The sequence below is a fragment of the Notolepis coatsorum genome (genome assembly GCF_963971535.1).
Source record: "Notolepis coatsorum genome assembly, chromosome: 7".
Classification (NCBI taxonomy): domain Eukaryota; kingdom Metazoa; phylum Chordata; class Actinopteri; order Aulopiformes; family Paralepididae; genus Notolepis; species Notolepis coatsorum.
Window position 1 is genome coordinate 16,071,585 of NC_140171.1, and position 144,179 is coordinate 16,215,763.

The 144,179-nt window shown below is 43.2% G+C and overlaps 2 protein-coding genes and 1 long non-coding RNA gene across 3 annotated transcripts; 1 reads left to right on the plus strand and 2 right to left on the minus strand.

The window, feature by feature from the left end:
• Positions 1-20,982: 20,982 nt before the first annotated feature.
• On the minus strand, positions 20,983-72,306 carry LOC311232640 (uncharacterized protein). The gene is made up of 21 exons (XM_084319499.1): positions 72,194-72,306; positions 70,938-71,179; positions 67,950-68,098; positions 65,023-65,151; positions 64,688-64,849; positions 64,190-64,319; positions 63,489-63,622; positions 61,996-62,155; positions 59,108-59,211; positions 57,965-58,060; positions 53,017-53,182; positions 33,263-33,371; positions 32,150-32,391; positions 31,178-31,326; positions 29,438-29,566; positions 29,125-29,286; positions 28,373-28,499; positions 25,514-25,647; positions 23,791-23,950; positions 22,944-23,047; positions 20,983-22,089 (listed from the first exon to the last, which is right to left on the minus strand). Exons 1-21 carry the CDS (start codon positions 72,293-72,295, stop codon positions 21,980-21,982), a joined length of 3,000 nt encoding a protein of 999 aa, XP_084175625.1. The 5' UTR covers positions 72,296-72,306; the 3' UTR covers positions 20,983-21,979.
• An 8,937-nt stretch (positions 72,307-81,243) lies between these two features.
• Positions 81,244-86,398, plus strand: LOC311232484. The gene is made up of 3 exons (XR_014619957.1): positions 81,244-81,285; positions 83,944-84,225; positions 86,037-86,398. It is a non-coding gene; the product is annotated as an uncharacterized lncRNA (long non-coding RNA).
• Positions 86,399-91,391: 4,993 nt separating this feature from the next.
• Positions 91,392-112,207, minus strand: srd5a2a (steroid-5-alpha-reductase, alpha polypeptide 2a). Its single transcript, XM_084319262.1, has 5 exons — positions 111,870-112,207; positions 105,272-105,435; positions 100,544-100,645; positions 99,231-99,381; positions 91,392-93,092 (listed from the first exon to the last, which is right to left on the minus strand). Exons 1-5 carry the CDS (start codon positions 112,154-112,156, stop codon positions 93,026-93,028), a joined length of 771 nt encoding a protein of 256 aa, XP_084175388.1. The 5' UTR covers positions 112,157-112,207; the 3' UTR covers positions 91,392-93,025.
• Between the last annotated feature and the right edge of the window lie 31,972 nt (positions 112,208-144,179).

Sequence of the window (144,179 nt, forward strand, 5' to 3'; positions counted from 1 at the left end):
ACAAAAAAGGCAGCAAATTAGACCCAGGCAACTACCGCCCTGTTTCTATTCTTACCTCCATCTCGAAAGTCATGGAAAAAAATGTCCATGGTCCAGGTCGAAAAGTACCTTGCGAAAAAAAAAGTCTACGAATTCCAATCTGGCTTCAGAACATCCCACTCCACTGACACATGCCTTCTCTATTTGAACGACCACATCAAACAAGAGTTGGACGCGGGAAAATACTGCGGCATGGTCATGCTGGACCTCCAAAAGGCTTTCGACACTGTCGATCACTCCATTCTGATTGACAAGCTAAAAGCAATTGGTTTTGATAGTTCATCAGTGAGCTGGATGCAATCCTACCTGGAGGGGAGAGAACAGATGGTGGATGTAAACGGTACACTATCCACGCCCCCCTCCCAGTGAGCTATGGTGTTCCACAAGGAAGCATACTAGGACCGTTACTGTTCCTAATTTATGCAAATGACATGTCATCAGCTTGTGACTGCAACTTGTTCCTGTTCGCGGACGACTCAGACCTGCTGGTTTCTGACAGGAACAAGTTGCAGGTTGAAAAATCCCTCAGCTATGAACTCGGCAGAATCTGCACCTGGCTCGCTGATAACAAACTATCATTACAACTGGGTAAAACAGAGTCCTTTCTCTTTGGATCAAATAACAAACTCAGCAAGGCCAACGGCTTCTCTGTTACAGTGGGTGACAATATTGTCACAAGGAAAGATGAAATTACATACCTGGGTTCCATCCTAGAGGCAAATATTTCCTCTAACAAAATGGCAACCAATGTAATAAAAAAAGTCAACCAACGAACAAGATTCTTGTACCGGATCTCCTATCTGGTAAACAAGAATACCCTGAAGACTCTAACAAGAGCACTCATTCAAGGGTACTACAGCCTATGCTTGCACCTCATGGTACCAAAGCACCCCAAAGGCACTAAAAACAAGATTATAAACATCACAAAACAAACTGGTCAGACTACTGCTTGACCTTACTCCTAAAACCCACCTCACCCCTGCCCATTTTGACAACCTAGGATGGCTTTGTGGAGGAAATATGCATAATTAACACTATTATAAACACTATTATATTAATATTAATTGATTGTAATACCATATCCCTCCACTAGGACATAAAAGGTCATATTAAAGGTCACTTGCAGACATGCCTGTCTTTGAGTGTCAACAAGTAATGAAATGCAATGTCATGTTGTTGATGCAAAATTGAATTCTGAAGTATCATGTAATTTGTGAATAATGTGTCATCATGTTTTTTGACGACATGTTGAATTCTGTGTCAAACTGATAAGAGATTTGCTTTTGGGATAAGGAGCAGAGCCTTCAAGCTGATTGGTTTAATGATCATTTACATCATGAATCAGATGTCCAATAGGCCACAGGATAAATGACCCAGAGGGTCATTGATTGGTTAAGATCAGATTTGTGTTTTTGTTGTCTTTTTTTGCTTCACAAATGTTTTCTAAGTAATCTAACGAGTGATTCCCCCCTTCCCCCAGAATATCAAATAGTCTGTAACCTGATTACATAGCCTTTTACAGTGACTGTAATCTGATTACAATTACCTTTTTGTTGTAATCACATCACGTATAATCACCTGCACCCGGCCATGTCACTAGACAACACTTGGAATCTACAATACGGAACTTTGTATCCAAAACTGACACAACTCAAAAAAAAATTGCATTATAATAATTATGCATGTTTGTTTATGTTCATGATATTTTATTCTCCCCCATCATTACAACTACAGTCACCACCCCTCCTCCTCCTCCTCCTCCTCCTCCTCCTCCTCCTCCTCCTCCTCCTCCTCCTCCTCCTCCTCCTCCTCTGCCTCTGCCTCCTGTCCAAGATGGCAGCTCAGAGACAACAGGTAAGGTGTGGTTTGTCCTGTCCGGGTCGGGAAGAGAAGGGCACTGCTTATTCTGTGATTAAGGAAGCTATAAAAGAAGGTAGGGTCATCACGCAGTGGCGTCCTTTCACTAAAAGGCAAGGTATGGCGAGGAGGGAGGGGGGGGGGTGGGTGAAGGGGGGGTTGTGTCAAGAGACTAAAGCAGGGAACCACAATATTTTGCATACAAATTATGCAGAATGTAATATCATAACTGTCTATTACTTTTCATGCAATTGAGCCAATTTTCCTTAGGTACGGTTTTGAGGTGTGTGTTCAACAGAATGTAGTATCAAAAACACATTCACAAAAAGTATGGGTTACTGAATGCTGAACTGCACTATTATAATCACTAAGCCAGACCATACCTGTGTCCCTGTATCACTTGTCTCTGCTGCCCTTTGATAAAAAAAATTCCCTATGTCCATTTTCCTTTCCATATTTCAGTTAGTCACAGCAAAAGTCACCTAGTAAAAGTGAGATAATTGACAATATCAAAACATGCTAGGGCTGTACCGAATAGTTCGAAGCTTCGTTCATAATGTTGACATTCGAATTCTAAATCAACATACAAAATTGTAATTTTTTTTTTTTTTTTTTTTTTACATTTTTATTTGCCAAGGTATGGCGAGTGCCATACCTTGCCATACCAAATGGACGCCCCTGTCATCACGTCACCATGTAGCAAGTGTGGGAACTTCCCGTCAGGCCGACATCGAGTTGAATGTGATCAGCCATCGTCATTCAAACAGGCTATTACCTTGGATGTCAGAATCATCCGCAATTTGTTGCATTGTTAACTAGCTAACGTATATTTCCGCAGATAGTTTGTATATTCTTTATCCTAATACAGGCTTCAAAATAACTGGCCCCAAAGTCTGGCACCAAGCAGAGCATAGAACACTGGTATTCTGACTTAGTGACCCTTCCTTCTTTTATAGTTTCCTTGACTGTGATCAGCAACATAATTACTATCTCACTGACATAATCTGATTAGCGGTAGAGGCTACTTCCAATAGGGAGGTGTAGTCTGATGCCACTGGTTGTTCCACCCGTATAGGGATTTATCATTGGGAAAATGGATTATCGGCTATTGTAACAATTATGCCGCATGGAAATTGAAACGCTTTCCATTTTTTCACAAAATGAGTTCCCTTCTATCACTAACATTATTGTTTAAAGGGGAACTATTTTACTATTTCTTTCACTATTTGGGCACTTTTACACAATTCCTGTGAGTTTATGGAACACCTCTGTAATTCATTTTTTTTTTAATTCATTGTTTTGTATTTCTAATCAAGTCCTCAAAAACAGCATTTTTCTACCTCAAGATCTCGAGCCGTTTTGAGGCTGGGCTCCTAAACCACTGTGTGGCCTGGTGGCATCTGCCACATTATCATGCAGCTGAGTCTCTCTGACATCACAAATCAGCACATTTTCAGATGACTCAGTTCAGTGAGGGTGAATATTGTGAGGGGAGAATTGGAAGAATGCGCCAATATGAGAATTAGAGACATAGATCATGTTAATATAAGTCCACATAGCTAGGAAACAATGCTAAACACTGAAAAAGGCCATTTATAAGATAGTTCCCCTGTTGTGTTGTTCCACCCGTATAGGGATTTATCATTGGGAAAATGGATTATCTATCTTCTATCACTAACATTATTGTTTAAGCATTTCTGGTTGAAATAAAATTTGGCGATTTCTTTTTATGATTAATTGCGAATATTTTCATGTTGAGCTATAGATTGTGGATGAATGAAGCACAGAAAGGTACACCATGCAAATGTTAATGCTTTATTTGTTTTAAACGAGACGATTTGGAAATGGGCAATGGGGAAATACATTGCGTTGGACAGAGGGTGGAACACGAAAAACGGCAATGACGTAACCACTACACCTCCCTATTACTTGTGGATTACATTGAATGAAATTAGTTTCCTAATTTGACTGCAATTTCAATCATAATTCAATAATAATTAACAACAATTCATAAAGAAACAGCAACACCACCATCACAAACACATGTCTCAAAACACCCTCTGACCTTTGACCCGTGGTGAAGATAAGGATAAAACTGGCAGAAAACCTTAATTAAGAGGGAAAGAAAAGAGGAAGAAGCCTCAGAAGGGCAGTTATATTATCGCACTTGGCCATCGCGTCCCGCTCTTAAGCCTATCGAGATATACCTCATCTCATGTACCTATTGTACTCCATCAATGAAAAAAACAAGTACACCCACACCTGCCGGGTCCCGCCCCTATGGAGGCGTAGCCTATAAGACAGTAGGCATGGTCACCAAACACTCTTCCTCTTTTTTCGTTTCCATCATAACGGTCGCAGTGCACCTTATGTAACTAGTTGTTATGAAAAGATTATGAGAAATTGCGTAATGTTGAAAGTTTACCGGAGGTTTGCTTACCCCTGGAATCTTCGGGGCATGTTTCAGCGACACGTCGGGCCTATTCTGATGTTTCCAGTGACAGCAGATCCAGGAGCAGCATGCAAGGTTGGCTATCGAGCCAGCTTGTACACAGGTAGGCCCTGTGTCATCAGGCATTGATGTTAGTGTTAGTAATGCTGGTTTGTTTTGTTACACAACCATGTTTTGTAACAAAACAAAACAGGGGCGGGATGGTTTGGTGAACGGTTCACTGCAGTGGACGGGTTCCAAACGATCCTGGAAGCGTGCTGTTAAACAACTAATGCTAACGCTACATGCTAATGCTAATGCTATATGCTAACACTACTGCTATGCTGTTCTAATGTCTCCGCCGTGGGATTTTGTTGCTTTTCCCTCCTCTTGCCCGGTTCATGAATGAAGGTCAGTCGGTAGCTAATGTGGGGGTTTTGCTGAGTCCTATTTTACCCCTTTTACGGGTAAATTGATTCCCCAAGGGGATCAATAAAGGAATATCTTAAATGGGTTGACAACAGGGTGTGCCGTGACTAGGTAGCCTAGCCACGTAGCGTTATTCCTGTGCCCCGGCGGGGTTTTAAACAGTGTTTCCACCCGGAAGCCGATGCTTGAGGCTCGGCGGGTGGCAGTAGAGCTATACTACTGCAGGATGGGACTTAGCGGCGGCCCGTGTTGTGGCTCAGCTGACTGTTTCTGTCCATAGTAGCATTGAACGCTATGCTATAGTAGTGTAGTGGGCTACTGTTTTGTTCTGTCTCTCCGCTACGAGAATGTCTGTCTATGCTACAGCTTTCTCTCCTCTCAACCATTCATGCTGACGGTCAATCGGTGTCTATTGGGGGAGTAGTGCGGGGGGGCTTTGTTTACCTTTTGGGTAAATGGGCTAAGCTAGGGCTGGTGTGCTGTTGTGAATATTATGAATGAATGCGGGACTGGTTTTCTCTGGTCCACCTCCCCTTAACGTTGTGTACATGGGCTTGCTCATTCTACAGTATTTTGTGGTGTTAGTTATTTTATTCATTTAACCCCTTCATGGTGCACACCACAGTGGAGGTTGCTGTTTGCAACCACCAATGGTGCTCCGTGTTAACATCAGTCCTTTGCTTTTGACATATTGAAACAGTGCCCCGCCCGGCCGACGCCATGAGGTGGGTCGGCCTGGCGAGTGGCTGGTGGGCTGCTAAAGCCTGTACCGCCACGGTATGGAATTGGCAGCGATTAGTAACTGTGTTCGAATTGCTGTTTTTTCTATCAAAAAAATGGTGTCTGGTGGCGGGGCCTTGAGGGCCAGCCGACCTCGACACATCAGAGGTTGTTGACGTTATTAGCTTTAACCTAGCCGCAAGCTATAACCGCTCAGGGTTCCCCTCTCCGCAGGGGATTTTGGTCTTCTGCTGGAGCGCGGGCGGTATTGTCCTGGGCCCCACACCGCCACACACCGCGCAGCCAGAAGAAGAGAGAGCACGGCTTCGTCAGCGGCGATGACGAGGCCCTCGACAGGCGGCCATGTTTCCCCGCCAGAGGTATCCTGGGCGTTGAATCGACAGGTGTCCACAAGGCCGACAGCCTTGGCGGCCGAGGGATCGGCCATGTTGGATGGGCTCGGCTTGAACAACAAGCCGTCGACGTCCTGCCGCGAGCAGCCCGCTCTCCGATCACTCCCTCCCCCAACACCAGCGGAAAAAGGGGGCTCTGATTGTTTCCTTTGGCTGCGGGCCGCGTGCCTTCGTTGAAGCGCGGGCGGCCCCACTTTTCGCTTCTCATGGGGACAGGGGCTGACACCCAGTTGATGGCTGAGCCTGGGTCTGTCCGTGAGAATGTTGTGCTGTCAAGCGGCTCCCACACCATAACCTGTGTTGGTTGAGCCTGGTGTTACGTCTGTCAACTATAAGTGTTGTCAGCAGGGGGGCTCGAAACCTTTTGAGGCACACAGTGCGGGCTTCCCCGGCCTCGCCTTTGCCAGGCCAGGTATCATGTTGGTGCCTCCCACTCCTGAATGATTGGCAGTGGTTTCGCAGGCGCGCGTGATTTGGGTGGTAGTAATATCACTGCAGGGCTACGGTGTGTGGAATCCATGGGGTCCTCACGCCTTGCATGTCCGGCTGCAGAACAACTCCTCAGCATGTTCTGGAGGGGTGTTCAGTGGGGGGGCTTTTGTCACCTAGATTGATGTCAGCTTCCCCCGTATCAAACCGGCCCTTTCTGTCGGGGTCCCCCCTTGGGTGCGATTGCCTCGTGGGTAGTGTCAGGTTCCGACCCGACTCCACGGAACGCTCTGCTCGCAAGGGTCCAGGGTTGGCTACGCACAGCGGGTGGGACCGGGCCGACTATCTACAGTTCCTGGCGGACCTGCGCCACATGGCGGCAGGTGCGTTGGGAGTGTCATCACATATGACTACGGCAGTACCATATGTCGAGGTGGATGGAGAGAACGCTGAGGCGGGGACTTGTGTTTACACAACCCCACCCGTTTTCGGGTTTGGTACAGACCCTATTGTCAGGGTCACCAGCAGTGACAGCTCTGGTCAACGAGATCCAATCTCTGTGGACGAAGCAAGCCATCGTTGTGGCGTTCTCCTCCCGGTGTTCTCTGGTGCCTGAGAAATCGGGAGGGGGGGTGTCAGACCCATGCTGGACCTGTCCCATGGGAAGGTTCAGCATTTTTTGGATCGTCTCCTACCTGTTGAACACTGTCAGGTGGGGGTCTGGTTCTCCTCCATAGACCTGTAGGATGTGTATTCGCATCTCCGATCTTCCATCCTAGGGCTTACCTACGCTTCCTTGCAGGGTTAGCGTATGAGTACCAGAGGCTGCCGTTCGGTTTTCTCTGGCTCCCCGCATCTTCACCAAGTGCGTGGAGGCCGCACTGGGGCCTCTGCGTCGTCAGGGGTTACGAAGTGTATTCTGCCCTGACGACGTTCTGGTCCTTCGCGGTCAAGGTGGATCGTCGGGTCTCGTACCAGGCAAGTCCCTACCAGCCTGGGGTTTGCTGTAGACTGGAAATAGAGTACTCCTCTTCCCAGTCAACGGTTGGAGTGCTATGGGCATCCCTCTCAGAGCGTGTTGTCGACACGCTCGGGAGGTTCCGTCCTAGGACGGTTACGGCGCTGTCTCACGTCACGTTTTTCACCGACGCCTCCCTCGCTGGTGACGCGCCGGGCCAACGCAGTAGGGGGCAGCTGGCAAACCATGCTGCCCGGTCTGCCTTACGTTCAATGTGTTGGTATTGAAAGCGGTCCTTCTGGTCCTCAAACAGTGTTGATCAGGACGGACAATACGACGTCAGTGTCGTATATCGACAGACAGGGAGGAGTACGCTCCCCCCGTCTGCACCAGGCGGCGGGCGGCTGGCTATGGGCGTCCTCCATCTGCGCGGCCTGAGGGCTCCCCACATCCCCGGCAGGGTGAATGTGGGTACAGGTGTACTGTCGCGGGGCGGTCCTCATCCTGATGGGTGGGGATTACGTCCGGACATAGCCAGGCAGGTCTGGGGCCGATGCCGTGCCGCCTGGGATTCTTCCCCATACATCTGTTAGGTCAGTTGTTGGGACGGGTACGTTGAGGGGCGCAGGTTCTTGATCCTGATGGCGCCGGACCGGGGCGCAGCTGTGTGGTTCCCGGTCCTGATCCAGCTACTGGTAGTCTGGAGAGGATGGACCCTTCTGTGGTTGATACCATCCGGAATGCGCATGCTCCCTCCACTGTCGCGCTTACGCGGGCAGATGGCGTATGTTCCAAGTGTGGTGTAAGGCGGGGGGCCGGGACCCAGTCTCCTGCCCCCTGGATGCTGTCCTTAGTTACCTCCAGTCTCTCCTTGATAGACTGTCGGCTTCGACGGTGAGGGTATATGCAGCAGCTATATCCTCCTATCATGAGGGATTTGAGGGGGATGTCTTGTTCAGCCACCCTCTTGTGAAGCGTTTCCTGCTTGGCGCTCGATGCGTTAAGCCGGTGCAACGCTCTTTGGCTCCGAGTTGGGATCTTCAATTGGTCCTCGGTCGGTTGTCCTTGGCCCCGTTTGAGCCTCTTGAGCAAGCGCCGTTGGAACAGCTGTCGTTCAAGACCGCGTTCTTGCTGGCCGTCACCTCCGCTGAACGCGTGGGTGTGCTTTGTGCTCTCTCGGTACGACCAGAGTGCCTGTCTTTCGTTCCGATTGCGGTGCCACTCTGCGGCCTAATCCTGCCTTTGTGCCTAAATATATCCGGAGTTCCTTCCGCTCCAGGGATATTGTGGTTCAGGCGTTTCGTCCGCCTCCTCACGCTAGTGAGTTAGATGCGGGCCTTCACCTGTCATGTTCGGTCCGTGCTTTGGGAATTTACCTCAGCCGTACTCAGGACCTCAGGGTTACGATCAGCTTTTTGTCTGTCACGGTGGTTCTCGTGCCGGTAAGGCACTATCGAAACAGCGCCTGTCCCATTGGTTGTGCGAGGGCATTGCCCTCTGCTACACGTTGGCCGGGCTGGATCCCCCTGGGGGCGTCAGGGCGCACTCCACTCGTGGGGTGGCTGCCTCTGCCGCTCTCCTGGGTGGGGCCTCGGTGGAGGACATCTGTGCTGCAGCTTCATGGTCCTCCCCGGGCCCCTTTGTAAGGTTTTACCTCATGGACATGACCGGGGGTTCTGTCTCCCAGGTGGTTCTGGGGTCTGTGGCCTTTCCTGCTTCCCGTCCTTTGGTAGGGTAGCAGGAGTGTGTGGGTATGGGCCACAGTGTGTTAGGTCACACGTGGTTCCGCCTGTGCTGTGTGTTCAAGGGGTTCTAGTTCCCTCTTTCTCGCACTCAGGTGGAGTTGACTGCGCCCCCCCTTCATTAGGAAGAATGGGGTGACGGGGCTCCCCAACCCCTTGATGTGGGCTTACGGGTCCTCAGGGGGTACATTTGTCGGGCCTCGCGTCCGCTCTACCCCATATCTCGATAGGCTTAAGAGCGGGACGCGATGGCCAAGTACGATAATATAACGTAAGGTTATGTATATAACCTAGTTATATGAGTACTGGCTAAGCGTCCCGCTCTTAAGCGGCCTCTTTTACTGGAAACGGGATTTTTGGCGAGGAAGAGTGTTTGGTGACCATGCCTACTGTCTTATAGGCTACGCCTCCATACGGGCGGGACCCGGCAGGTGTGTGTGTGTACTTGTTTTTTTCGTTGATGGAATACAATAGGTACATGAGATGAGGTATATCTCGATAGGCTTAAGAGCGGGACGCTTAGCCAGTACTCATATAACTAGGTTATATACATAACCTTACGTTTGCAGTAACTAACAGATTACGACCACAAGATCGTAATCAGATGATCGTAAAATCTATCACTTAGCCAATCACTGGAGCCAGGCAGAAAAGAATGGGACAACAACAACTACTTATGCCGCTGCTTTTTTTTTTTTTTTTTTTTTTTTTTTTTTTTTTCCATTTTCCTCCGATTTTCTCCCATCCCAATGTTAGTCGTATGCCAATTCCCAGCCCCTTCCTGGTCGCTGCGCACTTACCCCCCACAGTCAGATCATCTGGGAGAGTGGAGGCTACCATGTGCTTCCTCCGACACACGTCCAGCCAATCACCGCTTCTTTTCACCTGGCAGCGCGGATTCTCATTGAGAGGGCGTAGCGTGTGGGAGGACCACACTATCCCCCTCACGTCCGCGCTTAGCAGGCGCCCCGACCGAACTGTAGGAGTCGCTGTTTACAACGACCCGGACCCACCCCGCCAGCTTCTCCCACCCTCTGATACAGCCAATTGTATCAGTGCAGACGGCCAGCCAAGCTGGTGACAACCCCGGAGCTGTGAGCTGGATTCGAACAGGCAAATCCAGCTCAGCTCCGGGGCTGGTGACGAACGCAATCTCCGCTCGGCCACCTAACCGCCCTATGCCGCTGCTTTCAAGCCTTATGTTTACTGCTTGATGCACTACAAGGCCAGGCTGTACCAGCTCTCTCAGGGGGGACTATAGACATTAGGTGGAGCTAGGTCTAACTTGCACTACTGTCTGTTCAAAAGAAAAGAAACATAGCCTTATGCATTTGGGATTTGTGTAGCTTTTTTCCTGTTGTACCAAACTCGTACCAAACTGTGACCCCAACACCGAGGCACATACCGAACCATGGCTTCTGTGTACCGTTACATTACACCCCTATATGTTTGTGTGTGTGTGTGTGTGTGTGTGTGTGTGTGTGCTATGCTATACAAATACAGTAAATTACAATTTATCAAAATATTAACCATTAAATAAAGGTTGTAATTTGTAAATGTATTTGATTTTACTGTAATTTGACAGTAAGTATTTGGCAACCATTGATGCCAGACATTTATCATTTCTTGCAGCTTTTTTTCTTACAGTGTACATGTGTATTTGCATGTGTGTGCGTTACATAATTGAATCATCTCTATGGTTCCTGATTCATCTACTGAGGGGACACATTTCAGTGTAACGTCCCATATTTTGGTCTAAGTAATTGTGTGTGTGTGTGTAGTGCACATATATGCATGGGTTTGTGTGTGTGTGTGTGTGTGTGTGTGTGTGTGTGTGTGTGTGTGTGTGTGCGCGCGCGCATGGCATGTCTCTTGTGCGTGTGTGAGTATCTATCTCGTCTGCATGTGAACCTTAACTGAAGTGAAGTCTTTCTCTTCCAGAGTCGCAGCTGCCACTGCTGCTCACCACGGGCATCTGTGTGGCTGCGCTGCTGTTCGTGAGCGTATTCACAGTCTGTCTGTGGCTGTCTCTCAAACACAGTTCAGCCACACACCGCAACAGAGAGGTGCGTGTGTTCAGGATCATCTGGAAAATGAAACATCGTCGCTAAACTAATCACTTTAATTCAATCTGTTTGTTTACAGAGTATTTATTCACTGCTGTCATGTCAAAATCTTGTAACTTCCAATATTCCAATGATATAAGTGTTGCAGATAATATTATTATGTATTATAAGACACAGTAATTCATAAATAAACTTGCATGTGAGACTATTTCAATCAAATCCCAGGGCGTATGAATGTGCTATATCACATCTGTCTTCAACGTGCACAACACGGCGACTTTTATAGCCTTGAAAGCGTTGCTTATCTGAAAACGTTTCATTAAAGGTCTCTCACACACCTGAATTCTGCTTCTGTAAAAGTCTTCTTAACAAACATCCAGCACCACAGAAACATGGTCCTTATTGTCTTCAGCGTGGACACCTTGCGTCTGGCTGGTCTGTATCTGTGCATCCTATTGGGATGTTGGATCCTGATATGATAAACGGTGTGATTTGGTCTTCTGTGCCTTGACTTTGTCTGCTTTGCAGCTATCTATTTTATACTTGTTTTATGTCTGCACTTATTTGTACATTTTGTGCTCATTTTATGCCAATTGTGTATGCCTGTTTTTATTTGCTGCTGTGAAGCACTTTGAGCTGCAATTCTTGTACGAAAGGTGCTCTACAAATACAGGTTATTATTATTATTATCATGTGGCTCTTTGTCTCAAGAATTCTAATGTGTTTGTCCTCCCCTCGATAGGTCCTTCCCCAGACCTCATCTGACCTCTCCCCTGGTGGAGGTCCAGGACCAGAACCCCACCGTAGCAGTGTGCCTCCAGGCGGCCCGGACTCAACCCCCCCTGAGCGCATCACCAGGGGATCCGCCCTCAGCTCGGGCCTCAGCGACTACGACGACGTGGGCGTGCCCGGTCCGATCTGCCACTACCAAAGTCTGGACCGGGAGTGGCAGGAGGAGCACATCTACCACCAGCTCCATCCGACCCACAGTCACATCGAGGGCTCTGTAGGAGTCAAAGGCTTCACCACCTGCACCCGCTCCCCTCTTACATAGTGAGTGATGGGCTATAGAGACCTGAAGAAGATCCATTAGGATATGGTTTGTAGAACTAGTGAGAAAGTAACCTGAGAGTTATGTTTTTCTGTCTCTACCAAGCCAGACTAAGATTAAGGAGAGGCACCGACACAGTTTGTGCAACACATTATGTCCACAATCATAATATACACATGGTTTCACATAGACACATTATGTCCACAATCATAATATACACATGGTTTCACATACACATTATGTCCACAATCATAATATACACATGGTTTCACATAGACACATTATGTCCACAATCATAATATACATAGTTTCACATAGACACATTATGTCCACAATCATAATATACACACAAACACATTATGTCCACAATCATAATATACACATGGTTTCACATAGACACATTATGTCCACAATCATAATATACACATGGTTTCACATACACATTATGTCCACAATCATAATATACACACACAGACACATTATGTCCATAATCATAATATATGAATAAAGCCCAGTAGCTTTACATTTTAAAAAGGCACTAGGAATAGAGAAAGTGCATCTTCCAAGACAAGGGGGAGATATATAATCTCCTATTGAGGAGATAAGTATGGTGGTTCCATTATCTCAAACCTATGGCACCAACAGGACTCAATGAGGACTTTGATATTTGGCGTTATTTACAGTATATATAAGCCAATAGGGGGAGACAGTTAATAGGTAGAGTCTTAAAAACTTTTCATACTGGGTTACTTTGTTTGTTTTTTCCTTTTGTTTTCAGTTAAACCGTTATAAACGCATATAGACTGCCCTTCAACTGAAAAATGTCAGGATAGAATCAAAATATTAGGTAAAGAGAGAGAGATGCCCCATATTCCATTGCAGTTTGCACGGCCTTCTCAGCGTGCCTCTCCGCGGACCTATATATTTTATGCATAGTGTGGGTGGTGATGATAGAAACCGCTGTGGCGCATACAGTTGAACGTATGTAACGTTCAGGGTTCTGGTCTTAGGAACCCCACTGTCATTCTGGAGTTATTTCCCCTGGTGGTTGGTATCTGCACTCACTGTTGGTCACGCCCTATTCCTGATGTGTCACTCCTTGTTCTGTCACCACTGGTTGCTGTCACTGTGCTGTCATTTACCTGTCACTAATTGACGCATTGGAATGTTTGGGGTGTGACTATATATTCATTGTTGTTTCTCTCTGCCCCTGTCGAGGCTTCAGACCGTGTATCGCGTGGAAGGAGCTGGAGATATTGCTGACCTTCTCGCTCTTGATTATTCTCATGCATCTACCTTGCTCTCAAGTTGACGCCCGGCGTCTTTCCCTGGATTCTCTGTGCTCTTACATTAAAAGGCACCACTAAGAAAGAGCAATCATTCTCCGACTCGTATTATTTCCTCCTCTACTGGACTCACAATTGCTAACCTGCACCGCAACCGTAACAGTATTACACTTGTCACAAACAGGTAATTTATGACAAATAGGGAGTCCACACGTGATAACAATTTAACAAATAATGATTTATTTAAACCTATCTAACCACACAAAAAGATAAGCACATGAACACTGGAATGTTTTGTATTAGAATCAGTGGTGAGTGCAGTGTGTGGATGAGTGAGTAGATATGCTGTGGTGTGTGTTTGGTGTAAGTATCAGTGTTACAATATGTTAAAGGATGCAGCTTGGGTGTTGGTACAACCTGTGCCTGGGAGTGGAGAAAGCAGACAGAGAGGGAATTAGCCAGAGACACATATATTGAGGTGCAGGCAGCTCTGCTCTGCACAGGTGAGTCTCATACAGTTAACGAGCCACCCACTCCACCATGCTTCCTGGTGAGTCAGACTCTCCATTTAACAGGTAAAGTGGGGGTCGTCACACACTCATTGAGGGACACAAAGAAGTCAAGTCCAATGGGATTTGGGAATCTCAAATACAAATCGGGATTGGAATAAAAAATGCATTTATATTAAACAATACAGAATATACAGCACTTCTTGGGGTCTGTAGGGCAAGCACTTATTCCCTCCCCTCTGAACATTTATGGAGATCCTTTTAAGTCAGTGATAAAAGTGTCTTTCAAGGATAAGTGAGCTCCTGCACTGATTATTATAGTTCAATATTCAATATTTGATCACCAAAACCCCCCAAAAATCGGGCTTGCGTGCTATGCGCGCTCGGTTAAAACACACACAGGTATAGTGCCCTTTTCAGCCTTTGAGCACCTGCCCCTCTAAAGTCCTGTGCACGTCCCTGATGGTAGCTGAAGCATAATTGTCAAAAACATCTTACTCGTGTGACAAGTATTTGGAGTAAACTAAGTGCGTCTGACTCTCAACCACCAAAACCTGCACGGACTACAATGTATGACGTATATCGTTAATAGGGTACCTTGTGTATACTGCACCCTTGTGTATACGGTTTACTCTTAGTCTTACTCATAGTATATACATTCAGATTCAAATATTTTATTGCCTACATTTATTATTGTATAATATAACCGATAGGGCATACAGACCCTCATCTATTCTGCACCCTTTATTTATTTGTATTTCCCCCATATTTTCATATTCAGAGTTAATTATATTGTTTACACTGTTTGTTTTTTCTCATATGTTTATATTCAGATACAATTTTATTGCCTATATTTATGTCTTTCTACTATTACCCTGCCCATACCTGTATCCCCCCCATGTTGCTTTGAATTGTTGATACATTTTTGTATCAATAAATGTTTTGATCAATAAATTAATATCCTATCTTATCTTTAAAAATGTCAAGATATCTCTTAAGTTCCCTTGAAAACAACTGCTACCATCAACCCTAACATAAAACCACATGGATTTCACATGCATAAAATAAAGGACACGTCTCTCATTTCATCGCACGCTCGTCCAAGTTTTTACACACAAGTCAAGGACCACCGCCCACTGTCAACACCCCCCCCCCCCCCCCGGCATTTGGTGGGATCCTGTGAAAACACACTGGAGGCTGCCAATAACTCTGGAGGGCACTGCGATTATGTCATTCCGCCGAACGACCACATACCACATTACATCGTGAGACAACACATTTATATAACTCTAAACATTGCTTGAGGCGTTGGCCGGGGGGTGGGGGGCCGCACGATGACATGAGACGTGCGGGGGGGGGGGCTTAGGGGGGGGCTTAGGGGGGGGGGGGGGGGGGGTAGAGGATAATACTAAATGCTAAAGGTATAATTGTCACCATGTTGGAGAAATCGATTTGGTCTTATATGGATTTATATACGGTATATACAGCACTGTTGTACATGCTATCATACAGAGTTATAATGGGTAGACAATAGTATGAGGAAGTGGGTAGTTGTGATTATTATGATTACTATATGATTTTACAGTGTAGGGCAGTTGTAGACAGTGAGAGCAGTAGGTAGGTATACATTGAGTACATATATAGGCAACAGAGTTCAGAGTTTGTTGAGAGATTGAAAGATTGATCAAGATGAGGTAAGAGTACAGTCGGCTGTCAATAACGAGTTGTTTGTTTACTTCTCCTGAGGTCTGAGGTCACAACAGTCTTCCTTGAGTCCACGTGTGAGTCCGTACCGTAGATTACAATTTCAAGAAAAAGGGAGGAAATATTGACCAGGCAAACAACACAAACCATGTAATCCAAATACAAATACAAAAAAACTCCAGTAATGGAGGTTGGAAAGGCATCCCAACCTGAGCATGACATAAGAGCAAAATGGGGGTGGGAAGGAATCCCAACCTGAGCATGATATAAGCGCAAAATGAGATTGAAAGAAATCCCAACCGGATCATGATATAAGAGCAAAATTGGGACATAAAGGAATCCCAACCTGATCATGACATAAGCACAGACATGAGGTGGAAAGGAATCCCGACCTGAGGATGACATAAGAGCAAAATGGGGGTGAAAAGGAATCCCAACCTGATCATAACATAAGAGCAAAATGTGTGTGGAAAAGAGAATCCCAACCTGAGCATGACATAAGAGCAAAATGGGGATGGAAAGTAATCCCAACATTCCACTCCAACGACACAATACTTCTGTCACTGATTATATATTAAAGGGATAGTTCGTGTTTTTAAGACACCTGTCCTGTTTTGTCATGCAAGCCTGGTCTGGAACATGTGGGGACATATGGAAAATGGAATTGATCGTTTTCCAGGTCCTCATTTTCCTTGTTTTTTGATCAAACTGTTACATTCAATTAATACATTTGCATTGTTTTTTGGGGTGAAATGTAGGTACTGGACCTCTTCTCTGTATGCCGACTCGTCGTTGTTGCTGATGACACAACGGTGGTGTCGTCTGCAAACTTGACAATGGTGTTTGAGCCATGCGCCGGTTTGCAGTCATGGGTGAAGAGGGAGTAGAGAAGAGGGCTCAGCACGCAGCCCTGCGGTACACCAGTGTTCAGGATGAGAGTGGAGGACTTGAGGCTGTCCAGTCTGACATGCTGAGGTTTGTCGGTCAGGAAGTCCAGTATCCAGTTGTAGAGCGAGGGGCCGATGCCAAGGTCGTGGAGCTTGTTGATCAGCTTGGAGGGGATGATGGTGTTAAATGTCCTTCTGGTCCAGACGGAGGAGGGCAGGGTGTAGTGCTGCGGAGATGGCATCGTCCGTATTCCTGTTCTGGCGGTAGGCAAACTGGTAGGGGTTAAGTGAGGGTGGTAGGCAGGATTTGAGTTGAGCCAAGACTAGCCTCTCGAAGCACTTCATGATGGTGGAGGTGAGTGCCAAGGGTCGGTAGTCATTGAGGCTCTCTGGGGAGGTGTGTTTAGGGACAGGAATGATTGAGGTGACTTTGAAGCATGTGGGAACTTTTGCCTGAGCCAGGGACAGATTGAAAATCTTAGTCAGGACCCCCGCCAGCTGCTCAGCACGGACACTGAGTACCCACCCGGGGATCCCATTGGGCCCGGCAGCTTTTCGTGCGTTGGTTTTGCACAGTTCCGCAAACACGTCAGTGGGGGAGAGTGTGAGGGTCAGGTGGTTAGAGTAGTTTAGGTCGTCTGGGAAGGAGGGGTCAGTGATCGGGGGGGTGGCGTGTTTGGGTTTGTAGTCTGTAATGGCCTGCAAGCCCTGCCACATGCGCCGGGGGTCAGAGCCATTTAGATGCTCCTCGACCTTGAGCTTGTGGTCGTGCTTGGCCCGTTTGATGCCCATCTTCAGATCGGCCCGGGCTAGACTGTAGGCTTGTGGGTCACCTGAATGAATGACTTTTATTTATATAGCACCCTTCACAGCACGAATGCACAGGGTGCTTTACACTACAGCTTAGTATATAAAAAACACAACAAAACTAAATCAGAAATAAATGACAACAACAACAGACAGCAGTTAAAAAACAGTGAAACCAGATAAAAAAAGTAGAATAAAATAATTTGGATAAAATCATGAGTCACTAATTAAAAAAACAAAACTATAGGAACAGTTAGATGATTTGGTGAGACAGGTGAAAAAGTGAGTTGCAGTAGTCAAGCCTAGGGGAAATAAAAGCATGCACAGACAGTTGTAGTTCACAGTGAGATATGATGGTGCTTGGTTTTGCAATGTTTCTGAGGTGAAAAAAGCAGGTGCGTGTGAGTGTTTTGACATGTTTGTCTAGGTTCATGGCCTGGTCGAAGACAACACCCAGGTTTCTCAGGTGGGGATGTATGTTATCTTTAAGGGACCCCAAGTGAGTGGCCACTCTAGCTGCAGTCTTTTTTCAGCTGCTACGATCAGCACCTTTGTTTTTTGCATTTAACTGGAGGAAGTTACTCCCCATCCAACTCTCAATGCCGAGCAGAGAAGGCTGAGTTTCTCCAAATTGTCGGGTTTAAAAGAGCAGAGTAGTTGTATGTCATCTGAAGGCGATGTCACGTGCCTTCAGCAGCTGGCGCACCTGCCCGTCCATCCATGGCTTCTGATTAGGGAAGATTGTGATCAGCTTGGTGGTGGTGACCTCGCTGATGTTGGTGCTGATGCAGTCCAGGGCGGAGGAGGTGAAGGTATCAATGTCCGTGTGAAAGTCCACTGTGGCCTCCGCAGCAAAGTTACTCCAGTTGGTGCCGTTTGAAGCCGATGCTGAAGTGCCAGGTCTGCCCCCTCGGGCCAGACTTTCACAGATTTAACTGTGGGCTTGATTCGCTTGATGAGTGGTTGGTTTTGGTAGGAGGAACAGTGAGATGTGGTCCGACTGGCCCAGGTGGGTGAGAGGGAGGGCCTTGTAAGCGTCTTTGGTGTTAGTAAAAAAAATGGAAGGTAGTACAGACTTTAAATTGGAGTGGTGGAAATCTCCTGCAATAATGAAGGCAGCCTCCAGGTGGTGTGTCTGTTGTTTGCTAATGGCTACATGCAGTTCTTTCATGGCTAGCTTTGCATTAGCATCTGGTGGTGTGTACACTGCGACTGTAATCATACATGGTAGTTTCTCTGGGCAGATGGAATGGCCTAATTTTAATCATGACAAACTCAAGCTGAGCAGAATGGTACCAAAGCACCTCAAAGGCGCTAAAAACAAGATTACAAACATCACAAAACAAACTGGTCAGACTACTACTTGACCTTACTCGTAGAACCCACCTAATCCCTGCCCACTTTGACTACCTAGGATGGCTTAGAGTAGATGACAGAGTACAGCAACTTGCAATGGGCCTGGTCTACTAGATACACTACACCACACAGGTACCCATGTCCATGTCGAAATATTTCCCAAAGGTCAGTGAATACCACGCCCACAACACCAGAGGGAGTTCCACAAATCATGTGCAACCCAGATTCGGCACAAACAAGGGACTAAACACATTTCGCAATTATGCCACAACAATGTGGAAAGATGTGAATCCCTACCCACATTCAAAACCGCTCTTAAAGAGCACCTACGGGAGGCTGCAATTCGAAACTTGCCACCGTAAATTTCCAACCCCCACCCCCTCCAAATAGACAGTCTCCTCCCCATCATATGTACAGTATATATTCTCTGTTAGGATCTATGGGTAACAGTACTGTATATTTGCATATCGTATACGTTACAAATGTAACAGTACTATATACCTGTATATCATGTATATGTCCCTATGCCATAAATGCCATGATGTCATGTATGTTGTGTATGTCATAAACGTCACTATGAATTGAAAATGGGGGACCCTGATGTAACAAGACAAACGTCTTTCTCTGGTCTGCATCCTCTTAACAATTGTGTGTATTGAGCTGTACTGTATTGTACCCATTCTGCAATCTGTTAAATAAAGTTTTCATTCATTCATACTTTATGTATTCAATACTAAAGATATATCATACTTTATGTATTCAATACTAAATATATATCATACTTTATGTATTCAATACTAAAGATATATCATACTTTATGTATTCAATACTAAAGATATATCATACTTTATATATTCAATACTAAAGATATATCATACTTTATGTATTCAATACTAAAGATATATCATACTTTATATATTCAATACTAAAGATATATCATACTTTATGTATTCAATACTAAAGATATATCATACTTTATGTATTCAATACTAAAGATATATCATACTTTATGTATTCAATACTGAAGATGTATCCTACTTGTATTGAATACTTTATTTTGACTTTTCAGATAAGGTCAAAAGTACCCGGTGGCACCTTCATGTATACCTTGTTTTTTTCTGTATTTAAAGGTGCTATTTAGTTTAGTTTAATTTATTAGGATCCCCAATTAGCTGCAGCAGTGCAGTAGCTATTCTGGGGTCCACAAAAAAACGTACATTGTGACCATGCAACATAATACTTACATCATAACATGACATTACAAGTAAACAGGACGAAGGACACACACACACACACACACACACACACACACACACACACACACACACACACACACACACACACACACACACACACACACACACACACACACACACACACGCGACAAGCTCCAATATACAATAATCCAATATACAATAATCAACTATTTGAGATAACTAAGAATACTTATATGCTCACACATTTGTTCATACACACCTAATTTAACATCTAACTAAATTGATGTTGATACATAATGATGTTGTTGCAATGCATAGTCCTAATACAGAGCATTTTACCTCATAATTAAAACTCACTTTTACAATCGCATTTGAAAAGCACTTTCATACATTTGTACTGTTCTGTATTTTAATAACTTACATTTTAAATTGTATTTGACTGTTTTCTTGTGTGATATGTCTAGGGAGTGCATTCCATTCATGTATAGCTCGGTACATAACCGTTGGTTTGATTGAGTTAGTTCTTGCTTTTGGTGTCTAGTTGAGTATTCATGTCTATCTAAACTGAAATATACTATAGATAACATTCAGCCACTAGGTGTCGCACTGGAGCACCAGCATGTCTTTTATCCAATCAGTTGCATTCCACCTGGGGAAATGGAAAGTAGGGAGGGGATGCATGCAACATGTAAACAACCACATTCATTTTTGACAACATTTGTTTTATTATAAATTCATTGATTTTACTTTTTACTTATTATTAAAAAGAAAATGTAATACAAAAATTTAATAAAAGATTACTTTAAATGTTATCAATAGCACCTTTAACAATATAAATACTACAGCACAGGGCATAATTTTTCAGAGCAGACATTCCTTCCATTAGCACGACTTTGCAACTAAATGACCCTGCACATTCATCTTGGGTTGAATTGGATTCTAGATTGTAAATAGCCAGTACCTTTGGTTGGCTAGTAGCAGCATTCTAGAGTCTGATATCAAATCATCTACATAACATCTACCATGTTGGTTCATATGAAACACCCTAACCTGTTTTCAGATACAAGAAAAAAGAACAACATCAAATCCAAATTAGAACATTTATTTGTATATTCATAGCAAATGTTCATTCAGTCCGTTACATATTTGTCAATACATTGACATTTCTAAATAATTAAATTAACACAAGAATGACACAACAACGATTAGTAGATAAATATGTGTAACAATAAATAACAATATATTTAGATAAATACAAAAATAAAAGATGAACACATTTATGGTCAATGCATATAGGCTACGAGGTGCAACTTGGGGTGAAATGGTTCTCAGGGTGTACAGCGGTTATCAAAGGCGGTCTCCAGAACAATGGTGAATAATAATTTGACTATTTAATAATTTAGAAGCCCAATGAGAGCATTATAGTGATTAATCACTCTCCAATCTTACTGTATCTCTCCACCTACAATATAGACACAGCTATGGAATTCAGGAATAAGTCGTATATAATAATAACAACATCTTCTCAGATTGAGGTCCCTGAGACCTAACCAACGCGGGGGTCCTCGCTAGTATCTGTTACAGCGCAGGAAGTAGTTGTTTCTAACGTGTATCAACATGGGGGTCCTCGCAAGTATCTGTTACAGCGCAGGAAGTAGCTGCTTCTATAACGTGTATCAACATGGGGGTCCTCGCAAGTATCTGTTACAGGGCAGGAAGTAGCTGCTTCTATAACGTGTATCAACGTGGGGGGTCCTCGCTAGTATCTGTTACAGCGCAGGAAGTAGCTGCTTCTATAACGTGTATCAACGTGGGGGTCCTCGCTAGTATCTGTTACAGCGCAGGAAGTAGCTGTTTCTAACGTGTATCAACGTGGGGGTCCTCGCTAGTATCTGTTACAGCGCAGGAAGTAGCTGTTTCTAACATGTATATACGTGGGGGGTCCTTGCTAGTATCTGTTACAGCGCAGGAAGTACAGTAGCTGTTTCTAACGTGTATCAACGTGGGGGTCCTTGCTAGTATCTGGTACCGGGCAGGATGTAGCTGTTTCTAATGTGTATCAACGTGGGGGGTCCTTGCTAGTATCTGGTACAGCGCAGGAAGTAGCTGTTTCTCAACACGCGGTAGAGCCTCCCACTCCTCAGGCTGTATTCAAACATGTAGGGTCCACTGTAGATGTAGGTGAATCCTGCAGAACACAAGTCACAGAAAACACACACGGAACGCATTATTAGACACATGTAGTCACGTGGATCCGCCTGGTTGTGTGTATCAGTGGTTCTCAAAGTGGGGCTCCGGGGGGGAGGGTTTCAGGAAAATGGGGAATGGTTTTAACCCGTTCACTACCACACTACCGAAGGTTAACCTTTCAGAAACATGTACAGTTTCTATGTCAAATGTATGTCAGTATTCCAATGTACAGTGTCCCCCCCCCCCCCCACCTCCAATGTACAGCCCCACCCCACCTACCCAACCTCCCCCAATGCACAGTTTCTATGTCAAATGTATATACACTCTTTTTCTGGATTTTTTTAGTATCACAAACAGTACTGTATTTGAAAATCTGGTATGTCATAAATGTATAGATGTAGCAGTACTGTCTATCTGTATGTCGTGTGTGTCATATGATGAATTGAAAATGGGGGACCCTGATGGAAACAAGACGAAAGTCTTTCTCAGGTCTGCATCCTCTTAACAATTGTATGTATTGAGCTGTACTGTACTGTACCCATTCTGCAATCTGTTAATAAACTTTTCAATCAATCAATCAATCAATCACTACCACACTACAGACGGCTGACCCTTTCACTGCCATGTGACAAAGGGTAAACCCTTTCACAACCACAGTACAGGAGGTTAACCTTTCACAACCACACTACAGAAGGTTAACCTTTCACTGCCACACGTCAAAGGGTAAACCCTTTCACAACCACAGTACAGAAGATTAAGGCTGATTGCATGGCCCCAAGGGGATCAATAAAGGAATATCTTATCTTATCTTCCTGTACACTCGGCTTGGAGTTCATCTTGAGTATCACTCACCTCTGTATTGGAAAGCTGCGGTCACCTGGCCGGTCAGGCCTGAGAAGGTCTCCTCAACCCGCTTGGGGAACCCGCTGTCCATGGCCTCTCTGGCCTCGTCATAACTAAAGACATAACAGACGATAATCACACTGCGGTCCGCTAATCGTAGAGACGGGGAAGAGTGCCTTGGTTTTTTAAGAGAACACGCCAACATTTTGAATGGAAGCGGACATGACCGGTGAGCATTGTCCAACTAACACCTCTCCCGAAGGCTAACCGGCCATGTCCGCTTCGATTCATTGTGCTAGGCTAACATGATAGCTTTCTACTGAACGCACAGAGAGGAGACTGGTATCTATCTTCTTGTCTCTCTCTGGAGAAGACGGTAAGCTAATTTCCCAAAATGTTGGCGTGTTCCTTTAAGTAGCAGACCTCTTCTTTTTTGATAACCCAGCCTTGTAATCCAAAGAGCCTCTCTTATGTTGGAGCGCCACTGAGCCTACTGTACTTCTTCAGAATCATAATCATAATCATAAAGGTTTTTATTGCCAAGTAGTTTACACATACAAGGAATTTGATTTGGTCGCTTTCGGTGCGACATTAACGGACAGACAATCACGGTCGAATAAAATAAGAAGGTAGAATAAAATAAAATGGAATATAAAGTGAATTCAAATAGACGCACAATAGAATAGAATATTATAAAATAAAATAGACCAGGGCTGTACAATTGTGCACGATGTGGTCAAGTATATACACTAGTTAGAATAAATAATAATAATAACATTAACAAAAATAACAATAACAAAAGTAACAGTTGGTAATTGTAGGTGATAGATCAATTTGACACTGTATCTGAACATACCTGTAATAGTTGTCACCAACGAAGATAAATGTCTTGCGGGAGTCCTGATCATAAAAGGCGGCGTTCACCTTCGTCACGCTCCTGGGCAGACCGAAGTGGTCCAGTGTTTTGGGATAGCCGGGGACGACATCGTAGCCGGAGACGGCCCACACCCTACGGCCTGGAGAATTATGGAAAAGTACAAGTTATTACGGTGAACTGCTGTGGTCAGGCAAGCGCTACCTGAGTCTCATGGCCAGTACAGAGAGACTCAGAAGGAGATTCTATCCCCAGGCCATCAGGATGCTTAACGATAATGACACTATTTAACAACCCATCATCTCTACAGTCACAGCACACACATCCACACGCACACACTCACTTGAAATAAACACTCACCGTAACACCCACTCTACTCACTTTAAACACTTTAACACACTTTATATTTATTAACAAAGAGATTTGCACTATAACTCATACCTTGTTGCACCTTACCGTAAGTTGTACCTGATCCCATTGCTGCATTGTACCTCATTGTTACTCTTTATTTTTTACTCTGTACAGTTTTCTATGAGCAAATGTTTTATTTTACCATTTTGTAACGTTACTTTTATCTGTAATGTCTATGTGTGTATGTTGAAACTTTGTGTTGCTGCTATTTCTTGGCCAGGTCTCCCTTGTAAAAGAGATTCTGGATCTCAATTGGGACAAACCTGGTTAAATAAAGGCTAAATAAATAAATAAAATATTGTATATATGTATATTGACTGAACACTTTTTGTTTAAGTACTCTTGACTTTGTCTATTTTATATTTTGTATCTATTTTATCTAGCACACTCTCAGGAGCCCATACAGAAAAAAGCATTTCATGGAAAAATATTCCGTATTTTAGTATGACAACTATTAAAGAAACTTGAAACTTGAGATCATGAGAAGTCTTTGAAATGACACTGATTGGGTGCTCTTGACCAAGGTACTGGCATTACAACTGGAGTTGGTCCCTTGACCAAGGTACTGGCATTACAACGGGAGTTGGTCCCTTGACCAAGGTACGGGCATTACAACTGGAGTTGGTCCCTTGACCAAGGTACTGGCATTACAACTGGAGTTGGTCCCTTGACCAATGTACTGGCATTACAACTGGAGTTGGTTCCTTGACCGAGGTACATTACAACTGGAGTTGGTCCCTTGACCAAGGTACTGGCATTACAACGGGAGTTGGTCCCTTGACCAAGGTACGGGCATTACAACTGGAGTTGGTCCCTTGACCACGGTACTGACATTACAACTGGAGTTGGTCCCTCGACCAAGGTACTGACATTACAACTGGAGTTGGTCCCTTGACCAAGGTACTGACATTACAACTGGAGTTGGTCCCTTGACCACGGTACTGACATTACAACTGGAGAGTTGGTCCCTTGACCAAGGTACTGACATTACAACTGGAGTTGGTCCCTTGACCACGGTACTGACATTACAACTGGAGAGTTGGTCCCTTGACCAAGGTACTGGCATTACAAATGGAGTTGGTCCCTTGACCAAGGTACTGACATTACAACTGGAGTTGGTCCCTTGACCAAGGTACTGACATTACAAATGGAGTTGGTCCCTGGGCGCCACACTACACTATGTGTGGCTGCCCCACTGCACCTAAATTGTTAGGAAGGATCAAAATGCAGAGGACGAATTTCCCCAAGGGGATTAATAAAGGTTCAATTAGGACGATTAAGTATAATACAGTACCGTTAAAAAGGTAGATTCTGTCCGCTCGCCGGCTTTCGTAAGCTGCGTCGACTCTGTTGGGTCCGGTGGGCCAGAAGCTGGTAATTTGGCTCTGCTGGGGGGTCCTGCGCTGAGGGAGGCTGCGCCACAGGAAGCTAGGGAACAGACCAGTTCAAGTTTCAAGTTCAAGTTTCTTTATTAGTTGTCATACAAAAATACAGAATACTTTTATATGACATGGTTTTTTCTGTTTTTCTCCTGAGAGTGTGCTAGATAAAAATAGATAAAGTATAAAATAGACAGTCAAAAGTACGTAAACTAAAGTGTTCATCAATATACATATTTATACAATATACAATACAGAGTAGAAAAAAATGAGTAACTGAGTTACAATACAATACAGTATACAGTGCAATGCAGAAATGGGATGAGGTACAACTTAGGGTAAGGTGCAATGAGGTATGGATTGTAGTGCAAATCTCTTTACCAATAAATATAAAGTGTGTTAAAGTGTCTAAAGTGAGTAAAGTGGGTGCTACAGTGAGTTGTTTATTTAAAGTGAGTGTGTACGTGTGTGCTGTGAGTGCATTTGATGGTTTGTTACATAGTGTTATTGTGTCGTTGAGCAAATCCACAATGTAAGAATTTGGCACGCAAGTCCATTCGCACGTGAAAAAAACTAGTCAAAAACTCACCCAGAAGCTTCTGAAAGGGACAAACAAATGTCCAACATTTAATGATACTATATAATGCGTGAGTAAGGAATGTAACTATATGAAATAACGTCGCCTGTAGGGGCTTGAGTTCATCTCAGTCAACGTACATTTTACTAGCTGTGATATGAAGCATAGCTACATGAACAGCCAAGGACCAGCAACGGTCTAATATATTGATTGATTGATTGATTGATTGATTGATTGATCTTTATTTATCTCGAACACTACAAGCATACAAATCACAGTAAAGACTAAATGTAAACATAAACTAATTAGTCCGTCTTCATCCATTGAAAAACAAACAAGGATGAGTTGGAGAAGAGTCGGAAGGAAGCACAGCTTATCTAGTTCTGCCCCTTTCTTACAATATCATAACATTTAAAATACAAATTAAATAGAAAATTACAATAAATAAAATTAGGTTAAAAAACAACAAGACAACCATTTTATGTTTTGAAGAAATCTAAATGTTCCCTGAGAGCAACTTTCTATACTGTAGTTCCTCTGTTCTGTATTTGTCTATCAGTGCTTTTTTTTATATTTTGAACTGTGCAATGTTATATATGTACCATATGTTATATAATATGTATATGTATGTATATATATGTTATATATGTTATATATTATGTACCATATGTTATATATATGTTATATATGTACCATGTGTTATATATATGTTATTATGTACCATAGTTATATATATGTTATATATATAATAATAACTTTATTTGTATAGCACTTTTCATACAGAGGTTGCAGTTCAAAGTGCTTCACAACAGTAAAAAATACAGGCATAAGCGGGCATAAAAAAGATAGACAGGTAGCAAGGTATGGCAAATCACAGTGTTTCACATTAGGATCTAGCATCCCAATAGGCTCTCCGCTTACAGTTTTCAGTAACACAAATAATAAAAATAGTTTAAAATGATTCAGTTTAAAAATAGTCTAAAAATTATAAAATAGAACAGACATAAAAAATACAGGCATGAGCGAGCATAGCAAGGTATGGTAAATCACAGTGTTTCACATTAGGATCTAGCATCCTAATAGGCTCTCTATTCAGTAATACAAATAATCACAGTGTTTCACATTTGGATCTAGCAATAATAAAAATAGTTTAAAATGATTCAGTTTAAAAATAGTCATCAGTAAGAAGTAAAAAGTGCAATAACCGACACATGAATTTGATAGGCAGGGTATGGTAAATCACAGTGTTTCACATTAGGATCTAGCATCCCAATAGGCTCTCTATTCAGTAATACAAATAATAAAGTAGTTTAAAATGATTAAGTTTAAAAATAGTCTAAAAATTATAAAATAGAACGGACATACAACAACAGTAAAAAATTTAAATAGCAAGGTTACAGTAAAAAGTGTGAAAAATAGTTTAAAATGATTCAGTTTAAAAATAGTCATCAGTAAGAAGTAAAAAGTGTGATAACCGACACATGAATTTGATAGGTAGTGTAAAATAAGATAAAATTAGCATAGAAAAGTAGGCAGGGTAAGAATAGTGCAGGTAAGTCATTGAAATGATAGCAAAGAGATAGGTTTTAAGCTATATGTATATATATGTTATATATGTATATATGTTATATATGTACCATATGTTATATACAGTATATGTTATATATGTATATTAGGGCTGACCCCTATTAGTCGACTAATCGATCGAAAGGAGCCGTAGTCGACTGCCAACCTCTTAGTCAAAAAAATAATTATATTATAATATATATATTTTTTTTTTCCTATTTTTTTTATCATTCTTTCCAAAAGAAAAGAGGCCTAGAAGCGTGGCCAACACTAATGGCACACATACCAGAGGCTAACTGCCTAAGAAAACAGGCACAGAGGCACTGAAAGAGGATTTCACCCATAGACAAATATCAAGATGTATCCATCAGTGGACCAATTACATGCTTTTGCAGAGGACAAGAAGCCTTCCGTCGACTCCTTCAGACATTAAGCCCAAATGGAATGATTAAAAAAAATATATATATAATTTTTATTTTTCATAGTCGACTAATAGTCGACTATCAGCTAATTTCGGCCAATCATAGTCGACTATCCAAATCCTTAGTCGGGGACAGTCCTAATGTATATACAGTATATGTTATATATGTACCATATGTTATATATATGTATATATATGTTATATATGTACCTGTCTTTGAAGAAGAGCGTCTCTCCTCGCAGGGTGGCGACTGCGTCCAGGACCATGGTTGAGTCACAGGCATCAGGGGTGGCAGGGGGCAGAGTGGACCCACCTGGGTTCACATCAGGGTTAGGACCTGGAGGACACACACTAATCAATGATCACTTCTTTGACAGCTTCTACACATTATCTATCAATCAATCAATCAACCAACCAACCAATCAATCAATCAATCAATCAATCAATCAACCAACCAATCAATCAATCAAACAATCTAAAAGATTTATGGAGCACATTGTTCTGTTTTAAACCATTGGTCAGTGCTGTACAAGAGCCAGCAAGACAACTAGATAACTAGCTAGATAACAACAACAACAACAACAACAACAACAACAACAACAACAACAATGTAAACATGAACAAAGTGGAAGGACCAGTAAACATTACATCTGCTAACAGATCCTCCATTAGTAGACTACTTAGTACCACAAGCAACACCCCAAAATCTACTACCTACTATGCTAATATGTCTATACTATATGCACTCAGAGTGTAACACTCAAGTTCAACACTATTTGATGAACAATACCACTTAGCTCCCAGAGATGTACCCCTTACTGACTTGTTCACAATCTGTAAGTCGCTATGGATAAAAGTGTCAGCTAAATGACTAAATGTAAATGTAATCCACCAAGCCTCATACTGATCTGATTTGGGCCGTGGGGGTTCCAGTTCATAATCTAAACTATGCAGTGACTCACCGTAGAGAGACTGGATGCCGTTGATGTCGTCACGGGGCAAAACAAAGGTATCAGGGTCTCTGGGGATGTACAAAGGGTACATGAGAGCCCCAGGGTCGTCGGAGTGGGAGAGTCCCAGGGAGTGGCCAAACTCATGGGCCGCTACCAGGAACAGGACGTAGCCTAGAGGAGAGAACACTCAATTATACGCCCACTACAGATCTGCTGAGTGACAAGCAATTATGACCCTTCACAAACTGCACACTGACGAAAGAATTTCACACACAGACGACTCCCAGGTTAGATGATACTAGAGAAACATTGTTTTGCTCACCTCTGTTTGAACGGAAGGTAAAATTCTCATCATCGTCAAAATGAGCGTCTCCTCCGATGCCAGGGGACGGTTCAAAGGCGTGAGCCAGGACGCCGTCAGGACCATCAAAGGGGTAGAAATCGCCATGTGCTATAAATGAGAACACTTTACGTCAGCCACTAGAAATATGATTGATGTCTACATTGATGTCTAGTATATATAGTCTTTTTTATTTATACTTTTCTTTTTATCCCAAATCCTTCTTTGAATCCTTCTTTCTTATATATATATATATATATATTCATTCATTCTTATATATATATAAGAAAGAAGGATTCAAAGAAGGATTTGGGATAAAAAGAAAAGTATATATATATATATATATATATATATATATATATATATATATATATATATATATATATATATATATATATATATATATATATAAGATAAGATAAGATAAGATATTCCTTTATTAATCCCCTTGGGGAAATTCCAGCGACACACACATACAGCTCATCGTCTCATTAATAATAATAACAACATCACAATCATTACATTTTTTACAGTAACAATGGCACAGCATAAATTCAAACAGACATGTACATTTGTTGACACATGTCATCTACAGAATGCCTGAGACGCCATATGCGATAGTCAGGCTGCATCAACAACAGAGTAGTTAAACAAAGTGTCGTTGCGCCAGGTGGGCGGGAGGGAGGGAGGGATGGACAGGTTCATATCTGTCTGAATATACCAGGATATAATTACGCCTACTATACACCTGCATATAACCCATATAACTCTGTATGATAGCATGTACTAGGCTAGGGCCTAGGGCCCAACAAACACACAGGCCGGCCCTGGTCTCTGCCACCTGGAATTGTTGTCTTTTCTGAGGGGGGAAAGTATTCTCTTTCCAAACAAACAAGCGGATAACAATCTCTGACGCATACCTGCACTTTGCACTGACAAGAGGACGCTGTCTGCTTTAGCGCCGTCTGGGGGACCCTGATGTAAACAAGATGAAAGTCTCTCTCTGGTCTGCATCCCCTTAACAATTGTATGTATTGAGCCGTACTGTATTGTACCCATTCTACAATCTGTTAATAAAGTTTTCAATCAATCAATCAGTCTATCAGACCAGCTGTCCTTCTCCTGAGCAAACATCTGTCCATCAAAAGCTATATTTCTATAGAACAGTCAGACATATTTAAGATAAGGCCAAGTGCAACCCAATTGTGGACTGTGGCAGTGGTTTTCAAACTATGGGTCGGGGGCCTATAAGCGGGGGTCCCTGCAGGATTTGGCCAAGGTGGGTCGTGACTCATGAGGCGAAAAAAGGGCTGATTATTCAATTATATCATGAGGTTAATATCTGAGGCTAAAATAGGAAATCTGTATCAACCAATCCAACAACCAATAACCTATAGAAATCACATGGTTTGCTATTTGCTAGAAGTCACATGATTTGCTATATTTTTAACACATCATAGAAGTATGTTACATGATCTCTCCAATGGAGACAAATAAATTAGATTATATTTTATTGATTGATTGACTTTTTTGTATATATATATGGTTCAGCATGAAACGGAAGTTGCCATCAATCTCTTCCTGCTCACTGTTGGGATTAGTCAAATGTGCAGCTCCTAAAACACTTTCAATCTGGGTTTGATGCTACTTTCTTCAGGGTTGGTATAGGAGGAACTCATTTTTCGAAGGTTTTGTTTATTTCTTTTAGTTTTCTATACTTACATCGGCGGCCGAAGGAGATCCTGATGTCGGCGGTTCCGCTGTAGATCCTGGTGAACCTCAGCGGAGTGACTTTAGCCCAAACCTGCAGGGCTCTCTGTATGGAGTCATCCACCTCAGACACAGGCATGTCTGGAGTGTAGTTCTCTATTCTGCGACGGCAGGGGGACAGACGGATATTCAGATTATACTGGCTTCCCCTGCATTTTACATCCATACCAGAGTCTCCAGAGAACATTGCATTTGGAACATTTGGGGGGTAAAACAGGGTAAATCTGCATTTCATTATGATGCCCTCCCTAACTCATGGAATGAACTCAACCGGCCCTTAAACTAAGTTTGATATTATCTCCTCTGTTGCAGAGTTTAAAACCTATACATGTCCAACCGTTGTCAATCGAGTTGTATTTCATTTGTATTTAATTTATAAATTGTTCTTATTTCTGTATGTACACAGTACACTCGACGTGACTGTGTAAACCTCAATTGCCTTTAGAGTTTAAATAAAAGTTAAAAAAAATATATATATATATATAAAATCAACTGCATTCTTCGGATGACTATACAGTATAAAAAAAGGTTTTTTCACGGGAAATTCACTGTATTATTTTACAGATTACTTTTGTTTTTCTACTTTAAGTGTAAATGCCATAACAATACAGTAAATGACCTTTTATCAAATTATTAACCATTAAATAAAGGTTGTAATCTGTCAATGTATTTGATTTGACTGTAATTTGACAGTAAGTATTTGGTAACAGTTGCTGCCACGCCCACGCAGCATATCTTTTTTCTCACTGATGGGGTCCCATGTTGTGCAGTATAGGTGCCCTTTTTTTCTTTTCGCCCCTGCCCTTCAAACAGCCTGAGTCCGCCACTGCTGCCAGACATTTACCGTTTTTTTTTTTTTACGGTGGCGACCATACAAGTACACAAGTATTATAGCTCTCTCCTCCTCGTGTAGATCTCTCTCACCTGTACGTGAGCTTGTTGGTCTGCCACTTGCTTCGTAGCGTGGCGAAGCGGCCGACCTTGACGTCGGGAACCCCGCAGCGAGGCTTCCTCATCATCGTCACGGTGTCCTTGTCCAGCGTCCCGGTGATCTCGAGGCCGTAGAACCGCTGCATGTCGCTGAGCCTCCTGGTCAGCTGGCTGATCCCGCGCCGCGCCGACGGACCCGTCTCTTGCGTCAGGTTGAAGAAGTTCTTCAGGTAGCCCTGTGTGTGTGAGACACGGTGACAGTTTGGTGGTCACTTCACGTCTGCCTTTGTTTGTTTTTTTACTCAAGTGTTATTTTGTATGTTATAATTTTATTCTATTCTATTGATGCTTCTAGAAAAAAATTGTTTATATTCCATTTTATCTTATTCCACCTTTTTTATTTTTTATTCGCCTATGTCGCACCAAAAGCGACCAAATCAAATTCCTTGTATGTGAAAACTACTTGGCAATAAAGACCTGTATATATGATTCTGATTCTGAGAAGGTTTACTGTCAAATACAAATATAATGTTAATATTATTTTGCAGTCACCTCTAATTTCAAGCGAAATTAATATAGGTGTGTCTTGGATTTTTATACATATTTTAAATCTTCCGTGGTATTAAATGGGTTGAGACTACTGAGCTATAGATATAGTAGCCAACGGGTTTGTGGACGCCAAGATTAATCAATTCTACTAACAAATATTGATATGCAATTGAATACAGTAGACTCAGCAGAGTCTGGGAGAAAATATCCAATAGTCTCTTACATTATGCAATGGTCTTTAATAAGTGCACATCATTCTGAATTCATACTAACTTGTATATTTTGTACCCAGTTGAATCACCTGTATAGTAGACATTGTATATCACTATTGCACTTTACTGTACATTTGCACTCTGGTTGGATGCCAAACGTATTTTCGTTGTACTGTACTTGTGCTGTATATGATGACAATACATTTGAATCTAACCTAATCTAATCTAAAAATGCATATATGACTGGCTCACAAGTGCACAGGTCTCTAATTCCATCTCGTCTATCTATTCTAAACAAACAAACAAACAAACACAAGTTAGCGAGAGGAGCGTAGAGGACACTTACGTCTGCAAAATGTTCATCTTGTACAGAAGGTTGCAATATTATTGGCACAGCGTGAGCTGCGACTGCGAGGCTCAGTAGAACGCACAGATTGAAAGAGTTCATGGTGTGTCTTCCTCAAATGCGACTTGTGTCTAGTGCTGGTGGGAGCAGCTCTTATATACACGTAGAAGGCACGGTGTTGAGCAACAGCTATTGACAGTGAGCTATTGACATTGACACCTGAGTCACAAAAGAATAAATTTCCCAGACGATCCATGTGAAGTGCAGGGGTGTAAGAGGATTAGAGGAAGTGAAGTTTCAATATGATATTTTTCCACAAGAAAATCATACCATAGGTTTAGATGACATCAACCTCCTCCAATGTACAGTTTCTTCGTCAAATGTATACTCTCTTGGGCGGCTAAGTGGCGCAGTGGGCAAGGCGCTCGCCACTAACGCAGGAGATGCTGGGTTCGAGCCCAGCTCTCGGCGTTGCTTCCGGCTTGGCTGGTCGTTCATACTAATACAATTGGCAGTATTAGGGGGTGGGAAAGCCGGTGGGTGGGGATCGGACGTTGTGGACAGCGACTCCTACAGGTCGGTTGGTGCGCCTGTACAGCAGAATCAGGAAGTATCGGGGGCAGCGTGAGCCTCCCACGCGTTACTCCTCGCCACTGAGAGAAAAATAGAAAATGGGGAGAAAAAGTAAAAAGAAAATGTATACTCTCTTTTCTAGACTCTTTTTGTATCACAAACAGTTCTGTATTTGTAAATCTGGTATGTCATAAATGTCTAGATGTAGCAGTACTGTCTATCTGTATGTCAGATAGACGGCTTCTCAGTTACAGTGGGTGACCATATTGTCACAAGGAAAGATGAAATTACCTACCTGGGTTCCATCCTAGAGGCTAATCTCTCCTGTGACAAAATGGCATCCAATGTAATAAAAAAAGTCAACCAACAAACTCGATTCTTGTACCGGATCTCCTCTCTGGTAAACAAGAATACCCTGAAGACTCTGGCAGGAGCACTCATTCAGGGGTACTACGACTATGCTTGCACCTCATGGTACCAAAGCACCTCAAAGGCGCTAAAAACAAAATTACAAACATCTCAAAACAAACTGGTCAGACTACTGCTTGACCTTACTCCTAGAACCCACCTCACCCCTGCCCACTTTGACAACCTAGGATGGCTTAGAGTAGACGACAGAGTACAGCAACTTGCAATGGGCCTGGTCTACAAGATACACTACACGACCAAGGTACCCATGTACATGTCAAAATACTTCCCAAAGGTCAGTGAATACCACGATCACAACACCAGAGGGAGCTCCACAAATCATGTTAAACCCAGATTCGGCTCAAATAAGGGACTAAACACGTTTCGCAATTATGCCACATCAATGTGGAACGCCCTACCCAAAGCTGTAAAGGAATGTGGATCACTACCCACTTTCAAAACCTCTCTCAAGGGACACCTACGGGAGACTGCAATTCAACACTGGCCCCTGTAAATATCCTAACCCAACCCCCTCCAATGTACAGTCATTTACCTAGTATGGTTTTGTCAATAGTCCAATGTACAATTTTGTTTGTTTGTACAGTGTCTCCCCCCCCCCCCCTCAATGTACAGTTTTGCTTGTATATACAGTGTGCCCCCCCCCCCCAACCACCTCCAATGTAGATTACCCAGTATGGTTGTCAATATCCCAGTGTACCCAACCCCCCCCCCACCCAACCTCCTCCAATGTACAGTTTCTACGTCAAATGTATATACTCCCTTTTCCTGACTCCTTCTGTATCACAAACAGTACTGTATTTGCAAATCTGGTATGTCATAAATGTATAGATGTAGCAGTACTGACTATCTGTATGTCATGTATGTCATATATGTCCAGATGAATTGAAAATGGGGGACCCTGATGTAAACAAGACGAAAGTCTTTCTCTGGTCTGCATCCCCTTAACAATTGTGTGTATTGAGCTGTACTGTATTGTACCCATTCTGCAATCTGTTAATAAAGTTTTCAATCAATCAATCAATCAATGTATGTCATAAGATGAATTGAAAATGGGGGACCCTGATGTAAACAAGAAGAAAGTCTTTCTCTGGTCTGCATCCCCTTAACAATTGTGTGTATTGAGCTGTACTGTATACCCATTCTGCAATCTGTTAATAACATTTTCAATCAATTCAATCAATCAATGTTCACATAGCTTAGTCTCGCTATTTTTAGCAACACATTTTCTATACGACAATACAACAATAATAAGATACAACATTCAGATGTTCAATGCACACGTATAATGTGAGACAGTATATTTATCTGTGTTCAATCAATTTGCTCTTTCTTCATGTGGCAGGACTTTGATACAACTCATCAACAATAATAATATAACATACAGTATCAATAATAACATAGCAAATAAGCACAATGATGTATAAAGAAAAATGTATACAGCAATTTAGATTATGAGCAATATAAGACAACTGAATTGAATAATGCAATATCAAATTGTGGCTGTAGCGAGAGATGATGATGATGATGATGATGATGATGATGATGATGATGATGATGATGATGATGATGATTAGGGTAATGGTTATGAAGATGATGATGGTGATGAAGATCAGGGCCGTTTCTAGCTTTTTGGGGGCCCCTATTTTGTGAAACTATGGTGTGGGGATTCCAAACCCTCTATGGTGGGCATACATTTAACATTTAAATGCATCAATCTGGTGCACTTTAAGAGGAAAAAAGGCTAGATCCGTGAAAAACTCATATTCTTTTCCTTACATTTCTGACTTACAATATTGAAATTTAAATGGAACTATTTCAGATAAAGTTAAATAAAGTTAGAAAATGCAACAAAATTTTTGTCAGCTTATGTTTTTTTTTTTATATATAAGTATTTTATATTTAAAGGGGAACTATTTTACTATTTCTTTCACTATTTGGGCACTTTTACACAATTCCTGTGAGTCTATGGAACACCTCTGTAATATATATTTTTTTTTTATTCATTGTTTTGTATTTCTAATCAAGTCCTCAAAAACAGCATTTTTCTACCTCAAGATCTCGAGCCGTTTTGAGCCTGGGCTCCTAAACCACTGTGCATCGTCGTGTTCGCCTGAACATTAACATGCAGCAGTGACTATATGACATCACATATAGGCACATTTTCAAACGACTCAGTTCAGTGAGGGTGAATATTGTGAGAGGAGAATTGGAAGAATGCGCCAATATGAGAATTTTGAGACATAGATCATATTAATATAAGTCCACATAGCTAGGAAACAATGCTAAACACTCAAAAAGGCCATTTATAAGATAGTTCCCCTTTAAGAAACGCCCACTTGCGGTCACAGTAGCCTATCGGTAAACATTTTTAAGCTGATGATTTGTTACATCCTATTTTTTTTCTTGAGCATAGGCGCTTTCACTCAATGACAGTGCTTGAAAAAAAAAAAAAAAAAGGCTAAAATGGCAGCTTAGGGGGCCCCCTGGTGGCTTTGGGGGCCCTATGCAACCACATAGTCTGCATATGGCAAGAAACGGCCCTGATGAAGATGAATGCAAGGCCTACATTCCTACAAGGACAACAGTAGTGTTCTGCCTTTACCAGTTTGCTCTATAGGAAATAGAATACGGAAAAAAAATCTATTCTCAATCTATGGGATATTGAGTAAATCATAATCAGGCTGTTTTTCACTTGACTTAATAATGTTTACAATACCATGTTCCTGTTATATGTATTGCTTTATATGTAGGCTATAGTAAGTCATACAGCCTAGACATCAGAGGAAAACTACTTTAGGTTTTGGTCTGTATTTCCTAACGTATTTCCTAATTTTGGACACTTAATGGAACTGTTTCAACCACATAACTCAGTGTCTTGCTTCAGGTACAGTGTCTGGCAGCAGTATCTTTTACCACTGAACCAGATGTAACTGTCGCTGCTGCTGTTGAAAACAGATAGAAACACTATACATGAAAGCCACTGACTTATTTCCTAAGATGAATATGTTAAACTAACATAAATTATATGAAATATTCTATTTGTGGTTTTGACTCACTAAAAAGTGAGTCAGTGGACTTGCATCATTACAGGACGACAGACCGTACATGGTAGTTGTGAATGACGAGGTTGTAAAATATTCATAGCCAAGGGCAACCACAACTTCCCTTTGATGCAAAGAAGACCGAACCATAACATGCATTTCACAATTTATGCAAGTCCAGTCAAGTCCCCAGGGAGGTCAAAAGTTGTTTTTGCTGTCACCGAAAATATTATATATATATATATATATATCGTTGGTAGAGTCAATAATATGTATTTAAATAGCATATTCCCTCTTTTTGAGATGGTCTACAAGGTTAGTTTTTAGTGGCAAAATAAATAAATAATATTATTTACATCAACTTCCTGTAATCACTTGAATAAAAAACTCTGACACCATTTTGACAAGCATTTCTCCAACAAATCATCAACCGACAAAAGCCATGGTGTGCGCACAGGGGTTGGCTACAATCTGAGTGGTTGTTTGTACTTTGTCTTTTTGTGAGGGAAGTAACCTGGACATTTAACAAGCCGAAACTGTGTTCTGAATAGCATTGTGGGAGGAGGTCCCATTTGATGACATCACGGCAGAACCTTTGACCTTCTGTAAATACAGAAAAGTATGTTCTTTTTCAGTGTTCATTGATATTTGGCCATTCTTGCCACTTTGTTGTATAATATAGACGATATGACCATTTGCCTTTGCAATACATTGCTACTGAAAATGAACAAGATGGTCACGTTGCCCTGCCTGTTTTGAGTCTGTAAATTGCTTCGATATTTAGCCTGCTTCAATTAAGTGCCTAAGTGGCTAATCTTATATAACTTCAACATAATTCCTGGTTCATTCCCACATAGTAGAATACAGTTCACCACATCCTATGTTAGTGAATGCAATGGTCCCACAGGGTTCAATCCTGGCACCCATCCTCTTCAATCTTTACATGCTCCCCCTCAGTCAAATCATCACTCGGCACAACATCTCCTTCCACTGCTACGCCGATGATACTCAGATATACCTCCCACTCACAACAGCTGACTCCACCGGCCTAGACCGCCGTTCTCTTTGTCCTGTCCATTTATTCGTATTCTTTTTCCCCCGGGCTGCGCCCCGGACCGATGTAAAAATTGGCGGGGGGGGGGGGGGGGGGGGGGGGGGGCATTATAAATGCAATTATCATATATCATATCATATGATTGTTAGATTTCCTTGTGACAAATGATAACTAGCCCGGCCGTAATGCTGAGTTAGCGCCTACTTCTATGCTAGTAATTGGCACTGTAAGTCCTGAAACTTCATGCAGTTACTCTGCTAGTTATTATAAGGTTTATTAAAGTTTGTTGTGCTATACTGAGGGCATTTAACACTATCAGTGCCGACCTTGTTTACCTTTTTACCCTGTTGAATACCATCATCCACTTCAATGTTAGCGTTAAAACGCCTAATCTATGTTTTAAATTATGGCTATGTGTCTAATCTGCCCGTCGCTTATCAATGACTTGTTTGCAGTCAACATTGTCGAAACGGATTGTTTTTTAATCGGTTCATATCCTTTTTATAGCATTTCGAAAAGCTATCGTTCTCTCGGAAATTTTCGGAATATTGAAAGATTCCCCCATAAACTGCATTTATTGGAATATTCTCGAATACACTAGACACGTTGTCATTTGTCGGCCTATTTATGAATAGTTTTCAAATAAATGCTAGATTATCGATAGTATATGTGTACTTATGCACGCTATAGAGGCGGGCTGAAAAATCTATTATCCATTTCCTCAAGATCACACACACACACACACACACACACACACACACACACACACACACACACACACACACACACACACACACACACACACACACACACACACACACACACACACACATACACACATAGGGCACACGCTGTTATCTCAGTGAATACAGGTCTGATTATCCTAAAACTGGTAACAAAGACTCCTTACCTTAGATCAGATGTTCTCCAAAAAGATTATTCCAATTCCTGATCGCCATTCCAAATATCGATCGCGTTTATTGATTAATAATATTCCAGGCTGCATTCCAACTCGCGATCAGATCCCTCATCATCAGACGGCTCGCCATCACAGTGGAGCCAGTTGGCTCCACCTCTACAGATCCCCACAGGGATCTCCCAGTCTAATCGACTGACCTGCAGTTACACAGGGATAGACGATAGGGGGCGGTTTTTTCCCATCTGAGCTCCTAGAAAGTCTGCTGTACCAACGGGAGACTCGGTTGATGAAATATGAATTCAGATCGCTAATAAAAAAATCAAACGACAATACACGTCGTCGGCACGTCTGATACGACGAGAATAGTCGTCGTCGGCATTCAAAGTGTTAAGGATGTTTACGTTCAAATAGGTTATTGTGTAACCCTGGTTAAATGAATTTGAGTAATAGAATAGAATAGAATAGAATAGAATAGAATAGAATAGAATAGAATAGAATAGAAGTACTTTATTGATCCAGAGGGAAATTCAGCACTACAGATCGCTCACAATAAACATTTAGGTAGTCAAAATCAAAATCACAAATAAGAATACAAATACAGTCTGGGATATACATTCTAAAATATAGAGCCACACATATACAGTACATTTACAGTAATAAATGTAGAACAAATAAATGGAAAGTGTCAATGTAAAAGTAACAAGTCATAAGTCAACAGACCAGGAAGATTTCCAGAGTTTGTACTGTCACTTTGTGCTCAGTGAGGCACAGTGATGCGTTGTATACTCTAATGGTTGTTGGAATGAAGGACTTCCTGTGCCGTTCAGTGTTGCATCTTGGGAGTCTTAGTCTAACACTGAAGGAAATACTTCGGAGGTAGTAGAGTCGGCTCTGGCCATTCTTGTAGAGTGCCTCAGCGTGTTTATACCCATTCAGTTTATAATCAATGTGTAGCTACTCCGGCCGGGGTATTTGTAATCCTCAACCATGTCCACGTCGACCCCCCTGATGGAAACGGGCGTCACAGGTGTACTCCTCCTCCCCAGATCCACAGACAGTTCCCATGGTCACATTTGGCTGGAGGTGGTTCTTTTTGCACCATGTGATGAAGTCCGCCACCAGTGCCCGGTATTCCTCCTCATCACCATCCTTAATATACATCCAACTATCGCAGAGTCATCAGAAAATGTCTGAAGATGGCAGGACTCTGACCGATAGTGGAAGTCATTGGTGTATTAGACCCAGGCAACTACCGCCCTGTTTCTATTCTTACCTCTATCTCGAAAGTCATGGAGAAAATAGTCTACGAACAGGTCGAAAAGTACCTGGCGGAAAAAAATCTAATCTACAAATTCCAATCTGGCTTCAGAACGTCCCACTCCACTGACACATGCCTCCTCTATTTGAACGACCACATCAAACAAGAGGTGGACGCGGGCAAATACTGCGGCATGGTCATGCTGGACCTACAAAAGGCCTTCGACACTGTCAATCACTCCATTCTGATTGACAAGCTAAAAGCAATTGGTTTTGATAGCTTATCAGTGAGCTGGATGCAATCCTACCTGGAGGGGAGAGAACAGATGGTAGAGGTAAACGGTACTCTATCCCCCCCCTCACAGTGAGCTGTGGTGTTCCACAAGGAAGCATACTAGGACCGCTACTCTTCCTAATTTATGCAAATGACATGTCGTCAGCCTGTGACTGCAACTTGTTCCTGTTTGCGGACGACTCAGCCCTGCTGGTCTCTGACAAGAACAAGTTGCAGGTTGAAAAAACCCTCAGCTCTGAACTAGGCAAAATCTGCATATGGCTCGCTGATAACAAACTATCATTACACATGGGCAAAACAGAGTCCATTCTCTTCAGTTCAAATAACAAACTCAGCAAGACCGACGGCTTCTCAGTTGCAGTGGGTGACAATATTGTCACAAGGAAAGACGAAATTACCTACCTGGGTTCCATCCTAGAGCCAAATCTTTCCTGTGACAAAATGGCATCCAATGTAATAAAAAAAAGTCAACCAACGAACTAGATTCTTGTACCGGATCTCCTCTCTGGTAAACAAGAATACCCTGAAGACTCTGGCAGGAGCACTCATTCAAGGGTACTACGACTATGCGTGCACCTCATGGTACCAAAGCACCTCAAAGGCGCTTAAAACAAAATTACAAACATCACAAAACAAACTGCTCAGACTACTACTTGACCTTACCCCCCGAACCCACCTCACCCCTGCCCACTTTGACAACCTAGGATGGCTTAGAGTAGACGACAGAGTACAGCAACTTGCAATGGGCCTGGTCTACAAGATACACTATACAACTAAGGTACCCATGTACATGTCAAAATACTTCCCAAAGGTCAGTGAATACCACAACCACTACACCAGGGCCCCGTTCCCCGTACCTGGATAACTGAGTTAGCCGGATAACTTTCGGTTAAGTCTGACTTAAGCCGGACTTTCCGGTTCCCCGTACCTGGATTGTCCAAATCACCATGACAACAGATCCAAAAGTTTGAGCCTGGTCGAAAGCAGGGTTTAAGTTCAAGTTAGCCGGATGAAGCACAGCCACGCCCCCGCAAAGAAAGTGACAGCGCGTTTCCTGAAATTATTCCCACAGTCTAGGATCTGCTTTATACCATTCTGAATTACGTTTTTGTGCTCCATTCTTCCAGAGGGGGCTTTTGAAATGTAAAATAGACCCAAAATGCTGATACTAAATTCACTTTGTCCTAAATAATGCACGTTATATATACCGTGGCGCTCGCTCGGTGCGATGTACACATTATGTGGTTATTTTAACAACGCGCAGCATTGCAAATGTGAATCCCGCGGGGATATTTTTAATGATTGAAACCTATCGCTCGTTTGGCTCTGATTCCTTTCATATTCTCCGCTGTGGATGTTTAATGGAGCGCCTGGATTGTGTTTCATTCAAGCATAAAATTGAAGTGTCTATGCGTGGATTGTGGATCTTGTCTCGTTCATTAATGTATAAACAATGAATTTATCCCATCTGGCACAGTGGCGCAGCGGTAGTGCTCAATCCTGGCAACCCAGCGACAGGTGTTCGAAACCCCGTGTTTCCAATATAATTTTTTGGAATATAATATTAATGATTATACGCCAAAGTAGCCTAGTTTCAAGTTAAAATATTATAAATCTACATGCATTGAGGATGTCATTCTTTATATAGCTCTCAACGTGCACCAAATTGAATTATTCCTACATCGCAAAAAGAAGGGAAAGACTAGGTTTCGAACCCCGGTCGTCTGCGTGAAAGTCAAAAGAAGAACCCGTTACACCACAGTGGAGATAAGTAAAAGATCGACCATACATCAATCAATGGGAAGAGAGCCGTATCGTTATTTTGTATAACAGTTTAACTAATTATTTTCGCTAGCAAGATCTCATTTGATTATTCAATCCAGCAGGCAAGTTTAAAGAAATATAATCTGATTGATTGAGGTAATGAGGGACTTAAAATTAGCCTATAGATAACGCATTTAACTTGTCGGCGAGGCGATTGAGCCGTACTGCAATATGTTAATAAAGTTTTAAATCAATTAATCAATCAATGCCGCTAGAGAATCAGGATCTCTGCTATCGATACGTGCTGGCTTTTCAACTGGAGCGGCCGCGCGCACTTATCCTGGGTCTCAAGTCTGGCTTGAGTTAACGAGACTGAATCCACCTTCGAGGAACAGGAAAATCCCGGCTTCAAACATCGGGTTAACTGAATCTGGATAATGACATCTTGATCAACTTAGTTGAACCAGGTACGGGGAACGGGGCCCAGAGGAAGCTCAACAAATCATGTTAAACCCAGATTCGGCTCAAACAAGGGACTAAACACGTTTCGCAATTATGCCACATCAATGTGGAACGCCCTACCCAAAGCTGTAAAGGAATGTGAATCCCTACCCACATTCAATCCGCTCTTAAAGAGCACCTACGGGAGGCTGCAATTCGAAACTGGCCACCGTAAATGCCCAAAACCCCCACCACCTCCTAATAGACAGTCTCCTCCCCACCGCATGTATATATTCCCTCCCCGCCGTATGTATATTTCTCTCCCGCCCACCCACCCCCTCCTAATGTACAGTCCCCTCCCCATCATATGTATATACTCTGTCAGGATCTAGGGGTAACAGTACTGTATATTTGAATACCGTTTATGTCACAAATGTATCAGTACTAAATACCTATATGTCCCTATGCCATAAATGTCATGTATGTTGTGTATGTCATAAATGTCTATATGAATTGAAAATGGGGGACCCTGATGGAAACAAGACAAACGTCTTTCTCAGGTCTGCATCCCCTTAACAATTGTGTGTATTGAGCCGTACTGTATTGTACCCATTCTGCAATCTGTTAAATAAAGTTTTCATTAATTTCATTCATTCATACTGTAGAGTGTAGACAGTGAAGAGGAAGGGACAGAGGACTGTCCCCTGCGGGGCCCCGGTGTTCAAGTTTCAAGTTTCTTTAATAGTTGTCATACAGAAGTACAGAATACTTTCATACAAAATGCTTCTTACTGTTACGCTCCAGAGACTGTGCTAGACAAGATAAGTATCAAATAACATGGTATAGCATGTAAATTAGAAGTAGAAAATGAGGTCACAGTGTTCAGTATAGACATATGTACAATGTTCGATGTAGAATAGACGTAACTGAGTTACCATATAATATACAATACTATGCAGTGTACTAATATACAATACTATATAGTGCAAGCAGAATGGGATGAGGTACAATTTAGGTACAATTTACAGTAAGGTGTACGAGTTGTAGTGCAATCCTTTATCAATAAATATAAAGTGTGGGGAGTGGGTGCTACAGTGTGTTTGTTTAAAGTGAGTGTGTGCTATAAAGTGTGGGGAGTGGGTGCTACAGTGTGTTTGTTTAAAGTGAGTGTGTGCGTGTGGATGTGTGTGCTATGTGCGTTTGATGGTTGTTGTGTAGTGTTCATTGTTCGTTGAGCAGCCTGATGGCCTGGGGATAGAAGCTTCTTCTGAGTCTTTCTGTTGCTGATCAGTCTGTCTGACACACAGCCTTGTAGGTGCTGCACATACTGTGGTCTGCCCGTCAGATAGTCAACAACCCAGGACACCAGTTGGGCCTCAACCTGCATCGCCTCTGACTTCTCAACCAGAAGCCCAGTAGTATGGTATCAAAAGCACTGGAGAAGTAAAAAATCATGACTCTCACAGTGCTTGCAGGAATGTCTAGGTGAGTGTAGGCTCTGTTCAGCAGGTAGATGACAGCATCCTCTACCCCCAGTCGGGGCCGGTAGACGAACTGGAGTGGGTCAAGGTGGGGTTTTATCACCGGGCGGAGTTGCTCCTGGACTAACCTCTCCATGGTCTAAAAACACACCTCTTCACCAAGGCTTTTCCCCATCAGTTAGTTTAGATTAGATTAGGTCCATTATCCCTTACCTTCCCTCATCCCCCCTTCCCCCCCCCCTATTTTCCTTGCCCTATTTTTTGTCCTGATTGTGAAGCGACCTTGGGTTCTATGAAAGGCGCTATATAAATTTGATCTATTATTATTATTATTATTATTATTATTATGTGGGAGGTTAGAGCCACCGGCCTAGTGTTACCTGTTACGTTCTGGACACCGACCTCGGTCGGTGACCACCCACATTCCTGGCATATGTCACTGGGCTTGTCACCTGTCATTTCCCTGTCAATTAGTGCTGTCACTTAGGGGTGGTTCCTGATTGGCTGTCACGGGGGTGTGTGTGGAATGTTGGTATTTGGTCTCTATTTAACATACCTCTCTTCTGCTTGTCCATTGTCAGGTCTTCACTAATTGCGTTCGGGGATAACGCGGACGGTTCTACTGTGGACCTCCAATAAGCTCCCATTTACCTTATCTTACACTTGTGCTTTTAGCACTTGTTCTCTATTAGAATTTACTCTGTGTTCTTACTATTAAAGTCGAACCTGTTCAAGAGTAAACACTCTCTGTCTCTGTGATTGCCTTCAACCATTGGAATTCACCTACCTGCATTCTGACAGAAGACCTGACCATCAGAATTCCATGGAGGCCATCATGGAGATGCTCCGGACGCAGGGAGCAGCCCAGACACGGATGGAGGAACATCAGCAGCTGGTCAGCGCCGAGTTAATCCGACTCAATGGGGTCGTCGGATCATCCCAAGCGGTGGCGCAGTCGGCGTTGGCCACAGCTCGACAAGCCCAAGAAGGAGTGGCTGGTGTGCAGTCGGCGGCGGGGGAAGCAGCGCTCCACGCAGAGGAAAGTCGGGGGGGGTTCGGGGTCCAGGAGCGGTCCCGCGAACCACATCTGCAGGCGCCCGCTCGCTATGACGGATCACCGGATGGTTGTCGGGAATTCATCACCCAGTGTCTTCCGGCTGCAACCACGATCATTTCCATCGGAGACAGCGCAGGTAGCGTATATTATCACACTGCTCACCGGCGAAGCTCTCTCCTGGGCTACGGCGGAATTAGAGGCAGGGGCGATAATCTGCGACAGTCTGGACGCCTTTACCCGGGAATTGAGAAGAGTATTCGATACTTCCCGGGTACTCTCGATCTTCGAGGCTGGTGGTCGTCTTCTCGACTGCCGGCAGGGCCTCCGCACAGTCGCAGCTTATGCTATAAAATTTCGGATCTTGGCTCGGGAGACAGCTTGGGCGGAGAACGTCTGCGTGGTTCTGTTCGTCAGGGGACTCTCAGCGCGGATGCGAGATGCTCTCTCCGCGCGTGAGATCCCCGAGCAGCTGGAAGTGCTGATCAACACCACCATCAAGATGGATAATCGGCACCGGGAGAGGGAGAAGGAGCATGTCAACAACACCCAGCCCCAGGTATGTTTTCCCTCTTCTCCTGGTGTTGATAATTCCATGCATTACACGAGTGGGCCACTGGGTGATGAATCCATGCAGCTTGGAGCGCTGTCGCTCTCGGACGACGAGCGGCAGCGCTTCATCAAAGAGCGACGCTGCCTCCGGTGCGGCCGCACCGGTCACCGCTTCGGCAGCTGTCGGGTCCAGGCTGTATCGGCTCGGCGCCAATCGGGGATGGAAGGTGCGCCGTCGGGCCTCGAGAGGGCGCCAGCAGGTGGGCTCATTCCTGCCAAAACCACGGATTCTCGCAAATCTTTTGAGGTGGCGATCAACTGTGGGGGTGACATTAGGGGAACTAAGGCTCTCATTGACTCAGGGGCGGCGGGCAATTTTATTCACGTGGGACTGGTGAAGGAGTGGACTGGTGAAGGAGTGGGGAACCCCGGTGGAGGACTTAGGGGTTCCCTTACCAGTCTATGCCCTGGACGGTCGGCCCCTGGGCAGTGGGAGCGTCACCCAGCGCACAGTTCCCTTACACATCCGGGTGGAGGGTGGGGAGTGGGAATGGGTTACTTTTTTTGTCATCTTTTCCCCCTATTCTGTCATGGTGTTGGGTCATCCCTGGTTGTCGTCATGTGTTCGTGTCATTAATTGGAGCACGGGCGAACTCTCAACGGCGGCCGACGTCAAGTCGATCGTCAGCGGGAGTTTGCCCAAACCCTTGTCTCCCCCCCCCTCTTCTCTTTTGTCTCCTCCCTCTTTCTCCAGGATGGTGGGGAGCGTGGCAGATTCTGATCTACCCTCTAATCCCGATTTAATAGGGGTGCCTGAGATCTATTGGGACCTGGCGGACGTTTTTAGCAAAACGCGTGCTAAAGCACTTCCGCCTCATAGATCATACGACTGTCCCATTAATCTTCTACCCGGTACCTCCCTGCCTCGCGGGCGAATGTTCTCTCTCTCACGCCCCGAAACCTTGGCCATGAACACCTACATAGAGGAGGCATTGCTTGCGGGGCACATACGCCCTTCCACTTCCCCTGCCGGCGCTGGCTTCTTTTTTGTTGATAAAAAGGATGGGGATCAGCGCCTATGCATTGATTATAGGGGATTGAATGACGTTTCCATCAAGAACCGATATCCTTTACCCCTCATGGACACGGCCTTTGAGTGCTTACAGGGGGCACAGGTCTTTTCTAAACTTGACTTACGTAATGCATACAACCTGGTCAGGATTAGAGAGGGAGACGAGTGGAAGACTGCATTTAACACACCCAATGGGCACTATGAGTATTTGGTCATGCCCTTTGGTTTGGCTAATGCTCCGGCAGTCTTCCAAGCCCTGGTTAACGACGTGCTGCGAGACTTGATTGGGGTGTCGGTGTTTGTCTACTTAGATGATATCCTGATTTTTTCTCGCGATATGGTGCAACACCAAATGCACGTTCGGGAGGTGCTAGACCGTCTCCTCAAGCATCAACTATTCGTTAAGGCTGAGAAGTGTGTGTTTCACACGGACACCGTGTCCTTCCTGGGCTTTGTGTTGACGAAGGGCGATCTGCGCATGGATCCAGCCAAGGTGAGTGCAGTTTTGGACTGGCCACGGCCTTCGTCGCTCAAGGGGTTACAACGGTTTTTGGGCTTTGCAAATTTTTACAGGCGCTTTATTCGCAATTTTAGCGCCTTAGCCAATCCCTTAACAGCTCTCACTAAGGCCTCTCTCCCTGGCTTTGAATGGTCGCCTAGGGCTGAGTCGGCCTTCTGCGATCTTAAACGTCGTTTTACATCCGCTCCTGTATTGATCCGCCATGACGCGGAGGTTCCGTTCATTGTGGAGGTGGATGCCTCTGACGTCGCGGTGGGGGGGGTGCTCTCTCAGAGATGCTTAAAGGATGGGAAAGTGCACCCGTGTGCTTTTTTTTCTCGCCGTCTGTCACCAGCCGAGCGTAATTACGACGTGGGTAATCGGGAGTTATTGGCGATCAAATTGGCACTGGAGGAGTGGAGACATTGGTTGGAGGGGGCGGCACATCCTTTCATTATTTGGACTGACCATAAGAACTTGGCTTACATCCAAGGGGCTAAACGCCTTAACGCTCGCCAGGCCAGGTGGACGTTGTTCTTCACACGATTTCGATATACCATCTCCTATAGACCCGGCTCCAAGAATATCAAACCTGACGCGTTGTCGTGCCAGTTTGATCTTCCTGGGCGGGAGGAGCAGCCCCATCCCATTATTCCACCGGCCTTGATTTTGGCACCCGTGTCTTGGGGCATAGAGAAGGTGGTAAGGTCGGCGCTAACGCGGGAGCCCGATCCTGGTGGGGGTCCTCCGGGACGGTCGTATGTTCCCAAGGTGGCGCGCTCACGCTTGCTACAGTGGGCACATGCGTCATCCCTCACCAGCCACCCAGGGGCAACCAGGACCCTGGAATTTATCCGTAGGAGGTTCTGGTGGCCGACAGTGGGGGGGGATACGCGTTCCTTTGTGGCGGCCTGTCCGGTGTGCGCACGTAGTAAGACCTCTCGACGGGCACCGGCGGGTCTCCTCCGACCACTTCCTATTCCTAAACGACCCTGGTCACACATATCTCTGGACTTTATTTCTGGTCTTCCCCTTTCGGACGGATTCACCACCATTTTGGTGGTGGTGGATCGGTTCTCTAAGGCGGCTCACTTTGTCCCTCTCCCCAAGCTTCCTTCGGCCCGGGAGACTGCTGATTTAATTATACAGCATGTCTTTCGGGTCCACGGGCTGCCAGTAGATATCGTGTCGGACCGGGGTCCTCAGTTCGCCTCCAGGTTCTGGAAGGCGTTTGCCGCCGGCCTCGGCGCCTCTGTCAGTCTGTCGTCTGGGTTCCATCCACAGTCGAACGGGCAGACGGAGAGGGTCAACCAGGATTTGGAGGGGGTCTTGAGGTGTTACGTTGCCGGTAGTCCGGCAACGTGGAGTAGGAGGTTGGCTTGGGCTGAGTACGCGCATAATACCCTTCTCTCCTCTTCTACCGGTATGTCTCCCTTTCAGTGCCAGTATGGTTTTCAACCTCCTCTGTTTCCCGAGCAGGAGCAGGAGGCGGAGGTGCCCTCGGCCCAGGCACATGTGGCTCGCTGTCGCAGGACGTGGAAACAGGTTCGGAAGGCGCTACAGAAGGTTTCGGTTAGTACCCAACGGCAGGCTAACCGTAAGCGTCGTCCGGCTCCAGTTTACCGTCCAGGGCAGCGGGTTTGGCTTTCCACCCGGGATCTCCCTCTCCGGGTGGAATCCAAGAAGCTGGCTCCTCGCTTTATAGGACCATTTAAAGTGATTCATCGGGTTAATCCAGTGGCTTACAAGCTACGACTTCCGAGCTCTATGAGGGTTCATCCGACGTTTCATGTGTCCCTGTTGAAGCCATTCCTCTCATCGCCCTTGGCCCCGCCACTGCCTGTGGTTCCTCCGCCCCGGTTTATTGGCGGTCAACCCATTTACACGGTGCGGAGGATACTGGGTTGTAGGCGGAGGGGTAGGGGGTTTCAGTTCTTGGTGGATTGGGAGGGGTACGGGATAGAAGACCGTTCTTGGGTGCCTCAAAGGGATGTTTTAGATCCCAGCCTGATCGTTGATTTCCGGCGGCTGAATCCCGAGGCTCCTAGGTGAACGTCTGGTGCCGTTCGTCGGGGGAGGGTACTGTTACGTTCTGGACACCGACCTCGGTCGGTGACCACCCACATTCCTGGCATATGTCACTGGGCTTGTCACCTGTCATTTCCCTGTCAATTAGTGCTGTCACTTAGGGGTGGTTCCTGATTGGCTGTCACGGGGGTGTGTGTGGAATGTTGGTATTTGGTCTCTATTTAACATACCTCTCTTCTGCTTGTCCATTGTCAGGTCTTCACTAATTGCGTTCGGGGATAACGCGGACGGTTCTACTGTGGACCTCCAATAAGCTCCCATTTACCTTATCTTACACTTGTGCTTTTAGCACTTGTTCTCTCTTAGAATTTACTCTGTGTTCTTACTATTAAAGTCGAACCTGTTCAAGAGTAAACACTCTCTGTCTCTGTGATTGCCTTCAACCATTGGAATTCACCTACCTGCATTCTGACAGTTACCACTTCATCCAATTGGACAGCACCTTGCTTCCTTTTTTATTTTATTCGTTTTTTTCCCTGTTGTTACTATACACATATATTCATAATTCTTTTGCTAATTTTTATTTACCCTTTTTTTATATAGCTTCTCTCTCCTTGTACAGTGTCCTTGAGTCTGAGAAAGATGCTTCTCTCTTCAAATCCAATTTATTATTATTATTAAACACCATATTCCCTATTTCCTATTCATCAACGACGTTGTCGAAGGTATATAGAGTCCTTTCTCAGCGCAATCCATGCTGTGCTAATGGCCTAATATTTATACCATGGTTTGTTTAGAAATTTAGACGGTAATAGTATATATATATATCACGGTATATTTGTTTTTCTTATATAATAATGAAATGCTTTAGGAGCAGTACAAGACTCTGGGATGGTGTTGGAGCCAAAATGCCCTTCTGTTTATTTAGTTTTATTTTAACTCACGGTGCAGAGGTTTGGCATTATCAGTCACCATGGCAACCACCACAGGGGGTGGTTACCCATATATACTGATCAGTGGGTGACGAGCCCCAGGTGCGCAAGGGGAATAGCCATACAGTTTTTGACCGTGTCTTGTCGTGTTCGTGTTGACGTGCCGTATAGGTCGGCGTTCAGTGTTATTAGTAAAAAGAGTTTTTGTATATATTTTTTGGTTGATAATGGTCAATAAAAGGATTGGCATATCGAAAATGATACGAGCACTCTGGACATTGAATTCTTCAAGCACGCGTCTAACTCAAGCCAGCCCACTTGCCCCTCGCAGTAGGCTTATAGGTAATGGCTCTACAGATGGTACTGTAACAATTTATTCTGCGTGAGCGGACACACACACACAAACAAGAGAGAGGGAGAATGGCTTATAGCAGACTTAATGGTCGGATTCAAGGTCCGACTTTTTAAACCCAAACCACGTCCAGGCTACTAACTAGTAATTATTATTGTTTGCATCGCTTGCTGCCCTCCATTTCACCATGCATCATTCTCTAGTAGCCAATAATGGGCCAACTTCTTGACTAGTGTATTATCTTTTAATGGCAGCACACAGTTCGCTAGCTTTGAGTGTTACATTTGTACATGTATGTGTGTATTTTTACATTCAAAGAGCCTAAAAGTAGCTTTCTACTATCCGGCAGAGTAAAATCTCTACCTTGGCAGTTAACCTTAAAGTTAACCTAAAGTTAATGGAGTCACTTATTTGCATTGGGAGTAGGGTTGCCGTGGTGATGTGTAATTTCCCATGACTAATAAACTCATGACAAAACCGGTACATTTACATTTAGTAATTTAGCTGACACTTTATCCAAAGCGACTTAAAAGTTCTGTACAACAGGTCAGCAGGAAGGGTACAACTCTTTCAGCGGAGTAACAATGTTCATCAAACAATGTTGAAACTTTGGTTCTACAGTCTTTTAGTGGTAGAGACATTAGCATAGTAGGTAGTAATGTAGGCAAGGAAGATTATTTAGTGGCAAATTGCATGATAGTAAAAGATCAGTTCAGTCGCTAAGCCATGATAGATGTCAACAATTCTGCATATTGAACTGGTTCAGGTAAGGGGTACTGCAATATCATCTTTTGCTATGCACACATTGTAGATAACAGCTACTTATGATAATGGTCATTGCAATTCTGGTAATCCAATCTTAAAATCTTTTGCAGAGCAATGAGGATGGAAACAGCCAGTATGATGAAGACACATCAATCGCAATGAAAGCCAGGGGTTGCATCAAAGAGGTGGTGACTGACACACATCCTGGAGACACAGAAGTGGAAGATATAAAACATATGTGTACATGAAACACCATCCTCTCTACACCATTTACACTAATATGCAACTCCCTCCTCTCTACACCACCTACACCAACACCACCCTTTCTACACCAATATACAACACCATCCTCTCTACACCACCTACACCAACTCCCTCCTCTCTACACCACCTACACCAACATGCAACACCATCCTCTCTACACCAAAATGCAACACCATCCTCTCTACACCAACATGCAACACCCTCCTCTCTACACCAACATGCAACACCATCCTCTCTACACCAACATGCAACACCATCCTCTCTACACAATTCATTCATTCATAGAGTTAGTCCTAGTCTTCATTCATAGAGTTAGGGCTAGATCCACAAAGAATGGATTGCACGGAGCAAGTTGCACCCTTACTTACAATTCATTATGAATTGAAAATGGGGGACCCTGATGTAAACAAGACGAAAGTCTTTCTCTGGTCTGCATCCCCTTAACAATTGTGTGTATTGAGCCGTACTGTATTGTACCCATTCTGCAATCTGTTAATACAATTTTCATTCAATCAATCAATCTGCACGGTGATTGATTGAATGAAAATGTTATAGTCACTGAAATTGTATTTCCTTTTGAGTTCAGTTCAGGCAAAGTTCCATCCCTATGATTTACTATTATATGTAGGCAAACACTTGAACCATTCAGATTTCAGTGCAAAGAATATATATATATATATATATATATATTCAGTATACAAAAACACTACCAGTATTTTGAATGACATGGTCATGACGTGTACTTTTAATGATCAGATCTATGTTTTAAGTTATTACTTTTTAAAATCGACTCTATTACTTGTAATTATGCCCAATGCCCTACTGATACTACTTATATTATAAACAATAAACAAAAATACGAAGAGTATTCTTCAATTGTATATATTTTTATTTATTTGTCGGCGCTGCTCTCCTCCTGTTGTCTTCCACTCTGGGATCTCTCCTGCCGGCCTTCAACGTTCCTCTCTTCAACACAACACACCTCTGGATACTGTGGCCAGCGATGATGACATCACATGTGATGATTCGCGGCCGTCTTCCTGCCCAGGTGAACCGCATACAACTACTGCTCCAGACACTGCCCTGGTGGCTGGTGTAGCTAACAGTCAGGCTCTTCTTCACCCCAAACTCTCGGTTTACATGGGGGGCTGCAGGAATGGCCAACCTGAAATTTTGAGATCTGTTGAACTTCCAGGTGCTGTCACTTTCTGTCTCCCAGGCAGTAAGGTTTCTGATATTACAGAATTGATTCCAGTGTTAACTGACCTCCATCCCTCAGCTCACACACTGATTATCCATGTTGGTACTAATAATGTCATGCGTGGTCAATCTGTTGATCTCCGTGACCAGCTGGATTCTCTTGCAATGACGATACAGAGCCTGGGTAGAACCTGTGTGTTCTCTGGTCCTATCCCAGCTCCCTCAAAAAGTCCAGAACATTTTAGTCGTATTTTTAGTCTTCACGAATGGCTAAAATCATTTTGTACTGCAACAGCACATGGATTTATTAGTAACTTTGATTACTTTTGGACTAGAAATGACCTCTATAAACTGGATGGCCTGCATCCCAGTCTAAAGGGCATTCAACAGCTTACACGGAATTATATCCAGTACATTGCTTTTAACTCAGATTGATATACACCTCAGCATGACCCTGCACTAGAATCTTCTCCTGGTCATTTTGAGGAGCATCCTATAATGGGTCCTGCTGAACACTCCTTCTCCAACACGTCTGTTATTATGTTGTCTGCTTTTACTCTGTCTGATCTCCCTCTACCACCTATTACTTTTAATATAGAAGTCATGATTTCTGATAGGGTTCATGATCATTACCCAACACATGGGCATACTGTAAATCACTCCAACTTAATATCGGTCACTTTACAGTCTTCTATTTCTTTATCACGTGAGTCAGATTCCAAGAAATCTGATTCTGACTCCACAATAGATCTACATGATTTTAATGTGTTTAGAATTGATAGGGTAGGTAGGGGTGGTGGGGTAGTTATTTATGTTAAATCTTGTTTTTCGGCGTCTGTTGTTTATGCTGTCACTATCCCAATGTGTTTTGAAGTACTTGTTTTAAAGGTCGAGTTGGGGATCAACAATTTTATATATGTAATTGGTGTCTACAGACCCCCTTCTGCTGATGCTAGCTCTTTAGATAAATTAGCTGAGCTCCTTTCACAATATATTGATTCTGAGATGATTGTCATGGGTGATTTTAATATTGACTGGTTGAGTGGTGCTGCAAAGCACCTTAAAGAAATCAGTGGTAACCTCAGTCTTTCCCAGTTAATTACTGAGCCCACCAGACCAAACCTTAAAAATGACTCTAGGTCTACCCTTATTGATTTGATTTTTGTGAATAAATATGACAGGATCTCAGCTTGTGGGGTTTTTGACTTATGCATAAGTGACCATTGCCCCACAGTCTGTGTAAGAAGCACGAGACTGCCAAAAACAAGATCTCACACAGTTTGAAGGAGGAATTTTAAATCTTTTAATAACGAATCATTTTTAGATGATCTTGTTCTTTCTGATACTCATTGTAACACTGAAATTGATGTTCAGTTAGCCCTGGACTCCTTTGTAAATACATTTAATTTATTAGTTGACAAACATGCTCCTTTTAAAAAAGTCTGTATTAAAGATAGAGTAATACCCTGGTTTTCTCAGGAATTGTCAACCCTAATTAAAGACAGAAATGCTGCATGGTCTCGGGCAAGGCGTTCTGGAGACCCTCAACATTGGCTTTCTTTTAGGCAAATTAGGAACAAATGTACTGCAGTAGTAAGAAAATCTAAAACTGATTACTATCTGGAGTTGGTTACAAACTCATACTCTAATCCGGCAAAATTTTGGAGTGCAGTGAAGGTGAACAAAATAAAATCATCTAATTCTTTACCCTCTCATATTAAAGTTGAAAACTGTGATCTCTGAGCAGAGTGAAATTTGTGTTGCCTTCAATAGGCATTTTGCGGAGGCTGGTAATTTATTTAATATGAACTATAATGGACCTTGTCCTGTTGATTCTGATTGTTTGTACCCTGTGGGCGTCACTTCCCATTTCTCCTTTCAACCTTTTACACAGTCAGCTGTATTTGATGCTTTGCAATCAATTGATGCAAAGTGTTCTACAGGTGAGGATAACTTAGAGTCTTTTTTTATTAAGTTGGCTGCACCAGTTATCGCTGAACAGATTACTTATATTTTGAATCTCTCTATCTCATCAGGTAGATTTCCTCTAGTTTGGAAATCTGCACAGGTGATTCCTTTACATAAGGGAGGTGATAGGGATAACTTAGATAATTATCGTCCTATCTCCAGGCTACCTTGCTTAGCTAAAGTCCTGGAAACACTAGTAAGTAAACAACTCAAATATTACCTTTCAACTAACTCCATACTTAGCTCTCAACAATCTGGTTTTAGAGCCAAACATAGTACAACATCAGCCATCACTTTGGTTACAAATGACATTATTTCAGCATTAGATAAGAAGAAACATTGTGCTGCCCTCTTTGTTGACTTATCAAAAGCATTTGACACAGTTGATCACTACTTACTTCTAAAGAAACTATCTAACATTGGGTTGGATGATAATGCCTGTGTCTGGTTTCAGGATTATCTATCTTCTAGGCGGCAGTGTGTGAAGTTAGGTCAAGCACAATCTGAATTCTTGGCCATGACTAAAGGTGTGCCACAAGGTTCAGTTTTGGGTCCTGTCCTTTTTACAATTTATATTAATGATATTGTTTCTTCTTTGTATGGATGTCATGCCCATCTGTATGCTGATGACACAATTGTGTACTGTATTGCAGACTCTGTACAGCTGGCCTTTGAGAAATTGCAACTTTCCTTTTATGCTCTCTACAGGATGCCCTTACTAGTCTTAAATTGGTTCTTAATGCTAGTAAGACAAAGTTTATGTTATTTTCAAGAGCAAGGAATATTAACCTTGATGATGTGAGGATATCTACTGTCAGTGGCTCTTGTATAGAGAGAGTCACTGAGTATAAATATCTTGGCCTGTGGCTTGACGAGAAATTAACATTTAAGTTCCATGTGGAAAATCTTGCCACTAAACTGCGACAGAAAATTGGTTTCCTGTACAGAAACAGATCCAATTTTCCTCTATTTAGTAGAAAAAGAATTGTGGAATCAGTCTTCTTATCAGTTTTGGACTATGGTGATGTAATTTATAGGCATGCTGCGGCATCAACTCTTAAACCTCTGGATTCTGCATATCACTCAGCTCTCAGATTTATAACTGGTGACAGATATGATACTCACCATTGTGTCCTGTATGATAGGGTGGGTTGGCCTTCTCTTGCAGAAAGGCGCAACAAACACTGGTATTTATTTATTTTTAAAGCCCTTATTGGTAAACAACCTGTTTATATCTCCTCACTGTTAAATTGGAATATTGGAACCTATTCAACTCTATCGAATGACTGGATGGTTCTTAGGGTTCCTCAGATTTGTTCTGAGCTAGGGAAGTCAGCCTTTTCCTTTGATGCCTCTAACTCATGGAATGTCCTTCAACTCACGCTAAAATTGGAGGTTCTCCCTTCCCTTGGAATGTTTAAATGTATGATTTCAGACCATTGTGTGACTACCTGTAACTGTTTTAGTTGATATTTTAAAATTATTTTTAAACGTTTTTAATTTGTTTTACTCTGATGTTTAAATTTCTGTGAATATTGTTTTTATTATGTACTGTACAATCGTCGTTTCTGTAAATGAGGGAAACCTCAGATGCTTACGATTTTAAATAAAGGTTGAAATGAAAAAAAAATAAAATTATTTGTGTACTTAAATATACATCTTTTATTTGGTATTCATCAATAGAACAAATATAGCATAGGGCGTATTTGTTCATGATAAACATTCCTTCCATTACTCTGCCTTTTCATATTGCCGAAAGCGGAGGACTCTGCCCATTTACCTTGGGTTGAATTGGATGCTATTAGGCTAGTAGCACTCTGTCTGGTATACTGTCTGGTATACAATAGCATTTGAATGCTATCTAATATCTATCATGTTATATGAAACACCCTGACCTTTTCAGATACAAAAAAAAAGAATAACATCAAATCCAAATTAGAACATTTATTTGTATAATATAGCACTGAATTGTTAACTCTATTTGTCAATACATTATCTTTTTTATTATTTCTAAATAATACAATTGACTCAAGAATGACAACAATGCAGACTTATCATGCAGATTAGATAAATACATAATATAACAAACAATAAATACATTTAACAATAGATTTAGATAAATAGAAAAAAAAAATGTATAGACTCTGGTCAATGCATACAGGATACAATGTGATACAAAGGGATAAGTTATATTTTACAATAACGTTGTCTTGGATTGAGATCCTTCAGACAAAATGTAATGAGACAGAGGTCCGTGGCCTAACAGGAAATAGCTGTTTATAACATGTATCAACGTGGGGGGTCCTCGCTAGTATCTGTTACAGCGCAGGAAGTAGCTGTTTCTAACGTGTATCAACGTGGGGGGTCCTCGCTAGTATCTGTTACAGCGCAGGAAGTAGCTGTTTCTAACGTGTATCAACGTGGGGGGTCCTCGCTAGTATCTGTTACAGTGCAGGAAGTAGCTGTTTCTAACGTGTATCAACGTGGGGGGTCCTCGCTAGTATCTGGTACAGCGCAGGAAGTAGCTGTTTCTAACGTGTATCAACATGGGGGTCCTCGCTAGTATCTGGTACAGCACAGGAAGTAGCTGTTTCTAACATGTATCAACGTGGGGGGTCCTCGCTAGTATCTGGTACAGCACAGGAAGTAGCTGTTTCTAACATGTATCAACGTGGGGGGTCCTCGCTAGTATCTGGTACAGCGCAGGAAGTAGCTGTTTCTAACGTGTATCAACGTGGGGGGTCCTTGCTAGTATCTGTTACAAGGCAGGAAGTAGCTGTTTCTCAACACGCGGAACAGCCTCCCACTCCTCAGGCTGTATTCAAACATGTAGGGTCCACTGTAGAGGTAGGTGAATCCTGCAGAACACAAGTCACAAAGAAAACACACACGGAACGCATTATTAGACACATGTAGTCACATGGATCCGTCTGGTCATGTGTACTAGTTTCAGTTTCAGTTTCAACTTTATTTGAACAGGGACAGCACACATTAATGAACATAAATGTAAATGTGTGAGACAGTGTTAGCCAAAGCAAATTTTCGACTGTTGTCCCTGGGCCTGGTGTTAAAAAGCAGCTAAAAAATAAAGCATAACATATATGGCATACAGGTAATTAAGAACAGGTTTAAAAACACATCATGCTAAATATGTACAGCAGACATGTACAGACAATGTACAATAATATGACATAATGGGTACACATCATACATGTAGGCCTACATGTGGGCAAGCAAGCAGGCAGGGTTAGGGTTCTGAAGGGCTGTTGTGTTCACATGTGTAGTTATTTCTTAACCATGTTTTGAGATTGTGTTTGTCTGTGTGTTTAAAAAATTGGTGTAAATTGGTATGGAGTTCCAGGTCTTAGCAGCTCTCACGGAGAGGGCTGATTGGCTAAATGTGCTTTTCCTTAGTGGAACAGCCAAATCACACGAACATTTCTGGTGAACCTGCTGCTGAGAGTGAAAGAATCTGAAAGTGGGGCTGGGCTAGACTCTGCCTTGACCCCTCGTCTTATTATGTCTGCACCCCGAATGTCTCCAAGGGGATCAATAAAGGAATAGCTCATCTTATCTTGTCCTATACCCGTCCAATCTTTCGCGGTCGCCTAAAGACGCACTTCTTCAACCACTATCTGAAATTTAAAAAAATTATTAAAATAAATCGAACCCTAACTAACGTTACTGTCATGCACTTGTCCTAATAAACTAACCTACACTGTAGCACTCAACACTTTGATGAACATTGTTACTCAGCTGATAGAGTTGTGCCCTTCCTGATGACTTGTCGTACAGAACTTGTAAGTCGCTTTGGATAAAAGCGTCAGCTAAATGACTAAATGTAATGTAAACAAATGTAATGTAAATGTATACTCGGCTAGGAATTCATCTTGAGTATCACTCACGTCTGTATTGGAATGCTGCGGTCACCTTTCCGGTCATGCCTGGGAAGGTCTCTTCAATCGGCTTGGGGAATCCGCTGTCCATGGTCTCTCTGGCCTCGTCATAACTAAAGACATACAGTAACAGACGATAATCACACTGCGGTCCGCTAATCGTAAACCACTCAGGTTCCCCTCAGGGAAGGTAATGGGATGCCCCGCCTCCCCTCAGGGAAGGTAATGGGATGCCCCGCCTCCCCTCAGGGAAGGTAATGGGATGCCCCGCCTCCCCTCAGGGAAGATAATGGGATGCCCCGCCTCCCCTCAGGGAAGGTAATGGGATGCCCTGCCTCCTTCTGGTTCCCCTCAGGGAAGGTAATGGGATGCCCTGCCTCGTTCTGGTTCCCCTCAGGAAGGTAATGGGATGCCCCGCCTTGTTCTGGTTCCCCTCAGGAAGGTAATGGGATGCCCTGCCTCGTTCTGGTTCCCCTCAGGAAGGTAATGGGATGCCCTGCCTCGTTCTGGTTCCCCTCAGGAAGGTAATGGGATGCCCCGCCTTGTTCTGGTTCCCCTCAGGGAAGGTAATGGGATGCCCCGCCTCGTTCTGGTTCCCCTCAGGGAAGGTAATGGGATGCCCTGCCTCGTTCTGGTTCCCCTCAGGGAAGGTAATGGGATGCCCCGCCTCATTCTGGTTCCCCTCAGGGAAGGTAATGGGATGCCCCGCCTCATTCTGGTTCCCCTCAGGGAAGGTAATGGGATGCCCCGCCTCATTCTGGTTCCCCTCAGGGAAGGTAATGGGATGCCCCGCCTCATTCTGGTTCCCCTCAGGGAAGGTAATGGGATGCCCCGCCTCATTCTGGTTCCCCTCAGGGAAGGTAATGGGATGCCCCGCCTCATTCTGGTTCCCCTCGGGGAAGGTAATGGGATGCCCCGCCTCTGACGGAGGGCAAGGTAAGCCGGCCTCTTTGTGTTTTGTAGAGGCGAAGCACCTCATAGATCGGCAATGTCACTAGCTCACTCGTTCTACCATTCTGCCCCTGGTGGTGGCTCACAGGCATGGCATGTCCTCGTCTTTTAGTCACACCCACGGCCTTCGGGTCAATTTGACCCGGCTCATGTTCAACCATTCTAAAGTAGTTCGAAAATCCTACTAATCATCATGGTTTTTTATGTCCCAGTTCTCTTCTTTTTTGATAACCAAGGCCTCAAAAGAGCCTCTCTTATGTTGGAGTGCCACTGAGCATGCCTACTTCTTCTCTCGTAGGTAATGAGATCAACAGAACTTGTAAGTCGCTTTGGATAAAAGCGTCAGCTAAATGACTAAAAGAAAAAGAAAAGAAAGTAGACACTGGGCCTCATTCACCAATACTCTCTTATTATTTTTCTTATATTTTTTCTTAACCGCCTGTTAAGAGAAAAATAACAAAAGCCACCGCCGCATTCGTCAACCCGTTCTTAACGTCCAAATCTGTTCTTACCCAGGTGTGTTGAATGATGAATCCCACTCATTCTTAAACTGAAATGCGCTTTCGCGCTCAACTCATTTGCATACAGACACGCCCCGTCTGCTCCTTATAAGGCGAATGAGGCGTGTGCGAAACATGGGTCTGCATGTGCTGATCCCCGGATTCAACAGGTAGCGCTGGAGCGTTTTGCGACGGATCAAAATGAGATCAGATTCAAATATATTGTCATCATCATACAGCACCTAGAGCTATATAGTGGAATAGACTGTATTAATATTCCATATTTATACCGTCTAGTTGCACGCTCCTGGCCACCTGCCGCAGCGTGCTCACACACACACACACACACACACACACACACACACACACACACACACACACACACACACACACACACACACACACACACACACGTACTGTATACGTTTTGCCTCTCTCTCTCTCTCTCTCTCTCTCTCTCTCTCTCTCTCTCTCTCTCTCTCTCTCTCTCTCTCTCTCTCTCTCTCTCTATCTCTCTCTCGCTGTTTATTTTATTTGTCTCATCTGGGTACGAGTTTCTTATCTGGGTAAGAGTGCTCTCGACCACTCTTAGAATTTGGTCTTGCCTAAGAGAAAAGCAGGGCGGCTAGGTGGTGTAGTGGGCAAGGCGCTCACCACCAATGCAGGAGACGCTGGGTTCGAGCCCAGCTCTCCGCATTGCTATCAGCTTGGCTGGTCGTTCATACTAACACAATTGGCAGTGTTAGGGGTGGGAAAGCTGATGGGTGGGGATCGGACGTTGTGGACAGCGACTCCTACAGGTAGTTTGGTGCGCCTGCGCAGCAGAATCAGGAAGCGACGGGGGCGGCGTGTCTCTCCCACGCAGACCCCCGCCGCTGAGAGATCACGCTGTGCAGGTGAAAAGATGCGACGGCTGCTTCCTCGAGTACCGGAGGGGACACGTGATGCAAGGCTTCGTCCACATTGGACGATACGAAATTGGGATGGGAGAAAAATAGAAAACGAGAGAAAAAAAGTAGATAAAAAAAAAAAGAGAGAAAAGCAAACATTGCTGAATCCCAGGTAAGAACAAAATAAGAAAAAATGCTAGTTAAGAACTAAATCTGTTCTTATATCGCTTTGTGAATGTGGCCCATTGTATCTGAACATAATAATAATAATAATAATAATAATAATAATAATAATAATAATAATAATAATAATAATAATAATAATAATAATAATAATAATAATAATAATAATAATAATAATAATAATAATAATAATAATAATAATAATAATAATAATAATAATAATAATAATAATAATAATAATAATAATAGCATAATTTTATATAGCGCCTTTCAAGAGACCCAAGTTCGCTTTACATAGGGGAAAAGAATAACAAAGTAACTAACATAGTGGACAGACACAACATATACATATAAATATGTACATATTACATACCTGTAATAGTTGTAACCAACAAAGATAAATGTCTTGCGGGAGTCCTGATCATAGAAGGCGGCGTTCACTCTCTTCACATAAGCGGGCAGACCGAAGTGGGTCAGTTTCTTGGGATAGCCGGGGACGACATCGTAGCCGGAGACGGCCCACACCTTGCGGCCTGGAGAAGTATGGAAAAGTATGAGTTATTACGGTACTCATGAGATGTGAAGTCTTTGAAATCACACTGATGGATGATTAAAAAAATAGGGAAACAAGTCCAGGCACGCACTCCTAGAGGCCTCAATGAGGAAAATGTTTTGACCTGTTTCATTTGATTATTTATGAATAATCTTTATTTTCATTTATCATTCCTTATATTTATAATTTAAATACTGCTGTTATGGGTCATGCGTGTTTATATTTCAGTAGTTTTAGATGTAGTCCTACTCTGTGTATATATATACAGTATATAGATATATCTTTCTGATTTTCATGCTTCTGAAGAGGTTGTGCTTGTAAGTTGTGTTTTGTATTTTGTGCAGATGTCTTGTTGCAATGTGTCGTCACTTCCTATGTTGTCACTTCCTGTTTGATGTGTAGAAATTTGGTCACTTACCCTTCATGCTTCATGCAAGCCATTTTCTGAAGAAGGTGTGTTCACCGAAACGTCTTGATTTCAGGTTGACAATGAATTTGAAAAACCTGGAGGGCGTGTCTGGACTTGTTTCCCTATTTTTTTTATGTATAGTATCAGAGGTTACAGCACCCAGTGTCAAGTTATATTTCGTAGATAGCTCACGCTCTGCTCTATGGCAGTGGTTCCCAAAGTCGGGGTCGCGACCCAAAGGTGGGCCGCGAGCAGCCACGGGTGGGCCGCGAGATGATTAAAAAAAAAAAAAAAAAAAATTAAAAAAATTAAAAAAAAAATTGTTTTTATTTTTATTTTTTTATTTTTATTTTTATTTATTTTTGTCAGGCCACTGAACTTAGAAGCAGGCCAGGACAGTGTTTCTAGTTGTATTCTAAAATTCTATTCTATTGTATTCTAAAATGTGACTATATGGTTTTATATTAACTTAATAAATAAACAAAAACGAAAAATCTACTTATTTCAACGAACATTTCAAACTAAATAACAGATTATGCACATAAAACGCTGAAAACAACCGAAGCAACAATAGTATTTTAATGAGGCTATTATTATTATCATTATTATTTTGCAACAAGTTAGCCCTCTCATAAATAGCACATATAAATGAATAACTAACTTGAACTAACTTAATAGGATTGAAGTGATATTTGGCTTAAAAAATCGGTCGCCTGGCAAAAAATAAATAAAAAAAAGCCAGACGATGTGCATTGGGCCGCGGCTCTCTGACGCCTTATTTTCTGGGCCCTGGCCTGAAAAGTTTGGGAACCCCTGCTCTATGGGACATAGGGGATTCCCATAGAGCAGAGCGCTTGCTATCTACTCATATAACCAGGGTTATAGGATAATGAAAGTACAATACCTTTGAAAAGGTAGGTTTTGTCTGACTGCGGGCTTTCGTAAGCTGCGTCGACTTTGTTGGGACCATCGGGCCAGAAGTTCGTAATAATGCTCTGCTGGGGGGTCCTGCTCTGAGGGTAGATACGCCAGAGGAAGCTAGGAAACAGACAACAGCACAACGTAAGAATCTGTCACGGAAGCCTGCTCTCTCTCCCATCCAGGAGACGACGAGGATCCAAGCTTGCCGTCAGCCATTCAATTGAATTCAAAACTATTATCGTCCCACCTTGGGAATTTGTTATATATATGTATATATATATATGTATATTAGGGCTGTCACATTATTTTCGAATTTCGAATTTAATTTCGAAATTACATAAAAACACAAGATTCAAACTTGAAGGGAGAAATTAGAATTTGAAGAATATATATTTTCTTTATTTATTTTTTTATTTTTTTATTAAAATGTTTTTATAATATTATTATAAAAAAAAAACGGTCAGGTCATATAGGTGAGACTGTGCTGAAAAGAATGATACCAAACATACCATGTTAAAAAAAAAATTACACTGAAATTCGAACTTGACTACAATTCGGATTTCGAATTAGATTTTTTGTTAAAGTGACAGCCCTATGTTATATATATGTTATATATGTACCATATGTTATATATGTACCATATGTTATATATATGTATATATATATATATGTTATATTATGTACCTGTCTTTGAAGAAGTACGTCTCTCCTCGCAGGGTGGTGACTGCGTCCAGGACCATGGTTGAGTCACAGGCATCAGGGGTGGCAGGGGGCAGAGTGGACGGCTCATCTGGGTTCACATCAGGGTTAGGACCTGGAGGACACACACTAATCAATGATCACTTCTTTGACAGCTTCTACACATTATCTATCAATCAATCAATCAATCAATCAATCAGTGCTGTACAAGAACTAGATAACTAGCTAGATAACAACAACAACAACAACAACAACAACAACAACAACAACAACAACAACAACAACAACAACAACAACAACAACATAAACAAAGTGGAAGGACCAGTAAAAATGTATAGTGGCTACAACTGTGAAGGAACAATCCTCCTTTAGTAGGCTACTTAGTACCACAAGCAACAGCCCAAAATTCACCAAGCCTCATACTGATCTGATTTGGGCCGTGGGGGTTCCAGTTCATAATCTAAACTATATGCAGTGACTCACCGTAGAGAGACTGGATGCCGTTGATGTCGTCACGGGGCAAAACAAAGGTATCGGGGTCTCTGGAGATGTACATGGAGTACATGAGAGCCCCAGGGTCGTCGGAGTGGGAGAGTCCCAGGGAGTGGCCAAACTCATGGGCCGCTACCAGGAACAGGACGTAGCCTAGAGGAGAGAACACTCAATTATACGCCCACTACAGATTTGCTGAGTGACGAGCAATTATGACCCTTCACAAACTGCACACTGACGAAAGGCAAAAATGTAATACACAAAAGAATCCAAAGTTAGATGATAGAGAAATACTCTTTTGCGTTTGGAGTGGTTGGGGAACTCACCTCTGTTTGAACGGAAGGTAAAAGTCTCATCCTCGTCAAAATGGGCGTCTCCTCCGATGCCAGGGGCCGGTTCAAAGGCGTGAGCCAGGACGTTGTCAGGACCATCAAAGGGGTAGGAATCACCATGTGCTATAAATGAGAACACTTTAACGTCAGCCACTAGAAATATGATTGATGTCTACATTGATATCTAGTAGGGATGCTCGATATTGGCTTTTTTACCGATACCGATATTCCGATATTGTCCAACTCTTAATTTCCGATACCGATATCAACCGATATCAACCGATACCGATATATGCAGGGTTTCCCCGTCCAAAAAACTGAATAATTTCAGGTAACTAATAATTTCACTGGATATATATATAACAAATATTATTATTGTTTTTTTTTGTTTTTAAACCGATACCGATATTTTCCGATATCACATTTTACTGCCGATATCGGCCGATAATATCGGTCGGCCGATAATATCGGACATCCCTAATATCTAGTATACACAGTTAATAGTTTGAGTTTGCATGGTGGTAAGTAAATTCTTGCTTTCTTCTTTCTTTCTTTATTTAAAAAAAAAAAAAAATTATTATCCCAAATACTTCTTTGAAAGTGGTGTAAGCTCCATGTACACATGACCTCGGGGGCCAGGCTTTCCAAAGGCCTCTGACAATTCAACTACAGACAAAGATGATCTTTGTGCTAAGAAGCTTTAGGTCGGACAACCGAGGTGCGGAAGGAGGGGGACGTGCTAAGGTACCTTGTCAGCTCCTCATTCAGATGTCTACATGTCTGCCATCTGTGTATTCTCTTTCCAAGCAAACAAGCGGATAACAATCGCTGACGCATACCTGCACTTTGCACTGACATGCAGGGACGCTATGGCTGTTTTAGCGCCATCTATCAGAACTGTCCTTCTCCTGAGCAAACATCTGTCCATCAAAAGCTACTTCTATCCTATATAGAACAGTCAGACATACTTAAGATAAGGCCTTGTGTAAGTGCAACTCAATTGTGGACTGTGGCAGTGGTTTTCAAACTATGGGTCGGGGGCCTATGGGTCCCAGGATTTGGCCAAGGTGGGTCGTGACTCGTGAGATGGAAGAAAATGGCTGAAAATGGCTCAAAGGTTAATATCGGCTAATAGCTCAAATAGGGAATCTACCAGAAAATGTCCCCAATACTAAAATCCGACCAATACCTAGAAGTCAAAGCAAAGTCACATGATTTGCTATATTTTTAACACATCATAGAAGTATGTTACATCTCTCCAATGGAGAAACATTTTTGTCAAGTCTATACTGTTCAGTAGCAAGCTCCTCCTGCTCACTGTTGGGATTAGTCAAATATGCAGCTCCTAAAACACTCTTTCAATCTGGGTTTGATGCTACTTTCTTCAGGGTTAGAAGGAGGAACACATCTTTCGAAGGCTTTGTTTATTTCTAGGGCTGGGACTTTATCGCATTCATTTCGATTAATTAACTACAGAAAGAATTAAAAGTTTAAAAAAAGTATATGCATTTAATCGCATGATGATTTTTCTTTATTGTGTAATATGTTACTTTTCAAAGGAGATCAGACTCATGCATGTGCTATAAGTATAAAGTATAATAAATCGCTTAAATAAATAACCTTTTTTCTTAGTCTGGTTTGTTCATAAAAAAAATTAAAATAAGAGAAATTGAGATCAATCAAGAGTTTTTTTTTCCAATGGTCAACTGTTCTGGAATGTACTTGAAATTACTGCGTTTTACTTTTACCTCAAAAGTGCTTGAGTTTACAAAAGGTCCTTTGCGCTATATATATTATTCCTAAAATTGCTGCATGTTGTTAAAAATTGCATTGATCTGTTGGTCTGTGTAGTAGCTAATACAGGATTTTGCTGCTTAAACGTATGTATAATGTATATTCATTGATTCACTCGTATACCAAAATTCATTTGAATTGAAAAAAAAATCTTTTCGCATCAAATATTGATATGCGATTAAAATTTGATTAATTTTTATTAATTAACTATAAAGTCTCGAATTAATTCGATTAAAATGTGTAATCGATGAAGTCTGGGCAAACGTTCGGCTGTCGTCACGCAACACGGATCATCAACAGATTAATCTTATTTTATTCATAGGACTTACTTGACTCCTAGACGATTGCACCTAATGGGGCTTAAACAAGACCCTCGATGTTCCTTGTGTTTAAACGGTGATATTGGTACATTTATGCATATATTTATTGGGAATGCCCTCCTGTTAAGATATTCTGGGAAGAAGTAACCACGCAATTATCCGAATTTTCTTTCTGACCATACCTGTACTGCCTTCAGTATTGTTGCTGAATGATGTTTCTCAGTTATCAAACACATGTAAAGAGGCTAATCTTGTCCGGTCTTACGGCTGCCAAAAAGCTAATAGCATCACGCTGGATTCAACCGGACAAAATGTGCCGGAAGGTATGGATTCTTACCTATCTTGATGTGATTTATCTAGAGATATCTACCGCACGAATTCTAGGTGTTAATGAAGCCAGCATAGCAATCTGGTCAGATGTGGTGGAGAAGATAAAGCATAGCATATGAACTTGTAATCGGTGTTAAACGGAATAATGGATGGATTGTCCAAGAGGGGATCCTGAGGGGGGGGGGGGGGGGGGTGGAGGGGAAGGAGAAGTAAAGGGTGAGGAAGAGCGAGCAAGAGCATATGTATTGTATTGTAATTATTATGTGTATATCTTTTAATCTACATTTATTTTTATTTAAGTACTGGACTGTCATTATTGTTATTATTATTTCGGTCATAGTCCTGTGATTTATTGTGGATTTCTACTGTTAATGTTTATGTGTCTAGTTTTATGTCATGTCAAAAATTTAAAATAAAAAACATTTGTCAAAAAAAAGAAAAAGTGTAATCGAGTCCCACCACTAGTTTTCTACTTACATCGGCTGCCGAAGGAGATCATGATGTCGGCGGTTCCGCTGTAGATCCTGGTGAACCTCAGCGGAGTGACTTTAGCCCAAACCTGCAGGGCTCTCTGTATGGAGTCATCCACCTCAGACACAGGCATGTCTGGAGTGTAGTTCTCTATTCTGCAACGGCATGGGGGACAGACGGATATTCAGATTCATTTTATTATTCTATAAAATTAATTTTTTTATTCTATTTATTTTTGGGCTTTTCTGTATTTTTCACCCATCCCAATTTAGTCGTCGCGCGCATTGCCCCACTGTCGGCCTGGGGAGGGTGTAGAACTACTGTACCACGTGCCTCCTCCGATACATGTGGAGTCGCCAGCCACTTCTTTTCACCTGACAGCTAGGAGTTCCACTGGAAGAGTTTAACGCACGTGGAGGTTCACGTTATTTCCCCCAGATCCCCTCCCTGCTAAACAGGCGCCCCGACCGACCAGTATAGTCGCAGTTTACAACGAGCAGGACTCACACCCCGCCGGCTTCCCACCCGCTAACACTGCCAATTGTGTTAGTAGGGACGACTGACCGAGCCGGAGGTACCGCTGACAGCTGGATTCGATCCCAGAGTCTCTGCGGTGGTAGGCGAGTGCTTAGACAACTGCGCTACCCAGCTGCGCCTTGGATATTTAGATTCTACTCAATTTGCCCACCACATGAAATACTGGGAGGGGACTTTAATTGAGGTCTGGCTCCAGAATCACCTAAAACCCTTCCTCCAAAATGGCTTGAGTCACAAAGGAGCACGCTTCACACCTTTGCCTACTGGATGCAGGGAGAATTACCAATCCACGGGAGAAAGACCTTCCATGTTTCTCTCGTCTCTTTCTCAATGATTGGTTATATCTTTGTCTCGAGATTAATTATAGACAGAAACACAACCAAAGTGACAGTGGCTCTGGAGGTAGAGCGGTCGTAATCGGTTTGATTCCCGCTCCTTCCTTGAGCAAGACACTTAACCCCTAATTTCTCCTGATGAGCAGGTTGGCACCTTGCATGGTTGCATGCATTTCTGCATTCATAAATAAAGGCTCCTGTTTTCAATGAGACCCCAAAGTGGCTCTAACACACTATATAATCAACTAGTCAGAAATACTCGTCTTGCATCCACCTCCACTGGCTTCCAGTCAACTCCTGCATCAATTTCAAGATCCTCCTCATCACCTACAAAGCCCTTCACTCCCTTGCCCCCCGGTAGCTGCCCTCCTCCATCCCTCCATCCCGCCCAGAGTCTGCGGTCCTCTGACTCCGGTCTCCTCTCCATCCCCACCACCAACCTGCCGACTGTCGGTCCCAGAGTCTTCTCTGTTGCCGCACCCACCCTCTGGAACTCACTCCCTCCAAACATCCGTAGTGCTACATCCCTGCACTCTTTCAAATCCCAACTCAAAACCCACCTCTTCACCAAATTTGTAAATGACTGCCTGATTTCCCTCTCTTTTCTTTCCTTTTTACTTTGTTGTTACGTTGTTCCCTGATCCCCTTCCCCTAGCTGCCCCCTCCTGTTAAGCGCCTTGGGTCTCCTGAAAGGCGCTATATAAATCTAAGATATTATTATTATTATTATTATTATTATTATTAATTATTATTATTATTATTATTATTATTATTATTATTATTATTATTATTATTATTATTATTATTATTATTATTATTATTATTATTATTATTATTATTATTATTATTATTATTATTATTATTATTATTATTATTATTAATTATTATTATTATTATTATTATTATTATTATTATTATTATTATTATCGAATGTGATTCTCTGAAGCTCATACACCTTGTAGCCTACTGTAAATGTGCATAAGCCAATGGCTAGCGAGTCTAGGCATCGGTAGTCGTTACACTACCCCCCTCCTTCAGGAAGCACGTCCCCACGCTTCAGCCTATCAGCTCCCTCACACCTCTGAGTCCCCACGATTCAGCCTATCAGCTCCCTCACACCTCTGAGTCCCCACGATTCAGCCTATCAGCTCCCTCACGCCTCTTGGCGCACATGCTTCCAATGGCCTCACGGTCCGCCGTCCCAATTCTGACACCAATGTAGCAAATTCAGGGGGCACCCGGGATTCAAACCCAGGTTACCCAGACTACAGCGTTAACCAGTCAACTAAAGGGTCCAACCTGTTAGCCAAGGGCTAGCGAGTCTAGGCATCCGTGGTCGTTAGAGTACTTATTTCAGTCTTTCTCCCTCACGGCCCCGGCAGACCAGCCGCGCACGCAGGCACTCGCGGGTTCCGTGCGAGATTGCGCGTATGGTCTGGCACACCGAGTCCGACTTCAGAGCGGGAAAAGTGCACGGAGGAAGGCACATTTACATTGGAACAGCTGTAAATGCCTAGTCTATATGCGAAGTCAGTCCCCGTTTGAATACTTCTTTTTAAGATGTCCAGTTCCAGTGTTCTATTGTCCATTTTGCATGTATAACCAGTTATTATATAATTAATTAGAATGTTAGAATTCATTTTAGAATGATGATCAGTGTGACTGTACTCCTGAAAAAGTATAGTAATATGGTTTATTTGTATTGGGAAAGATACAGACACATTAGCTGGTTGAACAACATCTATATGTGTGGTAATAATGCAGATATTGAGTGTATTTCTGTGAAAATGCGCGTGGCGCACGCCTCTGAATCCAACCAAAGCGAAAACGATCGCTTCCACCCCGCGAGTTGTGCGCCCGCTTGCGGCCGGTGGGCACAGCTACGTCCGTTAACAACATGGGAGCGAAAGTGAAGCGCTGGTCGCCCGCCTGCCTTTGCTTGCGGCTGGTGTGCCGGGGCCGTCAGTCTCGAGACTCTCGCCCTTTTACTCAATTCACAGTATTATATCATATGGCACGATATAATAAGGGTTACATTGCCAAAGCAGAGGGGAGATGTCCCAATAACTACATCACACAAAAATACAACACAAATGGCTCTCTCCTCGTGTAGATCTCTCACCTGTACGTGAGCTTGTTGGTCTGCCACTTGCTTCGCAGCGTGGCGAAGCGGAGGACCTTGACGTCGGGAACCCCGCAGCGAGGCTTCCTCATCATCGCCACGGTGTCCTTGTCCAGCGTCCCGGTGATCTCGAGGCCGTAGAACCGCTGCATGTCACTGAGCTTCCTGGTCAGCTGGCTGATCCCGCGCCGGGCCGACGGACCCGTCTCTTCCGTCAGGTTGAAGAAGTTCTTCAGGTAACTCTGTAAGAAAGACACAGTGAGAGATTAGGTACGTTAGGGACTAGCTAAAGCAGCAGCTCTCTACTAGTGGGGTATGGATCGGCTAGCCTAGCTGTTGGCTAAAAACACCTCTCCCAGAGTTTTAAGCTAGGCTAAGTGATCCCTATCCACTTTCATCCATTTGTGCTAAGCTAGGCTAGCTTGCAGCCGGATAGCTTTCTACTGAACGCACAGAAAGGAAATTGATATCTATATCTTCTTCTCTGACTCTGGAGAAGACGGTACGTGCATTTCCCATACTGTTGGCGTGTTTCTTCAATAGGGATTCTAGTACCAAATATCTATATGAAATTGTAGACCTTTGTAGACCTTTTCTAACCTTTCTAACTAGGACTCAGGTATAGTCGGAGATCAGGTAGGCCTCTGGTAGTCAGAGATCAGGTAGGCCTCTGGTAGTTAGAGATCAGGTAGGCCTCTGGTAGTTAGATATCAGGTAGGCCTCTGGTAGTTAGAGATCAGGTAGGCCTCTGGTAGTTAGAGATCAGGTAGGCCTCTGGTAGTTAGATATCAGGTAGGCCTCTGGTAGTTAGAGATCAGGTAGGCCTCTGGTAGTTAGAGATCAGGTAGGTCTGCAGGTAGTCAGAGATCAGGTAGTCAGAGATCAGGTAGGTCTCAGGTAGTCAGAGATCAGGTAGTTAGAGATCAGGTAGTCAGAGATCAGGTAGGCCTCAGGTAGTCAGACATCAAGTAGTCAGAGATCAGCTAGTCAGAGCTCAGGTAGGCCTCAGGTAGTCAGACATCAGGTAGTCAGAGATCAGGTAGGCCTTAGGTAGAGCGCTAATCTTTGGCGCTAGTTTTTATTTATTTACAAATACAAAATACAGAGCACTACAACAGCGACGGTGGAAGTGTGGTGTATGCAGGTCAGGCCTGAGTTAATGAAGGAGAAAATGACCAACTCACAAGGTTAAACATGTCTATTCTAAACCAAACAAACAAATAAAAGTTAGCGAGAGGAGCGTAGAGGACACTTACCTCTGCAAAATGTTCATCTTGTACAGAAGGTTGCAATATTGGCACAGCGTGAGCTGCGACTGCCATGAGGCTCAGTAGAACGCACAGATTAAAATAATTCATGGTGTGTCTTCCTCAAATGCGACTTGTGTCTAGTGCTGGTGGGAGCAGCTCTTATATACACGTAAAAGGCACGGTGTTAAGCAACAGCTACATGGGTCACTGACTTAAGACATTTCCCAGATCATCAGTGTAAGAGGAAGTGATATTTCAAAATGATACATTTTCCCACAAGAAAATATTGCCTCATTAGGTTTAGATGACATCTTCACGTTGTTTATTCTGGTTTTTAACAATGTTTAACAACAAAAATATATAATATATATATATATAAATATATATATATATATTTTATGATATAATATATATTATAATATAACGCTATTTTCAGAATCTGGTGAAATGATCTATTTGTGAAAAAGTCAAGTACTGTAGCTGTATAATGTAAGTGAATGTACTGGTAGGCCTACATGCAAAGCATACTAAACCATGCAGACAAGGACATGGTTTCCATCACTCTATCTGAAACAGCAAAATATATATATTAGATATCATACAACATTCAATGCACGTATTTTATGTGAGACAGTATTGCTCTGTGTTCAAGCAATTTGCTCTTTCTTCATGTTGCAGGACTTGATACAACTCATCAACAATAATAATATAACATACAGTATCAATAATATAACGGCAAATAAGCACAATGATGTATAAAGAAGAATATATACAGTACAGACATTTTTATTATGAGTCGAGATCGACACATGAGTCACATTATAATTCATGTGTCGGTTCTATGCTAGAACCGACACATGGGGTTCTTAATAGGACTAGGGATCTTTAACAACTAGTCCTATTAAGAACCCCATGTGTCGGTTCGATGCTAATTTGATCTCACTGCCTCCTATGCACTGTAATTTTAAGAGCGCTGCTCTGTTGTAATTCAAAACTGATTAAGAGCGATGCACTGCTCTGTTATATTTTTATTGAACTATTTTATCACACTTTTTACTTTTCACTGATGCACTGCTCTGTTGTATGTTAAATACCCTGTTGTATGTCTGTTCTATTTTATTATTTTTAGCCTATTTTTAAACTGAATCAAACCGTACTTTTTTTTATTATTTGTATCACTGAATGAAACTGTAAACAGAGAGCCTATTGGGATGCTATATCCTAATGTGAAACACTGTGATTTAGTCTATTCTATTTTTATTATTTGTATTACTGAATGAAACTGTAAATAGAGAGCCTATCGAGTATAAATAAAGATTGAATGGGATGCTAGATCGACATCACAAAAAAAAAACATCCTTCTGGGGGATGGGATCTAGACACTACCATAACGTCCTTCAGGGGGATGGGATCTAGAGTCAGACACTACCATAACGTCCTCCAGGGGGATTGGATCTAGACACTACCATAATGTCCTCCAGGGGGATTGGATCTAGACACTACCATAACATCCTTCAGGGGGATTGGATCTAGACACTACCATAACGTCCTCCAGGGGGATGGGATCTAGACACTACCATAACGTCCTCCAGGGGGATTGGATCTAGACACTACCATAACATCCTTCAGGGGGATTGGATCTAGACACTACCATAACATCCTTCAGGGGGATTGGATCTAGACACTACCATAACATCCTCCAGGGGGATGGGATCTAGACACTACCATAACGTCCTCCAGGGGGATGGGATCTAGACACTACCATAACGTCCTCCAGGGGGATGGGATCTAGACACTACCATAACGTCCTTCAGGGGACGGGAAGGGGCGCGGTCTGCGATCTTTGCCCATCGGCCATCTCTGGTAAACATTCATTATCACATCAAACCACAACTTCTCTGCTCCCTACAACATCCTGCCCATGGTTTCAACACACATTATATCTGACAGTGTCCTTGGCTGAGGTCTTATGAAGCACAATGTCTGCTGTGGTCAGAACTCTGTTGCATCAGTTCCCTTTCAGGCACATTGTGGTTCTTACTGGATCGATCACACAGTGAGAAAAACTGTGTGTGAGTGTGTGTGCGTGTGCGTGTGCGTGTGCGTGTGTGTGTGTGTGTGTGTGTGTCATTGTCTTGCTTCTCATGAACGGTTCTTGTGTTGTCAATATGACGTCTGAATCGAGGGTCATATTCATTTATTATGAGTCGAGATCGACACATGAGTCACATTATAATTCATGTGTCGGTTCTATGCTAGAACCGACACATGGGGTTCTTAATAGGACTAGGGATCTTTAACAACTAGTCCTATTAAGAACCCCATGTGTCGGTTCGATGCTAATTTGATCTCACTGCCTCCTATGCACTGTAATTTTAAGAGCGCTGCTCTGTTGTAATTCAAAACTGATTAAGAGCGATGCACTGCTCTGTTATATTTTTATTGAACTATTTTATCACACTTTTTACTTTTCACTGATGCACTGCTCTGTTGTATGTTAAATACCCTGTTGTATGTCTGTTCTATTTTATTATTTTTAGCCTATTTTTAAACTGAATCAAACCGTACTTTTTTTTATTATTTGTATCACTGAATGAAACTGTAAACAGAGAGCCTATTGGGATGCTATATCCTAATGTGAAACACTGTGATTTAGTCTATTCTATTTTTATTATTTTTATTACTGAATGAAACTGTAAATAGAGAGCCTATCGAGTATAAATAAAGATTGAATGGGATGCTAGATCGACATCACAAAAAAAAAAACATCCTTCTGGGGGATGGGATCTAGACACTACCATAACGTCCTTCAGGGGGATGGGATCTAGAGTCAGACACTACCATAACGTCCTCCAGGGGGATTGGATCTAGACACTACCATAATGTCCTCCAGGGGGATTGGATCTAGACACTACCATAACATCCTTCAGGGGGATTGGATCTAGACACTACCATAACATCCTTCAGGGGGATTGGATCTAGACACTACCATAACATCCTCCAGGGGGATGGGATCTAGACACTACCATAACGTCCTCCAGGGGGATGGGATCTAGACACTACCATAACGTCCTCCAGGGGGATGGGATCTAGACACTACCATAACGTCCTTCAGGGGGATGGGATCTAGACACTACCATAACGTCCTCCAGGGGGATGGGATCTAGACACTACCATAACGTCCTTCAGGGGACGGGAAGGGGCGCGGTCTGCGATCTTTGCCCATCGGCCATCTCTGGTAAACATTCATTATCACATCAAACCACAACTTCTCTGCTCCCTACAACATCCTGCCCATGGTTTCAACACACATTATATCTGACAGTGTCCTTGGCTGAGGTCTTATGAAGCACAATGTCTGCTGTGGTCAGAACTCTGTTGCATCAGTTCCCTTTCAGGCACATTGTGGTTCTTACTGGATCGATCACACAGTGAGAAAAACTGTGTGTGAGTGTGTGTGCGTGTGCGTGTGCGTGTGCGTGTGCGTGTGCGTGTGTGTGTGTGTGTGTGTGTGTGTGTCATTGTCTTGCTTCTCATGAACGGTTCTTGTGTTGTCAATATGACGTCTGAATCGAGGGTCATATTCATACCAGATATTCCCCTGGAAGAAGTAGAACATTTTAAAGGGAGAATTAGATAATAGACTAAATGCACTGTATATGTTACGGTAAATGTATGAATGTAATTCTGAAAGTAATCCTGAACGTAATTCTGAAAGTAATCCTAAAAGTAAACTCTTGTTGTCTTTCCACTGACCAGTAGACACGGTACAGGACGGTAGACACCTTTCCACTGACCAGTAGACATGTTACAGGACGGTAGACACCTTTCCACTGACCAGTAGACATGTTACAGGACGGTAGACACCTTTCCACTGACCAGTAGACACGGTACAGGACGGTAAACACCTTTCCACTGACCAGTAGACATGTTACAGGACGGTAGACACCTTTCCACTGACCAGTAGACATGTTACAGGACGGTAGACACCTTTCCACTGACCAGTAGATATGTTACAGGACGGTAGACACCTTTCCACTGACCAGTAGACACGGTACAGGACGGTAGACACCTTTCCACTGACCAGTAGACATGTTACAGGACGGTAGACACCTTTCCACTGACCAGTAGACACGGTACAGGACGGTAGACACCTTTCCACTGACCAGTAGACATGTTACAGGACGGTAGACACCTTTCCACTGACCAGTAGACACGGTACAGGACGGTAGACACCTTTCCACTGACCAGTAGACATGTTACAGGACGGTAGACACCTTTCCACTGACCAGTAGACATGTTACAGGACGGTAGACACCTTTCCACTGACCAGTAGACATGTTACAGGACGGTAGACACCTTTCCACTGACCAGTAGACATGTTACAGGACGGTAGACACCTTTCCACTGACCAGTAGACATGTTACAGGACGGTAGACACCTTTCCACTGACCAGTAGAGACGGTACAGGACGGGTAGGCTTGCCATCCTGTATCTTGCCGTGTTGCCTGTATTGTATTGTACTGTATTGTTTTACCAATACACAACACACCCGTGTAGGTGGGAGGAGCTGAGACAATAGAGGAGCGGAGACAATAGAGGAGCTGAGACAATAGAGGAGCTGAGAAAATAGTTCTCTCTGGGAGGTGAACAGATCACTAGATTGACCAACTTCTTGTGAGTTTCAAAGCATTTCCTTGGTGATAAAAAGGAATTGGCTAAAACAGCCAATAGTGAACTTTAGATACTTGACCTACAAACATGACACTGACAGCACAATATTGATGTAACTAATGAGAAAAGTTTTTTGTGCACAGATCACTCGAGTAGTTTCACTAAACCTTTCCACAATATGAGGTTGACTGTAAAGTGTTGCCACAGACCTCAACATCAACATGGGGCAACGTTTTTGTGATTTCCATTGACCAATCAACGGTCTGCAGTATTTGCAGGATTACACACACACGTACGCAAGCACGCACGCACGCACGCACGCACGCACGCACGCACGCACGCACACACACACACACACACACAATTAAGTTAAGCTAAGTTGAACCTTTATTAATTTCTGCATTTTGACCCATCCTATTATTATTATTATTATCCAACAATTTAGGAGCAGTGGGCAGCCACACATAGTATGATCACAATAACACTATCCCTAGAGTGCTCACATGTTTCTATGTAATTTTGCCCATGCAAATCTGTGCCGTCAATACAAAATAATCAAATTTTTTGTAATTAGTTGAGTAGGAAAGCGGATACTATCATGCACCCCCTGGAAATATATTGTTAACCAGTGTTTCTAGATAGGAATACTTTTTTTGAAAATGATATGTTAAAAATCTGTCAGAGTGTCCCATGTATCATTTATATGCAAATTAATGACGCCATCATCAAAAAATGTATGTCGCTATTTCAGCCAATATTGCAAATAACTGAACAAGTAGGTTGTCTAGACCCATATTTTGAGGGTCAAAAATCATAATAAAACTATTCCCAGAATGATCACCTGTTTGTGGCGAACTAGTATGCAAATTTGTGTAACCTTTACCAAGAATAAAGCATTTTTACCAATGAAGACACATCATATTGTAGATGACTGAACAAAAAAAGATGTGGACTCATGTTTTGAGGGTTAAAGATGGTAATACAATTTCTGAAGTGGTCACATATATCTCTGGCATGCTTATATACAAAAGTGCTGCTTTCACTGCCATTTCTTACGTAGGTCTACATGTATGTAATACGGTAAATACGTCCTCTGTTCTGGATATCTTCTTTGTTGACACAACATTCACGTCTTTTTTCTATTTGTATTTTGTGCCCTAAACTACTAATCATCATCATCATCATCATCACTAAAACAATTGTCAGTCTATCTCTTCGATCTCCATCTCTTCCTCCGCCTCATCACACTCATACTCTCCATCCTCCTCATCCATGTTATTTTTTTGCATAATCTGCCTCCTTATCAAGAGCTTCTTGCTCTTCTTACTCCACTTTCTGGGCCAGTACCTCAACAAGAGAAGGACGGAGGATGGGTCCAACTGTCCAGACAGGCTCTAACACCTCCTCATCCATTGTTTTTCCCAGTCCATACTTTTATCATTGGGCCTCTTGGATATTGGCTGTTCTGCTCTTTTGTAGCAGGCGACTCTGAAGTTGGCTCGCTGTACATGTGGGATCAGACAGACCTTGGGAGGAGGCAGATGAGGATTTGTTCCTTCCAACAACATACATATACACAAGATAACATACACCCGATAGAACATATAAGAAAGCATAAATCACAAAGAAAATGAATTATAGAATAGAGAAAAACATGTATCATAGAATAAAAAGGAATGTAAAACAGGAGATGAAAAACAAGAGATAAAAAACAAGAGATGAAATCCAGTTAGAACCAAATAAAACTATTTATCAGGGTGTGCATGTATTCAAGCTGTGCTGTATCATGAATTGAAAATGGGGGACCTCGATGCAAACAAGACAAAAGTCCCCCTCCGGTATGCTGCATCCCCCCCAAGTAGATGGTAGATGAGGATCATCAGTATATAGAGGTTGGTCATGCTGACATAGAGGAGGATCACCAGTATATGGAGAGGTTGGTCATGCTGACATGGTAGAGGAGGATCACCATGATAACAAACTATCATTACACATGGGCAAAACAGAGTCCATTCTCTTCGGTTCAAATAACAAACTCAGCAAGACCGACGGCTTCTCAGTTACAGCGGGTGACGATATTGTCACAAGGAAAGATGAAATTACCTACCTGGGTTCCATCCTAGAGGCTAATCTTTCCTGTGACAAAATGGCATCCAATGTAATAAAAAAAGTCAACCAACGAACTTGATTCTTGTACCGGATCTCCTCTCTGCTAAACAAGAATACCCTGAAGACTCTGGCAGGAGCACTCATTCAAGGGTACTACGACTATGCTTGCACCTCATGGTACCAAAGCACCTCAAAGGCGCTAAAAACAAAATTACAAACATCTCAAAACAAACTGGTCAGACTACTGCTTGAACTTACTCCTATAACCCACCTCACCCCTGCCCACTTTGACAACCTAGGATGGCTTGCACAGGTGCACTCCTCCCCAGATCCACAACCAGTTCCCTGGTCTTCGCCACATTTAGCTGCAGGTGTCATATATTATGCACTTTTACCAATTTATATTAGATTAGATTCAAATGTATTGTCATCATACAGCAGAAGTACAGTACAACAAAAAGAAGTTTGGCATCCAACCAGAGTTCAAATGTAGCAGTAAACTAAAGTGTAACAGTAATATACAATACTGTATATGCAAGGCCAGATTAAGACTTCAGAGGCCCCTGGGCCAGATTCTTGTGGAGGCTCCCCCACACACACATACACGTGCACGCACGCACAGTGGCGTTTTTATATGTCACTTTAAAAAATATATAGAATATTTAGAAGTGGTGGGCTCTGAGGGCCAAGCTAAAAGGACTTTGATCACCCCTGCCCACTTTGACAACCTAGGATGGCTTAGAGTAGACGACAGAGTACAGCAACTTGCAATGGGCCTGGTCTACAATATACACTACACAACCAAGGTACCCATGTACATGGCAAAATACTTCCCAAAGGTCAGCGTATACCACAATCACAACACCAGAGGGAGCTCCACAAATCATGTTAAACCCAGATTCGGCTCAAACAAGGGACTAAACACGTTTAGCAATTATGCCACATCAATGTGGAACGCCCTACCCAAAGCTGTAAAGGAATGTGAATCACTACCCACTTTCAAAACCACTCTCAAAGAACACCTATGGGAGACTGCAATTCGAAACTGGCCCCTGTAAATGTCCTAACCCAACCCCCTCCAATGTACAGTAAATTACCAAGTATGGTTTTGTCAATATTCCAATGTACAGTTTTGCTTGTAAAGTCTTTCTCTGGTCTGCACATCCACATGCACACACTCACTTTAAAAACAAACACTCACCTTAACACTCACTTTAGACACTTTAACACTACATTATGTTGATCTGTTATTAAAGAGATTTGCACTACATTCATACCTCATTTGCATTTGCACCTTACCTTAAAGTTTTGTACCTCATTTTCTGCATTGTACCTCACTGTTTACTCATTTTTACTCACTGTACTTAGATTGTACCTATAGGTTGTACTTTAGATTGTATATTGTATTGTATATTATATTGTATATGTATATTGTATATTCCTCTTTACTTACTTTTTTACTTACTTTCTACTTACTTTTTTACTTACTTTTTTTACTGTATGAAGCACACTCTCAGGGGCTCATACAGAACCAAGCATTTCACCGTAAAGTATGTGTAGCCTATATATTTATTTTCTTTTGTACCTCATTGTCTGCATTTTTAATTCATTGTACTGTCATTGTAATTAGGTTGTACTTTAGTTTGTATATTGTATATTTGCAGTGTTGGGATTTTATTCCTATTTAACTTTTTTCTACTGTATGAAGGCTGAAGCACATTATCAGGGGCTCATACAGATCCAAGCATTTCACTGTAATGTACACGTGTACCTTATAAGTTACAAATAAAGGCAAACATGAACTTGAAACTTGAAACTGACATCTATCTGTATCCAGACTGTATGTCGTGTATGTCATATGTTATGATGAATTGAAAATGGGGGACCCTGATGTAAACAAGACGAAAGTCTTTCTCTGGTCTGCATCCCCTTAACAATTGTGTGTATTGAGCCGTACTGTTTTGAACCCATATGCAATCTGTTAATAAAGTTTTCAATCAATCAATCTACGTTAGTGGTTCACGCAGCACTTACACAATAGCTCCACCTTGTGGCTGAACGTACACCTTGCGTGTGAATTAGACTTATTGCCTGATTGAAGTTTGTGTGTTGCTGTTGTTTTTTAGTTTTTAGTTTTTTTTACGCTATTCATAATTCGCATTAAAATACAGCAATCTCCCATGTTATTTCAAACACATAGCTGGTGATTTACCGGTAACAGCCAAAGTAAAGATTTACATAATTGTACAGGCATGTGCGAGTCGCTCCCCTAAGGACCCCTGAATCATGTCTGCACGAAAGACAGCTGATTGAAGGTGAGCCGATGTTGTTATGGTTTATCTTTTCTTTCCTTGTGCTGCGTGCCGAATCACTTTAATGGACATATATATATATTTCCCACCGCTTTCTTGATTGTGACGCCAGATATTTATCAAACGTGTCTAAATAGTGGTTAGCCAAGTAGCTACCCGTTCAGCTGACGTTAGATAACTGACGTTAGATAAGTCCATGCTGGTGCTCCAGGTCACTGATCGATTGATTGATTGAAAATTGAAAACGTTATTTAACAGATTGCAGAATGGGTACAGTACAGTACAGCTCAATACACACAATTGTTAAGGGGATGCAGACCAGAGAAAGACTTTCGTCTTGTTTACATCAGGGTCCCCCATTTTCAATTCATCATGAATGAATGAACACTTTATTTAACAGATTGCAGAATGGGTACAGTACAGTACAGCTCAATACACACAATTGTTAAGGGGATGCAGACCAGAGAAAGACTTTCGTCTTGTTTCCATCAGGGTCCCCCATTTTCAATTCATATAGACATTTATGACATACACAACATACATGACATTTATGACATAGGGACATATAGGTATTTAGTACTGATACATTTGTGTAAACGGTATTCAATAACATAACATCATAACATACATGACATACAGATAGACAGTACTGCTACATCTATACATTTATGACATACCAGATTTGCAAATACAGTACTGTTTGTGATACAAAAATAGTAAAAAAGAGACATTTGACGAAGAAACTGTACATATGGAAACTGTACACTTAACTATACTGTCACCGGGTTTGTTTCTTTACTACAACTACTACTACAACCAACTACTACTACGCTACATATTATTTTACTATATTCTGTAGCCGCTATGGCTAGTGTTCTTGTTCTATGTGATGTATTGTTACTTTAGTCAACAGAAAGATGACTTAGGTTAACTTTAGTCTAGTCTACCCATATAACTTGTATACGATAGCATGCACAATAATGCTATATACACTGTGTATATATATTTATATTTATCATATATTTCCATATCTGTCTGAATATACCTGCTTTTAATAATTTATATACCTATTTACACCTGCATATAACTCTGTATAATAGCATAAATAATGCGGTATGTATACGGTAACGGTATATATATTTATATATTTGTATTTATCCACATATATGTCTGTATACCTGCATATAATAATGTGTACATATACCTGTAGATACTAGGCTATATCTGTACATATCTCTTACCTACTGGTTACTAGTTATACTCCTGGCCAGTAAGACTTACTACCATAGTGTCTTTATTATCACTGTACATATTAACCCTTTCACTACCACACAACAGAAGGCTAACCCTTTACTATGGTTAACCTGTAGTGTGGCAGTGAAAGGGTTAACCTGCTGTCGTGTGTCAGTGAAAGGGTTAACATTCTGTGTATTGTCGCAGTGAAAGTGTTAACCGTTTGGTAGTGCGGCAGTGAAAGGGTTACAGTATGTTATACTGAGGAGGGACAACTTAATTTGCCGAATCAAATAGCTTCTGCAGAAGTGTAGTTAGGGAGTTGTGTAGTTTTAGTTTGTTTATTACTTAAAGGTGCTGTAAGTGGTATTTTCTTGTATAAAATAAGTGTTAAATAGCTCTACATTCTGACAGCCATCAGTATATATAGTGTGGTCAGTAACATGGGTCTCCCAGTCCCTCCTGCTCTCCAGTAAACACAAAATAGGACACAAAAACAGGACGCTCATCACCCCAACAACAGTCTGTTTAAGCTGCTGCGGTCAGGCAAGTGCCTTCGCATTCATGCAGCCAAAACAGAGAGACTCAGACTCAGCTTCTTCCCCCAGGCCATCAGAACACTGAACACTGATCTCTCCACACACAGGCACACATGAACACACACACACTACACTACACATCCTCACTTACACTCTCTCACACACACCCCACCCACATACACACTACAAAAAAGGTCACGTTAAAAAAGAAAAAAAAATTGCAATAGTCTATTTGTTTATTATTGTATATATTACTCATTACCTTTATTTCTCACGCTTAGCATTGTATTTTATTCATATTACTTTTTTATCGTGTCTATTATTCTATTTTATTATTTGTATTTTTGCACAATCGAGGCGGGCATGGCCACCTACATTTCACTGCACTTGTGTATGTATGTGACAAATAAAACTCTTGAAGAATCTCTTGAAATACATTTTCTGGTATCTTTTCCCACTTTTTCCAATCAGGAGAGAGAACCCTAGATATTTGTACTTATTTCAAGAAATTTGCTGTCAGATTATTTTACTTAAAACTACACATTTGCTTTAAAAATAATTTTATATTTCTTATTTTTGTCAGACCATTTTTGCAGTGTGGAGTTCTCTCTCCTGATTGGATAAAGTGGGAATGGGATACCAGAAATGTAATGTTTGAGGGACTGGGAGACCTATGTTACTGACCAGACACTCTATACCAGTGATGACTGTTGGAATGTAGAGCTACTATTTTAACATGTAGACCACTTATTTTAACAAACTTAAAAAAAAAAAAAATGTAAATACCACTTACAGCACATTTAACAGAAGTCTAGGGAGTTGCGTAGTTTTAGTTAATGTGTTAACATTCATTTGTTATTGTATGTATGTGTGTGTGTGTGTTTTCCAGCCACAGAGCCTCTCAGTCATGGGCGTGAGGGAGATCTGGAAGAACTACAAAGTCTTGATTGTTATGGGCACAAGTATTGGACTCATCCACTGGGGCTGGTACACGGTCAAATCACACCCGCTGTTACACAAGGACAGAGAGGACTACATTCCCGAGCCGGGCATCGTGGCGTACGTCTCGCCGCCAGCCCCCGCCAAGGGGAAGTAGCCCAGCGCCCAGTCGGGGCATGTCTGGTGCTCCTCTCACGCTGTAAACACCTGCTGCTGTGCTTCCTGCTTTAGGGTAGGTTCTGTTGTAATATAATACTTGTACCACTGGGTGGCACTATTACACAAGTTCACACATTTACTTACTCTCTCACGCTGTAAACACCTGCTGCTGTGCTTCCTGCTTTAGGGTAGGTTCTGTTTTAATATAATACTTTTACCACTGGGTGGCACTATTACACAAGTTCACACATTTACCTACTCTCTCACGCTGTAAACACCTGCTGCTGTGCTTCCTGCTTTAGGGTAGGTTCTGTTGTAATATAATACTTGTACCACTGGGTGGCACTATTACAAGTTCACACATTTTCCTACTCTCTCACGCTGTAAACACCTGCTGCTGTGCTTCCTGCTTTAGGGTAGGTTCTGTTGTAATATAATACTTTTACCACTGGGTGGCACTATTACACAAGTTCACACATTTACCTACTCTCACGCTGTAAACACCTGCTGCTGTGCTTCCTGCTTTAGGGTAGGTTCTGTTGTAATATAATACTTGTACCACTGGGTGGCACTATTACAAGTTCACACATTTACCGACTCTCTCGTGCTGTAAACACCTGGGTCCTCATTTATCGCACGGAATTTAGAATGTCTCTACGCACAGAAAAATCTGGATTAATCACCCGTGCGTGCACAGGTCGTACGTACACTCCGTGTTGATAAATACCAATGTTTTCTTACCGTCTATGCTCGTGCATGATTGTAACCATTTGCACACTGAACCGCCCCTAATTAACCATATATGGTAATGAAACACCCCCATTGAATGTGAAATAATGGACTAAGCCGAGCAAACTATGAGAAACTGCACTTGAGAGTGAGATTGATCACGGGTCGGGGGTCTAACCAACAAATTGAATGTATACAGTGTAATGGGAAATATTAAAGGACAAAACGATGGGCCGTTTTATAAATCATTGAGTCATTATTAATAATAGAAAGTTTATTTCATCGTGGCCACAATGAAAGGACAGTTTACAGACAGGGTTTTTTCAATAAAATTCATTGTTTTGTATTTTTAATCAAGTACTGTGGAGCACCATTTTCTGCCCTTCCAATGTCCAAGCCTGGCTGGGCTCCCCCATACTCGCAATGCGCTTTGAGTGACAGGCACCCACCTGCACTAGCAGATACGAGAGAGAGAGAGAGAGCGAGAGTCTCTGCTGTAGAAACCGCGTCCGCATTATTTCCACTCGCTGCTCATATAAACGTATCACAGTTGATTGTGGGCGGGCGGTGGCAGATCAGAGTTCTAACACGTATTCTTATACGCCACAGATTGACGTACATTCAGAATGGCTTAGTTCAGTGGTGTAGCAGCTATACTGAAGAAACGGGACTGGGTAGAGATTTCACATCTAATCAGTGTTGGTAGTACAACCCCACTAGAAAACAATGCAAACCACTAGAAAATGCCATTTATAAGAGAGCAGCCAACAGCCCCTTTGAGGCTCTGTAGCTCAAAACGGGATATTGTGTTGTCAACTTCCTCAAAACCCACCTTTTTACCCTTGCTTTCAAGCCTTGAACTCCTTCCTCTCTCACCTTTTTATATAATCTTTAAAATTTTTAAATTGTCTCTACTAAAACTGTATGGTTTGTTTTGTTCTGTAAAGTGCCTTTGAGCATTTGGAAAAGCGCTATACAAATTAATTAATTAATTAATAAGACATAGATTGAAAAGTATCCGCCCGATGTGATGGCTTATTTTGTAGGTAAGAACTTGTACTTTGATATAATGTAAAAAAAAAAAAGAAAAAAAAGAATATTTAAAGCTTTAAACAACCTTTAACAAAATCTTTCTGGTCTTGTTTCCACCTCTAGGAGGTTCCCTGTGGGGCCCTAGACCTCTGACCTCTGAAAGCTCGGCGTCATGAGACCTCAGAGCTGGATCAGGAGGCACTGGCTGTGGGTGGCCGGCGGGTCGTTTCTCGGCATACATTTGGCCACGTGGCTCATGCAGAAAGCCATGAAGAGCGCCGTCCGCTCCGAGGCGTCACTGAAAGACAAGACGGCCGAGGACTGACTGACTGACTGACTGTAGTGTGGCCAGAAGAGGAGTCTTCAACCGGACAGCCGCGCCGGACACCCTGTCGTTAACCCTTTCACTACCAAAAGGGATAACCCTTTTCACTGCGATAGTACAGAAGGCTGACCCTTTCACAACCACACTACAGAAGGTTAACCCTTTCACTACCACGTTAACTGTCTGTAGTGCGGTAGTGAAAGGTTAACCTTCTGTAGTGTGGTAGTGAAAGGGTTAATGAGCCATGCCTGTGGGGGGGGGGGGGGGGGGTGATACTTGATGTATTTGAAACAATGTAAAAGCTGTATTTAAATGCGCTTTAAAGGGATATTTCACTTTAGTAGAGTCAAGTTTCAGCAGCTTTACCTCTCTATGTGAGATCATCTACTAGTAAGCTAGTGACCACTGCTGTCAACACCACCACTCCTCCCAGGTGGCAGGCTCCTCATTCACTTCCATTCATTTGGGGGGGGGGGGGGGCTAGTCTAAATATCATACTTCTGAAATACAGTATAAACAAACTACTGCTCTGCAGTTGAGTCAAGAGTATGTGTTTGTGTCAGATTTATTAATAGCAGATCCAGTCAAATTGTTGCAGGTTTGCATGCTGTAATATCGTTGCCCTGCATGGAATGTTCGGCGAGTGCTGGTTATGGTTACCATGGTTACCTGCTGCCCTGCTGGGAGAAAGATTCTAAACATTCTGTGAAAAGTTGGTCAAACAACACCTCAAGTGAAAAATTGTTCCTTTACTGATCATTTGAAAAAGGCAACATTAGCTAAAAAAACAAAAACAAGTGCCGTTGATTCAGAAGAATGTATTACACAGAATAGTATTCCTGTATAGTTTGTTTATACTTCAGACTGAGGTAATGATATTTAGACGTGGGCCTCAAAAATGAATGGAAGTGAATGAGGAGCCTTGAGTGGTGGTGTTGACAGCAGACGACAGGGACAGCAGTGGTCACTAACTTACTTGTAGATTACTTTAGATGGGGCTAAGACTGCTAGTTTACTTGTAGATGACTTTAGATGGGGCTAAGACTGCTAGTTTACTTGTAGATTACTTTAGATGGGGGTAAGACTGCTAGTTTACTTGTAGATTACTTTAGATGGGGCTAAGACTGCTAGTTTACTTGTAGATTACTTTAGATGGGGGTAAGACTGCTAGTTTACTTGTAGATTACTTTAGATGGGGGTAAGACTGCTAGTTTACTTGTAGATTACTTTAGATGGGGGTAAGACTGCTAGTTTACTTGTAGATTACTTTAGATGGGGGTAAGACTGCTAGTTTACTTGTAGATTACTTTAGATGGGGGTAAGACTGCTAGTTTACTTGTAGATTACTTTAGATGGGGGTAAGACTGCTAGTTTACTTGTAGATTACTTTAGATGGGGGTAAGACTGCTAGTTTACTTGTAGATTACTTTAGATGGGGGTAAGACTGTTAAGGTTACTTGTAGGTGACTTTAGATAGAGGTAAGTCTGCTGAATTTGGTTCTGACAGGTTCTACTAAAGTGAAAATGTCCCTTTGTTCTTCTTCCTGCTGTATGAGATGTGTCCGGTAATAAAGGAAGGATTGTTGAATCATAACGGGGCTGCGAGATGAGTGGCTCTGTGTGTCGCAGGTTCCTGTAAAGACCAGTGTTGAAGATGTGTTCATTCCTGCTCTGTGTAATGATGTTGTAGATGAAAAAAAAAATAGCAATACCTTTTTATAGGGAACTGCTACCTTATGAGTTCATGGAACTGTAATTAACACAACACAAGATTTCAATGTCCCCGACGACATTGCTGGTGGTCATATTCACACATTTATACACACTTATTAATAACTGTCAAACTAAATGAAGGTGTGAAAAAGAGTTTTTGGACATGTGTGAGGTTATATATACAAAATGAATCATGGAAGAAGACTAACCTTCTTACTGTCTTCTACTATCATGCACTCTAACACCAAATACTCTTCCTTGTCTATATTACTACCTACTATACTAATATGTCTCTACTACTATGCACTCAACACTGCAGCACCCAAGTCTCAACACTGTTTGATGAACATTGTTACTCAGCTGAAAGAGTTGTACCCTTCCTGCTGACTTGTCGTACAGAACTTGTAAGTCACTTTGGATAAAAGCGTTCAGCTACATGACTAAGCATTGTTGTTTTTTTGGTGAAGTGCCCCTTTAAGTGCAGGATCGTTTTTATTTTATTTCATCATCAATAGGAAGTGAATTGCATTATTATAGCCCAATAAAGTTAGATGACTGGACCATCAATTTGGAGAAAAATACAACTTAAACTGATATTAATAAAAAAAAAAAATAGACCGTACATTGAATATCGATGACCACCTACATTTAGTCATTTAGCTGACGCTTTTCTCCGAAGCAACCTACAAGTTCTGCACAACAAGTCAGTAGGAAGGGTACAACTTGCAGCTAAGAGTAGGTAAGATTGTTTGTCAAACAGTGTCTAACTTGAGTGCTTCACTCTTGAGTGCATAGTACTATAGACATTAGCATAGTTGATAGTAGTAGTATATATAGACATAGTAGGTAGTAGTATAGGTGTAGTAGTATAGACAGTAGGTAGTAGTATAGACATAGTAGGTAGTAGTATAGGCATAATAGGTAGTAGTATAGACATAGTAGGTAGTAGTATAGGCATAGTAGGTAGTAGTATAGAAGGTAGTAGAATAGGCATAGTTGATAGTAGTATAGATAGTATACTACTGTTCCTCCTGAGGAGACTCAGGTCGTTCGACGTGTGCAACCGACTGCTGTTATCCTTCTACCAGTCGGTTGTAGCCAGCGTCCTCTTTTTTGCTGTGGTGTGCTGGGGGGGGGGCAACATCAGCTCGAGGGACTCCAGCAAGCTGGTGAAGAAGGCTAGCACCGTAGTGGGTGGTGAGCTGGCTAATCTAGAGATGGTGGCTGAGAGGAGGATGAGGAAAAAGCTAGAAACCATCCTGGAGAACCCTTCTATGCACGTTCAGACTCATCTCACCCCCCCGACACACCACAAACCGCCTAGGCCGGTCCTTTATACCGGCAGCCATCTGGCTCTTCAACCAAGGGCTCGGATTAGAGTGCTTTCCTATAGTCTTTCTTTCGAATGATCAACTACTACTAGGATTCAGCACCCAGCTGATTCGCGATACGGCAGCAGTTTTCAAGGAAGCAGTAGAATTCGGCAGAACACCGGCTCTGCTGCCAGGAGAACTAACGGCGTCAGAACTCGAGAACAACTAGAGAGATGACTCCTTTTCTCTGCACACGCACACACACACACACCACTTCAAATTGCACTATCTTGTACCTTTTATATTGTATCGTATAGTTGTATCTTATAGTATATTATCGGACTGTGAAGTTCTGTATTCCCCCCGCCCATGCTGCTTTGACACCTGAATTTCCCCAAGGGGATTAATAAAGGATAATCTTATTTTAGTAGTATAGACATAGTAGGTAGTAGTATAGACATAGTAGGTAGTAGTATAGGCATAGTTGATAGTAGTATAGACAGTAGATACAGTAGTAGTATAGGCATAGTACATAATAGTAAAAGACAGTAAGGTTATTTATCTTAATTCAGATATTGATTGAAAAGGTGTATTTAGTTGGCCAGGAAATAGCTGTCCAGGACAGAGAATAGTCTACTTTGTTTCAATGACCCAGACCAAGAAAGACTGGTTGAATAATGTGAATCCGCTGCCTTCCATCTGACTGGTCCTAAGTAGTGAATCTGCTTCCATCCATCTGACTGGTCCTAAGTAGTTACTTTGCTACCTTCCATCTGACTGGTCCTAAGTAGTTAATCTGCAGCTTCCATCCATCTGACTGGTCCTAAGTAGTTACTTTGCCCCCGGACAGTATCACCTCGTAATTATTACCACTTTGTCACAAGGTCAATTTGACTTTACCAGTCAACGAGGACCGACTGAATGCACCGTTATGAAACTAACATAGTTTACTACTTCAATGTGCCACCAAGTCGTCCTCGGAGGTGTTGGAACGTCCCATATTTTTGTATCTTTTTCAACAGTGTTATACAACTTCCTCAAACAACTTGACTTAACTGGGCGGTAAACTTAACGGTTTAAGGACTAGAACACAATATAACCCCCGAATTTCCCCAAGGGGATCAATAAAGGAATATATCTTATCTCAAACCTTTGCACCCCTTATTGGCAGAAGGTCCATCCAATAACAACGGTTGGGAGGGAAAAGATGGCACGTGATTGGCTTTGAGGCCTGTGGCCCTGACCCCATACAAGCAATTAAGGTTACGACCACTGAAGTTACAGACTATCCCCTTGAGGGAACAGGATGCCTATATTCGAATACCAACGGAGTTGTGCGTTTTGAGAATCTGATTGGCCACTGACGTTTCTGGTCATGTGACATGTGCACCAATCAGGTGACCGCAAGTTCTTTCTACGGTTAAGCTTAGGCACTCTTTCGAAGTTGGTTAAGGTTAGAGTTTGCCCTGACTCCAAACTCTAACCTTAACCAACTTCGAAAGAGTCGCCTAAGCTTAACCAGTGATAAACTAGGCGTTAGGTAGTTTGCAGGCTGTACGACGCGGAAATGGGCAAAGACACAGCTCGTCACGCGATTGGGCGCACATGTCACATGACCAGAAACGTCAGTGGCCAATCAGATTAGCAAAACTCACAACTCCGTTGGTATTCGAACACATCCTCCAATGTGTAGCTGCACTTGTGGACCAATGGAGCAGAGAGGGTGGTACAGCCTTTACAATGAAATTACATTCATCATGTTAAAGATGATAATAATAATAATAATAATAATAATAATAATAATAATAATAATAATAATAATAATAATAATAATAATAATAATAATAATAATAATAATAATAATAATAATAATAATAATAATAATAATAATAATAATAATAATAATAATAATAATAATAATAATAATAATAATAATAATAATAATAATAATAATAATAATAATAATAATAATAATAATAATAATAATAATAATAATAATAATAATAATAATAATAATAATAATAATAATAATAATAATAATAATAATAATAATAATAATAATAATAATAATAATAATAATAATAATAATACACTTTATTTGTATAACATACAAGAATTGTAGCCCAAAGTGCTTCACAGCAGTAAAATAGACATAACATGAGCATGAAATAGACCGAATAAAAGCAACGCAGAGAATAAGAAAAAGGGTCAAAGCAATGCAGGTAATAACAATACAAATATTGACTCACACAGTTTAAAACCGGACAGTCTTTCTTCCTGTTTGATACTCACAGAGTTTAAAACCGGACAGTCTTTCTTCCTGTTTGATACTCACACAGTTTAAAACCGGACAGTCTTTCTTCCTGTTTGATACTCAGTTTAAAACCTGACAGTCTTTCTTCCTGTTTGATACCCGCACAGTTTAAAACCTGACAGTCTTTCTTCCTGTTTGATATTCACGGTTTAAAACCTGACAGTCTTTCTTCCTGTTTGATACCCACACAGTTTAAAACCGGACAGTCTTTCTTCCTGTTTGATACCCACACAGTTTAAAACCGGACAGTCTTTCTTCCTGTTTGATACCCACACAGTTTAAAACCGGACAGTCTTTCTTCCTGTTTGATACCCACACAGTTTAAAACCGGACAGTCTTTCTTCCTGTTTGATACTCACAGAGTTTAAAACCGGACAGTCTTTCTTCCTGTTTGATACCCACACAGTGTAAAACCTGACAGTCTTTCATCCCTAGAAGCATCCAAAATGTTCCCACAAGTATGCAAACTGTAATTAAAGGTGCTATAGATAACATTCAGCCACTAGATGTCGCACTAGAGCACCAGCATGTCATTTATCCAATCAGGTGCATTCCACGTGGGGAAATGGGAAGTAGGGAGCGGATACATGCAACAATGTAATCAACAACATTGATTTTATTCCATAAGGCCTGTTTATTCGCGGTGTCTTCTAGTGGGGGACCCACATGACAATGAAACAACAATGTTTGCGATATATGTTTGAAAAAATATCTAATTCAGGCCCCTGACTTGTAAAATGTAAGAAACTATTTACTTTTTGACGATATTCTTCTCTACTTTATGAAAATGTTCATTTGCATCAAGAATATCACCTATTTGACAATCAATCCATGCCTTCAGTGTTTGTTTAACGCAATTAGCATGTTAAGAATGTGCACAAGGTGTTGGAACGTCCCATATTTTTGTATCTTTTCAACAGTGTTATACAGATTCAAGGAAGTTGTATAACATGTTTGGAACGGAACAGAAGAAACCAGTCTAAATCAAATTGTATTTATTTTCCACTACCTTTCCTCCCTTGTATTGAGCATGCATTATTTCTGTGTGTTTTTTTGACCGGGGGGTGGCACACCTGCACCGAATTCTACATGAATTATTCCCATCCCCGTCTGGCTAACCCACGCTAATTGTGTCCTGTAATGGTGTGATGCCACAAAGGGCAATGCTTCTTCTGAACAGCTCGTTAATCTGAAGGCTCAGGTAACAATCCTGGCCAAACAGCCAGGAAGCACCTGTGTAATTTGTCCCCCAGTGCCTGAATAACCTTTTCAGATGGACAAATCCACACCAGGAGGACATGTGTCCTATATGCCTGTGTGTAGCTCAACGCGTGGTTTGAGAAAGCACTATAGAAACGCGGCAGCAGAGGAAGAGTTGCAAAGTTAGTCCCTATAATGGATTTAGTCAGGACAGTTCATTGTGTCGGGACCGGTCCTCTTCCACTTCTCATAGTATGAAAGGTATAATGGCTTTCCTGGTCCTCGGGTAATCCTCAAATTTCTGCTTGTAGTACCTGGAAGAGAGCAAGAGTAGAGATAGTCTTCAAGGCTGACCCGTGGTTTCCGCTCTGCGAGGCTCGAGCATTCATGCTTAATGCACTTATACAATGGCATGCACATTTCTTGATTCTGATTGTCTGAAACAGTCAAGTTACTGGTTGTTATTTTGTATAACACACTCCACGTGACCCCAGATCCCTCCCACAACCGAATTACTTATTTTTTCTGTCTGAATCAATCCGCCATAGATAGAAAAATGGAAGTATGAATAGCTTTTGAACAAATCCTCCAAAAAAGATAGTCAACTGGAATATGTTAGTTCGTTACATACACATGGATTATGTAATTGATTTGTCATGACCCATTGTGAAACAAAAGACAAATCGCGGACATTTAAAAAAAAACATATTTTTTTTTATTTTATTTTTTTAGATTTGATTGATTGATTGAAAATTGAAAATTGTATTAACAGATTGCAGAATGGGTACAGTACAGTACAGCTCAATACATACAATTGTTAAGGGGATGCAGACCAGAGAAAGACTTTCGTCTTGTTTACATCAGGGTCCCCCATTTTCAATTCATCATAACATATATGACACACACGACATTCAGATAGACAGTACTGCTACATCTATACATTTATGACATACCAAATTTGCAAATACAGTACTGTTTGTGATACAAAAAGAGTCCAATACATTTGACGTAGAAACTGTACATTGCCAATCTGGCGTGTGGATATCCCGGAGTTGGACCCCGAGTTTGACTGGGATGATGTCCAGCAAATTAATTTTAATTATATTCATAGGACCTATCTTACACCTAGGAAGTTATTTGCTATGGGACTGATAACCGACTCTCGGTGCACTTTGTGCTCGCAAAGGGCCGCTGGCACTTATAATATGCATATGTATTGGGATTGCCCACCAGTGGCCCGCTTCTGGAGGTCAATAACGAACAAACTTTCAGATCTGTGTGACTTAACTATCCCATTCACAGTTGTTACGCTACTCCTGAACGATATAACAACACTACTCGCGTCCGTACAACTGAAAAGGGTTGTCCTAGCGGGCGTCACAGCACCGAAGAAGCTAATAGCATTGAGGTGGAAGGAGCCTGAGAAGCTCACAGTGATTAACTGGTCCCTAACACTGTTGGATGTGATTTATCTTGAGATATCCACGGCGCGGGTGATTGGGGTGGGGCAGGCTGGTATTGACCTGTGGTTTGCAACAGCTGAGAAGGTCAGGACCGCCGTGTGCGGCTGAGCGGGGTTGAGGTGCTTGTTCGGGGGAGTCCGGCGGTCTCATGGGAGGGGGAGGAGGAAATCTCTTGTCTGTCTTGTCTTTTGTCTTGTCCTTCTTAACTTTAACTGAGGGAATTTTATTGGGGGGGAGCTATTTAGCTATTTTGCTATTTCTTCACTGTTTGGGCACTTTTGCACGGTTCCTGTGAGTCTATGGAACACTCTGTAGGTTTTTGTTTTTCGGAAAGGTTCATTGTTTTGTATTTCTGGTCGGGTACTCAGGGGCAGCGTTTTTCTACCTCAGGATCTTAAGCTGTTTTGAGGCTGGGCTCCAACCACTGTGTGGCCTGGTGACAATTGCCACATTGTTATGCAGCTGGAAATCTCTGACATCACTGATATGCACGTTTTGAGATGACTCAGTTTGGTGAGGGTGAGGGATGTGAGGGGAATTGGAAGAGTGCGCCAATATGAGAATTAGAGACATAAGTGTTATTGATATAGAGCCACACGGCCGGGAAACGGTACTGAATACTGGGAAAGGCCAATTGTAAGATAGTACCCCTTTAAATTAAAATGTTGTACTCTGTTTTTATAAATTGTTATTTCTTTTATTATTATTGTTCTGTTATCTCCCTGTGAAGTTCTGTGTATTGTTATTATGGTTATTGTATTGTGTTGTCTTGTTTTCATGTTAAGTAATAATAAAAAAAAATTATCAAAAAGAAAAGAAACTGTACATTGGAGGAGGTTGGGTAGGTGGGGTGGGGTTGGGTGGGGGACTGTACATTGGAGGTGGTTGGGTGGGGGGGGGTTCCTACTGTACATTGGAATATTGACAAAGCCATACTTGGTAATTTACTGTACATTGGAGGGGGTTGGGTTAGGACATTTGCAGGGGCCAGTTTCGAATTGCAGTCTCCCGTAGGTGTTCTTTGAGAGGGGTTTTGAAAGTGGGTAGTTATTCACATTCCTTTACAGCTTTGGGTAGGGCGTTCCACATTGATGTGGCAGAATTGCGAAACGTGTTTAGTCCACTGTCCACTGTAGTTAATGTACACTGTCCCCCTTGAACAAATAAAGTAAACCTAACCTAACCTAAACCTTGTTTGAGCCAAATCTGGGTTTAACATGATTTGTGGAGCTCCCTCTGGTGTTGTGATCGTGGTATTCACTGACCTTTGGGAAGTATTTTGACATATACATGGGTACCTTGGTCGTGTAGTGTATCTTGTAGACCAGGCCCATTGCAAGTTGCTGTACTCTGTCGTCTACTCTAAGCCATCCTAGGTTGTCAAAGTGGGCAGGGGTGAGGTGGGTTCTAGGAGTAAGGTCAAGCAGTAGTCTGACCAGTTAGTTTTGAGATGTTTGTAATTTTGTTTTTAGTGCCTTTGAGGTGCTTTGGTACCATGAGGTGCAAGCATAGTCGTAGTACCCTTGAATGAGTGCTCCTGCCAGAGTCTTCAGGGTATTCTTGTTTACCAGAGAGGAGATCCGGTACAAGAATCGAGTTCGTTGGTTGACTTTTTTTATTACATTGGATGCCATTTTGTCACAGGAAAGATTAGTCTCTAGGATGGAACCCAGGTAGGTAATTTCATCTTTCCTTGTGACAATATTGTCACCCACTGTAACTGAGAAGCCGTCGGTCTTGCTGAGTTTGTTATTTGAACCGAAGAGAATGGACTCTGTTTTGCCCATGTGTAATGATAGTTTGTTATCAGCGAGCCATATGCAGATTTTGCCTAGTTCCGAGCTTTCACAAGCTGACGACATGTCATTTGCATAAATTAGGAACTGTAGCGGTCCTAGTATGCTTCCTTGTGGAACACCACAGCTCACTGGGAGGGGGGGGGGGGGGGGGGGGGGGGGGGGTAGGGTACCGTTTACCTCCACCATCTGTTCTCTGGACATTTACTGTACATTGGAGGGGGTTGGGTTAGGACATTTACAGGGGCCAGTTTCGAATTGCAGTCTCCCGTAGGTGCTCTCTTTTGGTTTTGAAAGTGGGTAGTGATTCACATTCCTTTACAGCTGTGGGTAGGGCGTTTAGTCCATTGTTTGAGCCGAATCTGGGTTTAACATGGTTTGTGGAGCTCCCTCTAGTGTCTACTAGTGGATCTACTATTGGATCTACTTTCTCTGTGGATGGTTTTGTGAATAAACCTCCATTATACTTCAATTACTGTGTGTTTATTGTATAGCAATAAGGTTGGGTGAATTCGGTCATTGTATAAACGCATTACATCACTTGAAGTCGTGTGTTATACAAATTAGATCACGCCTATGGGGGTCTAACGATCCTCGGCTGCGCCTCGGGCCTAACAACCACCCATATGTGTGATCTAATTCGTATAACACACTCCGTTGCGTGATGTAATGCTTAAGCGTGCCTCGCCATGAAGGAGCAAGGAGGTCACCATGTCATGAAGGCCTTTAATACATCAAGTATATTCATGAAGGAGCAAGGAGGACACGTGTCATAAAGGCCTTTAATACATCAAGTATACTCATGAAGGAGCAAGGAGGACACCGTGTCATAAAGGCCTTTAATACATCGAGTCTATCCATGAAGGAGCAAGGAGGACACCGTGTCATTCTCAAAGACACTCTGACGTCATGAGACCGCCGCCATCTTAGTGTAGGGGACAACCAACAGGTGTGTACCAGCAAAAGTGAGCTCCGTTTTTAAATAGTAGTAACATATATGTGAAAAAGGCATGTAGGCTACTTGAAGCCTCCAGTGCACATACACTGAGAATGGAATATATGGCGAAGTAGCTAGCAGCTAACATTTATCTGCTGTTTACAGCCTCACAGCCAATAATTAATTTACGATATACATATTTGTTCCTTATTCTCACCTGTTATGAAATGGGTAGAGCAGATAATACGTATGATTTGACTTGGGGGACCAGTGTCTGCTTTGATCGACTCTCCCGTCTGCATCTACGTGTGCCCTCTTGATAGCCGCCAGCCACTTTTTCCTCCGTGATGCCTCAGCTGGTATTATATAAAACATGCGATTCAGATTTTTTATTTAGTTATTAGTACAAAACGTAACACAGCAGCTCTTTGGCATTGTGATGCACTGAAGAAAATTACCCTTGATTGTGTTTAATTTGCCGCTTTTCCGATCCGTTTTCTGCACTAAATGAAGCGTATACAATGTACCCGGGGTGAATGTTTCCCCCAAGCCGTAGTTGCGTAGCAACAACAGACAGGAAGTTGACTTCGAGAATAAAGGCCTTTAATACATCGAGTCTATCCATGAAACATTCACCAACATTTCTGGGAGCAAGGGATCAATGTCCCAGGAAATCTGTACCGCCAATGTCCTCAAGACCTGGTCACAAGGTATGGCTGAAATCAAAGCAGCAGTGCTCACATATGTAGACACGGACTGGTTTTGTTGTTTTGATCATGGACTCTTGCTCTGTAAAATATTTGTTCTGATTTGTGATTTTAATTCTGTATTTTACTGTTAATTTTATTATATATTTTAGAAAAGCCTCAATGGACTAGTGTTGAAAACTAGCACTTGTGCTATAAACACGCAAAACAACGCATCTGGTCTGTCCACTGTGCGTGTAGCTTATTCCCAGCGTAAGAGTACGTCGCGTGCTTCCGCGTTTTCTCTGATTGGCCATGACGCCCATGTGACCACGGCAGCGCGAGAGAGCTGCAGCGCGGAAATAGGCTGTCTATTGCCTCGCGCTGCAGCGCGGAAATAGGCTGTCTATTGCCATTCTCTAAGACAAACTCTAACCTTAACCAGCTCCTTAACAGCGCCTAAACTTAACCCTTCTAACCATAACCAACTCCGAAACAATGCCTAACCTTAACCTTAACCTTAACCATGCCTAACCTTAACCTTAACCATAACCAACTCCGAAAGAATATTGCCATTCTCTAAGACAAACTCTAACCTTAACCAGCTCCTTAACAGCGCCTAAACGTAACCCTTCTAACCTTAACCAACTCCGAAACAATGCCTAACCTTAACCTTAACCTTAATGCCTAAACTTAACCGGCGAAAGAATGCACGTTAAAAAAAAAAAAATTGAAGGGATTCGAACTTGTCACCAACGGACCGCAGCGCTGCCAGTTGAGCTAAGCTTCGAATGAAAATCATCTGGGATTACGGCTACATAATGCCGCAAGCTCTGCCGCTCCGCTCTGCGGCTGCCGCGCCTGCTGCGGGGCGTGTCGCAGCCAATCAGGGAAAACGCGGAAGCACTCGGGCGTACTCTTCCTCTGGGAATAAGCAATAAGCGTCCACTGTGGCTGGTCCAATGTAGCTGTGGTGTCCATTTTAAATAAAGGTTTTCATTCATTCATACATATCAGGGAGAACCGGTCTGGCTGAGTTATGAATGAGAGCAACACCATCGCCAGGACAAGCATGCAAAGGTGTTTCACGTGGAACAAGTGAAACCAATGTTTTTATGCTCCATGAAATGATGTAGATGAAAAAGAAATTGATGAATAAACACATTGTCTTATAGCTAGGGACTATCATTCCATCGGGCTGTAATTAACACAACACAAGGATTTAATGTCCCAGATGACCGGTGGTCATATTCAAACTCATTTACTCTCAATGAACCGTCAAACTAAACAAATGGGAGTAGAGTTTTTGGACATGTGTGAGATTATGTGCAACAATTTCCCCAATTTGACCTCACTCCTTCACAATCTGCAGACATCAGTAAGTCAGTCCGAAACGATCGCTGCTGGTTTGAAGGTGCACGTATGGCTGACAGAGGAGGGATTAGGTTACCTGCGGTGATGGATTGAAGGTGACAGAGGAGGGGGTTGTGGTGATGGTTTGAAGGTGACAGAGGAGGGATTAGGTTACCTGTGGTGATGGTTTGAAGGTGACAGAGGAGGGATAGGTTACCTGTGGTGATGGTACGCCCGCGGCGCGATGTTACCGATGGTGGAGAAGGCGAAGGAGAAGGTGGGCAGAGACCAGGTGGCGATGGCGTAGCCGCTCCACTCCAGGATCTCCCCCAGGAAGTTTGCACCGGACACATACTCAAACATTCCCCCTAAGGAAGAGGAATTTCACGTTTTTAAATGATTGGAAAGACCAACCAAATATGTGCATGGAATAATTTCACCAGATATTAGATTAGAGTAGATTTTATTTGATTCAATTCGATTAGATTCAAATGTATTGTCATTATACAGCACCCTCTTACAGTCTTTTACCAGTATGTACTATGCTACTATGTCTATACTACTATGTACTATGCTACTATGTTGAGTTGAGCACTTTATTATCTAAAGATAGTAAGTTAGAAAGATGTGTTCATTCATAGTTAAAGACAGTAGAGGTTGAGTACTTTATTATCTAAAGATGGTTGATTGATTGATTGATTGATTGATTGATTGATTGATTGATTGATTGATTGATTGAAAACTTTATTAACAGATTGCAGAATGGGTACAATACAGTACGGCTCAATACAAACAATTGTTAAGGGGATGCATACCAGAGAAAGACTTTCGTCTTGTTTACATCAGGGTCCCCCATTTTCAATTCAGGTGGGTTTTAGGAGTAAGGTCAAGCAGTAGCCTGACCACTTTGTTTTGTGATGTTTAAGGGACATAAGGGACATCCACTACAGTAGTCTTGTTTTTAGGGCCTTTGTGGTGCTTTGGTACCATGAGGTGCAAGCATAGTCGTATTACCCTTGAATGAGTGCTCCTGTTAGAGTCTTCAGGGTATTCTTGTTTACCAGAGAGGAGATCCGGTACAAGAATCTTGTTCGTTGGTTGACTTTTTTGATTACATTGGCTGCCATTTTGTCACAGGAAATATTTGGATTTGGATGGAACCCAGCTAGATAATTTCATCTTTCCTTGTGACAATATTGTCACCCACTGTAGCAGAGCAAGGCCCAGCAAGGCCCACTGTTGGCCTTGCTGAGTTTGTTATTTGATCCAAAGAGAATGGACTCTGTTTTACCCAGGTGTACTGGATAGTTTGTTATCAGCGATAACATTGATGTTATCAGCGTTAACATCAGGTAAGTTATAGTGTTGTGTTTCTTGAGATATATCACATTCACACTCCAAGTGATTTAAATCAATTTCACAACTGCAAATACATGGGGTTGTCCAAAGGTTTTATAAAACACACTTCTGTGGTTCTACAGGTCAAGGGTTAAATGATTCCAAGCAAAAATTAGTGTAATGTGGCAGGACCTTGTGGAATCCTATAGACCGTCTCCCCAGGTCTTCTTAGGTTGCGAAGGATATGGTCACTGTGGATGTTGATGGCCATTCCAAGGAAAAACACAAGTAAACCTTAATAGTTAAAACAAAAACAAAAGAACAATGGACAGTGTTATACAGCTTTCCCTGGCCTGCTTTCTGACAGACATTTTGTTATTGAATGCATTATGCTTGTAGAGTTTCACATAACAGCATATCCCCGTTTTGTTTTGCGATGCACTGCTTAATAAATGCATTGTCGTATCCAGTTCATATGAATACGAAATTTAAATGTGCTATAGATAACCTTCGGCCACTAGATGGCGCACTAGAACACCAGCGTGTAAATCAGGTGCATTCCACGTGGGGAAATTGCAAGTAGGGAGGGGATGCATGCACGCAAAACACATGTAAACAACAACATTAGCTTTGAACCTGCAAAAATCTTTTAAATGATTAATTCATTAATCAATCATTATTGGGAGAAAAATAAATACTTTTATTCCGCACCTTTCTAAAAGCTCTGTGGATGTATTATTACAATTCTTTATCTATAACACATTTAAAGCTGCACTATGGAAGACTGGCAATGCTGTGGCCGTGAGAGGTACCTGCACCAGGCTCAAACATGGCCGTGAGAGGTACCTGCACCAGGCTCAAACATGGCCGTGAGAGGTAACTGCACCAGGCTCAAACATGGCTGTGAGAGGTAACTGCACCAGGCTCAAACATGGCCGTGACCATGTTGGAAACAAGTCGACAGACTTTCACATGTTATCCTTGTACCCCTTGTTTTTATACTATTGTATAAATTGTATGTACTAAATAAAAATCAAATCAAATCAGAGGTAACTGCACCAGGCTCAAACATGGCCATGAGAGGTAACTGCACCAAGCTCAAACATGGCTGTGAGAGGTAACTGCACCAGGTTCAAACATGGCAGCTTAGAGAAAATGCAAGCAAGGTTTGATTGATTGAAAACTTTATTAGGTAACTGTAGGCACTGTTTTACAGTTGTGTCGTTCACATCTTTGCTCTAGAAATGAGACTGAAGTCTTACAGATGTTACTGCACTAGCCGTGCCCGACCGGAAGAGCTCACAAGGGCAATTACACTGTGTTTCATGCATCACTGTTGGGAGGGTCTCATTGATACTTATTGGTAGATAGGTAAACAGGGTGAGGTGTATACTTATTGGTAGATAGGTAAACAGGGTGAGGTGTATACTTATTGGTAGATAGGTAAACAGGGTGAGGTGTATACTTATTGGTAGATAGGTAAACAGGGTGAGGTGTATACTTATTGGTAGATAGGTAAACAGGGTGAGGTGTATACTTGCTCACACTGTGACACTGACAGTGTCCTTATTCATATCTCAATTATTATATATATATATATTTTTTACCATATTCAGAAAATGTAGCTTTGTGGAGTAGGTAGGCTACTGTGTTGCTGGCACTAACTCAGAAAAAGGTTATGCCTGAGAATCGTGTGTAGGCTACACGTGAACCAACAAATTAATCAAAATGCATTCTTGTCAGGAAAATGTATTTCACTGAACGCTTTCCAGTCCAGTCCAGTCCAGTCCAGTCCAATCCAGTCCAATCCAGTCCAGTCCAGTCCAGTCCAGTCTAGTCTAGTCTAGTCTAGTCTAGTCTAGTCTAGTCTAGTCTAGTCTAGTCTAGTCTAGTCCAGTCCAGTCCAGTCTAGTCTAGTCTAGTCTAGTCTAGTCTAGTCCAGTCCAGTCCAATCCAGTCCAGTCCAGTCCAGTCTAGTCTAGTCTAGTCCAGTCCAGTCCAGTCCAGTCCAGTCCAGTCCAGTCCAGTCCAGTCCAGTCCAGTCTAGTCTAGTCTAGTCTAGTCCAGTCCAGTCCAGTCCAGTCCAGTCCAGTCTAGTCTAGTCTAGTCCAGTCCAGTCCAGTCCAGTCCAGTCCAGTCCAGTCCAGTCCAGTCCAGTCCAGTCTAGTCTAGTCTAGTCCAGTCCAGTCTAGTCTAGTCTAGTCTAGTCCAGTCCAGTCTAGTCTAGTCTAGTCCAGTCCAGTCTAGTCTAGTCTAGTCTAGTCCAGTCTAGTCTAGTCTAGTCTAGTCCAGTCCAGTCGCGATAACAAAAGTGTTTTGGGAGGGGCGCCCGAGTGGCGCACCGCATACAGCACTACGGCCGACCCGGGTTCGACTCCCGGACCCGGTGATCTTTGCTGAATGTCTTCCCCTGTCTATCTCCCATCCTCCTCTCTCTCTCTCTCTCTCTCTCTCTCTCTCTCTCTCTCTCTCTCTCTCTCTCTCTCTCTCTCTCTCTCTCTACCGGACTGCCCGGTAGCAAAAATCAATAAAAACCTACAAAAACATAACTTGTCCAAAAAGACAAGTAACATAAAGGGAAAAAAAAGTGTTTTGGGAGACCTGGCCTCATTAGGTTCGACCCGATGAACAGAGAGAACAGGAGAGGGACCCGATGAACAGAGAGAGGACGGGAGAGAGACACGATAAAGACAGAGAGGACGGGAGAGAGACACGATGAACAGAGAGGACGGGAGAGGGACACGATAAAGAGAGAGGACGGGAGAGGGACACAATAAAGAGAGAGAACAGGAGAGGGACACGATAAAGAGAGAGAGAACAGGAGAGGGACACGATAAAGAGAGAGAGAACAGGAGAGGGACACGATAAAGAGAGAGGACGGGAGAGGGACACGATAAAGAGAGAGGATGGGAGAGAGACACGATAAAGAGAGAGAACAGGAGAGGGATACGATAAAGAGAGAGAACAGGAGAGAGACACGATAAAGAGAGAGGACAGGAGAGAGACACGATAAAGAGAGAGGACAGGAGAGGGACACGATAAAGAGAGAGGACGGGAGAGGGACACGATAAAGAGAGAGGACAGGAGAGGGACACGATAAAGAGAGAGGACGGGAGAGGGACACGATAAAGAGAGAGGACAGGAGAGAGACACGATAAAGAGAGAGAACAGGAGAGGGACACGATAAAGAGAGAGGACAGGAGAGAGACACGATAAAGAGAGAGGACGGGAGAGGGACACGATAAAGAGAGAGAACAGGAGAGGGACACGATAAACAGAGAGAACAGGAGAGGGACACGATAAACAGAGAGAACAGGAGAGGGACACGATAAAGAGAGAGAACGGGAGAGGGACACGATAAAGAGAGAGAACAGGAGAGGGACACGATAAAGAGAGAGAACGGGAGAGGGACACGATAAAGAGAGAGAACAGGAGAGGGACACGATAAAGAGAGAGAGAACAGGAGAGGGACATGATAAAGAGAGAGGACGGGAGAGGGACACGATAAAGAGAGAGAACGGGAGAGAGACACGATAAAGAGAGAGAGGACGGGAGAAAGACACGATAAAGAGAGAGAACAGGAGAGGGACACGATGAACAGAGAGGACAGGAGAGAGACACGATAAAGAGAGAGAACAGGAGAGGGACACGATAAAGAGAGAGAACAGGAGAGGGACCCGATAAAGAGAGAGGATGGGAGAGAGACACGATAAAGAGAGAGAACAGGAGAGGGACACGATAAAGAAAGAGGACGGGAGAGGGACACGATAAACAGAGAGGAGAGGGACACGATAAAGAGAGAGAACAGGAGAGGGACACGATAAAAAGAGAGGACGGGAGAGAGACACGATAAAGAGAGAGAACAGGAGAGGGACACGATAAAGAGAGAGAACGGGAGAGAGACACGATAAAGAGTGAGAACAGGAGAGGGACACGATAAAGAGAGAGAACGGGAGAGGGACACGATAAAGAGAGAGGACAGGAGAGAGACCCGATAAAGAGAGAGAACAGGAGAGGGACACGATAAAGAGAGAGGACGGGAGAGGGACACGATAAAGAGAGAGAACAGGAGAGGGACACGATAAAGAGAGAGGACGGGAGAGAGACACGCTGGACTAGTCGTCACAGTACAAACACACACAAGTCTCAACAAGCCTCCTCGCCTGAGCTGCCGCTAAACTCTATATAACCTTCGCCAGCTGTTGCTTCCTCTCTGTGTGGTCCTTATTAATCCGTCTATCTTGAGTCTATCTTGAGTCTATCTTGAGTCTATCTTGAGTCTATCTTGCCCATACTGTATGTAACCCTGTCTGCAAAGTTGTTTCTCATGGGTAAGAATAACAACCTTTTGACAGTAGAATGAAAGACGTCTAAATTGTAGCAATTATACCGTGAGCTGAGCTTGTTCTACTTTTATTATTATTATGTAATTATTATACTCCATTACATTTCAGAGAAAGAAAACATACTTTTTACTCCTTACATTTAAAATGCAGACCTACAAAGTACAAATCACAAATCTTGCAGGTCCAACCATTTTAATTAGTGTATTTGTTTCTCTGGCCAAACTAACGCTAACGTTATTAATCCCTGCGGCCGGACTTTATTTAAAGACAGCCAATCAAATCCCCATCAATGGAAAATGAACCCGCCCATACCCATGCTGATTGGTCCTTGTGCAAGACTAGAAAGCGGGGATCTTTGATTAAACACCTGCCATCAGAAGAATAGACAGTCAGAAAAAAGGTTTTTACTTTGACTTTTTAGTACTTATGTACATTTAAAAGTAGAAACCGTTTGACTTTTACTCAAGTGTGTTTTTAGCCAGATACTCTGACTTTTACTTGAGTACGATTTTGAGACGGTACCCATACTTTCACTTAAGTATAATTTCTGGGTACTTTTTACACCCCTGCTCACCCGTGACCAGGCGGACGTCAGTAAGCCGCGTGTCGTCGTACTTGGCACAGTGGAGCAGGAAGTGCCCCTGGAGGAAACCGTTGGCGGCGCAGAACAAGATGGCACAGGCCACTAAGAGGAGAGGGACCGGCCGTCCTTTAGTCAGCGCGGCGTAGATGAACGTCCTGAGAAAAACAAGGGGTTATATCTTCAGGTAATAATAATAATATAATAATAACTGGACTTTGAAGAAGTCTTTATTCGTCATGCAGTGACACACATGTAATGGGCGGCACACACAGTCATGCAATTTTTTGGGGTCGCCGATGAGATTGAGTCTTGACCCATCCCATCGTCCTTCCCCCCAAAGGCAGCCAGGAGCAGATAGGGGCTGTGATGTGGGGCCACGCCCCGGGGACCAAGCCAAGTGCTCCTGTCCGTCTTCGTCAGGGACACGACAGCGTTAGCGATCTGTTGTGCATGTTTTTCCATTGGGTTTATCTTATCGGGAGAGGAAACACTTGTGAGCACGGGGGAGAACATACAAACTCCACACAGAAAGGCCCGGGAGATACCCCACCTGGAACCCCACCTGGAACCCGTTCCCCAAGCGGGAATCAAACCCAGGGCCTTCTAGCTGTGAGGCGACAGTGTTACCCACTACACCACAGTGCCGCCTGGGTACAGGGTGGAGTGTGTGGTTCAACGTACCTCACCTTATTGAACTACTTTTCCATTTTTATGCAAATTTTATGTCTGCACTCATGTCTATTTTATGTCCATTTGTGTCCTTTTTGAAGCTTTGCAGGGTTGACCTCATGGAAGCCCTGGAAAGTTACGTTATTTTCCCGGGCCTGGAAAATATATGGATAATGACGTATTATGTGTCAAAAAAGATTTGGCAAATATTTAATTGAACCCAATGACGGCCTGGCGAGAGGACAAAAGGACCTCTCGAAGCGTAACGGGGGACAAAAATGTAATAAAATAGAAAGGAGACAGACGATATATAGATCACAGATGTAAGCGAAATAATGAACACACACATCAAACAAACAACCAAATAAATACATGAAGCAGTGTGTGTAAACAACTCTGCGACAGAGTCCTTAAAAGTATGTTGTACAGTGGTGTTCCTAGCTTATCATGCCGCCCTGGGCGAACCCCCCCCCCCTCCATGGATGTTTCCCTCTATGGGATGAGTTATGATGCTAAACCAGAAGGACACCATATTTACAGTTTAATTATGATTACAAGGCTTTGCAACTGAACAAAATATTTAGCACCTCTCTCTCTCTCTCTCTCTCTCTCTCTCCCTCTCCCTCTCCCTCTCCCCCTCTCTCTCTCTCTCTCTCTCTCTCTCTCTCTCTCTCTCTCTCTCTCTCTCTCTCTCTCTCTCTCTCTCTCTCTCTCTCTCTCTCTCTCTCTCTCTCTCTCTCTCTCTCTCATGCTCAAGACATGCTTAAGACATTAGGTTTGGAGGATTTGGAACAAAACAAAATAGTAAATCATTTCACGGGCACACGCTCTTGTACACTCTCTCACACTCACAGACATACTGTAAATGAAGTTAACAAGAAGTTAGCAGCACATACTCAATATACCATCCCACACACCTTCGTTTCCTTAAGTGGTATTTGTTTGTTAAAATAAGTGGTCTACATGTTAAAATAATAACTCATTATATATTCCGACAGCCATCACTGATATAGAGTGTTTGGTCAGTAACATGGGTCTCCTTGTTATGTATGTTATCATGAATTGAAAATGGGGGACCCTGATGTAAACAAGACGAAAGTCTTTCTCTTGTCTGCATCCCCTTAACAATTGTGTGTATTGAGCAGTACTGTATTGTACCCATTCTGCAATCTGTTACAGTAATAACATTTTCAATCAATCAATCAATCAAAACTCCCAGTCCCTCCGCTCTGCAGTAAACACAAAATACACTTTATCCAATCAGGAGAGAGAACTCCACACTGAAAGAAATGGTCTGACGAAAATAAGAAATAAAACTGATCTTGGCGATAACAAGCCACATTTTTGTGATATACTATGATATCTTGCAATGGTAACAGGTTTGTGTATAACATGAGGTATGTGGGAGATAAGACCCCCTTCCCACCTCTCTCTTTGATCTCCCTCTACCCATCTTTCCTTCCTACCCCCATCCCTTCCTACCCCCCCCCCCCCCCCCCCCCCCCCACTTCCAGTTTTCTATAAAGACGTTCCAAGATCCGGTGGGGGGGCTCTCTTCTCTGGTGTCCTATAGCTATAACCACCTCGTTGAGAGTCATCTAGCCTAACTCTGCCTATTTTGTATTGATACTTTGATTTGATTGGCTATATTTTCCACCACAGGTACCAACCCTGGTAGAACATGTATTTGTTAGGTATATAAACTATATTTAATATATCAACCTGTATTCCCTATCATATAAGACTTACACCATATCAACTAATGTTTTCCAAAAAACAACCAATGTATTTGTATAAAACACCTGGGAGACAGACTACTCAAGAATTACCACAATATTATGGGCAGGGGTGGGGAAAGGAGTGAAATAACCTCATTGATGACGTTCTTCCACAGCCACAGCCGTGCAGGAGAAGTTTTCTTTCTGTGTTTTTAGTTCTTTCTTTACTTTCTTTGTATCTAAATATTTGTGCGTAATACAGATAGGTCTGATTGATACTATTATTGTTTTTTGTTTTTGTTTTTTGTTTTTCTTTCCCAGGAGCATCTATGCTGTATGTTTGGATGTTTTGCAGATGTGTCTTCAACAACCTCGGTGTGGGGGGGATGGGGTGGGTATGAGGGAGGGGAAGGGGAAATGAAAGGGGAAGAAAAGAAGAAAAGATGGAAAATGTATAATATATAATTTCCTGCAATAAATAAAAAAAAAAAAAAAAAAAACCTGGGAGACAAGAATTAACATAAGCCTATCTTATGAGACAAGAACTAACATAATAACTAGAACTAATCTATCTTATGAGACAAGAACTAACATAATAACTAGAACTAACCTATCTTATGAGACAAGAACTAACACAAGCCTATCTTATGAGACAAGAAGTTAGCACTGTCCTCCTCGCCAGGCTCTTTAAATGTTTGACAAAATGTTTCACTAACATGAAAGACTATGAAAAAAACAATGACACGTTGACTTTTGTATCAAAGCAAGAATGAGTTGGAAGACCCACGTGTAAAAAAGACTGGTATGGTCCTATAAGCCAATTGATTGAATCAATGCAATACATATTACAGAATTTAATTTCAGAAAACACACTTGACACTTTCAGCCTGGCCTCCCTCTTGCTGTTAATGGATAATAGCCTCTCAGCTACCTGGTTTGGTTGTGTATGAATTATTCAAACTTGATTGATTGATTGAATTTATTTGAAAATCTAAAATCACATACAATACCGGTACACAACATGTACAGCCATCACATAATAATCTAAAATCGTAGAGGATTAAAACACAATAAAACCTTACGGTTTATTTCCATTGTGGTCCTCATCAAAGGGGGGGAGACAAGATGACTAGTATGCACTATGCACAAATAAGACATATAAATACAATTTTCAAGCATTGTGAAAATGTAAATATTTTTTTACTAGCCGAGGTGCGTGAGATTCAATTCCATGATATTTGAATGGTGCATTACTCATGCCGGCTTGAGGCTGACAGCTAACTAGCTAGTTAACATATACAGACTAGTTAATGGGTGATTGTAGTTTGACAACCCACATCTGTTCTATAGGCCTACCTTTGGGTATGAGAGGCACTAGCTAATTGTTGTTAGCAAATAGCAATTGTTGTTGCTAGCATTCCATACATTTACATGAATGAATGAATGAATGAAAACTTTTATTTAAAATGGACACCACAGCTACATTGGACCAGTCACAGTGGAGTCGACAGACCAGATGTGTTGTTTGCGTGTTTTTAGCACGAGTGCTAGTTTTCAACACCAGTCCATTGAGGCTTTTCTAAAAGATAGAATCAAATGAACAGTATAATACAGAATTAAAACCACAAATCGGAACAAATAGTTATCAGAACAAGAGTCCATGATCAAAACAACAAAACCAGTCCACGTCTACATAATATGTGATCACTGCTGCTTTGATTTCAGCCATACTTTGAGTCCTCTGTTGAAAGACGTTGGCATTGGACTCCAGTTTTAAACCAGTAGGCAGAGAGTTCCATAAGATTGCGCCTTTAACGGAGAAGGCAGACTGCCCAAACAAACTCTTGCACATGGGAACAGTACAGTCACCATTATTGGAAGCTTGTGTGTTTGCTCTGCTAGAGCTCCAACGATCTGTGAAGTGTTATTGACGACCCCAGCTGGCAGGCGAGGCATGCCAATAAGCATGACTCTTGTTTTTTTATTTTGTTTTTTTTACTTACACTGCTCCTTGGATGTGTAGAACTAGGAGAGATATCACCTTCAGCCTGGCTGATAGACTGATAAGATAACAGTGCTTGACCTTCAACCTGGCTGATCACAGTGCTTGACCTTCAGCCTGGCTGATAGACTGATCACAGTGCTTGACCTTCAGCCTGGCTGATAGACTGATCACAGTGCTTGACCTTCAGCCTGGCTGATAGACTGATCACAGTGCTTGACCTTCAGCCTGGCTGATAGACTGATCACAGTGCTTGACGCAACAGTGCTTAGTGGTTTGAATTGCATTCTGGTTTCGAAATGACTGCAGAGCGGAGGGACGGGGAGACCCATGGTACTGATCAAACGCTCTATCAGTGATGGCTGTCAGAATGTAGAGCTCTTATTTTAATACTGCTTACAGCACCTTTAAATAATAGATAATGACTCCTCTGTGTGTGGTGTGTCACTTTGGCAATAATATTGCTCATCCCAAAATGTAAATACACTACGCTCAATTAAAAGAAAACAATCAGGACCTCAGTCATTTATTTCTAAACCTGCCCACTAACAGTCAGAATGCAATTCAAACCACTATAACCACTGCTGCGTCAAGCACTGTGACCAGTCTATCAGCCAGGCTGAAGGTGAGTAGTTCTACACATCAAAGGAGCAGTGTAAGTAAAAAAAAATTATATATATATATATCTGCATGCTTTTGGCTGCCTCGCCTGCCTGGTGGTTTGAGAGCTACTGGCAGACAGTGGTAGAGGTGGGGTCGCCAAACAACAGGTTGTTGATTGTTGAGCTACCCTTTCACCACCACAAAACCAAATGGTTAACCCTTTCACCGCTACAATACAGAAGGTTAACCCTTTAACGTTTCGCAATTATGCCACAACAATGTGGAACGCCCTACCCAAAGCTGTAAAGGAATGTGAATCCCTGCCCACATTCAAAACTGCTCTTAAAGGGCGGTTAGGTGGTCGAGCGGAGAATGCGTTCGTCACCAGCCCCGGAGCTGTGAGCTTGGTTCGCCTGTTCGAATCCAGCTCACAGCTCCGGGGTTGTCACCAGCTTGGCTGGCCGTCTGCACTGATACAATTGGCTGTATCAGAGGGTGGGAGAAGCTGGCGGGGTGGGTCCGGGTCGTTGTAAACAGCGACTCCTATAGTTCGGTCGGGGCGCCTGCTAAGCGCGGATTGGACGTGAGGGGGATAGTGTGGTCCTCCCACACGCTACGCCCTCTCAATGAGAATCCGCGCTGCCAGGTGAAAAGAAGCGGTGATTGGCTGGACGTGTGTCGGAGGAAGCACGTGGTAGCCTCCACTCTCCCAAATGATCTGACTGTGGGGGGTAAAGCGCAGCGACCAGGAAGGGACTGGGAATTGGCATACGACTAACATTGGGATGGGAGAAAATCGGAGGAAAAAATGGAGGGGGAAAAAGACCAATAATTTTAAAACCGCTCTTAAAGAGCACCTACGGGAGGCTGCAATTCGAAACTGGCCACCGTAAATGCCCAAAACCCCCACCACCTCCTAATAGACAGTCTCCTCCCCACCGCATGTATATATTCCCTCCCCGCCGTATGTATATTTCTCTCCCACCCACCCACCCCCTCCTAATGTACAGTCCCCTCCCCATCATATGTATATACTCTGTCAGGATCTAGGGGTAACAGTACTGTATATTTGAATACCGTTTATGTCACAAATGTATCAGTACTAAATACCTATATGTCCCTATGCCATAAATGTCATGTATGCTGTGTATGTCATAAATGTCTATATGAATTGAAAATGGGGGACCCTGATGGAAACAAGACAAACGTCTTTCTCAGGTCTGCATCCCCTTAACAATTGTATGTATTGAGCCGTACTGTATTGTACCCATTCTGCAATCTGTTAAATAAAGTTTTCATCCATTCAGTCATTCATTCATTCACTGCCACGCGACAAAGGGTTAACCCTTTCACTACCACACTACACACTACACAAGGTTAACCCTTTACTATCACACTGCAGACGGTCGGGTTAACCTTCTGTCGTGTGGTAGTGAAAGGGTTAATACTTATTTGAACAAAAGAATACCACATTTTAAAAATTTAAATAAAAAAAAGAGAGAAAATTATTCTAATAATTTAATGAAAGAATTCCAGCAGTCACAACCTCTTGCCTGGTTACGGGGGCCACCCGGGACGATGGAAGATAGATGCTCACCTCTGAAAGTAATGCAGACAAAAGGTCCCGAGCAGCAGGTCCTTCCCCAGGCCTGGCCGCGTCTCGGTGGTCACCAGGAGAAGCAAGGGCACCAGGAAGGCTGGCAACTCCTGGAGAAACCAGGCCAGTTTGGCCGGACAGGTCCTCCCCCCCGGGAGGGGCCCTGCGTCCAGGTACCGTCCGTACAGGCACCCCGACTGCAACCTCCACTGTCGGAAGACGATGCCCGCCGCGGAAATGATGAACCCCCAACTGAGGTACCGTACGACTCCCTCCCTGCACTCCATCCTGCTCCCTCCACGTCTGTCCTGCTCTCTGCCTGAGCTCCTCTGCCTCTCCTCTCTGTCTCTTCTCTGTCTCTCCTCTCTGTCTCTCCTCTCTGTCTCTCCTCTCTGTCTCTTCTCTGTCTCTCCTCTCTGTCTCTCCTCTCTGTCTCTCCTCTCTGTCTCTCCTCTCTGTCTCTCCCCTCTGTCTCTCCCCTCTGTCTCTCCCCTCTGTCTCTCCCCTCTGCCTCTCCTCTCTGTCTCTCTCCTCTCTCTCTCTCCCCTCTGTCTCTCCTCTCTGTCTCTTCTCTCTGCCTCTCCTCTCTGTCTCTCCTCTCTGTCTCTCCTCTCTGTCTCTCCCCTCTGTCTCTCCTCTCTGTCTCTCCTCTCTGTCTCTCCCCTCTGTCCTCTCCTCTCTGTCTCTCCTCTCTGTCTCTCCCCTCTGTCTCTCCTCTTTGTCTCTCCTCTCTGTCTCTCCTCTCTGTCTCTCCCCTCTGTCTCTCCTCTTTGTCTCTCCTCTCTGTCTCTCCTCTCTGTCTCTCCTCTCTGTCTCTCCCCTCTGTCTCTCCTCTCTGTCTCTCCCCTCTGTCTCTCTCTCTGTCTCTCCTCTCTGTCTCTCCTCTCTGTCTCTCCTCTCTGTCTCTCCTCTCCGTCTCTCCTCTCTGTCTCTCCTCTCTGTCTCTCCTCTCTGTCTCTCCCCTCTGTCTCTCCTCTCTGTCTCTCCTCTCTGTCTCTCCTCTCTGTCTCTCCTCTCTGTCTCTCCTCTCTGTCTCTCTTTCTGTCTCTCCTCTCTGTCTCTCCCCTCTGTCTCTCTCTCTGTCTCTCCTCTCTGTCTCTCCTCTCTCTCTCTCCCCTCTGTCTCTCCTCTCTGTCTCTCCCCTCTGTCTCTCCTCTCTGTCTCTCCTCTCTGTCTCTCCTCTCTGTCTCTCCTCTCTGTCTCTCCTCTCTGTCTCTCTTTCTGTCTCTCCTCTCTGTCTCTCCCCTCTGTCTCTCTCTCTGTCTCTCCTCTCTGTCTCTCCTCTCTCTCTCTCCCCTCTGTCTCTCCTCTCTGACTCAGCTCCTCGGTCTCTCCTAACTCAATCCATGTGAGAGTCAATGAGAAGAATTCCTGCTACTCCCCCACTCCTCCCCCCGGGACCTCGCCTCCCACAATGGGAGGGTATCTGTGCCTCATGCACGGCTGTAACATGAGAAGCTAGACTCTTCCCTTATCTGTGTTTACTAGCGGCATGTTCTAAAGGACTCAAATTGAACAAAATTTCACTGGAATATTTAATGCAAAGTCCAAGAGTCTCCTCTGCTCTCCTCTGCTCAAATTTAACAAAATTCCACTGGAATATTTAATGCAAAGTCCAAGAGTCTCCTCTGCTCTTGTGTGTTGGTTATTCTTCCCTGCTGGAGTCTGACCTGCTGGAGTCTGACCTGCTGGTCACTCGGACACGTCATGGCCTTTTGTTTTTACAGCAAACAAACACAGATACAGTTCACTCAATCACAATTACATACTTCAATAGTGACTCACTCTAAAACAGGGCTCATCAACTATACCGTTGCCACTGTGGGGGCCAATATTTAGACCTAATTAGCCTAATATTGTTTAATATTTTCACTAAATACAACAAAAGCCAATATTTAGGCCTAATTAAGCCTAATATTATTTAATATTTCACTAAATACAACAAAAGCCAATATTTAGGCCTAATTTGCCTAATATTGTTTAATATTTTCACTAAATACAACAAAGCGTTATTCGCCTAAATCCATCAATAGTTTTGACGTTATTTTGCAGTGTCCTGATTGGTGGAAAACACTTGCAGAAAGAAAAGCCTTTTGAACTGTTTGTCAAGCGAGCAAACGACGTGACTCGGAAAGAGCTCAAACCGGAACACTGAGGTGGGAAACCAGCAGCCATCCTGCCAACGTTCCTTCATGTTAAACCCGTAGGCCTCATTTGCGTTCGCATTCCGTTAAAGAATTTAATTACATTCCAAAAACTCAAGACTGGAATTAATTTATGTTCAGGCATGCACCCCAGGGCTGCACACACACCCGAACAGCGCTGTCCATGGTTCTGAAACAACAGCACACATGTATATATCGGCCAAACTGTGCTGTCCATGGTTCTGAAACAACAGCACATGTATATCGGCCAAACAGCGCTGTCCATGGTTCTGAAACAGCGTGTATCTAAGCCAATAATGTTGTCATTTTTGTTCTTTTGGAAAACCAGCAGTCATCATGCAAACTTTTATTAAATGCTAAACCCATATGCCTTATTTGTCACAACTTCAGTCAACCCAATCCAATCCACTTTATTTATAAAGCACATTTAAAAACAACAAAGTTGACCAAAGTGCCACAACATAAGATACAACATAAAAACTAGGGCTGTCAAAGTTAATGCTTTAACTTTGGAGATTAATTAAAATGATTTAAAGCATTAAAATAAATTAATCTAGATTCATCTATGGAGTGAAAAATCTTCAATCTTAGCGCCGCGGATATAAGAAAGAGGTCTAGCTGAGTCAATGTTAATGGTTTTGTTGAACATTTGTATTTCACAGGAGAGAAACTATTCAAAGAAAGCTATTAAAATAGTCTTTGAATCTAAATATACTTTCTTTGTGTTGATTTTACATTAATTCCATGATTTTACTCAAGTAAATATCTGTTACAAGCTCCGGTCTTAAGTAGAATGCTATTTTAATCTAGATTAATCTAGATTAATTACAGAAAATTGTGAGATTAATTAGTTACTTTTTTTTAATCTATTGACAGCACTAATAAAAACATAAACATTTTATAAGTCAGGCTCTAACCCCTTAAGCCCGACAGGCCCGGTACAAGGCTTATTCTATTGCCCGTCTCCTCCACTGCCTTCTCTTAGCCATCTGGTAACCAGAAGGTTCCCGGTTCGATTCCAGCTCCTTCTGGTAGCTTGTCGAAGTGTCCTTGAGCGAGACACTTAACCCCTAACTGCTGCCGATGAGCAGGTCGGCACATTGCACGGTCACCTCTGCCGTCGGTGAGTGGATGTGTGAGTGAATGTGTGAATGTGTGAATGAGAGGCACAAGATGTAAAGTGCTTTGGTTAAAAAAGCCTTTGCTGCTTTGTGAAAAGGGCCTTTTTACTTCCCACACAAACAACAGCCTAAAGGTTTTGTTCAATTCAATCCCCTTAAGAATGTGGCTTTGCTTTGAGTGTGACCTGAAGCAAGACAAAGGTCATCCAGTAGCCTTTCACGAGTTCAACCCACACAATGACAACAGACTCAAAGGATAACTTTAACTGATTCCATTGAAATCTTTAGTGTATTAGAGCAAAGATGCAACAGCCTGATGCAGGCGGCTTGGGGATGATGCACATGGAGCCACACGCTCCTGGGACAGGTGAGCTCAGTGGGGATTGGATGAGGGAAGGGAAAGGAAAGGGGACCTTTTACCAGAGCACTGAAACTCCTGAAACTCCTAACACGCCCGATTTAAAATGGTTCTCTCCTCTTTGTATACTTTTGTCCTCACAAACAAAGTATTCTGCCAGGGAACTTATGGACACGACAGTAGTAGTAGTTATAAGGTTTTAGAGTAGCCTCTGAAAGAGGACCTTTCACCAGAGCACTGTCTCTAAGCGTTAGAGTAGCCTCTGAAAGAGGACCTTTCACCAGAGCACTGTCTCTAAGCGTTAGAGTAGCCTCTGAAAGAGGACCTTTCACCAGAGCACTGTCTCTAAGGGTTAGTGTAACTGAGGGGTACAATTCCCTGACTGTATTGAGAGTATGGTATATTAAACCACTACTTAGTTATGTACTTTAATTACTGGCCATACAGTACATAGATATATATGGTGAACACCCACACAAGAATACGGCAATGCCACATAAAGTTCTATTTGGAGGGTATTTATTATTATCAAGCAAGCAACGTTAGGTTACAGATTGAGAATTATACTCGCGCTTGTAAGGCGAAGAACACACGTAAAGTAGGTCAAGAGCGTAAGTCAATGAGAATAGTAAGATGGGTCTAAACTGACGCCACCTGTGGCATAGCAATTACATAAGGCACACTAGTACCAGCTGGAGACACTGGGGGGTTCCCTCCGGGTGTAAGACCGGCAGGGGTAGAGGAATGTTCGGGTACAAAGTCTGGGTCAACGAGGAATAAAGAGGCTCCAGCTACGGGAGTTGGTACATGTACTCCCTTGATCGGCAGACAAAGCAGCAGTTGTAATCCAAGATGCTCGAATAGCATGGATGAAAGCTAGCCAGCCTCTTCCTAGAGGCGGGCTCGAGTGATGATCCTCACGGGGGTAAAATCCCAAACGATAGTGGGGTAGATGGTTCTCTGCTCCAGCAGTCACGGTACCAAAGCAATATAATCCAACCAGAAAAGGTTCTGCAGTCGCCGGTGTAGGTTCTCCTGTGCACTATACTTCACATTAAACTAGGTTGAACTTGACGTTACTTCACTAAACTCTGACACTTTTACTATCCTATTCGCACATGTTCTAAGTGCTCTATTTAGACGCAAGGTTGCTCACTTCACTTGGTCGTTGACTCGTGGTGAAGGCTTTACTAGTAATGAACGAAGTACTTGATGAACTACTGCTGTTTACACCTGCGCCGTATTTATACGTAAGTGACAATCTAGTGCCAACCTGGTCACTCTGGTCCTGAATCACTGCACTGCCAAAGGCATGTTGTAACATGCCCCAAACTCGCCCACTGCACCTCTCTGAGTACGAGACTGCCTGGAGCCTGGGGGGGGGGTGTCCAATAAGAGAGCGCATATTACTCTGGTTTGTACGCAGGTAAAGGGATATTCCGTGTATATATACAAATAATATACAGGGGATATCAAACGATATACAAATATTATACAAGGGATATCAAGCAATAAATATATATATTCGGTTTAATCTGACCCTTTGTAACAGCCGCCTCCTAATTAGTCCGCACCTAATTAGTTAAAGCAAAGACAGATTAATCGTCCTGTCAACTACTCAATGTCTGTTGTGGGGAGTAGGGCAATCTACAAAGTCAGTGGGTCATGATCGTCATCAAGGGAGTCAGGGAGCCTTGGCAACTCTATCAGCCTCGCCACGGGTCGGGTGTAGGTCCGTCCCTGGACAATAACTTCTGCCGCTCTGACCTTTCCGTCGGCACCAGTGATCACTTTGCTTACGCGGCCGGCCGGCCACGCAGCTCGGGGTAGTGACTGGTCTATGATCATAACGATTGTGTCCACTTTTAAGTTGTCCCTGTCCTTGACCCGCTTCTGACGGGCTGGAAGGGATGGTAGGGAGCTTAGGAGGAAGCGGGCCTGAGACTGGTTGATCTGTGCTTGGCTGCGTCTCCACATCCTCCGTCTGTTCCTCTTGTTCGGTCTGTACCCCGTCTGAGGAGGGGCCGGTTCCGGCCGCCCCATCAAGAAGTCGCCTGGGGTGCTGGGCTCGAGGTCAGCTACGTCGCTTGGAGCGCAGCTGAGGGGGGTGGAGTTCGGAACTCCCTCTTCTTTGGTCCACGGTTCTCTCACAGGCCTCTCTTCTAATGTCAATAGCCTCTCAACGGGCTGTACGAGAGAGTGGCCTGTGTCGCTCACCTTTGTGTGCAGGCAGCGTGTAGACGTGGGTTGACTGTCAAGTCCGTAGAGGGGGCCCTGGAGCGTCCACCCCAGTCGGGTCTGAACCGCGACTGGGCATCCTTTGGGTCCGATGTGGGCCGCCTCAATTGGGGGAATGAGGTCCGCGTGGTCGGAGCCTATGAGCAGGGTCGGTGTGGCGCTGTCGATAAGCGGTATAGGTAGTCTGCGTAGGTGCACATACTTCGCCATCAGCTGTGGGATGGGGTAGGTGTACTGTGACAGGCCTATGTCGTGGCTGGTGAAGACGTTAGTGATACTATACTGCTTCTCGGGCTGCTCGACCGCTGCTATCGTGAAGGAGACATTTTCACCCTTTATGGTCTTCTGGTCTCTTCTAATGGTACGGATTGTCATTGTTCCTTTGGCACCCCGCAGGCCCAACTGGGCTGCGGCGGAAGCGAGGAGGAGAGTCTTTTCAGACCCATCGTCTAGGACGGCGTAAGTGTCCAGGACCTTGTCCTCGTAACTCAGGAGCACTCTGACCACTTTGATGAGCACTCGGGGGGTCCCGCTATGCTGGTCTATGTGGAGCACTCCTGTTGGTGGGTTGCCTTGGATCTTCTGTAGTGGTGCCGACTCGCGGTAGTCCGAGTAGCACCGTGACTCCCAGTGTCTGCTGTAACAGTCAGGACACCAGGGGGTGGTCCTATGGATCTTCGGTAGTAGTGCCACCGCCTCGGCCTGATACATCACCGTGACGGGCCCACTTTGGTTTCCCGGCAGACGCTTGTTGATGTCGTGCAGGACCTCCAAGTGGGCGCCGTCGCACTTGCTGCATTTCTTCTTTAAACGGCACTCAGCTGCCATATGGCTGCGCGTGCAGCGGAAGCAGCGGCGGTTGGCTTTGATCCACTGACTCACCTCGTCAGTGGTCAGCTTCTTGAAAGTGTCACATTGATACAGCCGATGTTCCTTTTCACAGTACTGGCATTCAATCTTCCACTCCCCCTTGGTCGGGGGGTTGCTGTGGTTCTCGTACTGCGGCACTGACTCGGCCTGGTGCATAACAGTCACTGACCGGCGGTTATCATTAGATCTCCGAGGTCCATCTCTGGCGCTTGGTCCACTCCACACGAACGTGTCCAGTCGTAGGCTGCTGACTTCCCTCGCGAGGAAGGCGGCCAGGTCTAGGAGGGATGGCTCAGGACCGTCGGGATCACGGTGGTCTCTCTGCCGCCGAAAGCGCTCTTGGCGGGCTGGAGGGAGCTTCTCTAGTATTCGTTCTACATTAGAGTTAGCATATAGTTCATATCTCCCTTTCTCCTTTTGGGACCCCAGCATCCCTACCAGGGATTGTACCTTGATAGAGAGGTCATCCAATGCTCTATTGTCTTTGGCTGGGGGGAGGCGGTCGATATCTCTTATTTCTTGTATCACGTAGTCCCATATGCATCCATAACGCTGGTCGAGGGCCACTAGAGCCGCGGAGTATGGGGTGCTTGAGTTGGAATATGCCAGCGCTATATTATGCGCTCTGGGCACCTTGAGATGCTTGAGGAGGATGGCATATTTGTACGACTCGTCGGGGACGTCGGACATCATAGTCTCCAAGCACATCCGTAATTCCGTGTACTGTGCTCTGTCCTCGTGCGTAAAGTCTGGGAACGTCGTGTGCCAAGGTACGATACCATGGATGGCTGGCACATTGGTGAGCGTAGGGGAAGAGGCCTCCTGGGCGAGTCTCCCCGTACGTGTTGTCGTGGGTTGGTACTTGGTGGGTACCAGGGGCCGGGTACCCAGGTGCTGTTCCTCGGTGCTGACTGTACGTCAAACTCACCCGTGAGTTGGGTCGGGGGTTTGTAGTGCAGTGACTCGGGGCTGACGTCTGGGCTGTACTGGGCCTCCTGGTCCAGAGTACGTTGTGCTGGTGGGCTTGACATTCCTCCTCTTCCTCTTCCTCTTCTAGGTCCTGGAGTCTTCTAGTCAGTCTCTCGGCGACGTAGGCCGGTTCTTCCCGGTGGCTGGGTCTCGTATGGACCGGTCGGGGAGGGGGTTCGGAGACGTAGACAGGATCCTCCTGTTGGCGGGGTCCCGGGTCGCTTGGTCGGGTAGGGGAATGTGCCCTAGACCCTTGTCGTGATGATCTCCGGGAGCTCCGTGCGGAGAGAGGGGGTGTCGCCATGGCAATCAATTGTTCTATCATCTGCGCCTGCAGCCGGTCGCGCTCTGCTTCGCGCTGGGCATGGGCGGCGTCGCGCTCTGCTTCGCGCTGGGCATTGACGGCGTCGCGCTGTGCATTGGCGCTGGCATGGGCGGCGTCGCGCTGTGCATTGGCGGCATCGCGCTGTGCATTGGCGCTGGCATGGGCGGCGTCGCGCTGTGCATTGGCGGCGGCGCGCTGTGCATCGGCGCGGCCTCTTTCAATGTTCTCTTCCGTCTGAAGGCGTCTGGTCTCCAGTCTTATGCGGTCGTCTTCACTCCTTTGTTGCGCCTGGAAGCGCTCTTGCTCGGTTGCGGAGTGTTCACGTTCACTAAGGGCTTGCGCTTGGAGTTGCGCGTGAAGTCGCTCTCGTTGGTCTGCAGATTGTTCGCGCTCGCTCGTCTGTTGAGCCTGGAGGCGCTCTCTTTCCATGGTAGAGTGTTCGCGCTCACTAAGCGTCTGTGCTTGAAGTCGATTGCGTTCACCCTGAAGGCGATCGCGTTCGGTGGAGGCTGCCAGGGTGGCGATGAATGCCTGCGCCAGCATCTGGTCCGCCTCGCTGGGGGATGACACTGACGGAGGTGATCGGCTTCTGACAGTGCTCGTTGGAGATCTGTTCTCTTGGCGCGCCCTGAGGTCCATCTCCTGGGCGCGCTTCTCTTCTGGTCGTGTGTCGGGTTCGGTCCCTGGAGCGCTTTCTTTATCCTGGAGCTCTCCGGGAACTATCCCGTTGACGTTGTCTGGGGGTATAGTCATGTCATGTCCCCCCTGGTCCCCCCCGTGAGCTTGGTCAGTTTCGTTAGAACCCACTGGGGTCTCTACTGGCAGGGTCGCCTGATCGGTAGGATTTGACATGCTTTGACTATCCGCTTTATCCGCATTTAACGTCTGTTTAAAGCTAGGTATTAGACTGACAGCGTATTCCTCCAGATAGGGAGGTGGCTGACGTTCGCGCTGCGGGCGTTCTAGCTTGGGAGAGCCGCTTGGGGAGTGTTCACCGCTGGCCATGGTTAATATCAATATTATATTAGATATTACACTGATACCCTCCGGCTTGAAGGACCAATTGTAACTGAGGGGTACAATTCCCTGACTGTATTGAGAGTATGGTATATTAAACCACTACTTAGTTATGTACTTTAATTACTGGCCATACAGTACATATATATATATGGTGAACACCCACACAAGAATACGGCAATGACACATAAAGTTCTATTTGGAGGGTATTTATTATTATCAAGCAAGCAACGTTAGGTTACAGATTGAGAATTATACTCGCGCTTGTAAGGCGAAGAACACACGTAAAGTAGGTCAAGAGCGTAAGTCAATGAGAATAGTAAGATGGGTCTAAACTGACACCACCTGTGGCATAGCAATTACATAAGGCACACTAGTACCAGCTGGAGACACTGGGGGGTTCCCTCCGGGTGTAAGACCGGCAGGGGTAGAGGAATGTTCGGGTACAAAGTCTGGGTCAACGAGGAATAAAGAGGCTCCAGCTACGGGAGTCGGTACATGTACTCCCTTGATCGGCAGACAAAGCAGCAGTTGTAATCCAAGATGCTCGAATAGCATGGATGAAAGCTAGCCAGCCTCTTCCTAGAGGCGGGCTCGAGTGATGATCCTCACGGGGGTAAAATCCCAAACGATAGTGGGGTAGACGGTTCTCTGCTCCAGCAGTCACGGTACCAAAGCAATATAATCCAACCAGAAAAGGTTCTGCAGTCGCCGGTGTAGGTTCTCCTGTGCACTATACTTCACATTAAACTAGGTTGAACTTGACGTTACTTCACTAAACTCTGACACTTTTACTATCCTATTCGCACATGTTCTAAGTGCTCTATTTAGACGCAAGGTTGCTCACTTCACTTGGTCGTTGACTCGTGGTGAAGGCTTTACTAGTAATGAACGAAGTACTTGATGAACTACTGCTGTTTACACCTGCGCCGTATTTATACGTAAGTGACAATCTAGTGCCAACCTGGTCACTCTGGTCCTGAATCACTGCACTGCCAAAGGCATGTTGTAACATGCCCCAAACTCGCCCACTGCACCTCTCTGAGTACGAGACTGCCTGGAGCCTGGGGGGGGGTGTCCAATAAGAGAGCGCATATTACTCTGGTTTGTACGCAGGTAAAGGGATATTCCGTGTATATATACAAATAATATACAGGGGATATCAAACGATATACAAATATTATACAAGGGATATCAAGCAATAAATATATATATTCGGTTTAATCTGACCCTTTGTAACAGTTAGAGTAGCCTCTGAAAGAGGACCTTTCACCAGAGCACTGTCTAAACATTAGAGTAGCCTCTGAAAGAGGACCTTTTACCAGAGCACTGTCTCTAAGGGTTAGAGTAGCCTCTGAAAGAGGACCTTTCACCAGAGCACTGTCTCTAAGCATTAGAGTAGCCTCTGAAAGAGGACCTTTCACCAGAGCACTGTCTCTAAGCGTTAGAGTAGCCTCTGAAAGGGGGACTAGACTCCTTTAGCATAAAGAGCCTCCTGATGGAGCGGCAGGGGAAATATCACGTTGGCCGGTGATAGACTCCACTCGGTGGAGTGGCCTCAGTGGGGGAGCTGAGCGCTTGCCCGATAGGGGTAGATGTTATATTTAATTTTATGGGAAAGAGACCCCATTCTGGGGGGAAGCAAAAACCCAGATATCCCAAGCCAATAGGGAATCCCTGGGGGGACTAAAAGGCCGACTGAGCTCGGGGAATGTGGCCTATAAACATGGGGGTTGCTTTTGGAATTGGATCAGTCTGGATAAAATGACAAGAAAGCATACGTAGACAAGTGACATGTAGATGGCGAAGGCAGGATATTCAGGATAACTTAATCATTGCATTGACAATATACTTGCGCTTATCGTAATTCTAAACTTCAGGATAACTTGTAATTATTATACTAACAATATAGTTACCTACGCTTATCGTAATTCTAAACTTCAGGATCCACCCTCTGTTCCACTTAATGTATTTCCCCATTGACCATTTCTAAATCGGCTCGTTTTAGATAAATAAAGCATTAACGTTGGCATGGTGTACCTTTCTGTGCGTATTTATCCACAATCTATAGCTCAACATGAAAATATTCGCAATTAATCGTAAAGGTAGCAAAATAACAACGTTTATGTTTTTGTTCGCTGGGAAACTACACTGCTATTTGGCGCTGCTGACTGACGTCACCACAGAGTAGACGCCTGGCTTTAGTCGCAGACCTAGGATCAGATTTCCCTTACATTCCATAAGCTTAACAATTCGTACAATGGGAAAATAACTGACCCTGAATATGTGGCTAGTCTCTCTCTGGTGACCATATTTGTATTTATATTTTAAATCGTATAACGTTATTTCGCTGCATATTAAATCACTGTAAAACTAAATACTAATGTTAATCATTGTTTCGTTGTACATATTGTGTATAGTTTATAACGTTATTGTTTTTTACATGACGTTAGTAGCTAGGTAGCTAGTTAGCTTGCTAGCCGGCATTCCTGAAACTCCTAACACGCCCCCATTTAAAATGGTTCTCTCCTCTTTGTATACTTTTGTCCTCACAAACAAAGTATTCTGCCAGGGAACTTATGGACACGACAATAGTAGTAGTTATAAGGTTTTTGAGCTTGTAACGTTAACGTTAGCTATCGCGGTATCAACGGGCCGTGTAGCTAGCTAGCTTGCTAGCCGGCATGATGCGTGTGCAGTGCTTGCCCCACATGTCTGAGAAGAGGACCTGCACATTTGACTCGTTCCCGAAACTCCTCTACATGCCCCGATTTAAAACGATTCACGACAGTAGACATAATGCTAACGTCTAGTATGGTTAGCGGGGTAACGTTAACGTTAGCTAGCTAGCTAATATGTATCAGCTTGCCGTGACGTGAGGTAGGCGAGAGCTGCCTACTTAACAACAGGCTGCATACTGGTAAATGTAGTTATTTTTTTATATATATAGCTACCACGTGTAGGAAGGGGCTGAGGTGCGCTAGGTGTGGCGGGGAACATGAATTATGGGAAGTGTGGAGAGGGAGTGAAGCCGATGTGCTGTAGTTGTGGTGGGGAGCATAGTGTAGCGTTTAGGGGGTGTGAGGTGATGAAGAAGGAGGTCGCGGATCGGAGAGTGAGAAGGGAGGGTAAGTTTTGTCGTATGCTGAGGCGGTTAGCAGGGTAGGACAGGGCAGCCAAGAAAGGGTGCAGGGGGTTGAAGGAGGGCATTTGGCAGAGAGGGTAGAGCAGGAGGAAAGAGAGAGGGGAAGGGAGGAGAAATTAGGTATTGTGGCCTTCGTGGCAGGGGTAGTTACTGGTATGGCAGAGGCTAAGGGTAAAACAGCGATGGTGAAGATGATTGTTAGGATAGCGGTTCAACATCTGGGAATGGAAGGTCTGGACTGGGAGGAGGTGGTTAGCGAATTGGCTGAGGGGGCTGAGAGGGACAAAGCAGCCCAGAATAAGATTGCAGGGGGCAAGGAGGGTCCCGCGGAGGGGGGCTCAGACAGGAAGTAGCAGCATTAGCTGCACTCCAATGGACAATGTAGGTGATGACGGGGTCCAGTAGAAGAAGAAGAAGAAGAAGAAGAAGAAGAAGAAGAAGAAGAAGAAGAAGAAGAAGAAGAAGAAGAAGAAGAGCCCATAAAAGGTGCCAAGGTGCCTTGCCGACCGTTTTGCTGTGGAAAGGTGAGTGTCCACAACGGCTAGCTAGCTGTTCTACTTGAATACTGAATGTTAATATTGAATCAGACAATATTGAATACTGAATGTTAATATCAGACCATATTGAATACTGAATGTTAATATCAGACCATATTGAATACTGAATGTTAATTCAGGTTGACAGTTGACATCATTTGACAGTTGACAGGGGGCTGGAAAGTTGATTTAATAAAAGAAAAAACTCATTTAATCAGATTATTAACTTTATTCAAATTGAGGATTTAGTTTGAGGATATAAAAAAAATTAAATAAAAAAATGTATAAAATAAATATGAGAATACATTTTTTAATTTAAATTCTTTTATTAAAAACGAAGGTTCGAACGTCCGTTCGAAGAACCCTGACGAAGTTTGACTCCCAAAAACAGGCTTCAGGGACAGCCTTACCATACATAATTATTTATATTCAAATGGTACTCAAACATGTTTTGTTGTGATGTCACAGTAGGATGTCATAATAGAACATTCTAGAACATTTGTGATGTCACAGTATGATGTCATAATAGTACATTCTAGAAAATTTGTGATGTCACAGTATGATGTCATAATCAAACATTCTAGAACATTTGTGATGTCACAGTATGATGTCATAATAGACCATTCTAGAACATTATGTCACAGTATGATGGCATAATAGTACATTCTAGAACATTTGTGATGTCACAGTATGATGTCATAATAGAACATTCTAGAACATTTGTGTTCTATATATATTCAACAATTCTCTATTGTCAATGGACAATGTAGTTGATGACGGGGTCCAGTAGGAGAAAAAGACGGTGAAGAAGGAGAAGAAGGAGAAGAAGAAGAGCCCATAAAAAGAATTGTGGAGGGCAGTAATACGCCACGATGCGTCTACACTGCCGGAAATTCAAATAAGAAGAAGAAGATCTCATTGTGCATCTTGGAACAGGACTGAACAGATAGACTAAACAACATAGATTGAAGCCGGCATTTCTCAACCAAGGTGCCTTGCCGACCGTTTTGCTGTGGAAAGGTGAGTGTCCACAACGGCTAGCTAGCTGTTCTACTTGAATATTGAATGTTAATATTGAATCAGACAATATTGAATACTGAATGTTAATATCAGACCATATTGAATACTGAATGTTAATATCAGACCATATTAAATACTGAATGTTAATTCAGGTTGACAGTTGACATCATTTGACAGTTGACAGGAGGCTGGAAAGTTGATTTAATAAAAGAAAAAATACTCATTTAATCAGATTATTAACTTTATTCAAACTGAGGATTTAGTTTGAGGATATAAAAGAATAAAATAAAAAAATGTATAAAAGAAATATGAGAATACATTCTTTAATTTAAATTCTTTTATTAAAAACGAAGGTTCGAATGTCCGTTCGAAGAACCCTGACGAAGTTTGAATCCCAAAAACAGGCTTCGGGGACAGCCTTACCATACATAATTATTTATATTATTCAAATGGTACTCAAACATGTTCCATTGTGATGTCACAGTATGATGTCATAATAGAACATTCTAGAACATTTGTGATGTCACAGTATGATGTCATAATAGCACATTCTAGAACATTTGTGATGGCACAGTATGATGTCATAATCAAACATTCTAGAACATTTGTGATGTCACAGTATGATGTCATAATAGAACATTCTAGAACATTTGTGATGTCACAGTATGATGGCATAATAGTACATTCTAGAACATTTGTGATGTCACAGTATGATGTCATAATAGAACATTCTAGAACATTTGTGTTCTATATATATTCAACAATTCTACTTTCTCAAGTGTGGGCGAAGCAAGAATTGTGGAGGGCAGTAATACGCCACGATGCGTCTACACTGCCGGAAATTCAAATAAGAAGAAGAAGATCTCATTGTGCATCTTGGAACAGGACTGAACAGATAGACTAAACAACATAAGATTGAAGCCGGCATTTCTCAACCAAGGTGCCTTGCCGACCGGTTTGCTGTGGAAAGGTGAGTGTCCACAATGGCTAGCTAGCTGTTCTACTTGAATACTGAATGTTAATATTGAATCAGACAATATTGAATACTGAATGTTAATATCAGACCATATTGAATACTGAATGTTAATATCAGACCATATTAAATACTGAATGTTAATTCAGGTTGACAGTTGACATCATTTGACAGTTGACAGGAGGCTGGAAAGTTGATTTAATAAAAGAAAAAATACTCATTTAGAACATTTGTGATGTCACAGTATGATGTCATAATAGCACATTCTAGAACATTTGTGATGTCACAGTATGATGTCATAATCAAACATTCTAGAACATTTGTCATGGCACAGTATGATGTCATAATAGAACATTCTAGAACATTTGTGATGTCACAGTATGATGGCATAATAGTACATTCTAGAACATTTGTGATGTCACAGTATGATGTCATAATAGAACATTCTAGAACATTTGTGTTCTATATATATTCAACAATGAAAAGTGGGGGTGAACAGCAGATACGCAGGAGTGGTGCACTAGGGGCAAAGTAGAAGGAGAAGAAGGAGAATGAGAAGAAAAGTGGGGGTGAACAGTGGGGTGCACTAGGGGCAAAGGAGAATGAGAAGAAAAGTGGGCAGATAGGCAAGAGTGGGCAGCGGAAGGAGCGGCCAGGAGGCAGGAGGGGGCGGGCAACAGACAGGGAGAGTGAGGGGGCCAGCAGCATGGAGGAAGAAGAAAGTGGATTAGATCACTGATGTTCTATATTCTTCAGTGGAATGCCCGGAGGCGTGTAGCTTTATGCCAAGCAAGCAGTGCAAAAACTTACCGTAGTGGCATGCAGTAATGCGCCTTTCATTTTCCGCCGCCCAGCGCCCAGGTCGCGCGGAAATAGGCTGTCTATTGCCATTCTCTTTGACAAACTCTAACCTTAACCAGCTCCTTAACAACGCCTAAACTTAACCGTTCTAACCTTAACCAACTCCGAAACAATGCCTAACCTTAACCATAGAAATTATATTGCCATTCTCTTTGACAAACTCTAACCTTAACCAGCTCCTTAACAGCGCCTAAACTTAACCGTTCTAACCTTAACCAACTCCGAAACAATGCCTAACCTTAACCGGCGAAAGAATACACGTTAAAAAAAAATCACGTTAAAAAATATTTTCGATGGGATTCGAACTCGCCAGCAAACAAGCCATAGGATCCACAGCCATGTGTCCTTGCCAATTGAGCTAGTGCCAGATAGTGAATAAGAGGCGGTGACTTATATATATTGAGCTCCAACCAAGGCGGGATCTCATGCGCATGCGCGGGCACCTCGCGCGAGCACGCCGGCGCACGCACGCACCTGAGCGAGCACGCCGCCGCCGGTGCACGCACGGTAGCATTTGTCTGAAAAGAAGGGCGCTTTACCGCACTAGCGTGCGGTGACGAATGCGGAAGCATTTTTGCACTGCTTGCTTGGCATTAACGTACAGGCTGCCCGGAGCCTGATCGCTAATGGACAGGAGTTAAAAAGATTTGTGGAGGAAGTCATAGTGAAACCTGAGTTAATTTGCATTCAGGAGACGTGGCTGAAACCTTGCCTTGAGTTTGTTATTCCAGGATATGAGGGTTTAAGAAAAGACAGAGTTGATAGAAAAGGCGGAGGGTGTGCAACTTTAGTTAGAGAAGGGATCCAGTATAGGGCATTGGACATAACATCTAACCTTGAGTGTGTGGCAGTGGAAGTTTGGAGTAATCAGAGCCATAGTCCCATAACGGTGCTTAATTTATATAATCCGTGTAAACAACTTATTTTGTCTGAATTTGATGAAATTATGCAGAAGGTGAGATGTCCAGTTATATGGGTCGGTGATTTTAATGCTCGTAACCCATTGTGGGGAAGCAATAGTAAGGACAGTAATGGAGTCGTGGTTGAGGAGATCCTGGATAAGCATGAGCTAGTTATGATAAATGATGATAGACCGACTAGGTTTGATGTCTCAAGGAATACTTGCAGTCATATAGATTTGTGTTTTGCATCCTCAAATTTAGCTAGAATTGGAGAGTGGGAAGCGCTGGATAGTTATAATCTGGGTAGCGACCACTGTCCTATTCTGTGCACATTTGGTAGGGATCTGATAATAGAAATTGAGGAGAGAGTGCCCAGGTATAATTTCTTGAAAGCTAATTGGGAAGAGTTCTTGGAGGCGGCCCGAAAGTGGATAGGAGAGATTGACTCTGAGGGGAGTGTAGACGAGTGGAATGCTTCTCTTAGTGAGATGATACATAGGGCAGCGCAGGACACAATCCCTATGAAGGAGGATCCCAGAGCTAGAAAGATGGTTCCCTGGTGGAATAAAGAATGTGACATAGCTGTAAGGAATAGGAATAAAGCATATAAGAGGGTGAGACAGTATCCAGGGTTGTGCCAGGCAGTAGAATATAAGAGGTTAAGGGGAGTAGCACGAAGAGTTATTAAAGATGCTAAAAAGAGTAGTTGGAGGAAGTTCTGTGAAACACTAGGCCCTGAGACTTCTGTGAGGCAGATGTGGGCAGTCGTACACAGAATGGCTGGAATATATATAAAAAAAGCTCGATTCCAGTTATTCAGAAGGGAGGGGGTAGAAGCAGTTACCAATAAAGAGAAGGCAGACATGCTGGTGGAGGCATTTCAGGCAGTGCATAGCTCTGGGAGTCTGGGGGAGGAGAGAGGGAGAAAGAGGACTGAACTGCTATCGCAGAATGAGTGGAAGTTGAGAAGGAGCTCAGAAAATAATAATCCGATTAATTTGTACTTTACAATGAAAGAGTTAGGGGATGCTATCCAGGCTGGTGCAAATACGACGCCTGGCAGAGATGGATTACCCTATGAATTATTTAAGAATTTGGACGAATTTGTAATGGTTGAAATACTGGGTTTGTTTAATAATGTGTGGCTAGAAGGCTAAAGCATGCCGTCATCATTCCTATTTTGAAGCCAGGTAAAGTAGCGGCTGACCCAGGGTCATACCAACCCATAGCCTTGACGTCTGTATTGTGTAAAATTATGGAAAGGATGATTACTAATAGATTAGTTTACTTTTTAGAAAGTAAGGATCTTTATGTTGGGTATCAGAATGGGTTTAGAAATGACAGGTCTACAATGGAATCAGTAGCTGTTCTAGACCAGGACATTAGACAGGCTTTTGACAATAAGGAAGTAGTGATAAGTGTATTTTTGGATATTGAGAAGGCGTATGACTCTTTGTGGAAAGAGGGGCTGCTTTTGAAATTGTATGACTTAGGAGTTAGAGGGAGATTGTTTAATTGGATAAAGGATTTTCTATTAGACAGGACGATCCAAGTACGTGTGGGGGGGCAAACCTCAAAAACTGTAAAAATAGAAAATGGCACCCCGCAAGGAAGCGTGATTAGTCCGGTCCTCTTCGATGTTATGGCTATCAGTGCCATTTTGGCTAGTGCCTGATCGAGTCATTGAACTTAGGTTCTTGAAGGAGGAGGATAAGGGCGAGATTGTGGAAGAAATAGAGAGGTTCCTTCTGGAATAAGGGGCTCTGGAGGTGTACTCTGATGGCTCTGTGGATCCTGAAAGTGGGAGGGCAGGATTTGGGTGGTGGGTGCCTCGGTTAGGGATCGGTAAGGGACAAAGAATATCCGATGGCAGCTCAGTATTTGTGACAGAGTTGCTTGCCATCCTCTGGGCATTGTGGTGGGTGGAGGAAGTGGGACCAAGCCAGGTGATTATATGCTCTGACTCGGCTGCTGCACCGATGGCTCTGAGTGCAGGTGGGTCTAAAGCTCGCCCTGATCTCATTCAGGAAATAATGTTGGTTTTATATAGGATTGCGAAGGCAGGCTGGTCAGTGGAGTTTTGTTGGGTCCCGGGGCACGCTGGGATTGCGGGAAATGAGATGGCTGACTCCCTTGCCAAACAGAGCCTGGGAAGGGAGGAAGAGATAGGCATTTCAATGGGAAGAGTAGAACTCAGAGAGAAGATAAAGAAAGGAGTTGAGGCTGAGTGGCAGGCTGAGTGGGAAAGGCGGACCAAGGGAAGGCACTATTTCTCTCTGCAGCCTCGGGTCAAAATCAAGGTGGATGGATATGGGTCAAGGAGTGATAGGGTGAAGATGTGTAGACTGAGGCTGGGACACTGTGGGTTGAACAGTACCTTGTGCATTGTGGGCAAACATCCAGATGGGGGGTGTGAATGTGGAGAGACTGAAACTGTCGGGCATGTCTTCCTAAAATGTGAAAGGTATAGGAAAGAGAGGGAAATCTTTTATAAAAGTCTGGTAGAGTTGGGAGTCTCTTCCTTCTCTCTTAAATCATTCTTTGGCATGGATAATGAGAACCACCAGCTGATCACAGAGGCAGCTAGCTGTTCTACTTGGATACTGAATGTTAATATTGAATCAGACAATATTGAATACTGAATGTTAATATCAGACCATATTGAATACTGAATGTTAATATCAGACCATATTAAATACTGAATGTTAATTCAGGTTGACAGTTGACATCATTTGACAGTTGACAGGAGGCTGGAAAGTTGATTTAATAAAAGAAAAAATACTAATTTAATCAGATTATTAACTTTATTCAAACTGAGGATTTAGTTTGAGGATATAAAAAAATAAAATAAAAAAATTTATAAAAGAAATATGAGAATACATTTTTTAATTTAAATTATTTTATTAAAAAGAACCCTGACGAAGTTTGAATCCCAAAAACAGGCTTCGGGGACAGCCTTACCATACATTATTTATATTATTCAAATGAAACTCAAACATGTTCCATTGTGATGTCACAGTATGATGTCATAATAGAACATTCTAGAACATTTGTGATGTCACAGTATGATGTCATAATAGCACATTCTAGAACATTTGTGATGTCACAGTATGATGTCATAATCAAACATTCTAGAACATTTGTGATGTCACAGTATGATGTCATAATATAACATTCTAGAACATTTGTGATGTCACATTATGATGTCATAATAGAACATTCTAGAACATTTGTGATGTCACAGTATGATGTCATAATAGAACATTGTAGAACATTTGCGTTCTATATATATTCAACAATAACTGATGTTCTGTATTCTTCAGTGGAATGCCCGGAGCCTGATCGCTAATGGACAGGAGTTAAAAAGATTTGTGGAAGAAGTCATAGTGAAACCTGAGTTAATTTGCATTCAGGAGACGTGGCTGAAACCTTGCCTTGAGTTTGTTATTCCAGGATATGAGTGTTTAAGAAAAGACAGAGTTGGTAGAAGAGGCGGCGGGTGTGCAACTTTCGTTAGAGAAGGGATCCAGTATAGGGCATTGGACATAACATCTAACCTTGAGTGTGTGGCAGTGGAAATTTGGAGTAATCAGAGCCATAGTCCCATAACGGTGCTTAATTTATATAATCCGTGTAAACAACTTATTTTGCCTGAATTTGATGAAATTATGCAGAAGGTGAGATGTCCAGTTATATGGGTCGGTGATTTTAATGCTCGTAACCCATTGTGGGGAAGCAATAGTAAGGACAGTAATGGAGTCGTGGTTGAGGAGATCCTGGATAAGCATGAGCTAGTTATGATAAATGATGATAGACCGACTAGGTTTGATGTCACAAGGAATACTTGCAGTCACATAGATTTGTGTTTTGCCTCCTCGGGTTTGGCTAGAGTTGGAGAGTGGGAAGCGCTGGATAGTAATACTATGGGAAGCGACCACTGTCCTATTCTGTGCAAATTTGGAAGGGATCTGATAATAGAAATCGAGGAGAGGGTGCCCAGGTATAATTTTTCGAAAGCTAATTGGGAAGAGTTCTTGGAGGCGGCCCGAAAGTGGATAGGAGAGATTGATTCTGAGGGGAGTGTAGACGAGTGGAATGCTTCTCTTAGTGAGATGATACATAGGGCAGCGCAGGGCACAATCCCTATGAAGGAGGAACCCAGAGCTAGAAGGATGGTTCCCTGGTGGAATAAAGAATGTGACGTAGCTGTAAGGAATAGGAATAAAGCATACAAGAGGGTGAGACGGTTTCCAGGGTTGTGCCAGTCAGTAGAATATAAGAGGTTAAGGGGAGTAGCACGAAGAGTTATTAAAGATGCTAAAAAGAGTAGTTGGAGGAAGTTCTGTGAAACACTAGGCCCTGAGACTTCTGTGAGGCAGATGTGGGCAGTCGTACACAGAATGGCTGGAATATATAAAAAAAGCTCGATTCCAGTGATTCAGAAGGGGGGGGTAGAAGCAGTAACCAATAAAGAGAAGGCAGACATGCTGGTGGAGGCATTTCAGGCAGTGCATAACTCTGGGAGTCTGGGGGAGGAGAGAGGGAGAAAGAGGACTGAACTGCTATCGCAGAATGAGTGGAAGTTGAGAAGAAGCTCAGAAAATAATAATCCGATTAATTTGTACTTTACAATGAAAGAGTTAGGGGATGCTATCCAGGCTGGTGCAAATACGACGCCTGGCAGAGATCGATTATCCTATGAATTATTTAAGAATTTGGACGAATTTGTAATGATTGAAATACTGGGTTTGTTTAATAATGTGTGGCTAGAAGGCTGCTTGCCAAAGGAGTGGAAGCATGCCGTCATCATTCCTATTTTGAAGCCAGGTAAAGTAGCGGCTGACCCAGGGTCTTACCGACCCATAGCCTTGACGTCTGTATTGTGTAAAATTATGGAAAGGATGATTACTAATAGATTAGTTTACTTTTTAGAAAGTAAGGATCTTTATGTTGGGTATCAGAATGGGTTTAGAAATGGCAGGTCTACAATGGAATCAGTAGCTGTTCTAGACCAGGACATTAGACAGGCTTTTGACAATAAGGAAGTAGTGATAAGTGTATTTTTGGATATTGAGAAGGCGTATGACTCTTTGTGGAAAGAGGGGCTGCTTTTGAAATTGTATGACCTAGGAGTTAGAGGGAGATTGTTTAATTGGATAAAGGATTTTCTATTAGACAGGACGATCCAAGTACGTGTGGGGGGGCAAACCTCAAAAACTGTAAAAATAGAAAATGGCACCCCGCAAGGAAGCGTGATTAGTCCGGTCCTCTTCGATGTGATGATTAATGACATTTTTGGGCAAATTGGAAAAGGATATGGGTTGTCTTTATTTGCAGACGATGGGGCCATATGGAAAAGAGGGAAGAATGTTGAGTATTGTTTAAAGCAGGTACAAAGAGCTCTGGGCGATGTAGAGGAATGGGGAGACAAGTGGGGTTTTAAAATATCCGCCTCTAAGTCTAATTATATGATTTTTGGTTTTAGAAAGAGGGTGCCTAGGGGAAGGCTGGTTATGTATGGATCTCCCTTAGAGAGAGTAAAGGTGTTTAAATTTTTGGGAGTTTGGTTTGACGAAAGATTGAATTGGGCTGTTCATATAGAGAAAATCCTGGCAAAGTGTGAAAGAATAGTGAATGTGCTGAGAAGTTTGGCTGGGAGTGGGTGGGGAGCGGATAGAGAGACCACGTGCATGATATACCAGGCGATGATCAGGTCAACAATTGATTATGGTTGTTATGTGTACGGCTCTGCGGCCAAGTCTAATTTGCGAAAGCTGGATGTGCTTCAGTGCAAGGCTCTGAGAATCTGCTGTGGAGCTTTTAAGACCACCCCTGCTTCAGCACTATTGGTGGAAATGGGGGAGTTGCCCCTAAACCTGAGGAGAGTAAAGTTAGGGCTACAGTACTGGGCAAAATTGAGTGGGACAAGTCTGTCCTTCCCAGCTAGGTGTTTACTTTCAGGAGATGGGGATAAGTATAAACCTTTTTTGGCCAGTATTGATCAGTGGGCCAGGAAGTTGAGATTGCATCAGGGGGGAGTGGCGGAGCACACTCGGTGGCTATCAGTGCCATTTTGGCTAGTGCCTGATCGAGTCATTGAACTTAGGTTCTTGAAGGAGGAGGATAAGGGCGAGATTGTGGAGGAAATAGAGAGGTTCCTTCTGGAATCAGGGGCTCTGGAGGTGTACACTGATGGCTCTGTGGATCCTGAAAGTGGGAGGGCAGGATTTGGGTGGTGGGTGCCTCGATTAGGGATCGGTAAGGGACAAAGAATATCCGATGGCAGCTCAGTATTTGTGACAGAGTTGCTTGCCATCCTCTGGGCATTGTGGTGGGTGGAGGAAGTGGGACCAAGCCAGGTGATTATATGCTCTGACTCGGCTGCTGCACTGATGGCTCTGAGTGCAGGTGGGTCTAAAGCTCGCCCTGATCTCATTCAGAAAATAATGTTGGTTTTATATAGGATTGCGAAGGCAGGCTGGTCAGTGGAGTTTTGTTGGGTCCCGGGGCACGCTGGGATTGCGGGGAATGAGATGGCTGACTCCCTTGCCAAACAGAGCCTGGGAAGGGAGGAAGATATAGGTATTTCAATGGGAAGAGTAGAACTCAGAGATAAGATAAAGAAAGGAGTTGAGGCTGAGTGGCAGGATGAGTGGGAAAGGGGGACCAAGGGAAGGCACTATTTCTCTCTGCAGCCTCGGGTCAAGATCAAGGTGGAGGGATATGGGTCAAGGAGTGATAGGGTGAAGATGTGTAGACTGAGGCTGGGGCACTGTGGGTTGAACAGTAGCTTGTGCATTGTGGGCAAACATCCAGATGGGGTGTGTGAATGTGGAGAGACTGAAACTGTCGGGCATGTCTTCCTAAAATGTGAAAGGTATAGGAAAGAGAGGGAAATCTTTTATAAAAGTCTGGTAGAGCTGGGAGTCTCTTCCTTCTCTCTTAAATCATTCTTTGGCATGGATAATGAGAACCACCAGTTGATCACAGAGGCAGTGCTGACATTTCTGCATGCTTCAGAGTTGTACCAGAGGATATAGCGTTAGTGTATGTATTAGTATTGGACAGGCAAGAGGAGCAGAGAAGAAGGAGAAAGTGTGAGTTGAAGAGGCCTAAAGATGGAACACCACTAGTGTAGTATAAGAAATGAGGAGGGAAGAAATACGCCAAGAAAGAAGAAGAAGAAGAAGAAGAAGAAGAAGAGATCATCAAAAGAAGTGCGGAGGGCAGTAATACGCCACGATGCGTCTACTCTGCCGGAAATTCAAAAGAAGAAGAAAGAAGAAGATCTCATTGTGCAACTTGAGACAGGATAGATAGACTGTCTATCCTACAACACATAGACTGAAACCTGCATTTCTCAACCAAGGTGCCTTGCTGACCGTTTTGCTGTGGAAAGGTGAGTGTCCACAACGGCTAGCTAGCTGTTCTACTTGAATACTGAATGTTAATATTGAATCAGACAATAGCGAATACTGAATGTTAATATCAGACCATATTCAAACCCAGATTAAGAATTCAGAGGCCTCTGGGCCAGACTCTTGTGGAGGCCCCCACACACACACAAGTGCACGCACAGTGGCGTTTTTATATGTAAAACATTGGTGGGGCAGCCACCAACCAAGGCAACATACCAGGCAAACTACAGTAATCAAAATGACAGTATCCATCGAGAGAGAGAAAATCAGTGATGGGCAAGCTACTTGGAAAATGTAGTAAGCTACACTACAAGTTACTCTCGATTAAATATAGCTCAACTACAATGGAAGCTATCCCCAGAGAAATGTAGCAAGCTACACTACAAGAACATGGCAAAAATAGCTAACTACATCGGCACTACTTTTTTTTTTTCTTCTTCATGATCAAGTTTCCACCAAACAAATAGGCAGGCAAAAAAAAGTTGAGTTTGATTGTTTATTATAAAACTGAAACAAGCCCTCGGTCTGGCTTTTTGTTCTCAAGTTAGTGCTGGGTGTGTGGGAAGTTGAGAGCAGCTTAGTTTTTGGCTGACACAATAAACACCTAAACACATGTTTTAGGCGTTTTTTCAGTCAAACTCATACATTTTTCCAGATAGGGCCATGGAGAGGCATTGTTGTTATTGACATCATCTTCATCAATACCATCAGCCCTGGAAACATCAAATCCCTCTGCCATTTCGCGCGGACTGGTTCATGTAATCTGTTTCATTCATTCAGTGGTCTGTGTTTTGATTTTCACTTCCTGATTTGCGGAGCTGGAGCGGCATGTCCCGCCATATACTGCCTCTGATTGGCCTACCCGTAATGTTTTGGCCTAACCTTACCCAATCGTGAGTCGTCATACTCGTATCTAAACCAACCAACCAATCATAGTGGGTTTTCTCCTGGGAGTTTCTTTTTTCTCACAAATCTTTATTTAGTCTGTTTCTCCGGACAGTAGCGTGTAGCATTTTGCTCACGCTACTCACTACTTGGTTCTAAAAATAGCTGCACTACAGAGAACGCTACTTGGTTCAAAAGTAGCAACGCTACCATCACGCTACTGAGAAATGTAGTTAAGCTAGCGTCGCTACTTGTAGCTAGCTACTGCCCAACACTGGGGAAAGTATAGTTGAGGACTTTTTTTTAAGTATTGAAAATTAATTATATTCCCTGTCTGCCAAAGTTATTGACAGGGTACCACACATTATACTTTATTGTTCAGCTAAAAACAAGCCTACAAACATCACAAAACAAACTGGTCAGACTACTGCTTGACCTTACTCCTAGAACCCACCTCACCCCTGCCCACTTTGACAACCTAAGATGGCTTAGAGTAGAGAACAGAGTAGCAACGTGCAATGGGCCTGGTCTACAAGATACACTACACCACTAAGGTACCCATGTATGTCGAAATACTTCCCAAAGGTCAGTGAATACCACGACCACAACACCAGAGGGAGCTCCACAAATCATGCTCAACCCAGATTCGGCTCAAACAAGGAACTAAACACGTTTAGCAATTATGCCACAACAATGTGGAACACCCTACCCTCAGCCGTAAAATAATGTGATCCCTACCCTCCTTCAAAACCGCTCTCAAAGAGCACCTACGGGTGGCTGCAATTAAAAACTGGCCCCTGTAAATGTCCAAACTCCCGCCCCCACCCAACCCCCTCCAATGTACAGTTTCTTCCCCTTCGAATGTATATATTTCTGCTTTTCATGATCTACTTGTATGTGCAATATGACACATGTTGGGACATGTGCAATAATGGTTCATGTGCAATATTTTCCGCCGATGTACAGTGCAATCTTTTTTTTCTACTGTGATGATTTTGCAATGCTTTTTTTAACTGAATTTGATGGTACTAGTGATTTTGGTGACACTACACTGTATGACAGTGAAGTTATTGAATCTTTTTCTAGTGTCTCTTTTTGGTGTTGCACTTTTTAGATGGTCCCTGGCTGCGCACTTGCCTCAAGGCCGACTGCACATATCAATATTATTATTATTAAATGTACAGCTCTGAGGCCGGCTCGCCTCGTTTAGGTGAAAATAAGGTTGTAGCTCATTGTCTACCTTACTACGATAGGAAAGAGGTGTCCTTTGTGTTTTAAAAACATTTTGCTTAAGAATTATTGACCACGGAAATTCAAATCTGTGAATATCTTTCTAACTTTACCTAAGTCTCCCGATTCCGATACAATAAAGCGAGTCTTCATCACAAATCATATTCTCAAAATAATCTGACGGGCAGATTATTGCTGGCGGACCTATTTCGGCCTGCGGGCCGCCTATTGCCGACCACTGAACTAGGATATCTGTTGGGACAGACCACACAGGCTATTTCCATATTATTAGGCTATTACTTCACATAAAAGATCATGTCTAAATGAAATGCACAAAACAAAAAATGTATGTATCATAACGTTACCCTGGTATAGATCTGTATGCATGTATTTATGTATTTTATTCATAACGTTATACATATTCGTTAACGTTAGATCATGCATGGCTTTTACATTGAAAAACGTACTTGTCACGTGGTTCCGTTCTCCATTCTTCACATCAAAAACTAAAAACGAACTATCAAAACGTACACGGACCAAAATCGGCCCATTATTTACTCCTTTTTTTCATTTGATTCTGACACCAAAATACGAAAAACAGCTCCGTATTTCAGTTTTTTTGGTTTAAAACGGAAATAGGAAAACACCTCGTATTACCGTTTTTTCCCCCGTTTATTTTTTATTTCCGTTTGAAACGAAAAGCGAATTATCAAAACGTACACGGACCTCCTTCCCCGCTCAACCGGGGGATGGGAGGGGGCTGTCGGGGGGGCTGCTTATTATCAGTCAGCTCCTCTATGCACCCCTGTGTAGTTCCCGGTCCTCCAGGCACAGGTCGGGCCTTGCCCTCATTACCTGTTGGCCTAGGTTAACCCTTTTTTAAACCTGAAACGCCTTAAACTGCATTGTATAGCCTGTGTATACGCGCAGTTGTGTTTCCCGGTTTTTTAATGGGTTAAGGGAGCAATCCTTTTCTGTTGGGATGGTAGTCTCCCCGGTATGCCGGTAGCAGAGTCGACTCTGGTAGAGCCCGGGTTTGACCCCGGCTCCCCGAGAGTATGCCCCTGCATGTTTTATGACATCTGCCAATTGTGTCGAACTCTTTCTCTGAACCCCGACCCCGCGGGATTAATAAATTGGCGGGATCAGGGTTCGTGGCGAGGTCAGTTTACTGGCGGAGTCCTGGCCCCACGGGATTATGACATTGTGCACGGCATGCCGAACACCCCCCCCCCCCCCCCCCCCCCCCGGTGAGCCGCCGGGGTACTGTTTTTACAGTCAGCCCTTTTAGGCGTGCCTGTGTAGTTCGCAGTCCTTCGGGCGCAGGTCGAGCTCTGCTCTTGTTACCTGTCGGCCTGGATTAAGGGATCAACCTCCTTTTTGGAGTGTTTGTCTCCCCGGTGTGCCAGCTGACCCCACAGGATTATGAGGGGAGGCCTCCTCGGAGAGCCTCGGAGCCTCTTCCTCAGGGAGTTTCAGAGCCTCCTCAGGAAGTTCTTCGGAGGTGAGAGAGGGTGCTGTGCAGTACTTGGGAGACCGCATCATCAGTGGACCTGTTTGGCCTGTATGCAAATTGCATAGGGTCCATATCACTGGGGAGGGAGGCACAAATGTGATCCTTGACCAGCCTCTCGAAACATTTCATGGCCACAGAGGTGAGTGCCACCGGTCTGTAGTCATTGAGACATGTTGGGGAGGTTTTCTTTGGTACAGGGATGATGGTAGACATCTTGAAGCAGGCAGGGACCACTGACTCCGCCAGGGATCGATTAAATATGGCGGTGAACACAGGGGCTAGCTGGTTAGCACAGGATTTAAGTATGCGTCCTGTTATTCCATCTGGGCCAGCAGCTTTTCTGGTGTTCACCTGCATAAATGCTCTTCTCACACTGTGTACCGACAATGAGAGAGCGTCCCCGCCCCCCCGCGGATGCCCCCCCTCCACAACAGCAGTCGTCGCTCCCCATTGAGGGGCCGCTGACTTTGTAGTCAGTTATCGTCCTCAGTCCCCGCCATAAGCCTCTTGTGTCATTCTGTGCCATTTGTGTCTCCATTTTGTCAGCATACGTCCGTTTTGCAAGTTTAACAGCCTTGCGCAGAGTATATACTGTAGCCTTATACTCCTCCATGTTTCCTGACTCTCTGCCCAGGTTGTAGGCAGTGGTGCGAGATTTCAGAGCTGCTCTGATAGTACTGTCCACCCATGGCTTCTGGTTTGGGAACACCCGCACCTTCTTTGTGGGGACAATACTGTCGGCAAGTGATGTTATGAAACTCACGACCGTGTCTGCGAACTCGCTGACGTCACTGGCGCTTCCTTGAAACATCCCCCAGTCTACGTCCTCGAGAGCGTCCTGAAGCGTGGCCTCTGATTGGTCGGAATTTTTTTTTGCCTCACGTGACACGACGGCGTCACATGATCTCTGTCTGTAAGCAGGTATCAGGTAAAAATTCATCTACAATAATGAAAATATTCGATTATTCTAGAATAATGAAAACACTTTATTCATCTAGAATAAAGAAAATATTGTATTAATCTGAAATAATGAAAACACTTTATTCATCTAGAATAAGGAAAATACTTTATTGATCTAGAATAATGAATACTTTGTTCATCTAGAATAATAAAGACCTTATACATCTAGAATAATGAAGACTTTATTCATCTAGAATAATGAAAATACTTTATTTATCTAGGTCTAGGACAATGAAAATACTTTATTCATGTACTATAATGTGTTTTTATAGACCCATTACATATAAAACAGGTTTAACTATATACTGTAATGTATTTATCCATAAATTCACAACATATAAGTCAGGCATTAACTATATAATGTATTTCTCTATACACACATAACATATATGCCAGGTATTAACTATATAATGTCTTTATCTATAGACCCATAACATATAAGCCAGGTATTAACTAATGTATTTCTCTATAGACCCATAACATATAAGATAAAGATATTCCTTGATTGATCCCCTTGGGGAAATTCATCATCATCATCAGCTAGGGGTGGACGGTATAAACGGTATACAGTATAAACTGTATGAATTTGCGTTACGGTATGGATTTTGACTATACCTTCATATCTTGTGACCGGTAGACTAGAGCAGCTAGTCACAGCAGTAGAAATGACGTTAACGTTACTAGACGATTCACTCGACGTTTGCAGAATGTGTTCAGTAAACAAAATGTTCAGTTGCTATCGCATGCACTTATCTGTGTCTCCTCACCCATATGAGTGCATGCTTACCAACTGTTTGCCTGTTTTACTGCAACACTACTATCACCGACATCTACAGTAATGCCTCTTTTCCATTGCATAGTACCTACTCGACTACTCTACACTACTCGCTTTAGGCACTTGGTACTTTGTTTCTTTTCCACTGCAGGTAGTACTCCGTTTGTCTCCATGAGGGGAGGCGGGGCCGCTGGCATACAGCATGAGAGCTCCATGAGCATTGCTTGGAGCAAGCCAGAGTAAAACATAGTTTTCAAACAATCAATCACTAACAACATTAACCTTCAAACAATCAATCACTAACAACATTAACCAGACTCTTGTTGTGTCTATTCTGCTAACGTTAACGTTACCTCTCGTGTCTATTCTGCTAACGTTAACATTACCTCTCGTTGTGTCTATTCTACAAGCTTTAACGTTACCTCTCGTGTCTATCTGCTAACGTCAACGTTAGCATTAGGTAATAACCGGTTTAAAATGGATGATGATTACCTCACGTTGTGTCTATTCTACTAGCATTAATGTTACTAGTACAAACAATCAATAGCGAGTTATATTGAACACGCTATGTACGCTAGCCATGGTAAAACGCAATCACATTAGCACGTAAGCTAACAACAAGCTTAACAAATCAGCTATCTTTTTGTGAGACTAAACTCTCCACTCTTGGTGGTAAATTGTGTTGATGTTGGTTTTGTTTCATCAATAAATGAGGCAGAATACACAGTGAATATCCTTTTTTGTTTATTGCACTTGTTCCTGCTGTAAACAAATAATGAATCCTAAGCGAGGCATTAAAGATGGCGGCTTTCTGTTTTTGTGCAGATGCTCCAACGTGTGACGCTTCTCTCTTCTGACCAATCAGTGGTCTGCAGTGTTTCACGTCACTTTTCTGGTACCAGTTATACTCGCTTGGAACCTCGACAGAGCAGGGACTAAAAAAGAACCCAAAAAGTACCCGGTTCCAGGGTCCTCATTTATCAACGTTGCGTATGCACAGATATGTGCTTAACCCGTGCGTACGATCATTTCTAAGCAAAGTGTGGGACTTATCAATTTGAACTTGTGCTTGACTTTGTGCTTATATCTACGCACAGCTCGGAGCATGCGTAGCTGACGCCCGGTGGTAGAATATCGTTACTGCAGACGGACGGCATATGCGCTCCTCAGTTTCATGCATGTTTCAATGCGGAAATAAGCTTCCGTTCATTACTCCCGACACTGGCGCGTGTTCTGTATGAACCGTAATTCATTATAGTTCATTGTGAAATAGCGATAGTAGTGTAATTATTGTCAAACCCTAAATAGCACGTGGAATAGGTATTTCCGAATGAATTCAGCCTGGTTCATAGCGTTATTATAGGAAGAAAAAAAAAAGGAATACTTCTCCGGTATGCGCTCAGATGTTTTCAGAGATATAGGGCATGTCTATTTGCAGAGAGAGAGAACATAATAATATTAAGTAGAGTTCGCTACCCGAGACACATTCTCCTTGATTTGTACCGCAATTTGAGACCCACATTGGAGCGTGGAGCAAAACGCAGTGTTGGATGTCTAATTTCCCCAACCCCACCAACTACATACAATATCCATATATCAATAACAGGAGGCCAAGAGAGGATTTTACGCCAGGTTACCCAACATCATCGGAGCAATATATATAGACTGTACCCATATAGCTTTCAATGCTCCATCAATAAACAAATCCAGTAATGTGAACGGGATTCCACTCTGTCAATGTACAGATAATCTGCAATCCGCATTTTGGCTGATAATGTGCCGGTGGCCGGAGTCTCATTCAGACCTAATTGTATTTAATTCAATTGTAATGTTATTACTGGGGTATCTAAAACATCACTTAAATGCAGATCAGGGTTATCCACTGAAGCCATAATGACTCTGACCAGAACCACGGGCTCATGACGAGTGCACATAATAGGCATTGTAGAGCGCAGAGTTGGCGTGCTGAAATTGATTTAATTTCAGTCATTACAGTGCTTAATGTCGGGTCAGCTTGTCATTTATTTCTGTCAATGTGCTGGTTCTGTAGCAGGACTGGGTCAGTCAACATCCGGCACGGTGGTGTAGTGGTTAACACTGTCGCCTCACAGCAAGAAGGTCCAGGGTTCGATTCCCGCTTGGGGACCAGGTTTCCATGATGCCAGGTACCCAGGTGGGGTATCTCCCAGGCCTTTCTGTGTGGAGTTTGCATGTTCTCCCCGTGCTCGCAAGGGTTTCCCCCCCGATAAGATAAACCCAATGGAAAAACATGCACAACAACAGATCGCTAACGCTGTGGCGTCCTTGACGAAGACGGACAGGAGCACTTGGATTGGTCCCCTGGCGCGGCTCACGTTGACGCCTGTCTGCTCCCGGCTGCCCTTGGGGGGTAAGGACGACGGGATGGGTTAATCGCAGAGACGAATCGCATCGGCGATTCTAAAGAGACAATGCATGCGTGTGTGTTCCGGTGTGTGTGCTAAAAAAAAAAAAAACGAACCGCTGTGTGTACCACTAAAACATTGAGTGTCGTTGCATGCCGAATAAAGACCTCTGCAACAGGTCCTGCATTATTATTATATCCTTGGCTCCCGGCGCACCAAAGATAGTCTACACGCTCCCTCCTCCTCAGCGGAGTTGTCTGTGAACTTGGCAACTTCATTGGATTTATTTATTCTCTAAAAATATCTATAATCATACGATTAAATATTGTTTAAAATAAAACGCTAAATACTATTATTCTGTGTGTCATGTTTCCAAATAAGATTGTTCACAACGGGAAATGCTGTATACGTTCAATTTGTTGGTTGTACCTCGGTGATCAATCTCGCTCTCAGTGAAGTCTCTCAGAGTTCGCTCGGGTTAGACCATTATTTCACATCCCATGGGGGTGTTTCATTACCATATATGGATAATCAGGGCGGTTCTGGTATGCAAATACTTAAAACCATGCACAAGCTCCAGCGTAGGATCAAAGTGATATTTATCAAGACAGGTGCGCGTAGGACCTGTGTACGCAGGTGTGA

What these genes read in the sequence shown, in the direction of transcription:
- LOC311232640 (XM_084319499.1), bottom strand. Translation starts at nt 72,295, where the DNA reads ATGAATTATTTTAATCTGTGCGTTCTACTGAGCCTCATGGCAGTCGCA. An exon ending in CAAAACCTACCTTTTCAAAG is followed by an intron (nt 62,156 to 63,488) that starts GTATTGTACTTT and finishes ATACTTCTCCAG; the next exon opens with GCCGCAAGGTGTGGGCCGTC. An exon ending in CGGCATCCAGTCTCTCTACG is followed by an intron (nt 28,500 to 29,124) that starts GTGAGTCACTGC and finishes TGTGTCCTCCAG; the next exon opens with GTCCTAACCCTGATGTGAAC.
- srd5a2a (XM_084319262.1), bottom strand. Translation starts at nt 112,156, where the DNA reads ATGGAGTGCAGGGAGGGAGTCGTACGGTACCTCAGTTGGGGGTTCATC. An exon ending in TGACGTCCGCCTGGTCACGG is followed by an intron (nt 100,646 to 105,271) that starts GTGAGCAGGGGT and finishes TTAACTATTAAG; the next exon opens with GTTTACTTGTGTTTTTCCTT. An exon ending in CGGGCGTACCATCACCACAG is followed by an intron (nt 93,093 to 99,230) that starts GTAACCTATCCC and finishes GCTCTCTTCCAG; the next exon opens with GTACTACAAGCAGAAATTTG.